Genomic DNA, 143,642 nt, shown 5'->3' with positions numbered 1-143,642 from the left:
AAACTCATTATTATAACATAAGGCGTTTTTCTAATTTTATTTCGTTAAAAACATTGAAAAATAGAAGAGAAGAAATTGAATGCTATTGAAGAGATTAGTCCTATTCTATTTAGAGGAAAAGCAAAATAATACATTTAAGGTTTGGATATTTGAAGGGGAAAGTGTTGATAAATAGGTTCTATTCTTTTTACTATACATACACTGTTCTCAAAATTGTCTATTAGCAACATAAATTTTATATTCACTCTTCACCCATTGAAATAAAACTTATAGGATAATTTTTTTTGGTAATAATTGCATCTCTCCATAATTTAAAGAAGGTGTGGTCACTAGGCATTCATTCATATCATGCATCAAAAAGAAAAAAAGGAATGTCAGTGTAATCCCAATATCATTTCCAGTCATTTCATGTATTTCATTTGTGAATCAGTAATATTAGATGAAAATCAGAGATGAAATTTCCTTTGAGAAATCAAAATATATCTTCTCTGAATATGACTGCAACATTCAAGAAAATAAAAGAGAGAGGAAAGCATAAGAGATGAATATGAGAACAGCCAATTTAAATGTAAAACCTGCTTATTTTCAGGATCAATTTCTTCTTTCTATTCCCAATGCCAAGAGTGGACCACCTGACAGGACTGAGATTGGCTGGGTTTACACATGCTGGAATTGATCTGCCTGTTGTCTCACCACCCCTCCCTGAGTTCTGTTACCCCAATGCCCATTCCAAACCATCCTGCTAACTCCAGCCAGATTCACATCCCTAAAATACCAGTGCAGCACAGTGGAATAGCTCTGGAGCCAGAAAGACATTGTCTGGAATCCTGGCTCCACTTACTATATTTGTGGCTTTAAAGAAATCATTTAACATTTTTGAACATTAGATTTTTTCACGTGTAAAATAAAGATAATATGTAAAATAAAGTTCATTTGATCGCACAGCTATCAAAATTGTAGATATGTGTGTAAGTTACCTTGCACACAGAAGCACAACCATGTGTTGAAAGTATGCCAATGATGAAAACGAAGATGATGATGATTAAGAAGAATAAGATGATGAAGAAGAAGGAGGAAGCAGAGGATGAGAAGAAGAAATACTCCATGTCTTCAGAAATTTGCAATTGTCCCCACTGTATAATATATAAGGGCAAAATTAATCTGTATGAATTTTAAGATGCTCCACAACTCCATCCTACTCTAGCTATTGAGAACAATGTCTACTACTCACAAGGTGTATTTTTTTCTGCTTCAGTGAGGGGAATCACTCATCCCTATCCTACCTGGCTGTATATTAATTTATGCCTCAAAACCCTTTGCTCCAACTACTTCTAAACAGTAGAAGAGTCTTTTTGCTTTTCAGCAACTATCCAAGTTCCACTGATTTTTTAAGTCTCAGCTCAGGCAGCCAGACTTTTCTCTCAAGGTTTCTCTAAAATCTTGCTAAAAAGGGAATTTTGAAGGTTTTGGCATTACGGCAGAATTCAATTGATCTTGTAATACAAGTACAGGAGATATGATGCTTCTTCAAATAGAAGTGGCCTGAGATCATTTTCAGTTATAAAGAATTACTGCCATTATATGTGTGGCTCTAATAATTAGATGAAACCCTCATAAATTTCAAGGCTACACCCATAGTGAGGCACCAAGAAGCTAGGTCCCAATGATCAAGCAAATACTGAATCCAATGAAAACATATGAACAGTGCAAGAGAGACCACTAAATGATGTTATTTCACAAGAAAACTATTTTCTAAAGTTTTAGGGAAAAATACAATTCATATTAAATGTTTTTCTAAATATTCAAATAGACATTGATATTTTAAATCAATATTGCAAAATCACACAAAACTTATACAAATATTGTATCACTAGCTTGTCAAGATTCCTTTCTAATCTAATGCTTATGTAAAAATATGGAGAAAAGTCATAATTAAAGACTAATTTATATGTATTTAAATGTTTGACAATATTTAAAGGATACTTAACAATATTTAAAGGATATTTTAAAGGATATGACAATAGGATATTTGACAATAAAATGATTAACAAAATATTTAATCAAAAGTTATAACAATACCCTATCCCACAAAAATATTAGCAAAAGTGTATTCAGATGATTTTAGAAAAAAGGAAAACTAGTGTTTACTTAAACGAGAATATCAAGAAATATCATTGTGTATTTCAGTGCCATGTAACTTACATGTTTATAATTGCATTTTAAAAAGAGTATCTCCTTTATATTTCTATTTAACAGATTTACCCATTCAACATTTATTTTATAATTTATCTTTGCAGGAAACATAAGCAAATACTTCCCAACGGTTTTCAGAGATCCTTTTTCCTTAGTTCTGTAATTACTTTCTCTAAACACCCATTTCCTTTTATTATGTCAGGATTTTGTTATTATATTCTATGTCTCTTCTCCTCCATACTACCCAGGTAGCTTATATAAAGAAATCAATATTAATCTAAGTTTGAAGTATACTTTTCTGCTAACAGTGAGAGGAATTTAGCATGAGGACCAGCAAAATGAAAATACCTCTAAATGCATGAGGCATAAATATGAGGATTTGCATAATAATTCTACTTTATTTTTACTCTAAGAATATAGATTACTTCAAACACATTGACTAACTCATATTCATTTGGAACTACAAAACAAGGTTTCATTATCAACATAATATATTAGTCTAAATTTAGAGTTGAAAATCTTACCTGAGTTTTGTTAGTACACAGTTATTTTTTACAAAACAGGAAATGTATGACAAGCTGTCAGGATAAATAATACCAACGTGGAAAATGGAAGAGGGAGGGAAGAAATCAAGTCCACTTTAAGAAGAAACACCGAATCCCTCTGTTTCCCAGACCTACAGTAGTTCTGCATCTTATAAGCAACTGTATTTTCTTTGCTCTGAGAACAACACATGCTCTGTCCCAGCAGGAAAATATAAAAATTAAATAGAAAACCACAAGGTTATTAAGCATCTTACCCTCTGGGCTTGCTGGGCTGCTCTAGCGGCTCAGTGTTACAGACACATATGTAAACAACAGAATTTCCGGCATCCTTTTCTCATCTGTATAGCTCTGGGGTCTTGGCCAACAGGATTATTTCCAGCATTAAGGCCACTCCACACTAACTCGAAAAAGATTCCCATTGGTTGTGAAGTTTTATCAAAACCAATACCACAACACTCTCTGTGGATCACAAGTGAGCTATCCAAAATGAAATCATTTTAATGTTCCCTAACACAGTATGGTTATCCAATACTTTCTACACAACCTATTTGAACTGTACTGTAAGTGAAAAAGGAAGAAACATCCACCCCTTCATCCACCAGTGTGTTTAATGTTTAATAACAATTTGTATAACTTGCAATAGTAATGGAAAAAATAAAATGGCAAAGCAAGAACTAATACCGTATCTATCTGCAAAAGATTTAAAGAAAGATTACAGTGCAGATTACAGGAACAATAGGAAACATCATTGGTCCAAGCTGATCTTTATTAGATTGCCCCAGAAAAGAAAAAAAAAAATTTAATAAACTATTTGGGCATAGAAATCAAGATACAAAACTGTATGCCAAAACCTTTGATTTCAGTCATGTTGGCAGGAATTGTGAGCTGCCGTCTCCAGGGCCCCCAGTGAGAGCTCTCCAGCCCCTTTCCCTGGGGAAAAAAAAGGAGTGACTTTCTGGTGGCATGATGCAGCTGTCAGGAAGTGTTCTGACGAATGGGTGATGGCAGACCACATGAAAGAGAGCTCCTCTGGTTGAACTAACAGCATAGAATGCCCAGAGTTTCTTTTCAGAGGAGAGGGCAGAAGAAACACAATCACTATATCCTTATAAATAGCATGGAAACAGCATTTGAAAGTTAGGGAGCTAATGTCTCCAAATTATTTTATTCTTCCTCCCCTCTTAATGTGGAAGAATATTCTTAGCTGAATAACCTATTTGTCATCTGTTTCTACTGAACAGCATCCTTTCCTCCTTACTTCCTGATGCAATGGAGGGGGTGACCATTCTCCCATAAAAAGTGAACTAACCCTCTGAGGTTTCCTTTCATTCTCTTTTCAGAAAATGTGCTCAATCACCATACTCTCTTCTCTCTCCCTGAACTCTCCCTTTCATCTGGATTTTCCTCATGACATTTTAAACACCACCAGTTCTTCAGTCAGTTTCAGTTATGCTTTCAGTTTGGTTATTTTCACTTGTAGATACTATTCTCTTCTGCTTCATGGTCAGATGATTGAAAGAGCTCTTTCCAGCCAGGAACCCCATTTAATCTACCATCTACTCCCTTTAGTGCACCAAAGTGACTCTCTGAAAACACACACTTTCCCACACACACATGCATATGCATTCACACACATGCACATTTTGTTTTTTTAAGTTTGTAGACTCCTCTCAGCCCGTATGTTACTTGTCCTCTATGCAGCCTTTGACACTGTTCACAGCCCCACCTACATGAAGACTTCTCGGATCTCAACACTACATCCTCCTGGTCTTCCTCATGAGCACTCACCATCCTCTCCCCGCTCTCTGGAGGCGCCCATCCCTACATATACTGCAGGTAGGTCCTCATGTGAATCTATTACCTCGCTGGATAATTTCACCCATTCTAACAGTTTCAATTATCACCTTTCTTTACCAAATACTTATATTTAGATCCAATCCTTTTCTGAGTCTCCAACACTTATATACATCAGCACACTGTACTCTGCTACCAGAAAATACGACAATATGTCATCAAGATATTTAAAACTGAAATCATCATCCCTCCACGGACTTGCTGTGTTATTTACCTCAATAATGCCAACCAGTCTTACACTTTGCCAAAAAAAAAATCCTGGAAGTCATCCTTGAATTCTTTTCTATATTCAATGCAGCATCACCTCCTTTTGATTTTACTTCAATAAGCTGCCCAGTCCTCTCTCTTCCCACTGCAACAATCCTGGTTCAGGCAACTGTCATAATCTGACTAGGTCACTGCAGTGTCTTCCTAAATGATCTATCTGCCTCCAAGCTTGTTTAGTAACAATTGTTTAGTAGGCAATCTTTAGTAAGAGTTACAATGGCCTATTGCCAGTACTCATGCTTCTTGAAGGCTCTGAAGATTTTTAACCCTCTTATCACATCTCTTCTTCAAAATGCATTTGCCAGCATGTAACTTTTCTGGATTATTTTTTATGTCTTGTAAGCCAGGTCATGTCCTTATCCCCCCCTTTATTACTTTGTTCTCTTTCAAGGAGGAATCCCTCCAAGGGACTTTCACTGGTCCTATTCTCACCCCACATCCTCTGTCAGAGTAATCATATCCATTTTTGTGGATTCTTTCACCATATATATTATAGTGCGCTGAATGATGTCCTCCAAAAAGATATGTTAAATACTTAACCCTTGGTACCTGTGAATGTGCCCTTATTTGTAAATAGGGTCTTTGCAGATGTAATCAAGTTAAGATGGGGTTATACCATATTAGGGTGGGTCTTAATCCAATGACTAGTGTCCTTTTAAGAAGAAGGAAATTTAGATACAGAAACACAGAGGAGAACACCATGAGAAGACAGATGCAGAGATTGGAGTGATACATCTACAAGCCAAGGACTTTTGGTACCCACAAGAATCTAGGAAGAGGCAAGAAAGGATCTTCTCCTAAAGCTTTTGGAGAGAAAGTATGGCCTTGCTGACATCTTGATTTTGGACTTCTAGCCTCCAGAACTGTGAGACAATAAATATCTATTGTTTTAAGCCACCAAGTTTGTGGTGATTTGTTAAACAGCCCTAGCAGGTATATTAATATACAAATAATTATCAAATATATATAGCCAGCCCAAAACAGTTTATCAGCTTCAGATCTGCACTTCTAACAGTCTAATGAAATTAGGCACTAGGAACCATTTAAATCCCTCGATAATCTCCAGACACCAAATCTGTTACATTTCTTCCAAAACCTCTACTGTACCCTGTATTATCAGTCTTAAATAGAGAAACCATCATCCAGTCTCTTGAGCTAGAAAATTTTTACTATTCCTGAGTCCTCACTTCTTTTCACCCTTCAAATAACTCACTTTTATAGTAAAACCTGAAAGAATTGACTATTTGTCTGTCCCCACTTCCATCTCCCCCAGCTCTTATGAACCCATACCAATCAGAATTTTGTTTTAACACATCAGTTTTTTACTGCCAAGTTTATAAATTACTGATCAGTAAAATATGGCTATATATGGAGGGCACTGTCTCTCTTGGAAGTTTGTCATGTGAAGGCTCCTTTGTTCCACACAACTTCACTTCCCTTGGGGTCAGAGAGTGGAGTAGGTGTCCTGCTTTGTCCTTATTGCCAAATCTGGCTCACAAATGCTTTGTTGATTGATAGTGTGGTACCTACTAACATCGTAGAAACAGAATTATCCCTCATCTCCACCTTAGTTCAAAGGGTACATTGCCACTATGACTTACATACACCATTATGTTAACACTCCATATCCCATAAAAAGAAAGAGGTGCATAAGAAAAAAAGAGGAGAAAATTCAGCCTTGGAGTTTTCATAATTTGTTGGCCAGTTCACAATAGCTTAAGGTACTCAGCACACATCAATGAAAGCTAATTTTTGTGTGTTTATTCCAATTTCACTTTATATATTAGGTCCTCCCTGTGAATTCTGATATTTGCTCACCAGTATTGTTTCTCTACTTCCTCCCTACAAAAAGAATTTTTATTTTTGTTTGGGGCAACAAAGTGGTCAGTTTAAAAAAAACAAAACAAAAAAACCCCACCTTATGTTACCAAGACTCCTAGTATAAGTACACATAGCCACATGGTACAGTTTGGCCGGTGAAACATAAGTGAAAGCCTGAAGAACATTTTTGGAAAGTTTCATTTTCCTGATGTGGATGATTCTCCATTTCACTTCTTTCCTCTTCTTCCTTCCTTGAACAAGGATAGGAGGCTTGAGATGGAGAAGCATTCTTTAACTAATTGTGAGGCCATGAGGTCAAGACTCAGATGGAAGCCACACTAAGAAGGGCAGAAGGAGTTGGGGCCATGACTGGCTCATGCAGACTTTGGTGATGGGAGGAAAGGAGAACTTATCTGGTTAAACCACTGTCATCAGGTTTCTCCTGTGGCCTTATTTATTACAGTGGGAGCTACAGGCCAATAAAAAGTTGTAACAGCATCTAACTGAAGAAACCATTGGGAATAAATACTAATCAGAACTGATTTTACTCTGGATCCTTATCACTTAATTAAGGAGCCCTGAAGAAACCATGAAATTGGAAACTCCCACAGCAACCTTTACCCAATTTTAAAGCTATTTCTCACCATCTCTGTGAGAAATCACCTCTCCTGGTCCCCACAGAAAGAGTTAATGCTACAGCCAAAGGCGATATTCATGACTTATTTACATGTCTGTTTCCTCAGAGAACTGTAAATTTCTTAAGGAGATAATGTTGTGTTTGTGTTCAAATCTTTTGCAAATAGGCAAATAAATTAATGAATAAATGAATGAAGGCATAAATGGATAAATGAATAAATACATGGATGTTCTATGAAAGCAATGAAGAAAACAAAAAGAATGAGAGTATTTCAAGACTGGGTGACTTGTAGAGAAAATAAATTAGAAAGATGTACTTTAAAACATTGAATAAGTGTTTGGTGATTTTAAAATTTCTTCTAACATTGGTTTTTTTCCTACTTTTATAAGTTGAAAGAATAGTGCCAAACATTACACGTATATGCCTCTCACTGACAAAGTAAGAAAAATAGAAATATAGACAAAGTAAGATAAATGGAAAAAATTTTTCTGTGGACCTCAGTAACTATTTGAATTCAGCTGTTAACTTTTAATTGCTACAATTTCAATGGCATTAACAATATTTGTAGGTTATTCTAAAGCAACATATAATTGTCTCAGTAACTGAAAAATTTTTGCAAGGAAGCCAATTTTGGTTTTGATTGAAATGCACTAGGTGATTTGAAATCACAGATTAGAAACATGTATGTACAAAATCACGGAGTACACTGTGATTTTACAAATACATCCTTCATCAATCAAGAGACCAGCTGGGAAGCCACATCTTTTATTAAACTGACTTGTGCCTGCTCACATACATCAGCAACATAAATCTGAATGTCAATGTGTGAGTCTTACTGCAGTGTTAGAGAAAATATCATTTTTCTCTCACCATTTTAGAAATAGGAATTATTGTTTCACAATGTCCAGAATTTCTTTACAGAAACAATGCATATTTTCTGTGAAAATGTCTAAGTTGTACTACAAAGCCAACTTGATTTATATTTTGTCAGTTGAGGGAAAAGTTAAGAAAAAAACCTGTAAGAAAAATAAATCTGATCCACAATAGAACATATTTTAAAAAGAAGAGGTCCTGATCTCAAACAGACCTCAGAGTCACATCTCAGAGCCCGTCAGTCCCTTCATTTATAAAACAAATGTTACGACCAACAGAGACATGCTGAGAGCTAAGAGATAGTGGATATAAAGTGCTCAAAACAGACCCAACATTAAATAAATTGAAGCTATCATTAGTGTTAATTATTTTAAAAAGTAGTATGTTGACTTAACTACAAGGTCTACAAAATATTTTTTTTTTTTTTTTTTTTTTACATTCATATCTTATTTGTTTCTAAATGTCAGAGTTCTCGGTCAGACTTGAAAACACTTTAAAAACAAGTCCTTGGCAACCTCCAAATTATTCTTGGTGACCTTAACATCCCTCTGGCCATAATCTTGGGACAGAAGGGCATATAAAAAGTCACCTTTCTACAAAATATTTTAAAGCAAATTTTTATATTTTAAATATTAACATGAAGCAGATGTAATCACAGCCCAGTTTGATGGACTTATTTTGCTGTGTCTCTATGCGGTAGCTTCATGGTTGTAAGCTTGCTCTGGCACCCAACTCTTAGGCCTGCTGAAAACAATTAGATATATTACTTGGGCTTGTCATAAGCATATGATGAACTTGTCTTAGTGAGACTCTGTGAAATTATAATAAGTTTATCTTTGTGAGACTTTGAACAGTCCTTAGGGATACCTACTAATGAGACTATGGCCCAGAGGCAAATACTTTCTTTTTAAGTAATCAGATATATTTTACATAATTAGAATTAAATATTTAGTCATTGGATTTTGATCAAATTCATAGCAGAGGTTAATAGTTAAGTCTTCTTTCCTTGGTAATCACGATGTGATGTACTTCACATTTTGAAAGGATTTCTCAGACTCAGCACTGTTGACATTTGGACCAAATAACTCTACGTGAGGCTGTCTTTGTCTTGTGCATTGTAGGTGTTCAGCAGCACCCCTGGCTTCTACCCACTAGTTATCAGCAGAACACCCAAGCTGTGACAACCAAAAATGTTTCCAGACATTGCCAAATGTCCCCTGAGGCGCGAAATTTCTATCAGTGGAGATTTATTGTTGAGAGTGATGGAGTGGTGGGAAGGTGAGACTAAGACATGGCTTTGCTTTGCTAACAACCTGCTGTCAGCGGTGCATAAAGTGACTCTATCATTCCACGCCTTATCTTCCCCACATATACACCCAGGGAATCAGACGAGATACTCTCAAAAGCTTATTTTACCAAAACATTAAGTACCTTAGCCTCTCTTCTTCTCCCTCTCCCTCTCTCTCACACACAGACACACACACACTCAGACACACACAGAAACACACGCACACACAAACATATGCACACCCACCACACACAGATACACAGACACAGATGCACACACACAGACACACACAGACCCACAGAGACAAACACGCACACACAAAGACACACGTGCACACCCCACACAGACACAACACGCATGTACCCCCCACACACAGACACACACACACACATGCACACCCACCACACACAGACACAATATGCACACACACACATGCACACCCACCACACACAGACACAATATGCACACCACACACACATGCACACACACACACATCCCCCCACAAACACACAAAGACACACGCACACACAGAGACACACATGCACACCCACAGGCACACACAAAGACACAGACGCACACACAGACACACACACACAGACATGCACACACGCGCACACACACAGCCCCACACAAAGAGACACACAGATACACATGCACACAGACACAGACGCACACACACAGACACACGCACACACAGACACACACACAGACATGCACACACGCACACACACAGTCCCACACAAAGAGACACACAGACGCACACACACAGACACAGACGCACACACACACACACGCACACCCACCCACAGACACATGCACACACACAGACACATGCACACACACACAGAGACACACACAGACACACAGAGACACAGATGCATACACACAGACACAAAGACACAGACACACATGCACACACACAGACACACACGTACATACAGGCACACACATGCACACACACACGCACTACCACTCTACTCACACCTTTCAAACTTGCTCACGCAGTCTGTGTATGTCAGGGTATCAAATGCATAAGGAATGTAAACAAAAATATTACAGAACCCATTTCTAATACAGGGAACCCACTTCTAATTCAGTCTTACAGTGTCATGATTAATTTTTCTTGGTAACTTCAACTCCAGAATGACCACATATTCAAAAACTAAAAAGTTTCTCATTGATACATCTAAACTGATAATGCCAATTATCATTTTTTCTTGAAAGAGCACAACTCAACTTTCAGCGAGAGAAGTGTAACAAAGTGCAACAAAGCTTCAGGTGAATCCAAAACCCTTAAGAATAAAGAAAAGAGACCCCACTGGTAGTGAAATACACTGAAGCTATCCACTCAAAAATAAGACAAAAAAAAATGACTGTGGTATCTAGAGTTTGCTTTCCTGCTCTCCACCCACACACCACAGTGGAAAATCCGCCTGGAAACAGGCTCACAAAGCCCTCATCAGGGGTTCCTTTCACGGGCCAGATCTGCTGGGTAAACAAATGTACCCACTACACCAACCTCCACTGGCACCAGACACCTCACCTGCAACACATTGTTGTAAGGCTTCTTTTGAACCTGCAGAACAGAATCCAGAGTCTGGCATATAGCATGCACTCAATTAAACGGTAGGTATAAAAATAATAGTAACATCATCATCATCATAATATAGATTCAATTATACAGCAAACATGAAAAAAGTGAATGATATTCTTTTTATTCTAAACACTTAAAAGGAATAAATGTCCCTCAGGATTTTATTTAATTCTGGTGAATCAATATTAAAGAATTCAAATCTTTATTTCCAGCTATTGTAAATTGGAGCATTACAGTGGCATCTCCGAACTGTGAGAGGGCAATACACCTCTGATAAAGATCGAGCATGACTGAGAATATCAAACTCTAACACAAAAGCAAAAGATAAACAAAAACATTGTTTTAACTTAAATAAAAATGAACTATATAGTACCATTAGGCAATTAAATAAAGGCACAAATATTTTCAATACATATCTCCATTACCCAGGAATAACTTCTACTAACTTTGAAAAACTATGGGAGAAAAGAAACAAGGAATCAAGGTTCATATTTTTTTAATATTTTTGAAAGGCGATTTTATTTTAGTATATTCCTATACAATAATGACATAGAGATGTATATGTTCATTTTTTGCATGAATGTTAAAATGTCCCAAATCAATAAAAATAGAAACAATTTGGTGATGAGCCAAATGAAAATGTATAGTTTCATCCAAATCCTGGAAGTTCAAAATGAAAAATATGCTAAAATTGGGCCTATAATCATTATTAAACATCTTTCCAAGAGAATTCAATGATGATAACGTATTTGGTAGGATAGTATAAGAACAGGACTATAATTGTTTCTTCAGGCAGGAAATGCATTGTTAGTGGTTCAGACTGGTGAAAATTTACCGTTCTGGTTAAACAATAGAAAATTAAAAGAGAACTATAATAAAGGAAGTGTGTGTATTTACAGTCTCTTTTATCTGTTGATTTTTAGAAACCCTCAAAAATACCTCAAGGACTATTCTATTTATAATATGTCTTAGATGTCAAAAATTAAAATTAATGTATATTATCACTTTACCTGAAATAATTTACAAGGCTCGGCCATAAGTGTTGTTATAAAAACTTTTAAAATGCCCATACCCAATACTTTTGCCTTCTATTTATTCCACAAATCATTATACAGGCCAAACTCAGATGACATTGTAGGCAATTTAAAAAAATAACAATTATATTTTAATATTTTGACAGTTTATCATCAGAATTAACCTAAGAAATTATTTTTCACATTGGCTTTCAAAAAGTTTTTAACATAGTGGCACCCCTTCTTTTAAGAATAAAAAATACAGTATATATTACACAGAAGTGTTATATGTCAAAAGTGGAACCTCTCCCATTAATGCTTGGAGAAAGGCTTGGATACCTGCCCACTTGGAAACTCTCCTCATATCTAATTTCCTCAGACAATGGTCTTTGGAGGTCATCCATAGACTCCCCAGACTCTAAGGAGCACTTTGGAAAACAACTAATAAAATAAAGTCATTATTTTACAGATAAAGAATCTTGATTTCAGCAAAGAAAAATTTCACGTCCAAATTTTTTGTCCGCCTACTCATTCTTCTCTTAATTTCTTGAGAACTTAAATATGTTTTTGTCAAAAATATTTATTACATAATTAAGGGATATTTCTTTTTACAGAGATCAGAAAATAGTAATAAGCCCGAATAAGACTATTATCCATGACTCCCATGATCAGATAAGTAATGAAGACATCTTGTCATGTACCATTCATGATATTGTTAGTTAATTACTACAGATGACCAATAGATAATTTGTGCTTCCTTTAACATGGTGGGAGGTACAAGATATACTAATCTGAATGTGTTGTCCTGTATACCTAAAACTCTTACTGATGTGGTAGGGTTTCTTCCTCCACTCTTGGTAGGGCAGGTGTCTTAGCAAGACCATCAATGAACTAGCTACTTATCCCTCATCTGGTGTGATTAGCATAAAGTCATTTTTCTGACACTGGTCCAGGTCACTTCAGAACATATTATGACAGAGATTAGAAGAGTTAACATAGATCTGTGACAAGGCTGCCCATTCCAAGTGAATACAAAATTTTTCTGACCCAAATGACATCAGCAAAAATTGCAGAGTAGGCAACTCTGGAGTTCAAAAACACTGAAAACTTGTTATAACTGTCAGAATCCACCTATTGAAACTCTGGAAGATAGGCAAAGGTTTACAGTAACCAAACAAATAATCAACCAGGAGAAAGTTCACTGAAAGAGAGTGGGAGATCTTCGGGGCTCCAATCAGTAAACTAACTTTACTCCTTAAGGACATATATAAAGAAAAGAAAATTAAACCCAAAGCTAGCAGAAAGAAAATAAGAAAGATTAGATCACAGATAAACAGTATAGAGAATAAAAAACCATACAGAGCAAGAACAAAACCAAAGTTTGTTCTTTAAAAGGTCAACATAACTGACAAACCTTTAGTTAGATTAATGAGAGAGAGAGAGAGAGAGAAGAATCATATTAATGGAACAGAAATAAAAGTGGGGACATTTCTACCAACCTTACACAAATTTAAAAAAAGGACTGTAAGAAAACACTATGAAAAATTATACATCAATATATTAGATAACCTAAATGAAATGGACAGATTCCTATAAATTCACAAACTGCCAAAACTGACTCAGGAAGCAACAGAAAGTCTCACAGACCTTTAATAAGTAAAGAAAAATGAATAATCAAAAACATCCCAACAAAGTAAAGCCCAGGACCAGAAGATGGCTTCATTGGTGAATTCTAAAATACATTGAAAGAAGAATTAATACCAACCCTTCTCAAACTCTTCCAAAAATAGAAGAGGTAACACTTCCTAACTGATTCAAGGAAGCCAGCATTACCTTAATAATAAAGCCAAACAAAGACAGCACAGTAAAATACAGAACAATGTCCCTTATAAACGTGAGCAAAACATTCCTCAACAAAATTCTAAAAAATAGAATTTAATGCATATTAAAAGCATTGTACACCATGAGCAAGTGGGATATATCCTAGGAATAAAAGGGTATTTCAACATACAGAAATCAATCAATGTAATACATCACTATAATAGAAGGAAGGGAAAAAACACATATGATCATGTTAATAGATGCCAGAAAAGCAATTTGCAAAATCCAACAGCCTTTTATGATAGAAACACTCAGTAAAAGAGGAATAGAAAGGACTGTCCTCAACATGATAAGAAAGCATATATGAAAAACACATACCTAACATAAAACTCAATTAAAAAACACTGAAAGTTTTATCTCTACTATCTCTCTAATATAATGAGAAAGGATGCCCACTTTCACCACTTCTATTCAATATTGTACTGGAAGTCCTAGCCAGAGTAACTAGGCAAGAAAAATAAATTCAAAAGTATCAAAATTGTATATAAACTATCTCTATTCACAGTTGAAATGATCTCATATGCAGAAAATGCTAAAGAACCCATATTAAAACTGTTAGAGCACATAAACAAATTCTGCAAAATTTCAGGTTACAAGATTAACACAAAGGTCACTTGTTTTCCTCTACAGTAGCAACAAACAATCTGAAAGGATATTAAGAAAACAATTCCATTTACAATAGCATCCAAAAGAATAAAATATCTAATAATAAATTTAAACAAGAAGGTGCAAGTATTGTAAACTAAAAACTGTGAAACACTGATGATGGATATTAACAAATATATAAATAAATGGAAAGATATCCCATGCTCAAAAATGAGAATACTTAATATTGTTAAGTGGCAATACTTCTCAAAGTGATCTACAGATTTAATGCAGTTACTATCAAAATCACAACAGCCTTTTTTTCTGCAGAAGTAGAAAATACAATCCTAAAATTCATATGTAATTACAAGGTATCCAAACAGCCAAATAATCTTAAAAAAGAAAAATAAAGTTGGAAGACTTACACTTCTCAATTTTAAAATTCACTGCAAAGCTATCCTTACCAAAACAGTGTGGTGCTGTTGTAAAGATAAACTATAGATCAATGAAATAGAACTGAGAGTCCAGAAATAAAGCTATACACCTATGGCCAATGATGTTCATCAAGAGTGGTAAGATCATTTCATGGAAAAAGGGTAATCTGTTCAACCAATAGGACTGGGATGACTGGGTATCCACATGCAAAGAAATGAAACTGTACCTTTATTTCATACCAAACATCTAAAAAAAAACCCAAACTGTATCAAAGGAGATCGGTTCAAGATGGTGGAGTAGAAGGATGGGCACTCACTCCCTCTTGTGAGAGCACCAGAATCCCAAATAACCGCTGAACAATCATCAATAGGAAGACACTGGAACTAACCAAAAAACACACCCCACATTCAAAGACAAAGGAGAAGCTGCAATGAGATGGTAGGAGGGGTGCAATCACAATAAAATCAAATCCCATAAGAGCTGGGTGGGTGACTCACAAACTGGAGAACAATTATACCATAAGAGTCCACCCACTGGAGTGAAGGTTCTGAGCCCCTTCTCAGGCTTCCCAACCTGGGGGTCTGGCAATGGGAGGAGGAATTCCCAGAGAATCAGACTTTGAAGGCTAGTGGGATTTGATTGCAGGACTTTGACAGGACTGGGGGAAACAGAGCCTCCACTCTTGGAGGGCACACACAAAGTAGTGTGCACAGTGGGACCCAGGGGAAGGAGAAGTGACCCCATAGGAGACAGGACCAGACAGACCTGCTAGTGTTGGAGGGTCTCCTGCAGAGGTGGGGGTTGGCTGTGGCTCACCACAGGGACAAGGACACTGGCAGCAGAAGTTCTGGGAAGTACTCCTTGGCGTGAGCCCTCCCAGCATTGGCCATTAGCCCCACCAAAGAACCTGCATCCTCCACTGCTGGGTCACCTCAGGCCAAACAACCAACAGGAAGGGAACTCAGCCCCACCCATCAGCAGACAACCAGATTAAAGTTTTACTGAGCTCTGCCCACCAGAGCAACACCCAGCTCTACCAACCACCAGGCCCTCCCTGCAGGAAGCTTGCACAAGAGTCTTAGATAGCTTCATCCACCGAAGGGCAGACAGCAGAAGCAAGAAGAACTACAATCCTGCAGCCTGTGGAATGAAAACCACATTCACAGAAAGATAGACAAAATGAAAAGGCAGAGGACTGTGTACCAGATGAAGGAAAAAGATAAAACCCCAGAAAAACAATTAAATGAAGTGGAGTTAGGCAACCTTACAGAAAAAGAATTCAGAATAATGATAGTGAAGGTGATCCAGGACCTTGCAAAAAGAACGGAGGCAAAGATTGAGAAGATGCAAGAAATGTCTAACAAAGACCTAGAAGAATTAAAGAACAAACACCTAGAAGAATTAAAGAACAAACAAGCAGAGATAAACAATACAATAACTGAAATGAAAAATACACTATAAGGAATCAATAGCAGAATAACTGAGGCAGAAGAACGGATAAGTGAGCTGGAAGACAGAATGGTGGAATTCACTGCTGAGGAACAGAAAAAAGAAAGAATGAAAAGAAATGAAGACAGCCTAACAGACCTGTGGGACAACATTAAATGCAACAACTTTCGCATTATACGGGTCCCAGAAGGAGAAGAGAGAGAGAAAGGACAGAAGAAAATATCTGAAGAGATTACAGTCAAAAACTTCCCTAACATGGGAAAGGAAATAGCCACCCAAGTCCAGGAAGTGCAGAGAGTCCCAGGCAGGATAAAACCGAGGAGAAACACGCCGAGACACATAGTAATCAAACTGAAAAGAATTAAAGACAAAGAAAAATTATTAAAAGCAATGAGGGAAAAACGACAAATAACATACAAGGGAACTCCCATAAGGTTAACAACTGATTTCTCAGCAAAAACTCTACAAGCCAGAAGGGAGTGGCACAATATATTTAAAGTGATGAAAGGGAAGAACCTACAACCAAGATTAATCTACCCGGCAAGGATATCATTCAGATTCAACGGAGAAATCAAAAGCTTTACAGACAAGCAAAAGCTAAGAGAATTCACCACCACCAAACCAGCTCTACAACAAATGCAAAAGGAACTTCTCTAAGTGGCAAACACAATAGAAGGAAAGGATCTACAAAAACAAACCCAAAGCAATTAAGAAAATGGTAATAGGAACATACATATCGATAAGTACCTTAAATGTGAATGGATTAAATGCTCCAATCAAAAGACACAGGCTTGCTGAATGGATGGAAAAACAAGACCCATATATATGCTGTCTACAAGAGACCCACTTCAGACCTAGGGACACATACAGACTGAAAGTGAGGGGATGGAAGAAGATATTCCATGCAAATGGAAATCAAAAGAAAGCTGGAGTAGCAGTTCTCATAACAGACAAAATAGACTTTATTTATTTATTTTTTCATGCACACACACACTGTATTTTATTTTTACAAGAGATAAATAGACTGACACCACGCATTGTACATGGATGACCACAACAAAAGCAACAATGATTGCAATTACCAAACATGAAACACACTCATACTATGTCATAATATTGACATTCAGTCCAGTAATCTTCCAATGTAACAGCTCCTTTACTTTGCAGTGAAAATTGATTTGTATATTCTTTGCCTCTGAGTCCTTGTGGGATTTTTTTTTTAATTCAGACAGAAAGTCACAAAAATTATACTCATCCTCATCAGTTCACTCAGTCCCATGTAATTAATTTTTTTTTTCATCTTGATCTTTTGTTAGCACTTTTATGAGTTCATCAGTTTTTCATTAGAGTTCTGAAAATGCTTATTCATTCAGTTCAGCAGTACAGTCAGTTACCAGAAACCTGTACTTGTCAGAGTCTTTTCCATGAATTTCTTGAAGATGAAACCCTTTTATAGGAACATATTTGCAAAATCATCAGAGTAAACCCAGAACTGTCTGTAAATGACAAAAGACTTAAAAATGACCATGGTTAAAGATTTGATGAAAGTTCATAATAATGCAGTTGACAAGAAAATTAGTTATTTCTGAGATATACATTTTAAAGTAATAACTAGGATTATTACTTATAACATTATACCAGAACATGTAAGATTTTTAGAAATTTCATGTAATGTCTGAAACATTTATATTAACATATTTCCATACATATTTCCATACACATACAAATATAAGATTTTTAGAAATTTCATGTAATGTCTGAAACATTTATATTAACATATTTCCATAGAAATAACCCAATGAAAGTTTAGTATTAGTTGTTTTGTTTGTTTTTTTATACTGCAGGTTCTTATTAGGCATCAATTTTATACACATCAGTGTATACATGTCAATCCCAATCGCCCAATTCAGCACACCACCATCCCCACCCCACCACAGTTTTCCCCCCTTGGAGTCCATATGTCCATTCTCTACATCTGTGTCTCAACTTCTGCCCTGCAAACTGGCTCATCTGTACCATTTTTCTAGGTTCCACATACATGAGCTAATAGACGATATTTGTTTTTCCCTTTCTGACTTACTTCACTCTGTATGACAGTCTCTAGATCCATCCACGTCTCAACAAATGACTCAACTTCGTTCCGTTTTATGGCTGAGTAATATTCCATTGTATATATATACCACATCTTCTTTATCCATTCGTCTGTTGATGGGCATTTAGGTTGCTTCCATGACCTGGCTATTGTAAATAGTGCTGCAATGAACATTCGGGTGCATGTGTCTTTCTGAATTATGGTTTTCTCTGGGTATATGCCCAGTAGTGGGATTGCTGGGTCATATGGTAATTCTATTTTTAGTTTTTTAAGGAACCTCCATATTGTTCTCCATAGTGGCTGTATCAATTTACATTCCCACCAACAGTGCAAGAGGGTTCCCTTTTCTCCACACCCTCTCCAGCATTTGTTGTTTGTAGATTTTCTGATGATGCCCATTCTAACAGGAGTGAGGTGATACCTCATTGTAGTTTTGATTTGCATTTCTCTAATAATTAGTGATGTTGAGCATCTTTTCATGTGCCTCGTGGCCATCTGTATGTCTTCTTTGGAGAAATGTCTATTTAGGTCTTCTGCCCATTTTTGGATTGGGGTGTTTGTTTCTTTAATATTGAGCTGAATGAGCTGTTTATATATTTTGGAGATTAATCCTTTGTCCGTTGATTCGTTTGCAAATATTTTCTCCCATTCTGAGGGTTGTCTTTTCGTCTTGTTTATGGTTTCCTTTGCTGTGCAAAAGCTTTGAAGTTTCATTAGGTCCCACTTGTTTATTTTTGTTTTTATTTCCATTACTCTAGGAGGTGGATCCAAAAAGATCTTGCTGTGATTTATGTCAAAGAGTGTTCTTCCTATGTTTTCCTCTAAGAGTTTTATAGTGTCCAGTCTTATATTTAGGTCTCTAATCCATTTTGAGTTTATTTTTGTGTATGGTGTTAGGGAGTATTCTAATTTCATTCTTTTACATGTAGCTGTCCAGTTTTCCCAGCACCACTTCTTGAAGAGACTGTCTTTTCTCCATTGTATATCTTTGCCTCCTTTGTCATAGATTAGTTGACCATAGGTGCGTGGGTTTATCTCTGGGCTTTCTATCTTGTTCCATTGATCTATGTTTCTGTTTTTGTGCCAGTACCATATTGTCTTGATTACTGTAGCTTTGTAGTATAGTCTGAAGTCAGGGAGTCTGATTCCTCCAGTTCCGTTTTTTTCCCTCAAGACTGCTTTGGCTATTCGGGGTCTTTTGTGTCTCCATACAAATTTTAAGATGATTTGTTCTAGCTCCGTAAAAAAGGCCATTGGTAATTTGATAGGGATTGCATTGAATCTGTAGATTGCTTTGGGTAGTATACTCATTTTCACAATGTTGATTCTTCCAATCCAAGAACATGGTATATCTCTCCATCTGTTGGTATCATCTTTAATTTCTTTCATCAGTGTCTTATAGTTTTCTGCATACAGGTCTGTTGTCTCCCTAGGTAGGTTTATTCCTGGGTATTTTATTCTTTTTGTTGCAATGGTAAATGGGAGTGTTTCCTTAATTTCTCTTTCAGATTTTTCATCATTAGTGTATAGGAATGCAAGAGATTTCTGTGCATTAATTTTGTATCCTGCAACTTTACCATATTCATTGATTAGCTCTAGCAGTTTTCTGGTGGCAGTTTTAGGATTCTCTATGTATAGTATCATGTCATCCGCAAACAGTGACAGTTTTACTTCTTCTTTTCCAATTTGTATTCCTTTTATTTCTTTTTCTTCTCTGATTGCCGTGGCTAGGACTTCCAGAACTATGTTGAATAATAGTGGTGAGAGTGGACATCCTTGTCTCGTTCCTGATCTTGGAGGAAATGCTTTCAGTTTTTCACCATTGAGGATGATGTTTGCTGTGGGTTTGTCATATATGGCCTTTATTATGTTGAGGTAGGTTCCCTCTATGCCCACTTTCGGGAGAGTTTTTATCATAAATGGGTGTTGAATTTTGTCAAAAGCTTTTTCTGCATCTATTGAGATGATCATATGGTTTTTCTTCTTTAATTTGTTAATATGGTGTATCACATTGATTGATTTGCGTATATTGAAGAATCCTTGCATCCCTGGGATAAATCCCACTTGATCGTGGTGTATGATCCTTTTAATGTGTTGTTGGATTCTGTTTGCTAGTATTTTGTTGAGGATTTTTGCATCTATATTCATCAGTGATATTGGTCTGTAATTTTCTTTTTTTGTAGTATCTTTGTCTGGTTTTGGTATCGGGGTGATGGTGGCCTCACAGAATGAGTTTGGGAGTGTTCCTTCCTCTGCAATTTTTTGGAAGAGTTTGAGAAGGATGGGTGTTAGCTCTTCTCTAAATGTTTGATAGAATTCACCTGTGAAGCCATCTGGTCCTGGACTTTTGTTTGTTGGAAGATTTTAATCACAGTTTCAATTTCATTACTTGTGATTGGTCTGTTCATATTTTCTGTTTCTTCCTGGTTCAGTCTTGGAAGGTTATACCTTTCTAAGAATTTGTCCATTTCTTCCAGGTTGTCCATTTTATTGGCATAAAGTTGCTTGTAGTAGTCTCTTAGGATGCTTTGTATTTCTGCGGTGTCTGTTGTAACTTCTCCTTTTTCATTTCTGATTTTATTGATTTGAGTCCTCTCCCTCTTTTTCTTGATGAATCTGGGTAATGGCTTATCAATTTTGTTTATCTTCTCAAAGAACCAACTTTTAGTTTTATTGATCTTTGCTATTGTTTTCTTTGTTTCTATTTCATTTATTTCTGCTCTGATCTTTATGATTTCTTTCCTTCTGCTAACTTTGGGTTTTGTTTGTTCTTCTTGCTCTAGTTTCTTTAGGTGTAAGGTTAGATTGTTTACTTGAGATTTTTCTTGTTTCTTTAGGTAGGCTTGTATAGCTATAAACTTCCCTCTTAGAACTGCTTTCGCTGCATCCCATAGGTTTTGGGTCGTCGTGTTTTCATTGTCATTTGTCTCTAGGTATTTTTTTATTTCCTCTTTGATTTCTTCAGTGATCTCTTGGTTATTTAGTAACGTATTGTTTAGCCTCCATGTGTTTGTCTTTTTTACGTTTTTTTCCCTGTAATTCATTTCTAATCTCATAGCGTTGTGGTCAGAAAAGATGCTTGATATGATTTCAATTTTCTTAAATTTACTGAGGCTTGATTTGTGACACAAGATGTGATCTATCCTGGAGAATGTTCCGTGCGCACTTGAGAAGAACGTGTAATCTGCTGTTTTCGGATGGAATGTCCTATATTTATCAATTAAATCTATCTGGTCTATTGTGTCATTTAAAGCTTCTGTTTCCCTATTTATTTTCATTTTGGATGATCTGTCCATTGGTATAAGTGAGGTGTTAAAGTCCCCCACTATTACTGTGTTACTGTCGATTTCCTCTTTTATAGCTGTTAGCAGTTGCCTTTTGTATTGAGGTGCTCCTATGTTGGGTGCATATATATTTATAATTGTTATATCTTCTTCTTGGATTGATCCCTGGATCATTATGTAGTGTCCTTCCTTGTCTCTTGTAACATTCTTTATTTTAAAGTCTATTTTATCTGATATGAGTATAGCTACTCCAGCTTTCTTTTGATTTCCATTTGCATGGAATATCTTTTTCCATCCCCTCACTTTCAGTCTGTATGTGTCCCTAGGTCTAAAGTGGGTCTCTTGTAGACAGCATATATATGGGTCTTGTTTTTGTATCCATTCAGCCAGTCTATGTCTTTTGGTTGGGGCATTTAATCCATTCACGTTTAAGGTAATTATCGATATGTATGTTCCTATGACCATTTTCTTAATTGTTTTGGGTTTGTTTTTGTAGGTCCTTTTCTTCTTTTGTGTTTCCCACTTAGAGAAGTTCCTTTAGCATTTGTTGTAGAGCTGGTTTGGTGGTGCTGAATTCTCTTAGCTTTTGCTTGTCTGTAAAGCTTTTGATTTCTCCATCGAATCTAAATGAGATCCTTGCTGGGTAGAGTAATCTTGGTTGTAGGTTCTTCCCTTTCATCACTTTAAGTATATCATGCCACTCCCTTCTGGCTTGCAGAGTTTCTGCTGAGAAATCAGCTGTTAACCTTATGGGAGTTCCCTTGTATGTTATTTGTCGTTTTTCCCTTACTGCTTTCAATAATTTTTCTTTGTCTTTAATTTTTGCCACTTTGATTACTATGTGTCTTGGCGTGTTTCTCCTTGGGTTTATCCTGTATGGGACTCTCTGCGCTTCCTGGACTTGGGTGGCTATTTCCTTTCCCATGTGAGGGAAGTTTTCTACTATAATCTCTTCAAATATTTTCTCTGGTCCTTTCTCTCTCTCTTCACCTTCTGGGACCCCTATAATTCGAATGTTGTTGCGTTTAATGTTGTCCCAGAGGTCTCTTAGGCTGTCTTCATTTCTTTTCATTCTTTTTTCTTTAGTCTGTTCCGCAGCAGTGAATTCCACCATTCTGTCTTCCAGGTCACTTATCTGTTCTTCTGCCTCAGTTATTCTGCTATTGATTCCTTCTAGTGTAGTTTTCATTTCAGTTATTGTATTGGTCATCTCTGTTTGTTTGTTCTTTAATTCTTCTAGGTCTTTGTTAATCATTTCTTGCATCTTCTCAATCTTTGCCTCCATTCTTATTCCGAGGTCCTGGATCATCTTCACTATCATTACTCTGAATTCTTTTTCTGGAAGGTTGCCTATCTCCACTTCATTTAGTTGTTTTTCTGGGGTTTTTTCTTGTTCCTTCATCTGGTACATAGCCCTCTGCCTTTTCATCTTCTCTATCTTTCTGTAACTGTGGTTTTTGATCCACAGGCTGCAGGATTGTAGTGTTTCTTGCTTCTGCTGTCTGCCCTCTGGTGGTTGAGGCTATCTAAGAGGCTTGATGGGAGGCTCTGGTGGTGGGCAGAGCTGACTGTTGCTGTGGCGGTCAGAGTTCAGTAAAACCTTAATCCGCTTGACTGTTGATGGGTGGGGCTGGGTTCCCTCCCTGTTGGTTGTTTTGCCTGAGGCAACCCAACACTGGAGCCTACCCGTGCTCTTTGGTGGGGTTAATGGCAGACTCTGGGAGGGCTCACGCCAAGGAGCACTGCCCAGAACCTCTGCTGCCAATGTCCTTATCCCCACGGTGAAACAGAGCCACCACCCGCCTCTGCAGGAGATCCCCCAACACCAGCAGATAGGTCTGGTTCAGTCTCCCCCAGGTTCACTGCTCCTTCCCCCGGGTCCCGATGCACACATTACTTTGTGTGTGCCCTCCGAGAGTGGGGTCTCTGTTTCCCCCAGTCCTGTCAACGTCCTGCAATCAATTCCCACTAGGCTTCAAAGTCTGATTCTCTAGGAATTCCTCCTCCCGTAGCCAGACCCCCAGGTTGGGAAGCCTGACGTGGGGCTCAGAACCTTCACTCCAGTGGGTGGACTTCTGTGGTATAAGTGTTCGCCAGTCTGTGAGTCACCCACCCAGCAGTTATGGGATTTGATTTTACTCTGATTGCGCCCCTCCTACCATCTCACTGTGGCTTCTCCTCTGTCCTTGGACGTGGGGTATCCTCCTTGGTGAAGTCCAGGGTCTTCCTGTCAATGACTGTCCAGCAGCCAGTTGTGATTCTGGTGCTCTCGCAAGAGGGAGTGAGAGCACGTCCTTCTACTCCGCCATCTTCGTTAATCCTCCCAATAGACTTTAAAATAAAGAATGTTACAAGAGACAAGGAAGGACACTACATAATGATAAAGAGATCAATCCAAGAAGAAGATATAACAATTATAAATATATATGCACCCAACATAGGAGCACCTCAATACATAAGGCAACTACTAACAGCTATAAAAGAGGAAATCAACATTAACACAGTAACAGTGGGGGACTTTAACACCTCACTTACACCAATGGACAGATCATCCAGACAGAAAGTTAATAAGAAAACACAAGCTTAAAATGACACAAAAGACCAGATAGACTTAATTGATATTCATAGGACATTCCATCCGAAAATAGCAGATTACAATTTCTTCTCAAGTGCACATGGGACATTCTCCAGGATAGATCACATGTTGCGTCACAAATCAAGCCTTGGTAAATTTAAGAAAACTAAAATCATATAAAGCATCTTTTCTGACAACTATGCTATGAGATTAGAAATCAATTACAGGGAAAAAAACCGTAATAAACACAAAACACATGGAGGCTAAATAATACGTTACTAAATAACCAAGAGATCACTGAAGAAATCAAAGAGGAAATCAGAAAATACTTACAGACAAATGACAATGAAAACACGATGATTCAAAACCTATGGGATGCAGCAAAAGCAGTTCTAAGCAGGAAGTTTACAGCTATACAAGCCTACCTCAAGAAACAAGAAAAATCTCAAATAAACAATCTAACCTTACACCGAAAGGAACTAGAGCAAGAAGAACAAACAAAACCCAAAGTTAGCAGAAGGAAAGAAATCATAAAGATCAGAGCAGAAATAAATGAAATAGAAACAAAGAAAACAATAGTGAAGATCAATAAAATTAAAAGCTGGTTCTTTGAGAAAATAAACAAAATTGATAAACCATTAGCCAGACTCATCAAGAAAAAGAGTGAGAGGACTCAAATCAATAAAATTAGAAATGAAAAAGGAGAAGTTACAACAGACACTGCAGAAATACAAAGCATCCTAGGAGACTACTATAAGCAACTCTATGCCAATAAAATGGACAACCTGGAAGAAATGGACAAATTCTTAGAAAGGTATAACCTTCCAAGACTGAACCAGGAAGAAATAGAAAATATGAACAGACCAATCAAAAGTAATGAAATTGAAACTGTGATTAAAAATCTTCCAACAAACAAAAGTCCAGGACCAGATGGCTTTGCAGGTGAATTCTATCAATAATTTAGAGAAGAGCTAACACCCATCCTTCTCAAACTCTTCCAAAAAATTGCAGAGGAAGGAACACTCCCAAACTCGTTCTATGAGGCCACCATCACCCTGATACCAAAACCAGATAAAGATACTACAAAAAAAGAAAATTACAGACCAATATCACTGATGAATATAGATGCAAAATCCTCAACAAAATAGTAGCAAACAGAATCCAACAACACATTAAAAGGATCATACACCACGATCAAGTGGGATTTATCCCAGGGATGAAAGGATTCTTCAATATATGCAAATCAATCAATGTGATACACGATATTAACAAATTGAAGAATAAAAACCATAAGATCATCTCAATAGATGCAGAAAAAGCTTTTGACAAAATTCAACACCCATTTATGATTAAAAAAACTCTCCCGAAAGTGGGCATAGAGGGAACCTACCTCAATATAATAAAGGCCATATACGACAAAGCCACAGCAAACATCATCCTCAATGGTGAAAAACTGAAAGCATTCCCTCTAAGATCAGGAACAAGACAAGGATGTCCACTCTCACCACTATTATTCAACATAGTTTTGGAAGTCCTAGCTGCGGCAGTCAGAGAAGAAAAAGAAATAAAAGGAATACAAATTGGAAAAGAAGAAGTAAAACTGTCACTGTTTGCAGATGACATGATACTATACATAGAGAATCCTAAATATGTCACCAGAAAACTACTAGAGCTAATCAATGAATTTGGTAAAGTTGCATGATACAAAATTAATGCACAGAAATCTCTTGCATTCCTATACACTAATGATGAAAAATCTGAAAGAGAAATTAAGGAAACACTCCCATTTACCATTGCAACAAAAAGAATAAAATACCTAGGAATAAACCTACCTAGGGAGACAAAAGACCTGTATGCAGAAAACTATAAGACACTGATGAAAGAAATTAAAGATGATACCAACAGATGGAGAGATATACCATGTTCTTGGATTGGAAAAATCAATATTGTGAAAATGACTGTAATACCCAAAGCAATCTACAGATTCAATGCAATCCCTATCAAATTACCAATGGCATTTTTTATGGAACTAGAACAAAAACTCTTAAAATTTGTATGGAGACACAAAAGACCCCAAAGAGCCAAAGCAGTCTTGAGGGGAAAAAACGGAGCTGGAGGAATCAGACTCCCTGACTTCAGACTATACTACAGAGCTACAGTAATCAAGACAATATGGTACTGGCACAAAAACAGAAACATAGATCAATGGAACAAGATAGAGAGCCCAGAGATAAACCCATGCACCTATGGTCAACTAATCTATGACAAAGGAGGCAAGGATATACAATGGAAAAAAGACAGTCTCTTCAAGAAGTGGTGCTGGGAAAACTGGACAGCTACATGTAAAAGAATGAAATTAGAACACTCTCTAACACCCACCATACACAAAAATAAACTCAAAATCTATTAGAGACCTAAATGTAAGACAAGACACTATAAAACTCTTAGAGGAAAAAATAGGAAGCACACTCTTTGACATAAATCACAGCGAGATCTTTTTTGATCCAACTCCTATAGTAATGGAAGTAAAAAGAAAAATAAACAAATTGGACCTAATGAAACTTCAAAGCTTTTGCACAGCAAAGGAAACCATAAACAAGACGAAAAGACAACCCTCAGAATGGGAGAAAATATTTTCAAACGAATCAACAGACAAAGGATTAATCTCCAAAATACATAAACAGCTCATGCAGCTCAATATTAAAAAACAAACAACCCAATCCAAAAATGGGCAGAAGACCTAAATAGACATTTCTCCAAAGAAGACATACAGATAGCCAAGAAGCACATGACAAGCTGCTCAACATCACTAATTATTAGAGAAATGCAAATCAAAACTACAATGAGGTATTACCTCACACCAGTCAGAATGAGCATTATCAGAAAATCTACAAACAACAAATGCTGGAGAGGGTGTGGAGAAAAGGGAACCCTCTTGCATGGTTGGTGGGAATGTGAATTGATACAGCCACTATGGAGAACAGTATGGAGGTTCCTTAAAAAACTAAAAATTGAATTACCATATGACCCAGCAATCCCACTACTGGGCATATACCCAGAGAAAACCGTAATTCAGAAAGACACATAGACCCCAATGTTCACTGCAGCACTATTTGGAATAGCCAGGTCATGGAAGCAACCTAAATGCCCATCAACACATGAATGGATAAAGAAGATGTGTTACATATATACAATGAAATATTACTCAGCCATAAAAAGGAAAGAAATTGGGTCATTTGTTGAGACGTGGATGGATCTAGAGACTGTCATACAGAATGAAGTAAGTCAGAAAGAGAAAAAAAAATATCGTATATTAATGCATATATGTGGAATCTAGAAAAATGGTACAGATGAACCAGTTTGCAAGGCAGAAATAGAGACACAGATGTAGAGAACAACGTATGGACACAAAGGGGGGAAAGTGAGGGTAGGGGGTGGTGGTGGTGGTGTGATGAATTGGGAGATTAGGATTGACATATATACACTAATATGCATAAGCCAGATAACTAATAAGAACCTGCTGTATAAAAAAAATTTTTTTTTAATGTGTCAAAGACCTAAATTTAAGAGTTAAAACTATAAAACTCTTAGAAATAAACATAAGGTCAAACCTTCATTACCATGGATTTTGTCAGTGGCTTCTTTAATGTGACACCAAGCATAAGCAACAACAAAAAATAGATAAATTGAACTTCATCAGAATTTAAAATTTTGTGTTCATGAAAGAACACTATGTAGAAAAAGAAAAAAAACAACCCAGAGTATGAGAGAAAATATTTGCAAATCACATATGTGATAATGGCCTAGCATCCAGGATATATAAATAGCTCTTACAACTCAACAACAAAAAGATAAACAACCCAATTAATAAGTATTCAAAGAACTTGAATAGACATAACTTCAGAAAAGATACACAGACAGATAAAAAGCAAATGAAAAGATGCTCAGCATCTTCATCATTAGGAAATGGAAATCAAAGCCATAATGAGACACTATATTATATCCACTGGGATAACTATAATCAAAAAGACATATAACGAGTATTGGCAAGGTTGTGGAAGAAATGGGATCCTCATCTGTTGCTGGTAGAAATGTAAAATGGTCCAGTTGCTTTGGAAAATAGTCTGGCAGCTCCTCAGAATGTTGAACATAGAATTTCCATATGACCCAGTGATTCTACTATTAGGCATATATGCAATTGAAATAAAATCCTACATCTACACAAAAACTTGTACTCAAATGTTTATCACAGCATTGTTTATAATAGCCAAAAAATAGAAAAAAAATGCTCAATGACTAATAAATGTATAAACAAAATGTTGTATATCCATTCAATGGAATATTATTTAGCAATGAAAAAGAATGAAGTCCTGGTATATGCTATAACATTGAGGAAAACTGAAAATATTACGCCAAGTAAAAGAAGTCGGAAAAAGACAACATGCTGCGTGATTTCCTTTATATGAAATGTCCAGAATTGGAAAATATATAGAAACAAAGTAGACTGTTGTTTGCATATAGTTGTGGTTGGCGGGAAATGGAGGACAACTGCTAAAGGTCACAGATTTCTTTCCTGTTCTTCTTTCATCTTGGGTGATAAAAATGTTCTAAAACTGATGGTGATAATGGTTGCACAACTCTGTGAATCTACTAAAGCCACTGAATTATATATTTTAAATGGGCGAAATGTATGGCATAGAATTATATCTCAACAAAGCTGTTTTATTAAAAAAAATCAGCCCATGTGTAAGGCAGCAAGTCTGCCTAAGTTATCAGAGCTCCTCAAAATCAATAGCAAGGCTCTGTAGAATTACTAATATAACTCATCTCTATAGTCAGCTACACTTTTTACTGCTTTATTCCTTCCCTCACTGCATGATTTTCTGCTTGTCGACATTAGGCATCTGCAAGCATTTTGATGAGGCGTCACCAGTAAGTCATATTCACTGCGAACCCACAATACAAGTACATGAATTCATTTATAAAATATAGTATTTATACCACTGTGCCAATATGTGATGTATATCATTAGACTACTATGAAAATACAAATTTAAGAAAAACAAAATTTTGAAAAGTAAATAACTGTTTATTACTCTCTTTCTACTTTCCAATTGCCTTAAGCAATCCACCCACATAGTAAGTGGAAAAGATATAATTTCCAGGATGCACTGCTGGTAGGTTTCCTGCTGTCATACCCCCTTATAATTATTTTGTGGCGAAGACTATACTTTTCATAATTTCTTGCTACACTGCCAGCCCACACACCTCTATAAAGACACAAACACACGTATGTACACAAAAATTTCCTACCAGAGTAAACTGTTTGCATTTGCAGCCTTTGTTTACCAAGGTACTGGGGGGTGAGAGCAAAGTATTTGGAAACAACATCTGTCACCCTCATAAAAAAACACTTGAGAGTGGCTGGCTGCCAGTTTCTCGGGGTGGTATACATCATTAAACAGGAACATGAAAAGCATCTTCGTATTTTTATTCAGAATAACCTCTATCAAAATTTAGGATGGGTCAGATGTTGAGGTCTGGTTTTTCACATATGCACCTTATCTACCTTATAACTATCTTCAATTCTTCAAAATTCCAGCAATAGGTTTTCTCAGTTTTTGTTTTGTTCTGGTGTTTCCTTGAGTTTTCTCCTTTTTCTTCCTCGTAATGATAAATTTGGAAAGGAGGCTTTGAAGGCTATAACTAGACGTTATTTTGACTGGGAGTCAAAATTATTTCTTTATAGTTATACTCCTCTGATCTGTGAGCTCCTTCAGAGCAGTGCCCATGCCTCGTTCACCTTTTATCCCCAATTTCCAGTACACCGGCTTGATAAGTACTAGGTTTTCAATAAACACACTTTGAATAAGCATATGAATTATTCAATCAGTTATGCATCAGGGATTTGGATAGTTTTTTTTAATATAAAGATATTTAATTAATTAAATGACTTTGGGAAAAGTTCCTCAAATCACTGTGACTTTGTCTTTTTTTGTTTGTTTTTTTGTACTTACTTTTTTAAAAAGGATTTGGCCTGATGAGACCCCAAATCCTGTTCATCTCTGACATTTGGTGAGGTAGCAAACTAAAACTGAGTACATCTCACCCAAAATGGTGGCAACTACTCAATTACAAATACAAGATTGTCAGAGGTAAAAGAAGGCATTCTTGGACCTCTGATTCATACACAAATGGTAGATAATCAATATGAACTCAAAAAGAGTAAATCAGTTGATGAAAAGGAAATGACAAAACTTAGATAAAACAAAATGATGTTATATTTGGAATATTAATCAAGAAAATTACTTGATTAATTTATTTGCTGGCAAATAAAGATTTTGGACCCAGTAACCGGTAACTTTTGTCATTAATTAAAGGACAGTCACACATATGGGAAGGAAACATGTTGATTAGCTCAAGATTCCCAAGTACAGCAAACCGTCATGAAGTTGTTTCCTACTATCAGACTATAGGTGCAAATATCTAGAGTTATATCTCTCACTTTCTTGCCAGAAAGTGCTGCCTCCCTTGTTAAACTTGTGGAGCAGTGGTTTAATTAAGACCCTCACACAAGCCCTATCGTTTCTAAACTAGTTTCTAATCTAGTCCCTTTAACATGCTAGCAAATGATGACTTAGTAATAAGAATTTTCCTTTAAAACGGTAAAGAAAAATTTCCATTGAATTCCCTGAATCTTGTTTCTGTCCCTAGGGAATCCAACAATGGTAATAACCGTGTTTGATGTATTTAGGAAACTCTTGTTAATTTTTGTTTGTTTTTTACTTCCAGGCAAGAAACCCTTAGAGTTACTTTTTAATCTGCTTCATTTGAGGCACGTGATGCTGAGTCCTTTGTTTTAATAGCTTATCATATATACCAACTTTAAAATTCTGTATACCATGAAAGTTCTCTCAGGCAGCACAGAGATCTAAATATCTCTTTAAGATGCTACTAATGATACGATTTTAAATAGCTGGTATAAAAAGAAACAATGTTTTGCTAAACTGTAAAGAAACTAAGAAATATTAGGCCAAATGTGAAGTGAAAGTTAGAAATCAAGGAATAGAATGCTAAAGTCAGTTTTCATTGTGAGGTTATTTTCCAAAAATCGGTAAACTTGAGCCTAGAACCTGTCAAGGTGGGGATCTAATAGCAGAGACCCTCACATTGAACTGGAACTCCAAACAGCTACCACTTCAGCACAAAAGTAAACGATCAATTAGCCTGCTATGCAGGATGTAAATGTTCAATTAACATCTGCCTGTCTTGAACTTGTGTTGAATATTAGAGGTGGAAAATCCCCTGAACATCTGGAAGCAGAGCTGGACCTGTATGAGTGTGCTGCTCGACTTCCTGTGGACCTGCTTAGTCCAAAGTGTATCAATGTCTTAAAAATATAAGCAAAATCAAGAGCTATGAAAGTTGTCCAAGTAGTTTTAAAATAAAGAGACATTCTACATGTAAAAACTAAATGATTGAATATTTAAAAATTCATTGGAAGGGTTAACCAGCAGATTAGACTCAGCTGAGGTGACAATTAGTGAACTTGAAAATAGAATCAAAAGAAAAATCTAGGATGTACCCCAGAAATAAAAGATATGGAAAATATGAAATAGAGGTTATGAAACATGTAGGATGATGATGAGATATAGGACATACATCTAATCATAATTCCAGAAGGAGAACACAAAGAGAACAGGGGATATAAATAATCAAAGATACATTACAATAGAATTAGAGTATCATTCTGTGAATCACTAATTAACAATGAATCCAGGAGATTGTTATCAATGACTATCAACATCACGACATCACACAAAGAGAGCCGTCCAGTTGTTACACGTCTCCTTGTGGAAATACCCAACACCTCTTGTATAGAAGTTTTTGGCACTTCATGCCAAAAAAAATAACCTAAATCAAATCAAACCTTTAAATCAACCACTGAGTTTATAAGAAACACGGGAAAGAGAAGAAAATGCAGTTCTACACATGGTTACATCAATAAATAAATTTCAAGGGAAAAAGAAAGATATATACAGATTAAAAAAGAAAAAATATATATCAACTCAATGTAATATATGGATCTTATCTAGATCTAATTCTAGAGAAACAACATAAAAAATGAGATCACATATAATAAAAGGAACTTGGCACTATAAATTAAATATACCCTTTATCTTTTCATGCAGTAGCAATGACCCTTTTACAAATATATACCAAAGATAAACTGGTTAAAATACAAAAAGACATATACACAATACCATTAATTGCAAGAATAATTTAAAAAGCATAGATAGGAAATAGCACAAATATGTGTCAATATTAGAATGGATGAATAAGTAGTAGCATATTAACACAACAAAATATCCAGTTATAAAAAGGAATGAGGGATATTTCCACACATGACTATAAAGTGATATCTAGAATATAGTGCTTAAAAAACAAAACAAAAACTAGAAAAGAAAATATTGTATTCTATAAATTACCTAGGAAAGACAAGATATGAATATATACATATAATTTTAATATATATTTTAAATACGATTATTTAAAAATAAATGGTAAACTATAATATTTTTAAAATGACAAATATCGGAGTTCTTGGATAATAAGAACAGACGTTAAACTTGTTTGCATATTCCTTAGTTAGTAGATTCAACTTTGGGATCACGTAAAAATAAATGAAAAAGTAATCAATCTCTAAAACTGCAAACTAAAATGAAACAAATGAATTAATATGTATATCCAGTTAGTGTCATAACCACACAGTGATTAATGATTCCAACTTATTTAAATCATGATCATTTGACCCCCAAAAAACTGCAAACATTTTAAACTGTTTTCAGTGGTCAAATTCTTGGTGGTAGTGTTGGTATTGTTATTCAGAGACTGTTATGTGTATATTGTGCAGAAAGTCAATGAAAAATTATGTTATCTGTGATATGCTTGTTATCATGCCAGGATTTGTAACATGGGAGAAGAGAGATACAGATAGAAGATGAAAGAGGTTAGTATAAATCCTAGTCCTGATTGTTAATGGATGTATCTGTGAGAATTAATTCTGTATTTTATATAAATACATATAATTATTATCTACACATACAAAAATACATATAGAACTATATAGCTTTATCCTAGCTTTGTTAAGTAAAAAGGCCTAGGAATAATGGCAACCCTGGTAGCAAAGATTACCCCAACAGCAAAAACTGGTCTTCAAATACATTTTCCCATCCAAGGGAACCAGAACAATTTAAGCATCAATAAAAATAACAACTTCAGTGTTGCCTATTGAAGAATGCTAGTGAACCATCTGCCCGATTTTAAATTTTGCTGTGTCCTAATGTTTCCTTTTTTATCAGATTTTAAAACTAATAGTATTATGGTTACTTTACCCCTTAACAAATAATAAGTACCATTTAAAGAAAAGGTGTACATTTTTGCAAACATGTTTTCTCTCTTAATCGCAAACAAAATTTCAATCATGGGCAAAATTCGTACTGAATTAATTTAATATTTGGCTACATTGACTGTGGTATTATTATTGTTTTTCTTGTTCAAGGAAAGGAATGGATGTTTGAAGAAGAGAATATTTAGTCAAAACTAAGTATATGCTAATGTGAAAATCAGTTATGACATCTTAGTGTTTTTTCGCTCAAATATTTTAGTACCAGTCACATCAAACCTGCTTATATTTCAGACAACTATCTTTAAAATGAAAGAGTGGTTTTACACCTATCAAAGTCTTCACCCTTAATGATAGCCAATAAAGAATATGCTTTATATGTTTATATACTTGAAAATTACACTTTTATTAGAGAAATTGTATTCAATTTTAAGAAATAAAATTATTCTAAGGAAAGCTGCTTAAAAACAATCACACTTTAGTATTAATTTATTATTAAGATAAGTTTATATTAGGATGTTATGCAACAAAGGTTTTAGTCATTTAAGTTTTTACAAATTCCAGTAGGTCCATTTAAATTAAAACTTTATGGAAAAAAATTAAAATATAAAAGATTAACTTTAAAGATATTTATTTTGGGTAGATTTGGATCTGCTTTTATTGCATATGAAGTAAACTAATTTCCTGGATGCTGCAGAACCTATCAAGTTAACCTTCCCTTGCTCTCTGGCTCTCCTCCATGCTGCCTTGTTCTTAGCACTTTCCTACAAATTATTTACATCCTGTAGATATCCTCTTACACTGAAAACAATGACCAGGTTTAACATTTAAGGGAGATACTCAATCCAATTCCATTGTCTTGGTATTTTTTTTCTAGTTATGAAGAAATTATTTCCAAGAATGAAAACATACTATATTACTCTGGAAGAAGCTCTTATAGCTAATGATACATCTTTGAGTGCATGCTGATATTGATTCATTCCTGTTCTTCACTTGGTAATTCTCTTTTAAGGTGTAGACCTTTCACGGTCTACGTCCCAGGAATCAAAATTCTGTAACATTCATTTGCCCTTCTTCCGCTTACCAGAGAGTTTTAACTCCCTTTTCCAGACTCATGCCAGTTTTTTTTTTTTCTCTCTCTCTTTTAAATATATTTTTCATCTCTTTTATATTCTTTCTTCCAGAATTTTTTTCTGTTAAACTATTGACTGCTCTGGCAACGCGTACTAGCTAGCTCTCCCAAAGAAAATATTAAGCCTATTCTTTTAATTGGTCTGTTTAGAGTGATCAAGACAAATCTGGCTCCAGTGTTAACATTCCTTCTTTCCTTGGACTAGACAAATTATTTCCAAATCTCAATTTCTAAATAAACACAAAATTAATGTTTGGATTATGTCAATCATTTATCAAGAGACAGTATATCTCAATGAATAATAAATGACTTGTTAAATAGTTCAGCTTTATTTTACAAAATTAAGAACAAAATTATCCAGTTTCTTAGCAGTCCAGATTTTGCCTAAGTCCAGAAAGTACAAAACAAAATGGAAAGTTGGCCATAATGCTTCTGGAGACAGCCAAGCTATACAGTTTGGGTCAAAAGCAAAATGTTTACCCAATGCTTAAATATTAGAAGTTATTCACAGCTGCAGATAATTTGTACTCTACAGGTTCTAAGAATATGGTGCTGAGTGTGGGTTTGTGCTAATTATCTGGTTTGGCTACTTATGCTGACCAGCTTTTCAGGCTTATTTCCAACTTTCCATTTCACCTTGTGCTGGCAACAACAAAAAAAAGATTTTAGTAAAATAAATCCATTTGAGTGAACAAATCTTCATTCTGTTGAATAGTACTAGATTGTGTACATGGCTATTACTTTGACAGCCGAGCCAGCGTGTTCAGATTTGGGGTTGCGAACTCTTGGATCTTTGGCTGATATCATGGGAGAAGAATTTGAACCTGCTCCTCATTACACTGGACTATGTACTTTGTTACATTAATCTCTAACCTTGGAAATGCGTATGACTGAAACAATAAAAATCAAAACAACTGCATGGTGAAACAATAATCCTAAAGTATTACAAAACAGGAGAGACTTATTTACCTTAAGAGACTCTGACCAGACATTTAAGAACTAAGCATCTTGGGAGTTCTTATTTCCAAATGATATGTGTGTGTTTATATTTCATAGTAACAACTCATATGTGCAGAAATCTAACTTTCCCTCTTATGAATAAACTCAATTTCCAGGTGACCTCAATTTTGACCTCTAATTCCACTGATGGCAGAAAGCTCTTATTTTTCCCAACTCAAGGTAACTCAGTAACTTCCAGGTTGAAACTTTAGATTCTGCTGCTAGATATCCAAATGTATTCACGGCCACGTGTCTGCATAACTCCAAGGCTCACGCTCCCCTGACACCACCCCTCCTCATTCTGCAGAGTAAGTGGTCCCATCGCCCCCTGTTTTACAAGCTGGCCCCATGTAACACAAGCATTGAAAACAATGTATTCAAGGTTTCTCCAAATTTCCTTCTCCTATCCTTTTTTTCTAGGAGTTACGGAAATCACAGGGAGCAAGAGGTAAGGAGAGGTACTCAAGTAAAGGATGTGTGATTTGCCTTTCTCCTGAATGGAGAGCACCTTTTGTTATTGCTATCTGGTGCCCTGACATACTACCTCCCTGATGATTTTAGGTATTTAGAAGTGGTACTGTGGGCGTCACTCCTCCCTTAAGGCTGCTCATCTTGACTTGTCATAAAGTCTACATTTTCTCATTTGGAGGCAAGGTCTCTTCTAAGGATTTCTTCTCCCCTTTATGGGGCTCGGGAACTCCCTGGCTACTTCAGCCACACCACCCCGGGCTATGCCACATTCTACGAGGCTACCTCCAGGTCCATTTGCCTCAACACCATCCCGCAGCTGTTGATAATTTAAACAGGTTTTATATTTTGCTCCTTGCAGTCTGGAAGGCCAGGCACAAAACCCCTCATCTATGAGTCCCCCAAATCAAACACCTTCTCACTCGGAGGCCTTCTTAACCTACAAGCATTGAGACCAGTCTAGGTACCCTCGGAACCATCTCTTCTAACCTACTGACAACTGTTCTTTCTTTCAAGGTAGGGCAACTGGTATTTTGTGTAAAAGCCTATGCTCGGTACTCTGGACTTGGCTCTCAGTTTTTAAAACTTAGCTTTTGAAAATCACAGAAAATCCTTTCTGACTTCTACAAAGCCTGGCTCTTATGAATAAATATATTTGTCTTTACAAATGTCATTGCAACTTGGAATTTGAGAAACACCTTACAAAATTACATAGACTTCTCTGTGAAAGAATTTATCAACCATCCCTTTAAGAAAAGTGTACACAGAAAGGAACCACTTTTCGCTAGTTAGGAAAGAATTGAGGGAAAAGGAACTGTCAAAATTCTTTCAGGTTCTGTGGGGCAGAGGAGGCCCTGGTGCTATTTTCTGTGATAGGCTGAGTATCAGCCACAATCCTCCCCTCCTGATAATGGTAATCTGCATCCACAGCCTTGCCTTGGCCTCTGAGAGGCAGAGTACATGTCCCCAACTCACTGATACTGGTCTTCACCTTGTGACTTGCTTTGTCCAGCGGAAAATGGAGGAAGAAGCACTCTGCCACTTTTAAGCCTCGGAAGCATGAGTTACTCCTTGCGCTTCTGCAGCTGCCACGGAAGGGCTCTCCCTGGTGGCTGCTGAGACTGCAACCCGGGCCTCAGGATGCTGATTATTCACGGCTCACACCTGAGCCCAACCCCCAGCAGCTTCCGAGCCCAGCCAGACGCACACCTTGAAGGAGAAACCACAGCGGTGCCTCACCTAGATCAGCTGACCCCCAGCTGACACACAGATGCTTAAGCAATAAACACCTACTGTTGTATGCTGTGGAGATGCTGGGGTGTTGGTTAAGCCAGCTGAACGATACTGTTTGGAATGGAGAAATATGGATGTTGTTTTCCTTGTGTTGTATCAACTAGTAGCGATTTAAAAGCAAAAGAAGACTGAGGAAATCAGGATTTTTATTAAGCGGTTTCTTGCTTTTTAGTGAAATAATCAGACACTCTCAAAGGGTATTCAGAGGAGCCACTGCAGTCAACTGGTCAAATCTTCCATTAAATGCAGAAATGTTTGTTCTTTTTAAAATTCCAGGCAAGGTCCCTATGGCCTCTGCTTCCCGCCGACCTCCTAGACCAAGCTACCACCCTTTCTCCCCTGGACTAATGCAATAGCCTCTAAACCCACCTCCCAGGGTCCTCTCTTGTCATCACCTACCCCCTTCTAGTCTGTTCCTCATGCTAATATGTTCAGTGCAAATATGACCATGTTGCTCCACAGCTAAAGGTCCTTCTGTGCTTTCCTGTTTGCTGTAGGAGAAAGACCAAACTGAAACATGTCCTACAAGGACCAGCATAATCTGGCCCCATTCTACCTCTCCAGCCTTGGTTCTCGAGCTCAGCCATGCTCTGTGCAGTCCAGCCAGGACAATCACTGTCGGTTCCTTGAACAGAACTTGCCTCTTTTTGACTCACAGCCTTCACTTACCACTAGCCACAGTCTTCTTGCCAGTTGGCCAGTGAGTTCCTCAATTCCAGCGCCAACTCCTTAGTCTGGACTCCTGTTCTGTTGAAAACAGAACTTAAGACAAAAGTTTGAATGCAGTTAGTTTATCTGGGCATGATTCCAGCAGCAAGAGTAGGAGTAGAGAGAGTGAGAAGTGGAAAATGGAAAATAGGGTGTGCTATGAACCAGTTGTGTCCCTTTCAAAATTCATGTGTTGAAGCCCTAACCACCAGTATGATGGTATCTGGAGATGGAGTCTTTGGGAGGTAATTAGATTCTGATGAGGTCATGAAGACAGGGGGCCCTTATGGTGGGATTAGTGACCTTATAAGGAGAGATACCAAGGAACTTGCTTCCTTTCTCTCTCCACCATAGTGAGGACACAGCCGGAAAAGGGCCACCTGTAAGCCAGGAAGAGGGCACTCACCGGGGAATCGAACCAGCCAGCCACCTTCACTTTGGACTTTCCAGCCTCCAGAACTGTGAAAAAATAAATTACTGTTGCTTAAGTCATCCAGTCTATACTATTTTGTTATGGCAGCCTAAGTTGACTGATAATTTTTAATTATTGAAAATTTGGCATGTTTTTAATACTAATACATTTATAAATATTCTCTTTCTTGTTGGAGATTTTCATGTCTTGTTTAAGAAATCCTACCCTGCCGTACTGATGTGTTATCTATCTAGATCTAAAAGTGTTTTAGTTTGGCTTTTTATATGCATGCGTGTAATCTACCCAGAATTTCTTAAAGATGTGAAGTAGGAGTCCAATTGCATTTTGTTCCCCATACGAGTATTCAATTCACTCTGGTATTAGTCCTGACAACTTCATTTACATACAGCTCCATACTAGTTATCTAGTTGTAAAACTTACCAGGTTGTTCTCATACTTAAAAACCTGCAATGATTCCCTATTACTTATCAAATCAAGTCTAAGTTCCTTGGTATTTAACGTAAAGTTGATTAAAGTAACAGCTCCCACCGTACTCTTCCTATTTCTTATGCTCTGTGGACACTTAATTACCTAATTTCCCCAATATATTCTTTTCTCAGTGAATGTACCCTTGACTCATCTTCATTTCTAACTTAGAGTTTGTCTCATGTATGCTATCCTCCACTTCAGGATAAATACACATCAAACCTTGTACACCCTTTGTCTTTGGTTATTCTCTCCTTACTCTGTGATGGTTTTCATCCTCTTCTGTGCTTATAAAAAACATACTTATCTATAAAGTCCATCTTTACATGTTATCTTATTTCTCTTTATCTCAGTGAAAATTATGCCTCTGCAATAACTTCTACTGCATGCTATGGTATCATACTGAATTCTTTATGCGTGTTTTCTCTTTAGCTTGAAAACTACTTGAGGGGGATAACACTCTATCTCATATGTTCATTAGATATTAATACAATAAACATTAATTAAATTAATCAAAAAATGTTAATATATCTAATTCTATTTATTGAATGTAGGAGTACAGACTACATGAAATTTTGAGGCAGGAAATATACATTGTTTGTATATATTTACCTTGCATTTAACAAAAACACTGAATGACCCCTCTTTGAACTTTCATGCTTTTGATTTTTGTTACCTAAGTTCTTTCATTTCCCATTTAGTAATCACATGCTAAATAATTTATAAAAATGTGCAATATTCCAAAGGAAAGTCATCAGTAACACAAAATAAGAGGATATAAGGCCAAGGAGGCACTCAGCTTCTTGACTCTGCATAAGAGACAAAGAATAATGTGACTCTATATGTTTAGGCATAGAAAGGTTATCTTGGGTAATATTCACTAGCTGCTTTTCCTCTCTGAAAAGGAGAGCATGAATTTGATGAGATCAAAAGAGAATTGTCTAAGTGAGTATGTGATTAAACCCTGGAAAAAGCTGTCATCGAGGAGCAACAACTGTCCCTGTGATAATAAAACCCATCATTGCTGGTTTAAGAATAGTCTTTAGAAGCAGGAAATTGGATCCATTGCCCTATCATGTAATGGGAGATCAACAACTTCACTCTTTAAAGTCTTTCTACTTGGATTATAAATCCTTGTAGACTCCCATTAAGATATATTTAGATTTGTAATGCTATCAATGTGATTACCAGTTGTAATAAATTAGCCTGAGAGTTTAAATTGCATATTGATGACTGTAAACCACAAAAAGATTCAGAAAAAAGGTCAGTCTCCAAAAATAAGTGCTTATTTAAGTACCACCATTTTTATTTTGGTGTATTCTTTAAATATAGACAAGTATAATAATGATAACCTGAAACCTCAAATTTAATTCTTCATTCAATAGGCTAGAGATAAAAACATTTTTAAGTTGCTTGCACATATTTTATCATAAATGATTTTAATTTCTCTTACTAAAATGTGTTTTGTGGAAGAATCAACTTTAATATATTTAACATTAATTTTGCTTGTTTTTGTTAAAAATTTTAAATGACTGTAAACAACTATTATTATTACACTATTCTTTGTAAATCATATCTAATGATAAGAATGGGGCTTCCCTGGTGGCGCAGTGGTTGAGAATCTGCCTGCCAATGCAGGGGACACGGGTTCGAGCCCTGGTCTGGGAAGATCCCACATGCCGCGGAGCAACTAGGCCCGTGAGCCACAACTACTGAGCCTGCGCATCTGGAGCCTGTGCTTCGCAACAAGAGAGGCCGCGATAGTGAGAGGCCCGCACACTGCGGTGAAGGGTGGCCCCCGCTTGCCGCAATTAGAGAAAGCGCTCGCAGAGAAACGAAGACCCAACACAGCCATAAATAAATAAATAAATAAATAAACAATTTTAAAAAAAGAATGAGCTTTTAAGAACATTACCATGAACTTTTAATGCTTTAATACAACATCGTGAGTGTACTCAATGCTACTGAATTATATTCTTTAAAATGGTTAAAATGGTGAATTTAATGATATTTGTATTTTCTCACAATAAAAAAATTATATTGTGATCCTTGGATGGTAGATTAATGTTTGTTAATTCTTCTGTAAATATTTTTATTATCATTTCTTTCAATAATTCTCTCTTCTCGCTTCTCCTCTTCTAGAACTCCAGTTACTCCCATTCTATGCTCCATATCACCTCCCCTCTCTTCAGGTGTCTCTTTTTATTCTCTTTGCTGCACTTTGGATTATATATACATGGTTCTGAGCTCTGAGTTCACTAATTCTTTTTTCAACCTGTTCATTGAGTTTTTATCTCAATAGTGATTTAATTTTCATTTCTAAAAGTTCCATTTGTGTTCTTTTTCAAACTTATGTGTTCAAATTCCTTACTGTATAACTACATTTTAACTGTATCCTTTATTACTTTAAATATTTTTCACTCATTTTTCTCACGTTCTGTATTTGACAGTTCCAACACCTAGAGTTCCTGCATGATTAAATCTGTTTTTTCTTGCTACTGCTGAATACACGACTTGTTATCTCAATTTTTCGGAGGCAAGCTCTTTTTAATTCTCTTGACTTATATCAAAGACATCAGTTTTAGTCCCCCCCCCCCCCCCCGCCAACTCAAAACAAAAACGAATTCCATTAGTGAGTAAGTAGAAGAAAATTGTCTCTGCTGCAGTGTTCCTGGGAAGCTCCATGATACTTAAGGTTTCTGAGCATCTGTATATGTTTCTCAATCACCTGGAATATCATTCTCCACATTCTTCACATGGATAATTCCCCCTTTTACCTCCCAGACCCATCACAGGTATATCCTGCAGAAGGCCTTTCCTGACACTCCCTCTACTCTTACAAAGTACTCTTGGGCACCTCATACCCACTTCTTCAGAAATGTTTATTTCCTTGTGTTATAACTTTCTATTTTAATTTTTCTAGCTCTCTCACTAAACTACAGAATCCCTGAAAGCACATGCTATCGTTGTTCTCCTGACTTACAGCCCCACCCCCGATCTTATGGAGTATTAGGTGCTCGATATATGTTTGCTGAATAAAAGGCTGAATAAAGTAAAAATCTGGAATGTTGAAAAATGAATTTATCTACCAGGACATTTGGTAACTGTACTGGGTATTTCCCCTCACCCTTCTCCACTCCCACAAGCACTCTCTCTTCTACCTGCTCTGTGCCCAGGAGGCTGACATCAATCTCACTGCTCTCTGGCCTCCTGTTGGGTTTGGTCAACGAGAGTCAAGGATGTGAAGCAGGAGGGTGTTGACTTCCCCAGTTTTCTCCTGGTGGAGTCAGCACATGTCAGCTATGTGACCTTCCACCAAAGACCACAACTCCTTTCATGAACTCCTCTCCATTCAGCTATTATTTTGGGTTCTGTGTACCCCTCCTTTCCCCCCCCCCAGCCTGTCCCCCACATCTGAACTATGAGTGGTAAAGCCCCTCCACTGTGTCTAGTTCCAGGATCATGTGTTAGCTCTTGTTAGGTCCATTATGCCTTACCAAAACCTTTGCAAATATTCCCTTTAAACTCTTGTCAAATTACCCAATTTGAAGACTGCTGGCTCTTGATGGGTAACAATAATGTCACAATGCAGAACTGACTGTGATTGGGGGGAAATCTAGCCTTCCTTATGAAAGATAATACAATTCAAGAAGAATTTTTTAAAATGTAGTACACAAGATTTAAGTAAAATGTTCAAAATGACATGAATGAACCTGAAGGACATTATGCTAAGTGAAATAAGCCAGTTATAGAAAGACAGGTACTCCATATTTCTACCTATATGAGGTATCTAAAATAGTCAAACTCACAGAAGCAAGAATCGAATAGTGGTTCCAGGTGATGGAACGGGGTGTGGGAGAATTGGGAGTTGTTGTTCAATGGATATAAATCTTCAGTTATGCTCAGTGAGTAAGTTCTAGAGATCAGCTGGACAACATATTACTTATCATTGACAATACAGTATTGTGCACTTCAAAATTTGTTAAGAGAGTAGATCTCATGTTAAGTGTCCTTACCACCAAAAAACAAAAGGGAGGTGGAGACATGAGAAACTCAGAAAGATGTGGGAAATGTCTGTTACGTTGATGGTGGTAATGGTATGGGTGTTTTCATAAGTCCAAATTAATCAAATTGTACACATTAAGCATGTTCAGTTCTTTGTATATCAATTATTCCTTAGGAAAGCTGTTAAAATTATATAAATTATTTAAGGTTTACCTTTAAGGCAGAACCAAATATAATAGTAATTGCTTTTTTAAATAAAAGATGAAAACCTTGTAAAGGTATAGATTCTGTGGGGTTAAAGAGAAAAAAATTAGCAGGTAATTTAAGGGCTAGAGTATAAAACCAAACACTCTGAAGGAGAATTTCAGAAGTAAATTTTTGCCTATAGATGTAAAAGTTTCATGACTGCATTTATCTTAAGACCAAAGAAAATGTTGGGCTATTGCTAGGTCTGAAGCCAGACCATCACTGCTCCTCAGAAACGCTGTGATCAGGGACTTTGTTATTCTTTTGTGCAATCTCAGTATGGTTTGGATTAGAAAAGAAGCATATCACATTGAGTAAGAAACTGTTTTAAGATTCCTTTCTGATAAAAAGTTAATAAATCTTCCAACAGCCCTTTGAAATTTCTTTTTGATAGAACAAGATTCCCAGCTGAAAACACTTAAAGTGTCTTTTTAGTAATCTCCAAATGTTTTATCACCTCTTCAGGTGATGAATTGTACTCAGAAATAGTGAAAGTAAGGGTAAGTAAGTCTAAGGGCCCAGAAATTATGCAAAGGTTGTTTCTTTTCAAAGAAACTCTTAATCTGGTGGTAATATATTGAGAGATTGGTGTTCAAGCACACATCTGGAGTCCGTTTCTAAGGATTAAGACAAGACGTTGTACACTGTATATATATTTTTAATTTGCTATAAGTTAGTACAAACATTAAAGGTCTACTCTGTCCTGTGTTAGGTAATTTACATGACAGTGCAAATAATATGACTGAGTGTATGGGATAAATACAGAGAAATTGTCTCGGCATCTTAAGAAAGCCTAATAAATAGCACCCTTCATCCCCACCTGAGTTCTGAACATAATAAAAATTAGGCTAGGAATAAGGCCTTTGGAAACATCATCTTTATTCTTCATGAGAGTAAGTTGCAGGAGGTAGCATGTAGCAGGGGGTGAAATAAGCTACCTGACCTGCAGGCTTAGTCCTAGTCACAGGAGAAGCTGGAAGGCCACATGCTTTCCTCACAAGAGCTGGGCCCCTGAGCACAGGACATGGTCAAAGCAGCAGAGAATGTGGGTTGCCTGTGGTCAGGCTGGCTTCCAAAGAGGATAGCAGATCTGAGCTGCACCAAGCCTAGCACATTCCTTCTTCTCAAATTTCCACCAGGTACCTCACTCCCTCCCACCTGAGGGAATGACTGAGAAGGTAGAGGGAACGGGAGTGTTGAAAGAAAGGCTCTTCCCCTGACTCCAAAAGTAGGAAAGGACAGGTCAGCCCCAACATGGCTCGGTTCTTCATTCTCTTAGCTCACTGAGCCAACCCCACGTTCGATCAGGTCGTGGCTATTCTTCTAGGGGAAGGAAACCAAATGTCAATCAGCCTTAATGGGACTGAATCTGCAATACCAACTACTGCTCCCTTGGATAGACTTCTGAGGCCCTGCCCTGGTTACACTTGCTGCATGACTATATTGCTGAAAACATAGTGGTATACAGTAACAATTTTTTAATGCTCACATAATGACACAGTGTGGATGTCTTGTCTCTGCTTCACCTGCTCTGGGGCCTTGACCTGGGTGACTCAAGAGCTGGGGGTAACTGGATAGGTGGGAATCATCTGGAGGCATCTTCACATGCATGTCTGGGTTGAAGCTGTTGGATGGACCTCAGCTGGAGCTGTCGGCAGGAGCGCTGCACACGGCCACTCCATGTGTCTGAGCTTCTTCTCAACCTGGACACCTCAGCGCGGTGGACTTCTTACACAGCAACTCAAGGCTTCCAGACAAGTGTCCCAGGAGAGCTAGATGGAAACTGCATGGCTTTCCCTGACCTGGTCCCAGAGTTTAGGCACTTCACTTCTGCTGCACTTGATTCTTTACAAGCTAGTCACTAAAAGGTACAGATTCCAGAGGAGAGATCATCAACCGTCAACTCTCATGAGAGGAATAGTAAAAGATTTCCAGACATGTTGTAAAACCTCCACAGTCCAATAGCTGTTAGTGTTGATTTTGTCTCATAAGATCTGAAATTATTCAGAAGAATATACTATCTCCAAGACAAGTTTGCCACCAAGACTGAAAATTACCTCTCTGTTCTATTTCCTATCTAACCTGTGTTCAGTTAAGTAATTAAACAAAGCATATCAGAAGACCTTGAATGAGATTAAATGACACCAATAAGGTAATCCAATAATAAGCTGCAAAAAGATATTCCAATAATAAAATTCCAACAGTATAGAAATGTTCCATGTGTTGAATATAGTTTCTCATTAATGAAATTCCCAGGAAGAAATTAAATGTAAATACTAAAAGTTTTCAATTTCAAAGACTTCAAAATCTGAAGGAATTAAAATCCAATAAAAAATTTCTTGCACTTTTAAGTTAAAGCTCAAAGAAATTAATTCCTCCTCAATTTCTTTTTCTGCTCAGTCTCAGCTAAAATAAGATTCTTAATAACTGGATAAATTGGAGGTTCCTTCCGTAGCAGCAGGCTAGGGAATCACTCCCTGAAATGACTAAAGTTCCTTCAGGCTTCAAAAGTTGTGTTAATTCAATCCCAAGTTTTCCATCAGCCTCAACAAAGATTTGAGAAGTTCAGATATCTGGAAGGACATGAGTTCAGAGAACTTACTCTTACTTGGCTCTTATATAAAGTCAAAGTATCTGATCCATTAAGAGACAGAGAATGGAGGGCAGGCAGCGCTGAGGCTTTGAGAGACATCCAGGTGCTGACTCCCCAGGGTTCTTACTCGCAAACTGACGTGCTCTCTGGATTGAACCACCAAGATGTGTGCAATGAATCTAGGCTTCCAGAGAGCTCAAGGCAGAAGTTCCAAGAGAGATTTTTAATGTACCTCTGATCACATAGTCAGGTCAGACGGTCTAACCCATTATACCAGTTGAAAATCATAAGTAAACAAAGCGGCCCTCTGAGTCAGAATTAAATGGCACATTATAAATTCTATTACCCTTATCTTGGCCTAGAGTCAAAGCCAGACATCTAGGCATCCCCAGAAATAAAGATAGATCCATTACAGACCAACTGTACATTTCCTTATCCTATAGTCTCTCTTTTAAAGATTATCACTACACTGTCCCTATACCCAGCAAATTTAGAAAACAAAGCAATCTGCAGCCTCGAAAAGCAGTTAAGTAAGCAAAATTTGATTCATACTACCCAATACTTAGTGATGCCAAAGAACATAGTAGAAAATCACTGGCATTGAGGGAAGGAGGGTAGATGAAAAAAATGACTGCTTTCATCTCTATCAGAACACCCACACCCACCAATCTGCAGTATGGTCCACGAGCAATTAATTTAAACCTACAGAACGGATAAATTAGCCATCAAGAAGTGAATTCTGCCATGGTGTTTATCTTATATCCAGGCATAAATCACTTCTATCAGAGTGACATATGGAATTTAATGGTCTTTTGTGACTTGAATTGTGTCTCCAAAAAGGTACACTGAAGTCTTAACCCCTGGTATCTGTGAATGTGAACTTCAGAAATAGAGTCTTTGCGGAAGGCCTTAAGGTGCTAGTTAAGATGAAGTTATCCTGGAGGAGGGTGGGCCTTTAATCCAACGTGACTGGTGTCCTTACAAGAAGAGGAGAAGAGACAGACAGGGAGAACGCCATGTGAAGAGAAAGGCAGAGGTCTGAGTGACGCATCTATAAGCCAAGGATGCCGAGGATTGCCTGCCATCACCAGAAACTAGGAAAGAGGCATGAAACAAATCTTTCCCCCAGAGCATCAAGAGGGAAACAACCTCGCAGACCTCTTGATATTGGATTTCCAGCTGTCGTAACTTAGAGACAATACTGTGGTATCATTTTAAGCCTTCAGTTTGTGGTCAATTGTTAAGCAGCCCTAGAAAACTAATACACAGCCTGACTCCATTCTCTGACGTTTGACTGCTGGCAGGCATTAAGCCTCACCTCTCCCTCTTTTCCTCCTGCCCCGCAACTGGAAAAGCAGATACAGATGCCCAGTGCCACCTCCCTTATCACCTGCTGTAATCCTCACCCTGGTCCCACCCACTAATCACAACAAAAGCCCCAGCCTCCTTTCCCTGCCCCCTCAAGCCATTCTGCATCTCTCACCGGAAAGCCTCGTTATGTGAATAATAAACATTTATACTTTCTTTGCATGTTTATGGTGTCAACACTCTTGACATCTGGGCCAAATTTTGGATAGTGGTCCTTTCTCTTTCTCCAGGGAGGCCACATACGGAACATACCTGCCTGTTGCAAAGTTGAGACATCTGCCACATTGGCGATCCTATCCCTGAGTCTTACTTGTAGCACAATAATTCCTACCCCATTCACCATATTCAAAACCTCTTCATTCCTGCTTCCTTTTGGAGCCCGGTTCTCTGCTACCCCAGGATTGCACTGGAAGTGGTTCTGTTTACTGACAGAGGCATCAGGTTCTCTTGTGAGGAAGAATTCAATCCCTGGCTCAATCATGTCTACTGAGGAAAGGTGCATCTCTTTGGTTCAGCTCATGAATGTTTGCTGGAGCTGGTTCGACCCCCTGGGTATAAGTCACAGCATTGGAACCAGCTCTGCAGCAGGGGCTACCCTTGGTCCCATCAGCCCTCCTCTTACAGTTTTCCCAGAAAATGTAGCCAACTGGAATCCTAGAGAATCAGAGCCTGCGTTGAAAGAATGTAATGTGAGAACAAGTGTACGTGAACAGTGCAGTGAATACTTAGTTGAATACCCAGGTCCCCTTCATGGCAGGTACACCCACCCGCCACCTGGCAAACCTCACAGATGACACTTTCCCCAGAGAAATGCCCTCAGCCAAACAGAAGCCACTGCCCCTTCCAGGCCACTCCACCCAACTCTCTGAGGGTAAATTATAGCCAATAACCGACTGAAATAGAGGAGGTTACAAAGGTTGACTCCTTTGTCTCAAGATAGGGCCAATCTTGTGCAGTTCACCCTTAGAGCTGTGCTGTTGAATATGGTAGCCACCAGACACACATGGCTATCGAGCACCTGAAATGAGATATGCTGTTTACACACGGGATTTCAAAGATTTAGTATGAAAAAATGGGAAGATATTTTATTAATAGGTTTAATATTGATATATGCTGAAATGACAATATCTGGTTTAAGACATAGATATGATATAAATCATCAAGATTAAAATGTTTGAAGAAAACATAGTGCAAATATAATAACTAGCACTATGGCATAAAGAAAAAGTTCCAAGTGTGATGTGCTTAACCGATAGCATTAGGACACAATGCCAAGTGATGTGCCTGGAGCAATAACATGAATAATGGTTTTGATCAGAGTACTACAAAAACACTACTTAAGTCAGACAGGTCTTATGTTGGCTCACACTCAGTTAACATGAATTTACTCTCAAGCTGGGGAGAGATCTTCGTGTTTTACAGATGTCATTCCTGGGCTCAATATTTAAGATTATCATCATTGTTTTGATGAACAAAAAAAATTCACATTTCTTTAAAAAGGTGGGAACCCACAGAATTTCAAGATGGGACTAGGATTCAAATTTTAAATAATTTTAAATTTGAGACTTTCTCAAAAATGACATCCACCGGGGAATTTTGCACTTTTGATTGGTGTTTGTCATAGGACAGCCTTTTGTTACTCCAAATACTTATTTCAAAAAAATATTTCTAAAAAATTCTGAAAATTTTTGTCCAGTTTAACTCTATTATTCAGTGATAAAATATTGTTTATGTACAAAAAGGTATGGTATTTGGCAAAAAAGAGCTGTTAGAAAAAGTGTATCTGGTAACTAGATTAAACAGGTGATGTTACCAACAAGGCTGCCTGCATAATCTCATCCCGCCACATGATGTCGCTCTAACGTAAGGTTCAAAGAATGGAATAAAATCTCTAGAAGAAAACGCAAAAGACATACTTTGCAAATAAAAATGTTCAGTTAGAACTATTGTGAGCAACACAGATGTTACAACATTAGGCGTTCCTAATGGGTGAGGTTATACTGTATCTCACATGTCACTTACCAAAAAAAGGACTTCTTGTTAGAGAGTCCTGGACATATGGAAACCTGCAGCTTGGTGAGACCCCCGGGTAAGAAGTGTCCAGGAAAGTCATGGGTGTGTGTGCACTCGAGTTTCCCTACCAGATCTGCCTTCATGCCAAACAGGTTATATAAAAAACAAAAACAAACAAAAAACAGTACACCAGGAAATGCTACAGTGGAATTTAAGTACATCAAAGACATAGATAAATTTATAACGCTTACAGTGTGTTAGAGCAGATCACCTGCAAAGGAACAAAGATCAGAAAGACATTAGGAATCACACACACAAAAAAACGGACACAAGAAAACAAGAAGTAGAATGATTTTTTAATATTTAAGGAAAAGAATTTTGGGTATAAAATGATATACCCAGGACTTCCCTGGTGGCTCAGTGGTTAAGAATCCACCTGCCAATGCAGGGGACACAGGTTCCAGCCCTGGTCCGGGAAGATCCCACATGCCGCGGAGCAACTAAGCCCGTGCACCACAACTACTGAGCCTGCGCTCTAGAGCCCGTGAGCCACAACTACCGAGCCCACGCACCACAACTACTGAGCCCTCGTGCCACAACTACTGAAGCCCGCGCGCCTACAGCCCGTGCTCCGCAACAAGAGAAGCCACCACAATGAGAAGCCTGCGCACTGCAACAAAGAGTAGCCCCCGCTCGCTGCAACTAGAGAAAGCCTGCGTGCAGCAATGAAGACCCAATGCAGCCAAAAATAAATAAAATTTAAAAAAGAAAGTCAAATAGAGACATGGAAAATATTTTTTAAAAAATTATATGCCCAAGCAAATGTCCTTTTAAATATGTTGTTATAATAAAAATATATATATCAACAATATAAGGCTTCAGATAATTGTCTAAATTAAGAAGTCCTTTATAAACACTCATGAAGGAAATACTAAAATGAGTTGCTTCAAGAGATATGGGAATGATGATCACATGACATCATAAAGTATTGTGTAGTGTAAAAAAACCAAATGCCAAAGAAATGCAAAAGAAAGAATACCCATAAAAGCTCTGTTCTAAATTCTAGACAGTATCAGCAGGTAGAGGAGGAAGAAGACAATGTAACTACTCATACCTTTCACTCCCTCTTTGTCCTGCCAGGTTGTGGGAAATAAGATGGAACTTTACTAGAGAATGGTACATAATATGATCAAGTGTTTCTTTCAAGAAATGCACTTATATGGTTGTGATCTTTGGCCTGAAGAAATATCTGGAAAGGTTAACATTTATAAAAGTCTGCATGGAAATAAATGGGAGAAACTCATTTTGAGAAGAGTTTAGGAAGCATTGCTTTAAATCTGAAATAGACTGAAAATTATGACATTTGAGTCACTACACATAAAATCCTTGGCATTTGTGGATTCCTATTAGTGGTTTAAATATACGTGATACATAAAATTTCTCCCTAAGCAAGGTGATGACAGTAATCGCTTGCTATTGTCATCTTGTGGCATTCAAAACATACTGCATCAGGCTGACTCTAAAATGCAGGTTGGATTTAAAATAATACATATATTGGTCCCCTGCTGTTTTGGCTAATCTCGACTTCTCATGCTGCAGCCTTGTGTAATAAATACACTTACAGAGGACACTTCTCTAGCTGTTTGTGTTTTCCAAGCTAGGTATCTCTTGTCACCCTGGGCCTCTTAATGAGCCCTGAAACCAGCTTCCTCAGGGGCAGCAAACTATTCTTTTCAGTTCTTCCCAGAGGACAGGTTTATTTTTGCAACTATAGCAACCACTGCTAAATGCTTTTTCTCTGGCTTTTTAAGCTTCTTGTTATTGTGTGTCTCTTTGCAAAGATACTGTAGAAGGTTTCAGCTCTTTGAAACTCTTGCCTTAAAAAGACAGGCTTTGTCCATAATAAATCCTTATTATAAATAAAGCATGGACTTTGTTATTCTCCATTTATTTGTATGTGTATCTGTAACCTCTCCTGGGAAATGCAGGCACAACTTGGGCAAATAACAGTAGTCAGTTGCTCTTTGATGTTGAAACCCATGGTTCCAGCAGATGTCGCCATTCTCACGATTAACCAAAATTTGAACCTAAGGGTCCTTCCAGGTGGATAGAAACCACCTTAGCTCTTATGAAGGAAATATCACAAAATAGAAGTAAACACAGGCGATCAAGTATAAATTTTCTTTTTTAATAATTGAAATTATAGAGACGGTTGGTTGGAAGACCTTTTAGGTAAGTTCTCATTTTAGGAAAGTTATTGGTAGTTTATTTCCAAAGTCTTAGTTTACTTGTCTATAAAGAAGAGTTACCATTTCATAACACTTGAAGTTGCTATGAGTGTTACATAGTAACACATGCCATGAGCCCTTTGACAAATAATTTTGCTGTGCTTCAAAAATAGGATTTGCATGGCAAAGCCAAATTATCAAGAACTCAATCCCTAAGTAGTCAGCAGTGTGAGCAATACAGTCTCAACAAAATGATAGCTCCTTAATATTTTATTAGAAAAACTTCTATGATCCCGTTGAAATCTACATCTTCAGTGCCTCTCTCAAAGAACTTTTTGAAATTTCCAAACTTATGACCCGAAGTTCAGCCTTCCTCTCCCTTGGTTACTATCACAGTATCTTCTCTTCCCTGTCTGTTCCCGGTAACCACAACGTAATTCTCAAAGGGACTTAAACAACCAGATTTGTAATTTTGATACATTAAGAAAGTAATATGTGATGTGTATTCCTCTCCTTTCCTTCATTTATTTCTTCATGTGTTTCTTAGTGAACAATACTTATTTTTAAGTCTGAATATGTGGTCTTATTTTCTACAACAAAGATTAAGTATGCCAGAGGTATGAGTAATTGGCATCTTACTTTCAGACCCATCTCGTATCTCCCCGTCATTGCCTGAGGCTGACCTGGTTGGCCTTTGGCTTCATTTCTGAGCTGCTTTAGTGCAAAAAGACTTGTGAATTCACATACGGATCACAAATTGAGTTTGTTTAGCCTCTGCATAACCTTTTCCCCAGCTCTTACACCTCTATATAGTTCTCCTTATAAAATGGACGTCTTCCTCTTGTCCCTAGCCTAGATCACTCTAGGGGACATTCCCAGTCCAAAGATCAGGTCAGATCAGGCCCTGACTGGGTTCCATCGATGCTAAACCTTTATAAAGCCAGGTCTGTAAATGTGCAACTGGCATGGCAGGGATGACGCAAAATTACGGTTTTCTATCCATGATTCTGAGAGCCACGATATTCTGAAACATATAAGAGAGAACTGGAAAACTTCAACCCTGAATACATGAAATCATATTATCTGTGGGCAGGTGAGAGTTACAAAAGAAAGATAACCAGGAGACCTTCCTACAAAAGCTCTCAAGAAATGCCAAACACCCATTTAGAGGAATAAGACCTCAAGGTATGATTACTGTTTTCTGAACCCTTTGTGGGGTCCATCTTAGAAATACCAGAAACACTTAAAATACACAGGGTACTCACATAAAAGCCCTGAATTCCAGCAAACTCTGCCTGGCCTACATAAAGGAGATTCAGGATCTCTTCCCCAAAGCACTGTATTTTATTGAAATTAACTCTTCCACTCTCTGAATTTTAACACTTGAGTAACTGAACATGTATCAAAATGAAGACAGTTCCTCTGAGTGATTTTAGAATACTAAAGTCAGAGGATTGAGAAATTACTTTTATTTGAAAGAAAAACATCAGGAAATATATATTTCCTCCAAAAAGAGCTTGAACTATACCAATTCAAATAATTTTCTGAATTTTAATTTAAGTGGAAATGGTGTTCAGACGTTCAAAGTGGAACAATTGTCTGAAGAGCTTTCCTCTAAATGAATTTGACAATTGATATATACCTGAATTAACATTATTATGTAGCATATTATATAACAGATATATATTTACATATATATATTAATAAAATTAATGGTTTCTCCCTCTGTCTAGCGAAATGACCTAAAGGCAATGGCATCTCAGAAGGGACCAGCCTAATACGTAAATGAAAGCCCAGATTATAGTTTCTAAAATTAATTTTCCATGAAAAGGAAGCAGGATTTTTGGAAAGATAATTGATTCCACGTCTGGGGAAGGAAGGTATAAAAGAATGTAGAACTTCTTTATCAGAAGCCAAGGTTTCATTCAAGGGTTAGTGAAATCAGATCAAAAGAGAACAGGAACCAAATTATAGAGGTTTGCTTGTGACAAGATGAGCATCAAAAACAGAATAATGACTGCCGTTAACTGAAATACATTAAATCTATTAAAGTCCTGAGTCCATGATACATAAAAAGATAAATATTAATTAAATACACCTTCTTGAAGAAGGTCAAGAGATCAGAATATATTCCTACTGGATCTTATTAGTTATTGTTGACACATTGATCATATTGATGAATGATACACAATCTAGTAAGCATTAAATATATCACCTAAAAGACATTTTTTGACTCAAGGAAATGGCCTTATAAGTGAGACATGCAGTCAGATTGAAGACATATGACAACTATGATCAATCTATCATTTTTAAAATCAGTCAGATTTGTATGTTTTTAAGAATATGAATGAGTCCAACATTGCATTAATGTTTAAAAGTCCTTAAAATTCAGAGGAAAAGATATTTACAGATCTAAGTGTTCTAATCAGCTACTTATCCTGGGTGGAGCTGCAGACTTCTATGAGCAGACAGAATTACGTGAGTCAATCCTCTGTTGAAATTATGAAGGAATTATAATAACTAAAAAGGTTTAAAGTGTTTCTTCAGATCGACAAGAATCTAAGTTTATTCCCCTGGGCAAATTCTCTAGAAGTGAATAACCTAATTAACTAGACTATTAACTGACTTCCATAATTGGGTTAGCCCCTTTCAACCTTAGGGAGATTTAGTAAATATAGGTATTTTTGTGTAAGTTAAAATAGAGCATTGATATTTTTGCATTTCTAAGAGAATCTGACCTATTACGATAGCTTGGAATCTAATCTGAGATATGTAATCAAGGAGTTTATTTAGATGAAACCTTACATTTTATATTCAGGATTAAAACATCTAAGAGAACCTTAGGTCAACTGTCTTCATAAATAAATTTTACTCACAGGGTGTGAGAATTCCCAATGTTCCACAACCACATACAAAATGAAAGCCAAATGGTATGCCAGTGAAGTTAATGCCTTTTTATGAAGTAGAGCATTTTGAAAATTGTTTGATATTTGTGTTTCCTCTTTGTAAAATGCCTGGTCGTGTGTTTTGCTCATTATTATGTGCTTTGTATTTTTTCTTATTGATTTTTTTAACTAATCCTTTTTTAGTTATCTATGTTGCACGTAACATTTCCAACTCTGTTGCTTTTCACTTTTTCTATAGTGTCTTTCAACAACTGTATCAACTTTCCTTTTGACTAGCAAGTTTAAGAAATGCTTTGAGTCAAATATGTTCTTATATATTCTTCTAAAGGTTTTAATATATTGCTTGTCCATTTGCCTTCTTTCAGGCTGGAATGAATTTTTGTTAACGGTATAAGATGTGGATCCAAATGAATTGCTTTGTCTTTATGCATATGAAACCGTCTCAGCACAATATGTTCTATCATAGTTTTCTTCAATGTTCTCTCTGTCACATGTCCTTTGCATTTATGCAGAGTCTGTTTCTGGGCTGTCTATTCTATTCCATTGATCAATTTTCCCTGTGCTGATACCATATCATCCTCATATGGCTTTAAGTCTTGATATGCAGCAGAATAAATTCTCTCACCTTATTCTTTTCCTGTATGAACATCTTGGATATACTTGGAGGTTTGCTCTTCTATACACATTTTAAAATCAGCATGTCAAGATCCTTATAAAACACTTAAGATTTTCAATGAAATGTCATTGAATGATAGGCAATCTGGGAATAACAGATACCTGTGTAATGTTGCATTTTCTATCCACTAAAGTGTTTTATCTTTCCATTTATTGGTGTCTTGTTTAGATTATTTAAATAATGTTTATAATTTTATCCATATGGCTATCATACCTCTTAGTCTTATTTAACAAAAAAGGCAAAATTTTTTGTTACTAAGTGATATGTTTTTTAAATGTATGTTTTCTCCTTATTGCTATTTTAAAAAAATACAATTAATTTTTCCATAATGATCTTAACCTAGACATTTTGCTGAAACTTGACTAGTGCTAATAATTTGCATGAAATCTTTTTAAAATTTTCAATATACGTAGCTTTATCTAGGATTAATAACTGTTTCCTTTTCTTCCCATCCTTTTGCTATCTCCTTTTCTTCTTTATTTTACTAGGACTTTATTTAGCCAGGACTCTCAGTGTAATATCCAATAGGTGTGATAATAATAAACTTTTAATCTGGTTCCTGATATTAAAGGAAATTCTTTTATTTTTTATTTTTTTACCCTTATAATGATGAGTATAAGTTATTGACCCTTGTTATGTATCTGGTACTTCCCAACCTTTTGAGCATGATTAACACCCACAGAAAATACAGTTTTTAGCATGCAATGATGGAAATGGATGAGGCTTCTCAAGGCACGAGACAACAGACCAGGTTGTTCTGCCGACTCAGGCCCCACCAGCTGCGCCTAAGGCTGAGGAGATAACATGGTAGCACAGCTGCAACATATTCTTGGTTTGCAGGTTAAAGCTTTATCTTGATCTGAGGAATGTATTGGGTTGGCCAAAAGGTTCGTTCATTTTTTTCCATAAGATGGCTCTAGTAGCACTTAGTTGTCTTTAACTTCATTCAAAACAATTTTTTTAGATTGTATGTGACGGCTGTCATATCAGCGTGCATTTAAAAAAAGACATCAAAATTGGTGAGTTTTTGTGTAGTCATTTTAATATTGAAGATGGCAGAAAAAAAGTAACATTTTCACGCCTTTTGTGCTTTATTATTTCAAGAAAGGTAAGAACACAACTGAAATGCAAAAACAGATTTGTGCAGTGTATGGAGAAGGTGCTGTGACTGATCGAACATGTCATAAGTGGTTTGTGAAGTTTTATGCTGGAGATTTCTCCCTGGATTATGCTCCATGGTCGGGTAGACCAGTTGAAGTTGATAGCGATCAAATCTAGACATTAATTGAGAACAGTCAACGTTATCCCACGTGGGAGATAGCCAACATACTCAAAATAGTCAAATCAAGTGTTGGAAATCACTGCACCAGCCTGGTTACGTGAATCGCTTTGATATCTGGGTTCTACATAAGTTAAGTGAAGACAACATTCTTGTCCGTATTTCCGCATGCGATTCTCTACTGAAACGTAATGAAAACGTTCCGTTTTTAAAACAAATTGTGGCGGGCAATGAAAGGTGGATACTGTACAATAATATGAAATGGAAGAGATCATGGGGCAAGCGAAATGAACCACCACCAACCACTCCAAAGGCTGGTCTTCATCCAAAGAAGGTGATGTTGTGTATTTGGTAGGATTGGAAGGGAGTCCTCTATTATGAGCTCCTTCTGGAAAACCAAACGATTAATTCCAACAAGTACTGCTCCCAATTAGACCAACTGAAAGCAGCACTCGACAAAAAGCATCCAGAATTAGTCAACAGAAAACGCATAACCTTCCATCAGGATAACACAAGACCGCATGTTTCTTTAATGACCAGGTAAAAACTGTCAAATCTTGGATGGGAAGTTCTGATTCATCTGCCATAGTCACCAGACATTGCACCTTTGGATTTCCACTTACTTAGGTCTTTACAAAATTCTCTTAATGGAAAAAACTTCTATTCCCTGGAAAACTGTAAAAGGCACCTTGAACAGTTCTTTGCTCAAAAAGATAAAAAGTTTTGGGAAGATGGAATTATGAAGTTGCCTGAAAAATGGCAAAAGGTAGTGGAAGAAAAGGGTGAATACGTTGTTCAATAGTTCTTGGTGAAAATGAAAAACGTGTCTTTTATTTTTATTTATAAACTGAAGGCACTTTTTGGCTAACCCAATAACTAGGAGGACCAAACTGGCCCAGTATTTTTATTTCTTTTGTTCAGTCCTTGGGTACTATTAGCAGCAGTGGTTTCAGTTCCTGGGTATACAAAGGCAAATCAAGAATAAATATCACACCTGCATATTCCATTCGAGTCCTCTTCGAAGAATAGGAAAAGAGTCAGTGTAATCTGCTATGTGCTGAACCTTCTCCCCTAGGAATATTTCTCAGAAATAGCTGCAAATGCTGCTTTTCCTATTGGAAAGCACCATAATTTTATGAACTATTTGAACTTCAGCAGAGCCCAGTGGTATATGTTGCCATTCAGCCCATCACTGCATGGCTTGAGTTCCACTATGTCCACTCCTTTCCTGGGCCCACTTTGCCACTTCAAGTAATAGAACTAGAGCATCAACTTGATTCCAGTCACCTTCAGAAACTAGAAAGAATTATTTGGTGAGCAAGAGTTCTACTTTGATTTGCACTCAGGATTGCCATAGTGATTTCTGAAGAATGGTACGTGACACAGGGGTCTCTTTATCATTCAGTTATCTATGTCCACTTACCAGACCAAACTGCAAGTCCATAAGCAACCATTCAAGATTCAATAAGCACGTAATTGCGGGGATTTTACTTGTGTCCAGTTCTCTTACTGCCAGGAATAGGGCCTGTAGCTCAGCCCACCGGGCTGCTGACTTGCTTTTGCCTTCTTCTGTGAAGGGTTTGTGATTTGCTGGACACAGGACAGCTATTTTCCTCATGGAGCCATGGCTCTCCATTCTGGAACTGCCACCTGTGGATCAGGCCAAGTCCCTTATATCCTTGGGAAATTGCTGGAATGATGAGGCCCATCAGTAAGAGCAGCAGACAAGTCTTCAGATGGCCTTTTCGGAGGTCCTAGTGGAAAACAGGCTACTTGCTCATGAATAAGTTATGAAAAGGTTGAGTCCCACTGTGTATCATGGCTGTAATATCCCTTCCATTTTATGAAGGAATTCAACATTTCCCTTCTTGTTGGGATGCTTTTTTGATACTACTCATGACATGGGGGTAATTCAGCAGTTGATATAATTTTATGTTCTTCAGTTAATGGGGCTGTCATGGTAAACACCCAATAACTAGCTAGTAACTATCTTTAAAAGAAATACATCACAGTGTATCTGAGCAGTATAAGATAATTTTCTAGTTGACCATGATTATGGGCTTTTGCCAAGAAGACTTGAGTCTGCATGAAGGCAGGTAGTTGACACTTTGAATATCATTTCCACATTGGTGTCTGTATTAGTCAGCACAGGCAGCTTTTAACAAAATATCATAGACTGGGTGGGTTAAACAACAGACATTTATTTCACAGGCCTCGAGGCTGGGAAGTCTGGGATGAGGGTGCCAGCATGGTGAGTTTCTGATGAAAGCTCTCTTCCTGGTAGGCAAGTGACTTCCTCATATGGGGGAAAGAGAGCGCTCCTGTCTCTTCCTCTTCCTATAAGAACACTAATCCCAACATGGGGGCCCCACCTGCCCCATGACCTCATCTAAACCTAATTATCTCCCAAAGACCCCATGTCCAAATACCATCACATTAGGAGTTAGGGCTTCAACATATGAATTTGCAGGGGGGCACAAACATTCAGTCTATAACATTATGCCTCTGGATCCCCCAAATTCATGTCCTTCTTGCATGCAAAATACATTCACCCATCCCAACAGCCCCCCAAATCCTAACTCCTTCCAGCATCAACTCTAAATAAGTCCAAAGTCTCATCTAAATTAGACGTGGTGAGATGTGAGGTATGATTCATCTTGAGGTAAATTCCTCTCCAGATGAGAACCTGTGAAACCAGCTACTTCAGTCAGTTCAGGCTGCTGTAACAAAATACCACCAACTGGGTGGCTTAAACAACAAAGGTTTACAATTCTGGAGGCTGGAAACCCAACATTGGAGAGCAGCATGGTTGGGCTTTGGTATGGCCCTCCTCCTGGCTTGCAGGTGGCTGACTTCTCTCTGAATCCTCCCGTGGTGGAGAGAGAGAGCACGAGTTCTGGTTTCTTCCTGATCTTATAAGGACACTGGCTCCATCATATGCCCACTGTGATCTCATTTAAACCTAACTGCCTCACAAACACCCACCTCAAAATACCATCAGATTGGGCATTAGCACTCCAACATATGAATTTAAAGCTCCAACACAATTCAGTCCATTACGGTCCACACAGGATAGTTTGAGCTACAGCCTCTGCAGTTTCAAGAAAGCTTGTGTTGTTCAAGCTGCTAACCAAAAATGACCTTTTCCCAGGTGATGTAAATTAATTAGGCCCAATAGTGTCTTTAAGTGGAGGATATGATTTCTCCAAAAGCAAGTAGGCCTATTAGGCATTAGGCCTCTTGTCTAGTCTAATAACGGAGGTTGGGGAACAAGAACATTGTATTCCTAGTGGTCTGCAGTGTATCACAGCACACTCCAGCCCATATAATCCTCCCAAAGTTTACAGTCTATGCAAGGTTCTGGATTCTTTTCAGGGTTCATAAACCATCTTCCATCAGTCATATGATCATAGTAAAGTTGCTTTCAGGTTGATTCTCCGTTTCAGAAATAATCATAATGTCATTTCTATTGAGCACTAGAACACTGTAACCTAGCTGTATTACACTAGATCTGCCTCACTATACTTGTGACAGTACTTAAGGGAGTTCAAATATCCTTGAGGCAAATGTACACTGGAAACCATTCCACGTGAATGCACACTGTGGATGACACTCCCTAGGAACCGATATTGAAAAAAGGCATTAGCCAAGTCAACTATGGAAAACCGGTCATCTTTAGCTTGTTGAATAATGGGTAGCAGTTGAATAGTCTGGACCATACTGGGGACTGCAGAAGCTATTAGGGCTGCTGTTTACTGGAGTCTCCTGTAGCCCTGGGTCAGCCTCCACGATCCATCATCTTCCTCACGGGCAACATCAGGTTACTGTGGAGTGAGGGTGTGGGATCAACACACCTGTCCTTAATTAGGACGATAATTTTTGTGGCTGTAGGCACATGACAGTGGTTCAAATTAACCACTTCAAAACTCTAAGGGCTCCCATTATTCAAATCCAGTTACTACTGGATTTAGGGCAGATCTACAAGTTGTTTATCTTCCTTGTTCTACTCAGTACAGGGAAGGATTTTTAGTCAAGGACTACATAGACAGCAATGATACATTCAGGTGAGGAAGTTACCCCCACAGCAGAATTTTGAAAATCACTTATTCCAACTTTTAATGACTTTAATTTTTATTCTTCTTATAGTAGCATCTCTCTATTCCCCTAAATTAATTCTATCACCTCCCCAAGGGGCTCACAAGCAGGCCAAGGCAGTGCTCCTGTATCCAGCTGACCTAAAAGAGTTTCTTCTCCATTGGCAGGCCATCTCACCCACAGATTTCTAAAAGGCCTTGGTTCTCGCACAGGAATTGGTCAGGAGAGCCCATCCTTCATGTCATGCTCTTCCTCTCTTCCTGCTTGTGGTTTGCAGTATTCTAAAGGTGTCCTATCAAGATTCACATACCTTGTTGATTCAGTTGAAAACTAACCTAGGCACCTCCCTGAAGGAACTTTAAAGATGGAATTAAGGTTACTAATCAGGTGAATTTACAATGGCGAGAGCATCCTGGATTATCCAGGTGGACCCAGTGTAGCCACATGAGCCCTTGAAAACTGAAGAGGAATGCAGAAGCCAGAGAGTTGCAGCAGAAGGGAAAGTTAGAGAGATCTGAAGCATGAGGACTGGATCGACTGCTGCTGGCTTTGAAGGGGACCACAGTCAGGGAATGTAGGTGGTCTTTAGAAGCTGAGAAGAACTCCCAGCCACCAGCCAGCAAGGAAACGGGCTGCAGTTCCACACCCACATAGAAGTGGATTCTACCAGCAACTGGAATGAGCATGTAAGTTCTTTTCCAGAGCCTTCTGACACTTTGACTTTCGCTTTGTGGGACCTGGAGCAAGGAAACTAGCTGAGCTTACTAGGCTTCTAATCTACAGAACCATGAGATAGTAAATTCTATTGTTTCAAGAAGTAGTAATAGAAAACCCATACCTTGCCTTAGTAGTAAATGTGTGCATTTTGGAAACTCGATGCTGTAGGCTCATGAGAACCTTTCTCTATCTGAATTTCCCCTAATTTTGGACAAGACAAGCATTTCTGCTTTGATATTTTTATATCTTGGGAAGTTCAAGGAGAGACAGTTGTGTTTCCTTGGCTTCATATAAAATTCTATCCAATTTCCTCCTTTTTAATGCCATTTTAAATTAACCATCTAAAGACTTCCACACCATTAGGTCCTGAATTCTTGCCCTTTGCTTGTTTTGATTACTTTTTTTGGTAAAACCCTAACATTTGTATTATCTTGAAGTCTTATGGGAGGAAGCTGGGATTAAAGATCCAAAACTGCCTCTTTTACATCCTCTGAGGTCTCAAGACCAAAATCACATACGGTGGGACGCCTTGTATCACAACCTGGGTGAGAGGCATCAAATAGTGAGTTTGTTTCACTGTCACAGAGCCGGTCCAGCGCTGCCTGCATCAGCAGCATTTCTGCAGCTTCAGTAGATACTGACATTTCAATGACAAGGGAAGGACAGAGTAATTACTCTTCTCTTCTATTCATTCTAGGAATGAATAGCTCCTGTCCTAATCCACTCTCGTCAGCAATGATTTTTCCTAGAACTATCCCCACAAAGATAGCAGCCAAGAGGATCAGGGATGAATGCAAACATCCCCCTCTACTCAACAGTGTTCCAAGCCAGAGACACTGCAACTTGATCTAAAATTCTCAGGAGCCATTTTAACAAGGGTCATCAGGACAGTGCTTGTAACAATTTACAAAACGCCTCCACTTTGTTACTAATTAATCCCTTACTCCACTGGTTTCCTGCCCTCCATCATCTACTGGACCTGCCTGGATTACCTTCTTGGCTGTAGTGGGTCTCCCAGGCTAAACTGACCCATCAGAAGTTATACTGCCCAGGTTCCTGTGGTTGGAGCTCCACTTGCTAGCCAAAGAGGATGAAACTCAACCCAAGGATATTCTGAACCTTTACTTTTGCTAACATTACAAGCTTCAACTGGAACGGATTTAGCCAACCTGTCATCAGTTTGCTCTTGTCTTCTAATTTTGCTCGCTCTTGGCATTTAGGTTCTATCATTTCTAGATTGCAATGGAAAGTCTTATAATCAGTAACTGATTTCAAAGCCTGTGCAACTTCAAACCAAGTGTGGAAACCACCTCTGCACCAATAGTTCACTTTCATCCCCTTTCTCAGAATCATCCTTTTTCTTTCTAAATAATGCCTAAGCCACACTTTCAGCAAAAAGTAAGTCAGAAGTCTTCTAAGCAATCCCACGTCTAATGCCAACTGTACCAAAAGAGTGTTTGATTGCTAAAGAAGACGGCTTAGGACCCCAGAATAACAATACTTATAAATTTATACTCTACTATAGGAAAAGGATACAATATAACTATAGTGTTGAAATAAAGGTTCAGATCACTGCCAAAGACTATCTCATAGCGAGGGGTCTGGGAAGGCTTGGTACAAGTTTCTATCTTCTATAAGGGTCATGGTTGTAAGCACTTTCTTTCTTGGATCAGAAAGATCTACACGTGCATAGAATGCCTTGGAACTAGGGAGCCCAAAATGGAATATCACTGGGTTATAAAATATTTTGCTGGTCATATACACATATTCTTGCTACAAAATCAGCCTTAACAGTATAAGTTTCCAGGGGGGGAGATGCAAATCATCAATCTCATTCTTGCCAATAAACAATGCTGACAGGCTCGTAAAAACCACCCTAAAACTCCTCCAAACCATGGTTACAAAAGTGACATCACTAATCAGCATGTTTCACGTGTTGGAACCAGAGGTTAGTGTCATGCAGGAACTTTAGCAATACAGTTCAGACAGATTCCGGGTCTGCCAGAAATTAACCTGCTCAGCACATCATGTTGAAGAATGGTCCTATTCCTAATTTTCTATTATGATTGGGGAGTTGACGGGTATCAAATTCTTTCACTGCATTTAATCATTTAAATGACTACATATTTTTCATCTTTTACCTGTTACTATGCAAAATTTACACTAATTTTTCCCCCTAATGTTAACCCACGTTTGTTTTTCTGGTGCTTTGCTACATCTGGTTTGATAATATTTTATTTGGAATTTTTTTCCATTTTTGTTCATGAATGAATTGACCTGTATAATTCCTTTCTCATTCCAGGCCTCCTCTGGTTTTGTTACCAAGTTTATACAAGCTTTATTGAACCAACTGAGGAGTGTTACCTATTTTTCTATTCTCTGGAAGAGTTTGTAAGACATTTTTTTTTTTCCATAAAAGTTGTATAGCATATTTTCTTTTTAATTTCAAACTTCTGATTCGATTTCTTTAATGGCTATCCAATTACCGTCTTTTTAGTTTTAGAATCTATCTTGGTATGTTGAATTTTTATAACTTTCCGATTTCATTTTTTCATAGATATTGCAATAAAGTTGATCTTTTTAATCTCAGCTATCTATATTTATGCCCCTCTTTTGGTCCTAATATTATTAATTAGTAATTAGTTTATTGAATAATCAATAATGGCAACATTTTCTCCTTCCCCTCCAAGAGACTGTTGTAGGCTGGAAACTTGCAGTGCGATAGAGTGTCTTGATTTACCATCTCTCTTCTGCCTTTCCCAGCTAGCTAACTGGGCCTTGACCCTTCAAGACTTGGTATGTAGGGAATAAGAATGGGATGAATGAAGGAGCTGTCTTACTTTAACTGGTCCAAGATTAAAATGACTTCCACTTCCCTGGGCCTGAAGTATGATTCATCCTGTATCCTGGTGATTTCTGAATGCTTTAGATGTATTTTCATTTCTTCATCCTCTTTCATATCTTCTCTATTTCCGGATTCACTATAACAAGAAATGTACCCATTTTATCGATTGCTTCAGAAACCACACTTTAGGACTTCTTTGAGTCTCTCTACTGTATCTTTTTTCCCTATCTCTCTAAATGAGTTAAGGTTTAAAGCATTTAGAACACAGCCTGACTATATATGTGCCATAAGTGATAACTCTTAATAACCCACTAGGAAATAAACTTCACTAGAGTCCACTTTGTTCAATGCTATGTTCTCAGTGCATAGAACAGTTCCTAGCACAATAAAATAAAATGAATGTCCCTTTTTATCTTTTGAACCTTCTTTTTCTGTTGTTTCTCCCACTTCTTAAAGAGAATATTTATTTCACTGATTTTCATTCTTTTTCATTCTAAAATAAAAGAACATTTACGTCTATAAATTTCTCTAAATGTACAGATTTTCCTGCATCCTACAATTTTAATAAGCATATTTTCCTTTCTTGTTTAGTTCTAAGTATATTGTAGTTCCTACCATTTTCAAACATGTTATTTGTGTTTTTAAATTTCTAGATTTGGGTAATATTTTCTTTTGTTATAGATTTATAAACTAATTGTGTTGTGGTCAAAGAATATATTAGCAATGACAAATTTTTTTCAATCTGTTGAAACTTACTTTATGATACACTAGGTATATGATTTTCTCTTACTTTTTCCATGTGTATACATTCCCTGCTTGTTGAATGTAGAGTTCTATAAATGTCTACTTTGTTTTCAAACTTTTGGTCTCAGGACCTCTGTAAATTCTTAAAAATATACCGAGGTCTCCAAAGACCTTTTTTTAAAAAATGTGGGTTGTATCTAACAGTATTTCCCATATTAGAAGTTAAAACTGATACATTTAAAAATAAAACTTTTTAAAATTGTCATTTAAAATTAACAATAAAACCATTAAACAACAACTATAAAATGTAATTTTTTCTAGTTTTTTTCCTCATATATGTTACACAAATCAATCTAAAAATTAATAGTATTTTCTGAATTTATTTTCCCTCAACACCACTAAAGGAGATCTGCAGACCAGAAGCAAGAGCATCACCCAGGAACTTGTGAGAAATACAAATTCAGAACTACTGACTCAGAGTCTGTAAGGAGTGGCTGGAAACTGTGTTTGATCAGGCTCTCCAGGTCACTGATGCTTAGTACATATGAGAAGCACCGCTTTAATGCTGTACAATGATCTTTCCATTTAAAAATATATAGTTTTATTCTTACCTTTAAACTTTTATGGTTAGAGTCTATATACAGAAAAGTACATGAATCATAAGGACAGAGCTCAATGCATTTTCACAAAGTAAACACATCTGTGTAACAGCACTCAGATCAAGAAACAAAACATTAGCTGTACCCCTGACTTTTAACACTCTTGATTAATTCGCTGCTTTTAGAGCTTTAAGCTCAAATCATATCATGTAGTGAGTACCTTTCTTTGGTTTCTCACTTTTGCTCAACATTTTGTTCATGAGATGCATCGATGGAGTTCCCTCCACAAAAGTTAATTCATTCTCTATTGCTACATAGCACATTGCTATAGTATCCATTCTGCTATTAGACATTTGAGTTGTTCAGTTTTTTACAATTACAAATAGACCTGCTATAGACATCCTTGTACATGCCTTTTGGTTAGGATGTGTATATATAACACACAAGGCATATATATGTATAATATGTAGTTAATTTGAAAGGATTCCTAAAAACATGTCATATTTAATACAGAACCTTCTAAATGTCAGGGAAATTCATCACCACTGGAGACAGATAATCAGGAAAAACACACATTTTTAATTAAAAATGTATTCCATATTGTACTATGAACTTACTAAACACAAGTTTTAGCATTTGTAAATTTAGCCTGTTTTCTATACAAAAACCTTTAAAAAGTTTGTTTTGTTTTGACCATTTTCAGATCAATGCTCTATTCTGATTATTTTCAGGTTGTCTAGGTCAGCAGTGTGCAATGGAAATATAATGCAAGCCACATATGTAGTTTTAAATTTTCTAGTAGTCTCATTGAAAAATAAAAAGAAACAGGTTAAATTAAGTTTAATACATTTTATGATCTCATACCTAAAATATTATAATTTCGACATAATCAAGATAATGAGAAACATTACATTCTTTTTTTTACTGTTTTCAAAGTCCAATGTATTTTTAGGTTTTTCCAGCCATACATAAACATTTTCCAGTAACTGAATCAAGTATCAATTTAAAATTTAATTTTATCAAAATTAAATAAAACTAGTATTCAGTAACTGCATCTCACTAGCCATATTTCAAGAGCTCAGTAGCCACATGTGGCTAGTGGTTATGCTATTGGGAAGCACAGGCCTGGGTCAAGAGTGGTTTCCTTGTGCTCCATCTGCTAATTTAAGCTGTGATGAAAATTCTAAAAAAATATATTTTCTTTTACACACTGTGGAAGACAGAATTTTGAAATAGATGAGAATGAGAATTTTTTAGTCTGCTTCTTTTGGGGGGATACCTTTGTACTTTCCTCTCAATTATGCTGTGAATCTAAAACTGCTTTTAAAAAAGTAAAGCCTTTTTTAAAGAGAGTGCAACATAGGAGATTTTTGCTAAAACAGCAAACACACTGATGGTAATAAGATTCAATCTAACTAACGAAGATTATTTTACACAAAGTGCAAGGGATGAGAACAGCAAGGTTGGTTCAGTAGGGAACTGTTGCGAGCGCTGCATAGTTAGTGGAGGATGGGACTAATGGGGGAGAAATTAGAGGAAACAACAGATAATGAAAGTACTAGCACATAGTATAGAGCTATGATTTTATTCTGTATCCCAGCGAGCAGTGTTAAAGTTTAAAGTAATCTGATTTTGTATTAAAGTTCTGAATTGTATTTCTGAAACATCCATTTAGGAAGTGACACACAGAGTGCCTTAGAGGGGAAACTAGAGGCTAGGAGCCCAATTAGGAGGCTATTTCAATTATCCAAGCAAGAGAAGATGAGACTCTGACCTGGGGATAATGGAGATGAAGAAAATGGGGACAGATTGAAGAGATATTTAGGCAATAAAAGCAACAAGATGTGGTGAGCAGTTGAATATGGAAAACATTAAGTAGGGAAATACCTAGCATAACTTCCAGGGAAATTGGTCAAACATTTGCACCATTAGCCAAAATAGGATGACTGAAAAAGGAGACAAGGAAGAGAAAGGGAGAAAATTCCAGGGCAGAAAGAAATCCTGAGAAGTCATGTCCTGTTACAGAAAAAATTCCAGCTCTGGAGTCTGGGACTTTGTTTCAAATGGCAACTCCATCATTTTAAATTATTAACCAAATTAGCTTCTGAGCCCCTTGGTCCTCATTTACACTCTTTAAGAACTTTCGTGAGGATTAAATATTTACATATGCTAAACTTTTAGAATAAATTAGATGCTCAATTTAAAAATAGACGTATTTGAATCTGCTGAATGCCTGCACCGGCTACTATGCTGTATGCATAAAAGGGATGAAACCTAGGGTTTGCTCTCAATCAGATTATAACTTAATCTTCTAGTCATTAGGAATAGCAGTGTTTTATGAGCTTTCTGCCTGATGGAATTTTGAACCTACGGTGAATGGGCTGACATCATAATCCATTTCTGTTCTCATAACACACGTTCAATAATTGACTTAATCTAAATCCTCTGCTATTTCTCCTCCTATAAAAGTTTCATATTAAGTCAGATGTAGTTTCCGCAGCAGTCACTACCGTATAAAACTAGATGGCTTTTATAAATTACTTTTGTTATGCAGAAAAACAGATAGCAATATAAATATTTTCTGGTAAGTATTTTATTTCAAAAATCAGGAAACTGGAACAAATCATCAAAAAAAAATAATAATACCCCATGATCAGCTTCATGTTTTCAGGTTTCAAGAGGAACACTGTTTAAGAGGGGACTCTTGGCAAAAACGCATTCATGGAGCAAAATGAGACAGACCTCGCATTTTGCAAACAGGGGCAAAGAAAATTCCAAATTCATTCTGGAGACATATGTAAGGTCACGCAGCACCCAGAGCCTTCCATCTTTCTACCCACTGCTAACACCCACCTCTTTTCACGAATTTGATTGCTAACTGCTCAAGAGCAGCAGGTGAAAGAGACGGCAGGATTCAGCCTCAAGCGTCGCCAGCCCCCCTCAGCTTCCGCTCAAAGTCTAGCAGGCGTTTAACTTCCCGGAAACGCCCCCGACCCCCACGCACACCCACGCAACACTCCGCCACCACAGGAAAGCGCCCCTACACTAGGTTCCCACGCTCCCCGAGGCGGTCCCCGGAGCAGAGGCTTCGAGGACGCGACCGCGCAGGCGTCCCAGTTCCGCGCAGGCGCCGTAGTTCCGCACATGCTCAGAGGCGGAGGTCGGCGGGGTCCTAGGAGGGTAGTGGAGGCCGGCCTGCCCCGCCCCCGCGCAGCTTCCCTTCCGCGCCCAGGCCGGCCGGCTTCCCTTTCCGGGAGCGCAGGCGGCGGCCGCCGGTGTCTCTTTCTCTCCGCTCTGCAGAGTCGGCTCTTGCAGCTCCTCTGCGGCGAGCATGGCAGCTCGGAGACGCGGGGCCGCCCTGCGGCTCTGCGCCACAGGTAAAGGCCGCGCGGGGCGATGCGGGCGGGTGCGGGGACCCTCCCCCGATGGGATCGGGTGCGGGGGCCTGGCAGGATCTTGGCCCGGGGTGGGGAGAGGCCTGCGGGGCCTCCGAGATGCCCTCCGGGGCCTGGGTCCCGAGACTGAGAGGACGCCTTAGGGTCCTTCCCCGGCGCAGCTTCGCTGGGCATCCGCGCTTTCCGTTTGCTTCCGTTCTCGGTGCGGCAGGAAGTTTCAGAAGCGCTGACTCCGTCGATGGGTGTCAAGGATGCTGCCTTCCCAGCTGGCGGCCAAACCTGCTTTGCCTTTGGGTTCTGAGTCTTGTCACATCTGAAGACTCTTTACCCACGCGGGGGCCAAGAGAGGGAGGTTCAAGGACGGGTCCTGGTCGGGCCTCCGGGGGCTGTGCGATGTGAGAAGTGACCTGCGGGCGTGTTGGCCTTTCTCATTCTCTGGCCGGCATCGGGTACCCTGGTTCTCACCTCAGTGTGTCCACTTACACAGCAGCCGTTTCGTTCCCTCTACGTGCCACGCACTGTCCTGTAATCAGTATTAGGAGTGTAGCTCAATTTTGTTTCTATCTATGAATTTGGGGACGGGGGGAACGGTATTTTGAATGGCGTTTGAAGTTTATACTGAGAAGATAATTGTTACTAGAGAAAAAGAAATATAGAAGAACAATTTTCATCTCTACTCCAAAAAGATGGAATGGTAAAAAGGAAAAATAGAATGAAAATAAACATATATTTAAAGAGAAATTCGGTGTCTCAGATTTACTAGCCTACGTAGAACTTGCTGTCACCATACGGTCGTAAGTATTTATTAAACAGGTGAACTACAGTGCTTATGCTTTTGCATCATTTGTGCCCTGAGATGGATGAATGATGAGTTTTTTGGTAGGCTGTAAAAAACCAAAAACATTTTATAGGTGAATAAGCATATAAGCCAAAAGATAAATCAGCATTTATTATACTGTATACATTTTGTCTTTTTTTTTTTCAGTTTTTTTACTTGATATGGCTTTCTGTAAAGGATATGTAGAAGATTTAGATGAATCGTGAGTATATATTTTTTAAAATAGTATCTTCACTTCTTCCAACTGTGATGTTATCTGAATGTTTGTATGAATCTAATATTTTTTTAAATAACACTTGTTTTATTGAGCACTTAATCTACACTACATAATTTGCTAATTCTGTATGGAGGTAGATTTTTTTTTTTAAGTATAGTTGATTTACAATATTATATTAGTTTCAAATGTACTGCGAAGTGTGAATGTAATCTTTTAATAACAGAGACAGTAATGACCAATGCTAATGTAACACCAGTTTTGTTCCAGGAGTTGCCCTAAGTGCTATATATGTATGAAATGGGATTGTGCTCAAGAGTTTTATGAACAGTTATAAGAATAAAAAATTGGCAAACTCTTCTGTCTTACCATTTTACCTGTACATTTGTTAAGTCTTTTGGCCTTAGTCACTACTCAGTGGGGGCTGGAATTTGGTAACCACGCCGTAACACAGCATTAATCACAAGGCCTTGCTTATAGTAGGTGAGGAGTGCTGCTTCAGACCAAAATCCTGTGCGTGATTGATCTTTCAGGCCTGACCATAGGCAGTTACAAGGCTTTTCCTGGCAGGCCTCCAGCGGGAAGCTGCCCTCCCCACACCAGGCTTGGGGCACAGCCAATGCCCTGCAGTCTCTGGAGGGAGTTGTAGTCATAGACTCAGGCCCCCAGGGCAGCCGTGCTCATGTGCGAGTCTTCATTCTTAGCCCAGTTGCCTCTTGTGAAGGCCTCCTTGTTGGGGGCCTCACCTAAGGCATTTCTTAGGAAAACCTCCTCTGGGAAGCTCGTTATTGAGGGGTGTGGCTGAGGCACTTTTCTCCACTTGGACTCAGTACCTTTCCACTCCTGTCCTTTCCCTTCTCCCTCCCTCTGCCCATGGGTCCTGAGAGAGGCAGAAGCCTTTGGTTCAGGGCTCCTCAACAGTGAGGTGAATTTCTCTGACCCCTCGGCTCTTCCAGTTCCGCCCAGAAAAACGGAACACTGAAGGGCTGGCACCTGTTTTTTCTGCCTCTTGGCTTGCACTGTCGCAGTAAGTGAATAAAGTCTCGATTGTGACTTTCAGTTTGGCTTGTTGTCCTAATTAACCACCTGTACACAACAGAATTGGTACAGCAGCAGGGTGGTCAGTTGGGCACAGTCCTGCTCTAGAAGAGCGGAAAGCCCAAAGATGCCACGGGGCCCTCAGCAGCCTTGCTAATGGGTATTGGGCGCCCTAGTGGATTTTTGATGGGCACTTTGGTTCTCAGGGAAACCATTGTTAACACAGAGGTGATTTTGTTAAACTTCATGGTGCCTGGAAGGGTGTGTCGCTCTAGACCTGATCCTTAAGAACGCCCTAACAGCGTGACTCTGCTTAAGGAGGAGGCAGAAGCAGGGATGGGCAGGTGCAGATGCCCAGGACCCTAACCTTCCTCGGCCGGGTGCTCCGTGAACTAACGGTTTGGGCCCATCTGTAGTGAGTTTCCGGTAACTGAAGAACACATCTGGCCCTCCTTCACAGAGGAGGAAGTGGCCCTGCAAGCCTTCTGGTGGTCTCCTGGGCCTGTGGTGCGGGATTAGGAACAGTGAGTAATGAGACTGTCAAGCAGACTCAGAGCTCTAGGTTTGTCCTTCCTGTTCCTGTTTGTTACTGGACCCAGTTCAGCCTTCTCATGAAGTCAGGTCAGTCAGTCTGTGACACAGTCCAAGCCTTAACTGACAAATTTCTGGACACGGGAAAAGCAGCCACCATGAAGAGCACAAAGGTTGACCAGCACAGAGTGACAGTAAGTGGGAACTGGTGCCCTCTCCGGGATGACCCATGCAAGAGCCTTTCCAGAAGCTCTGAGTGAGGTTGCTCAATAACGGGGTCTCAAAGGAGGAGATTCATAGGCTCCTTACCACGGACCTCATGGCCAGGTACCAACCTGTGAGGGGTCTGATGGGCTTTTTCAAAGGTCAGCATGATGACAGCCCTGTGGCTATTAGAATTACGCCCACCATCCTGCCTAGTGAGTCTGGAGACAAGTCAGAGAGTGCCAAAACCTTTACCCAGACCTTGACAGGGTGTTCGGTGGAGGCCTCTCTCTCCCCGGGGGGGCTGCCAAGGTCAGAGTTCATTGGTGAGTTGGAGGAGAGTTGCACTTCTTGGGCCTTTTGGGTATCAGTATACAGGTGAGTATGATCCCTACAGCCCCTGCTACCAGGAGGAGGAGGAGACGTATAATGCTGTCGGGCTTTGAGTCTGTGATGACCAACGCCAGCACGCTTGCCCAGGCCCGTTCTGGCTGAGCACTTATGGGCCCCTCCTCTTCAGCATGCTAACGGGTATAGATGTGTTAGCTGTGCGTGCTCCTGCTCGCCGTGGTCCCCAGGCCCCAGTGGGGGTTGCTGCACCTGAGGCCATCTTCTTGGAGCACTGCAAGACTGAACCTACCCGACCTTCAGCTCTTAGTGCCTTTGTCTCCCCAAAACGGTGTTGGCTGCCTGGTGAGTAAAAGAAGTAGCTGAGCTAAAGGAAGCCAGAGTGCTCTGTGAGACTTTTTCTATTCGGGAGCCCCCCCGCCCCGACCCCCTCTGGCCTGTGCACAAGGCCTTGGGTACCTGGAGACTCAACACTGATGACAGGTGGCTCAGTACCATGGTGGTACCTGACATCAGGAAGATGCTACTAGAGGGAGCTTGGTTTGCGGCATTAATGATGTCAGGTGCCAGCGAGTGTCTTCACTGGGCTGATACGGATAAATTTCCTTCATTGGGAATGGATTCAGCACACCTTTAATATCCTATGCGTATCTAAATTCCCTGCCTGTCTGCTCTCAGTAGGTAGGCCATGACCTGGAAGAACTCCTAGAGGGAGCACAGACCTTCCACTCTATTGATTACAGCTCCTAGATTGCCCAGACAGGGTCGCTGTCCAACAAGGACCCGACACCATGATGACTCACAGGTGGCAACATGGCTGGGCTGTTAATACCCACAAAGTGTAACAACTGAGATTCCTGGGGGGTGATGTGGGAAGCAGTACAACATCTCATTCTAGGGGAGATCATTACCAAACTCTTGGCCCTTTCTGACCCCCAAAATAAAAAAGGCTCAGGGACTGATGGGCTTATTGGGCTACTGATGTTGTCACATAACTCTTGCAGGGATCTGGCACCCAGCTATCAGGTACTAGAAAGGCCACTGCCTTTGAGTGGGGCACCAACCAACAGGATACTCTAGAGGCCCTTAGGCAGGCCACCAGGCTTCCCTTCTCCTGGGTCTCACTGGTCCACATCTGCCGTTTGAGTTACACATCTCAGCAACCTCTCAGTTCGCTGATGGGAGCCTGTGGCAGAAGGACGACATCACAAACCAGCATAGACCTGATAAGCCCCCCAAGTTGGCTGAAAGATACATGGCTTTTGAGAGGCAGTTACTGGCCTGTTGGCCCTTGGTGGATAAGCGTGGTAGTAGACTCATGAGCAGATACTCTAATCATGTTGCTGAAGAACGATAGCTTTGGAATCTCATGAACTAGGAATGGCACCGCCAGGAGCTCAGCTGGAGTCTCACAATTCAGTGAAAAGGTCTCCCGAGTGTCCCCCCACCTCCCAGGAGTAACACCCAAGGAGCCACTGCCTCCTCTGGCCCAAGGGGGACCCGGATAATAGAGACCTCCCATACCACCTATGGGCCTGGTTCACTGATGGCTCCTCCTGGGATGGAGCTGGGTGCAGCCCGCATCCAACCTGAAAGAGACCTGTCCTTCCCAAGCGTGGTAAAGGACCTTTGCACAATGGGCAGCTTCATGCAGTGTGGAAGACTGAGGTCTGTCCTGCTGTTCCCCCACCTGCTCCTCGCTCCAGCCCTCGCAAATAGGCCCTGCTGTATGTTCACTGACTCGCTGGGCTCTGGCAAATGGCTTGGCCGTTGGTTGTGTGGCATATAAAGCAGACCCCCTGTGAGGATGGGACATTGAGATGAAGATCGGTTCTGCCCCTACTAAGCGTTTTGTTTCCTCCGTGGTTGCTCACCAGGAAGGCCCCTGTGCTGACAAAGGGAAACGACCAATGAGCATCCCGTGCTTGTCAGCTGAACACAGGAACTGAATTGTTCTCCACCCCAGAGCAAGCAGATGTGCAGCTAATTGCCTCCTGGATCCACAAGAGGATGGCCCTTGGAAATTCAGACACTGTTGTAGGTTGAGCTGGCATGCACAGATTGCCACTGCTGTGGGAAGACTGAGCCAGCATGAAAAAGCTGTCCCGCTTGTCAGACCCTGGTCAAGGCTACACATAACTACCCAGGAACACATTACTTCACGTTGGGCCAGGGCGTTCTCAGCAGATAGAACACACTAGGCACCTCATCCCACCCATAGTATCCCCCTGGATCCTGACTGCAGTTGACACTTTGTCTAGCCATCCCCACGCATTCCACTGACTCGGGCCACACTGTCAGGCCCTATAGGACGACATTTGTTTCCTATTCAGGTTCCCTGAGAGCACTGTATCTGCTAACAGCCCTGGATTTTCAGTCCAAGCTACACATCAGTGAGCTCAGTCATGGGGCATACAGTGGACTCTCCGTATCACCCCTAATCCACAGGGGTGTTGAGCATTTTAATGAACAGTTAAAGGACAGGCTTAGTCAGCAGATGGGAGGGGACAAGATTATCACGGCCTGGATTACACATCTCAGGCAAGCGGCCTGGGGGCTGAAGGCAGCATTTCCCAGTCCAGTACTTCTCATTAACCCTGCATGTGTGAACACGTTGTCTGCCCCTTCCTTTAACTGTATGCTCTTCTACAATTACAACACTTTCCACTCCATGTGGGGCTCTGTAAGGGACTTCTGTACCCTTCGACTCCTTCCCAAAGACTCAAACTGGTGGGAGAGGAGGATGGCTATTAAACATCAAGGAGGGGGGGATGGCAACCTCCAACATTGGCCACTGGGTACAGAGCATGGGGTTTTGTCTACAAAGCCCTCAAGAATAATGACCATCAATTAGAGGGCTCTGGTTCAACAACTTGCTTAAGGTGGCTGTGACACATTCCTGGGTAGCCCCACGAGATGAATATAAAATAGAATTTTTTACTATAAACCACAAGGGGAGCCAAGCCAAAATATTTCGGGGATTGATTAAGGGCGCTGTCCTTGTCTGTGGTACAAAGCAGACTGTGTTGTAGTTGTGTAGATGTGAACACCTTTGGACCTAACAGCTATGGTATGGGGATATATTCTCTTTGTCTTACCTATAGGGTTAAGAATCTTATTAGAATATCCCCACAGAGAACTTTTGTCATTCATCCAGTACAAATTGAATATAGATCGCTGTGCAAGGCACTAGGAGATGAAACAAATACACTCCTTCTCGCTTAGCGTATCTATGGTTGGATAATATTTAAGTAACTACAACGTGTGGAAATTGATGAGAATCATAAAGAGGGTAAAGATGATATGGAGAGATCGTTTCTAGCTTTGAGGAACTTAGGAAGACATTACAGAGTTAGCAGTGCTTTTGGCTGGATAGGATTTGAATATGAAAGAATGTAGAAAGTCAAACATTGTGAGTTTAGCTGTGGTAAGTACCATAGTCTGATTGGAAATCATACTCATATTTGAGTATGATTATATACTCAAATATATAATCATATATATTTGATTGGGTGCTTATATTTGAGTGGGAAGATAAGTTGGAGCCAGATTAGTGTAGCAATTTGTACTTTTTTTTGTAGGTGGTGGGAAGGGACCTAGAAAATGTCAAATAAGAGTAACATGATCAGAACTGTGTTTTAGGAAAATTCTTTGTATTGTGTCAGGGTTCCCCAAAGCACCCCCAGCTTCACTGATTGACTAGGAACACTCAGAGGACTGAGCCTGTCGTGGAAGTCAGAGCCATGATTTGTTACAGTGAGAGAACACAAAGCAAAATCAACAAAGGGAAAGGGCACGTGGGGCGAATTCCAGGGGAGACCAGGAACAAGTTTCCAAGAGTCCTCTCAGTAGAGTCACACAGGACGTGCTTAATTTCTTCATCAGGAGTTGCAACCACAAGTGTGAAATGCTACCTATCAAGGAACCTCATTAGAGACTCTGCCCAGGAATTTTTATTGGGGATTGGCCATGCAAGCACCCCTCTGCCTAGCCATTACCAAAATTCCAGACTTCCTGAAGGAAAGTAGCTGTTCATCACCAAACCACATTGTTTGTACAGTGGGAGACCAGTGAACCACCCTTAACAGGAAATGGTGGGAACCCTCCTGAAATTCAGGTTCCCAGATGCCACCCAGGGACCAGTCCTGCAAGCAGACTTTTCTGAGGCTGACGCCTCAGGCCCGCTCTGTAATGCACAGGTGTAAGTGGAGTAGAGGGGCTACAGGCTAAAGCATTTGTCTGTCTGTGTTTCTACAAAGTCCCACTTTAATTTTTTTTTTTGATTCTTTACTCCTAATTATCATTTCTCTACTTTTATTAAGATGTTTAATGGATAAGATCTAGAGGTCTCTCAGTAAAAATAAAAATTTATTGAAAGAATTTGTTCTATGCTCCTATATTTATCAATTTATTATCTTTACCTGTACTATTCAGTTGTAAAGTGGAAACCTACAATCAAAGATTTGTTTTCTTGTTTTTGTTTTTTAGATTTAAAGAAAATCGAAAGGATGACATTTGGCTTGTAGATGTGAGTATGTAAACTTTTTGTACTAAGTAACCGCCCCTACCATTTTAAGTGTTATTTTGCATTCTCTTCACCCCAATATGTAATAGACAGTACTAATGTATATTACCCACTTTGTTTGCTCAGGTAGTACCATTTGGGTTTTTATATTAAAGTGAACGTCAAAGCCTTAGGATTCCTGGCAGGGAAATGATGAAATTCAGTGAGGTCCACTTGTGGATTATGTCTGAGGGAGATTACGGTATGATTTTATTACAGAATTCACTCTTATTTTTTCATATTATCCAAGAGATTGAGTATAGTAATATCACTTGGCAGTCAAAATCATATTTTTATCTTAGGAGTGAACAAAATCAGATTTTCATTTTCCTTTCCTCACTTTGATGTTTTGAATGTATTTAAACCTTATGATGTTTGGGATTCATTTTGACATGCCTCAGTAAAAAAGTAGAGTGGCAGCAAAAGAGATGGAATGAGAATGGCAGAGCTGACAGTTATTGAAGCCAGGCAATGAGGCGTAAAGGTCCCTTGTTTAATTCTGTCTGTTTTCCTTTTGTATATGTTTGAACATTTCCATAGTGTAATATTAAAAGAGAGATAAATCTTGTTTCGTAAAAGTACAACAAGCAGTTTGTTACACTATTTCACTGGAGGAACCTAAGTACCACCCCAGCCATCTGGTGATTCTGAAGAGGAACGAACTAGGGTTTTAGTTTCATCAGCCTGACTTGTCACTATACCAAACCAGTCATCCTGATGATTCCCCACATCTTACCAGTGGTTACGCTTAGAACAGCAGAGGCACCTACTGTGTTGGAATTTTTGTAATAGAAATAAATTGATATTTATCATTAACACTTAAGGGGTGTGCATATGATATATGAAGTGTATTTGGTGGTTTAATTTTATATATAACATGGACATACTTGGGAGCAAAGATGCTTTATTGTAAATCATCTACTTTAAATAGATATCAATAGTCATTTAAACTTAAAGTAGTATCAGTGTTGAGGTATATCCTAGGAGATGACCTGTCTAGGTTTGTGTATATGTGTGTTCTTTTATTTTGAAACCACTTTAAAAATTATATTTAGACTTTTTGTCTAAAATAGATTATTATCCAATCATTTAGTCAAAAAGATTCTTTTAAAATTAAGATTGATACCCAAAGTAGCACAGTATTTTAGTGGTTTTCTCTCTCTCTCTCTCTTTTCTTTTTTTTCCAAACAAGTTTTATGCACCATGGTGTGGCCATTGTAAAAAACTGGAACCAATTTGGAATGAAGTTGGTCTCGAGATGAAAAACATTGGTTCTCCAGTTAAAGTTGGAAAGATGGACGCTACTTCCTATTCCAGTAAGCATCTACTCAGTTTATTATTCTACTGTTCTCGTAATGAAAGTGTTTTAATTACATGAAGCAGTATTCAAGGTAAGAGGAAGAAATATATATATTTTTTTGCTCATGTAAAATTAAAATTATCTTAGAGATTTCAGACTGTATATTTTATGAGTTAGATGAATTAACCATTGAATGTGTAATATGCAGTCTATGTTAATCTTATACCCAATATAGATGTATGAGCCATTGTTCCTATTTTGAGCCCACTTGAGATATCAGTTGCCTGAGACAGCCACAGAAATTTGAGTGTTGAACTCTTGATATTGCTGCATGGCTTAAGAGTGAGAGTTTGCTGTCTGAGTAGCCTGAATGGCATGGTAGAGGAGTAACGGGAACTCGAAGGGCAAGCTGAGTTAGGATAAATACAAGTGAGGATCGGGAAAGTGTTCACATTAGAGAGAATATTAAAGCAAAATCATAGAGCTGAAAAAGAGTTTAGTGAGTCTGTACCAAAGACTAGAATGTCTTCGAGCAGAAACTGGCAAACCACAGCGCTGGACAGTCTGGCCCCCGCCTGCTTTGTACATACAGCTCGACTGGAACAAGTCACTCTCCTTTGATTACCCTTATTTATGGCTGTTTTCATGTCCCAGAGGCAGATTCAAGTAGTTACAACAGAGACTGTAGGCCCCACGAAGCCTAAAATATTTATTATCAGACCCTGTACAGATAAAATTTACCAACACCTGTCTTAAAGGATTTGGGAAAAGGCAAAATTAAGTTTAGAGAAGTATAAGGTATCACACAGATTTGGAAAGAGCATGGCTTCAGAAAGTAGATCAAATACGGCTCTGCCTACTACTTTTGCCCTGTAGCATGGGGAAAGTTTCTTAACGTCTCTAAAACTTTGATTTGCACACGGGTAAATATTTAATTGTAATGAATATTTTATTGGTTGTTTTGAGATTAGAATGAGGTAGCACATGTACAGTCCCTCGTACTATGCAATAAATGTAGGTTCCCTTTTCCTTTAATTAATGAAGAAAGTAGAAGTATGAAATGTAAAATGCATATTTCATTTTAGGAAATAAGCACTGTACTCTGGATATAAGTTTGGAACAAGACAGACGTATGTTTTAAGCCCAAGTCTATCATCTCTTACTTTTGTGGCTTTGGGGAAGTGCTTAACCTCTCTTAATTTTAGTTTCCTTGTCTGTAAATGAGAGAGTGATAATTCTCAAGGTTGTGAGGACTGTATTAATATTTCTTATTCAAAACCCCTAGAACAATGGCTAGTACTTATAAGGTGCTAAGGGATAATACCAGATTTTAAGAGCCTCTCAGGTGGGACAAAGTGTTTTGGATTTTATCAGTTGTCAATTGAGAGGTAATACACATTTTTGAGAAGGCATATGATTTGATAAAAATGTTTTTGAAAAGAAGAACAGATGAAAAGAACAGTTAGAGACAAAAAGATCATCTAAGTGGACTTTTGTATGCATCTTGGTATAGGGTGCCGGGAGGGCAGACTTGGGTGGTTGGCAGGGCAGTAAAGAGGAAACAGTAATTCTTATAGACATTTGCAAGGGTGAAATCACGGATGTGCTAGGTTGGCCCTGGTATAAAGAAAAACAATTGAAAATAATAGTGTAAGATTCCTAGCACAATTCACATTGAACTACATAACCACTGGTTAAATGGGAAAGAATAATACATTTAATTTTGTGTGTGTTTTCATGTTAGCAGCTGTTTTGAATTTGTGGTATTTTGCTTTATTGATGTTTGGGAATATGGGGAACTAGAGTGCAGGTGAGATGTTAGAGCTGGAATTATTGAGTCACACAAGTGAATTGCTGCGACTTTGAGAGGGGATGAGATCGATGGCAGGAAGTTATCTTAGAGAGAGAGATAAGATAATATTCTCGAGTTGGTATTTCTTGAAATAAGCTTTTACAGTGTTGAAGAAATTATTCCTTTTAACTGTTGTGAAAGTAAATTCTTGTGTCTAGGCATGTATGTTGATTAGACATGCATACACATACATTCGTCCATACAGTCATTCATTTATTTCAGTCAGTCAGAGGATAAGCAATAAACATAAATAAATTGTCTGGTGTTTAGTGTTTGATGTCAGTGATGGATGAATTTTTCATTCTGTTATAGAATCAAGAAGATGTTTTATGTGCTATGGAGAAAAGAAATATCTTCCTAAAAAAAGTAGTTAAGTATTCAAAAACTACCATCTAGAGATTACAAATAGATTTTTGGCATATAATTCTTAAAGTTTTCTTAAATATTTCAAGGCAGCTCAAATACAGGCATTTTAGTAGAACTTGGAATCAAACAGGTGAAGAAATTGAATTTCTTTTTTCAGGCTAGCTGTTGGCAGTATTCTGCATCTAACTGTAGAGCACTAAAGGATTGGTTGTTTTGTACCTGTTTCTTCCATCCCCATAGGTTGCTTTTCAGACGGTTATAGCATCGGTGTTTCCCAGCGTTTACTCTGCAGGCTGCCTGCATTAGGATTACCTGGGGTGCTCAGTATAAATTCAGATTTCAAAGGCCCACACCAAACCTACCAAATGAAAATCAGATTGAGTCATAAGAATCTGTATTTTTAACATGGACTTCAGGTGATTCTGCTGCACACTCAAGTTAGAGAATCACAGAGTAAAGTATTATTTTGATGGATAGTTAATTATAGGATCTCAGTTTAGGGTGGGATAGGATTATTCAGTGATCAAGTGTAGAAAATCTCTTAGACTGTTTGATGGTAACTTATTTCTCAATCATGTAATTGCAGTGATTGAAATAAATGCCATCACACTCAGTCCAACAAATCTCTGTGTATAGAAGTTTTGAACAGGAGAGATTTGAACTTTCATGATTTACCCTGCCCTGTGTGTATCAAAAATTTCTTGATGCATGGTTTTAATTAATAATATATCAAATAACATTAAAAAGTTGTATAATGTCCAGTGTAAATTCACATATTATTTTAGCCTTTCTTTTTCTACATATTCCTCCAAAAATGAGCACAAAAATTGTTTCTCATTCAAAAGTTAAAATGTTATGATGTTACCTGTAGTCATGTACTGATTTCTATTATGAAACCACTGAAATTCCATTTATTCCTCAACGTAAGTGTGACATCATTTTATAGTAAAGATCATATTTTACCCCCCTTTCATGTATAAACTTTCAAGGGCATTTGGCCAATAACATTCTTATTCTGATTCTTAGATCTCAGATATATTTGCAGATCAGTCTTACCTTTCTAGATTATAAGCCCTTTTAGTCAGTGACTATATTTCAGGGTTGCTCAAACTTGGTACTGTTGACATTTTGGGCCAGATAATTCTTTGTTTTGGGGGGGAGAAGAGTTTTCCTATGCATTGTAGGATATTTAGCAGCATTCTTGGCCTCTACCCACTAGATGCCAGTAGCTCTGTTCTCTCCCCACCCCCTAAGTTGTGGCAACCAGAAATGTCTCCAGACATTGAGGGCAAAATCACCCCCAGTTGAGAACCTCTGCATTATTTTATTCCCTTCTCATGTTAGACACATAGTGACACTCAGTAAACACTAAGAAAAGTAGTATTTTTGAGCTGAGAAGGATTTCAGGTTGAGTTCAACTCCTCACTTTTTCCCTCCTTTCATTGTGTAGATGAAGTAACAGAAGGTAATTAGCAGTGAGCTGACTTTACTAATTTCAGACATCAAAGTTAGCAGCAGAATTAGGCCCAGAATCCAAGATCACCATGATTCAAAATCAGGCCTGTCTTAACCATCAAGTTGTTATCATTTCAAGGAGAAAACAAATGAAATAGGGAGCTTTATGCTTAACCTTATTTTCTGAACATTTAAAATTACAAAATTTCAGGGGAAGTTATTCACGTTGCAGATGGATTCTTCAGTTTGTAATGGAATTGATCTCAGGTTTCTGTATAAACCATTGTTCTTTGATAGGAAAAAGTAAAGAACAAAAGATTTAAACTCAGACTTGAGTTTCAGTATCGGCCCTGCTACCTAATCAATGCTTGCTTTCTAACAAGTTACCTAGTCTTCCGAAGTATTAGCTTATCTGAAAGATAACATTAGCATCCGTCACCCCACCTCACAAAATTGTTTTGAGGGGTAGTTGAAGGCATATTAATGCCAGTTATAAGATATCTACACATGCTAGTTCTTATTAATATTTTCTGCACATTAGTGTGTCAGCAGGTAATTACTTAACAGTGAGGTCAGGACCAAGAATAGAAGAAAATGGACTCAGCATCTGAGCATCTGTATGTGCCGAACTCTCTGTTAGATTCTTCTCCACACTTCCTTGTTTTAAATACCACCCATAGCCCTAGAAGATGAGTGGTATCCCCAGAAGCGGAAACAAAATCCAAAGTGAAGGAGCTTACACTGAGCTGCATGGACAATAAATGGAGACGTTGGAACCCTAACCTGGGTCATTATGTGCCTGTAACTCATGCCTTGCTGTGTGCCTCTTTAATTATACAATCATTTACATTTAGGAAAACCTACCTTTGAAGTTTTAGCAGTCATTGTCAGTTGAAATTCTGTCAGAGATGAAAGTAATGTTCAAAGAACCAAAGGGCTAAAGGGTGGGTGGTATCATCTCCATCTTATAGGTAAGAAAACTGAGGTCAAGGAAATTAAGTGATGGGGTTATGTGTGGAGCTGGGATTTTCTCTCTGAAGCCTATCATGAGAACCATAACGTCAGCTATAAAATACCACCACTGTATTTTCTCATTGATTGCATATTTCATTTTTTTAATTTGATATGTGTACAAATAAATTTTACACTAAATTACGTAAGCAATTGCTACTGGGCTACACCGCCCCCTCCAGTCAGTTTTATTAGTCTTTGTATTTTGGCAGTTTTTAATGAGGTTTAGTTGAAAGTAATAATGGCTTATATTTACCTGCCTTCTTAATTTGGGATGGGGAGCATTAAGAACGTACATTACACACATAATCTGTGTTTTTTCTTGGAAGAGGGCAATCTCAATAACAGCAGTATTCAATTAGAATATGCTTGACCTGAAAATACTTGCAAATGATATAACCAATAAGGGTTTAATACCAAAATATATAAACAGCTTATACAACTTAATATAAAGAAAAAAAACTGATTAAAAAATGGGCAGAAGACCTAAATAGACATTTCTCCAAAGGAGACATACAGATGGCTAACAGGCACATGAAAAGATGCTTAACGTCGCTAATTATTAGAGAAATGCAAATCAAAACTACAATGGAATATCACCTCTTACTTCTCTCTCAGAATGGCCATCATCAAAAAGTCTACAAATAACAAATGTTGGCGAGGATGTGGAGAAAACAGTTGTATACTGTTGGTGGGAATTAAATTGATGCAACCACTATGGAAAACAGTATGGAGGTTCCTTAAAAAACTAAAAGTAGAGCTACCATATGATCCAGCAATCCCACTCCTGGGTATATATCCGGAAAAAATGAAAACTCTAATTTGAAAAAATACATGCACTCCAGTGTTCACAGCAGCACTATTTATAACACCCAAGACATGGAAACAACCCAAGGACCAACAGACGATTGGCTTAAGAAGATGTGGTATATATATACAATGGAATATTACTCAGCCATAAAAAAGAATGAAACTCTGCCATTTGTAACAACGTGGATGGACCTAGAAAGTATTATGCTTAGTGAAATAAGACAGAGAAAGATAAATACTTTATGTTATCACTTATTTGTGGAATCTGAAAAATAAAATGAATGTGTATAACAGCACTGAAACGGACTCACAGATAATAGAAAACAAACTAGTGGATACCAGTAGGGAGAGGGAAGCAAGGAGGGGCAAGATAAGAATGTGGGATTAAGAGCTACCAACTAGTATATATAAAATAAATAAGCACCAAGGATATATTGTACAGCACAGGGAAATACAGCCATAATAACTGTAGATGAAGTATAATCTATAAAAATATTGGCACTATGCTGTACACCTGAAACTAATATAATATTGTAAATCAACTATACTTCAATAAAATATGTGTGTGTGTGTGTGTGTGTGTGTATGTGTGTGTGTGTATATATATATATATATACACTTGACAGAATAAGTCCTAAATTAGAGATAGGCACAAATAAATTATGTAATTGGTCTAAGTTCACATGACTATTCAGAGGCAGAACCTGTATCTTGGTATATATATATATACCAAGTTCCTATTTTTGTTACCTCTGTTGTTTGTGTTGCCTCTAATAAAAAACATTGTTGATCACTGTCCGGAACCTTCTGGTCACCTCTCTCCATCCGTTTAAGGGAGAAGCTCTAGAGTTGACAAGGGAAGGAGGAGAGATTTTCGATATTATTTGCCACAAATTCACTTTGTCTTTATTCTTGTGTATTGATGGGGAGTGATGAGAAACCAAAATTAATGATTACTAAAGCGATGAGTAAATCAGAACTCACATATAGAGGTAGATATAGATGTAGTTTTCTTATACCCAGCTATCATAAGAATATATTCTGGAAATAAAAGAAAATTAACAAAAGGAGAGATCATGTGAGTAAATACAGTATACTTTGCATATACTAGGATAAGTATAAGTATATTTTGTATTTTGTCTACTAACTGAGAATATTTTATTTCTTCTTTCCTGTCCTAATTGCCTTGAATCTGTAAAGTAGTATAGTATTAATTTCCCATAGTGATTACTATACCTCTTAAAGTCCTAATTCTCTATTGTTTGCTTGTTTTCATTACTATTTCTCCTTTCCCTCAAAAAGATGCCACTGTAGTGACTGTGTCTCATTTTAATTAACGTGCGATTTCAGAATAATCTTTGAAATAACTGGAATTACTCTAGGTTATTATAGAAGCAGAAACTTTTAAAACAAGTAGATAAAGTTGCTTTTAGATCATATATTAAATTAATTTTGCAATTATGATTTATGTTTTTAACATTAAAATACAAAGCAGTTCTTTTAAGACTCAGAAAACACTAAGGGAAGAGACGGGCCTTTTTTGAAGAAATATTTGTCCTGGAAATGAAGTCAAATGAGGAGTGAGACTTTATTTATATATGTGTGTGTGTGTGTATATATAGTTTTTTAAAACAAGAATATCTTTTAAAGTAAGTACTTTAGAGATAAAAATTTACTCTTTTGGCTTTTTTTTTTGTTACAGTATTTTTGTGCAGGTCATAAGTTGGATTATTAAGTAATTATTTTGTATGAGAATGTCATGTTTTTTCTTTTTTGTATGTGTTTATATTCTTTTATAAGAATTGAAAACAGCATATCTATATGGGTTTGTATAAATATATATATTTTTTTAAGTAAAAGGCTCATTTATTACCTAGTTTCTCATTTTAAAAAAATTTAGAATTATTTATTCTTTTTCTTATCAAGGCTTGGCTTCAGAGTTTGGAGTTCGAGGTTATCCAACAATTAAGCTGTAAGTTGAGTGTTGTATGTTTATATGTGTATTTTTATTAGTTCACTCTACTTACATTTTATTACATTAATTTCTAGTAGCTTCCTTGGAGGACTGAAGATTTGGGTTCTGCAGTTCTTTCTAGGTGCAGTGTGTGATCCAGGGAGAGGGACTTCATCCGTGCTTTTCTTTGCACTTAAGTTAATGTGTGGTTTATGGCTAATTCACCAAATGTGTTTTGAGTTTACTGTGACAGGCGCTGAGCAGGACAAGGTATACAGTTGTAAATTAGGAAAGCTCTACCCCTGAGGAGCTCAAGGGTATATTCTGTTTAACTTGTGAATCCTGTCTCCTAACAAATTTTACTTTTCTATAATTGAAATAGACTTATTTCATTAGAGATGAAAGAAAAGAGAATCAAATTGTTGGATGTTAATTCTCATCTGTAGATGTTGATCACGTCTAAGACAGAGCATATACGGTAGAAGAAATATTGTGATAATTCTAAAGGACTTGTGTTTTATAATCATGATGTTATTGAATTTTCTCATGAGTTTAATCCTGATCTCATCCTTATTTCAATGATGTGGAGAATTGAAGAATTATTTTGAAACTTATTTTTATTATAAAGTTATTTTAGTATTTTAAAATCTCAGATTTTGAAACTTGACGAATTTTAATTTTTTTATTTCTTGGATTTTGTGTTGGCCTCCCTTCCTTCCCCCACTGTTTAAAAATGTTTGCTAAGGGAATTCCCTGGCAGTCCAGTGGTTGGGACTCTTTGCTTTCACTGCTGAGGGCACAGGTTCAGTCCCTGGTCAGGGAACTAAGATCCCACAGGCCACATGGCGTGGCCAAAAAAATAAATAAAATAAAATAAAATTAAAAAAACACATGCACACACACAAAATACTTCCAGGGCAGAACCTTTAAAAAAAAAAGTTTGTAAGCCTCTTTGACTTTCTTGTGTTCAGTAAATTATCTTTTCTATTCTTTCTGTTTAATTATAGATGTTCTACTGTGCTTTCACAATTTTTTAAAAAATTTCAGTTAGTTGGACACAATTCATTGGCAGGCTTTTGGAAAATTATCTAATTTTCTAGAAGAGGTATTTTTATGCATTGTTTTACTCTTTAATCTTGGAGCATCTGTCATGTTACTCTGATGTTGTATTGCTTAAAATTGGTTTTACCTTTACCAAAATACTTTTAATTCCCTGTCCTTTCACTTACTTTTTAATAGAGAAGATAGTGAGAATTAAGCTTTGATGAGTTCTTGACTGTGAATGTATATATTTTTCGTTTATCAGAAGGCACAGACACAATGCAATTATCAAATACAGAGTAAAATATTTTCATGTAATTTTAATAAAATACAGCCTTTTTCTTTGCATTTTAGTTGTTGGTTCCCTGAAGCCAGTTATTGGCTGTTTTTTACATGATTATGCTGCTTCTAAAACTCCACTGCATTTACTATTTTATTTGCTGTAATTTGTGTTACAATAGAGAGTGATTATCATTAAATGTGAAAACGGTTGAAATAATCTAAACTTTTACCCTATTTTCTTTTTTTAAGATTAAAAGGGGACCTGGCGTATAATTATAGAGGACCACGAACTAAAGATGATATAATTGAGTTTGCTCACAGAGTGTCTGGGTAAGTTCGTATTATGAAGGGCCTTTACTATATAATATTAGTATTTGCAAGTTAAATGTATTTGAGTAGACCATATTGAACATACATATTTTTAGGTGTTTAGCCTAAATAAAATTTGTCTATTTATTTATAAAGGAAAGCTAGGGTTGCGTAGCATATGCAAAGAGCTCCTCGAGAGGAATAAAAGGGTCCATGATCTTATGTAATTGTTAGCCTCACATTTAAATTCACTTTGTGTATAGAAGAATATTTTCCCCAATGGATTTTTAATACATTTTCAAAACTTGATTACTTCTAACAGCTTTGTGAATCTTAATTTTTTTTATTATAATTTTGCCTTTGTACTGCCCGGTTTACATTCATTTATTTTTCTTGTTATCTAATTTCAGTTTTCAGAGACACCCCACAGTATTATATTCTAAATAAACCTGGGCTTGAATCCCTAGCCTTTAATACCAGAAAATGCTTTTCAGTTGCAGCCAGGATATATTATATTGATAGCTTAAAATAATTTTAAGATAAATTAAAATATTGGAATGGATTTGTTGGGTGGCATGATACTATCTAGCTTAAATTATTTGAGAAAATGCACAGAATTAGGAATGGTCTTTGTATATTAAAGTTTGCAAAGCTTTAGTAAAGTATAATTTTCACTGTATTTTCTCATTGATTGCATATTTCATTTTCTTTATTTGCTTTGTGAATAAATAAATTTTCAGATAACTTCATATTACATGAGGGGGTCGCCAGTAGGATTTTTTTATTCCCCTATGGTTTAAATTAGTCTTTATGTTTTGGCAATTTTTAATGAGTTTTAGTTTAAGCTTAAGATGGCCTTCTGATGTAACTGGGAGTGACTCTACTGCAAAGGAAATTTCAAGAGTCAGTTCTGGAGTTGTGTCACTTTCTAGTTAATTACTAAAGTATTGAAATAGTGGCTAGAGTATAGTGATGCAATGCATTTAAAGAATTGTGTGTTTCGAAAATGTTTGCCTTTGCAGGATACATTTTGTTCTTTTTTGCAAATGTGATGGAGTAAAAATCTAATAATATAGACCACACTAAAAAAAGACTGCCTCTTAGCTTTTAATAGTATTTCATAAGTGATATGTTTTATAATAATCTTTGGTACAATTCATTTCTCAGTCTATTTGGCTTTGAAAATGACTGTATAATAAAACTTTTTGTAGTGTTTTCTCTTCATGAGATTCTTATATGCTATTATGACTACCATTTTCCATTTTATTTTTCCTGAGAATAACATACTTAGGAAACATTTTAGATTTTAACCTTTATAGTGTGTTTTAAAACTAGCATTTAAATGGTCAGAGTAAGACATAAATATTCTAAACATAATATTATAAACTCCTGGGATAGTATTTCACAGTGTGTTTGTGTGAATGATCTTTTGAAAGGGAGAAAAAAAATAATTCTCACGTGGATTGTTTTGTTTTTAGCTGAGGATTCTAAATGAATTATAGTTCCATCTTTGCCTATCAAAACATTGGTTAAGATGATACTCTCTAAAGGGATGTATTTAAAGCTAATTTTTTAAACTGGTAGATTAAATTGTAGGTACTGTATTTTTATTATATGGGTATAATAGTGGTCATGGGCCATAGTTTATTAGATTTATATAGATTGAGTGATATACTTAAAATGCAATTCATACAATATTAAAACTTTGTAACTTTAGATATGATAGGATGACATATAAATAGGAGTAAATTACGTACTATCCTTAGTTCAAGTGCAAGTTTTTTTATTTTGTTTTATTTTCAAACAGGGCTCTAATTCGGCCACTTCCAAGTCAGCAAATGTTTGAACATGTGCAGAAGAGGCATCGTGTATTTTTTGTTTATATAGGTGGAGAGTCACCTCTGAAGGTATCAAATGATTTTATTCTTTAATCCACAAGCACAGATATATTGTAATTTAATTTTCTGTATAAGGAGGGCTTCACCAAAAACTCAGGACTTATTTCACTCTTATTAGAAATACTTTAGTTCAATCTAAGTATTTCTATAATAAAAACACTTTGTCATATGTCCTCTATAGTATTTGCCTTCATGAAACAGAATTGAGTAAAAAGTGGGTGGGTGTTGCCTGTGTTAGTATATTTCTTCTATTGACCTGGTTATTTAGATTTTGTATTGCATTTTAGCATTTTGAGTCTTTGAGACTGCAACATGCAGTTAGAGTGTAAACTTTTTAAAAGCAAAAGCTCATTGTCTTAAGATTATCGTATGTATGTATGTTTGTGTTTGCATGTCAGACACACATCTCTTCCTATAATCATCAAATTAAATTAATAAATATGAATTGAGCTTGCTATATTTAATGAACTTTATTTGAAGGCATATAAAAGCACTTAGTTACAATGGTCTTTTGCCTTAGAAACAGTTTATTTCATTTCCTTATATTTAATCTTTTCACATGAAAAAACTTAAGGTAGCTAATTGTGATGATACTACTTAGCAGTGATACTACTTGCTCTGAATGTTTAATGAGGAATGAATTTTGATCTTGATTAATATTTAAAAGTTACTTTTTTTCTGTTTGTATCTTCACAGGAGAAATATATCGATGCTGCTTCAGAATTAATTGTATATACATACTTTTTTTCTGCCTCAGAAGAAGTCGTTCCTGAGGTAATATTTAAAGTTGGATTTTAAGTAGTGTATTAATTACTATACATATTCAACAGCTGTTTGTTGTCCTTTAATTGTGTGCCATGCACAGTTTTAAGTCCTGGATTATTGATGGCAAGCAAGATCACCAGGACCCTGATAGGATGGAGTTTATGTTCTCATGGGTGGGGGAAGTGGACTAAATTTTAGTATTGTAGATAAGAGCCTTCTCTTGGGTCCTCAGACTGAGATAGTGGTTCTCGGTAAACAAAGCTATAAACAGGATATCGTAACTGCTCTAAAAAATAATAAAGGAGCAGTGTGATAGTAAGGACATTTAGAGGTGGGATGGCTACTCTTGATTGATTGATCAAGAAATGTCTGTCTGAGGAGAAAATACATCTGAAATGGGACTTACAGGATGTGAAGGAGCCACGCACAGATCTGTGGCCATAGTAAACCAGAAGCAAGGAACAGACATTACAGATGGCCAAGATGAGAACCTGCCTGGCGTAGTGGAGTAACAGAGCGGTAGCCAGTGTGGCTGAACTGCAGTGAGGAAGGAGATGGGAGGTAGGCAGAGGCCAGTGGAGGCCTTCTAGGTCATGGCCACGCATGTGAGGACTTGGTCTCAAGTTCATTTTAAGGACATTACTCTGTGCCAAGTGCAGAAACAATTGGATCAGGATGAGACTAGATCAGGAAGCTCAGTTGAGCTCTTGAAGTAATCTAGGATTTAGGCTTGAAAGTTAGTAAGAGAATTAGGAAGAAGTGGAAGAATTGTATTTGGAGATAGAATTTTTTGAGCTTGTTCTAGAGGAAAAGAGGTGCATCAAGGATGACTTTTAGGTTTTTGGCCTGAACAACTGGTTAGCTGGTGGTGTTATTTATGAGCTGGGGAATACTGGGGAAGGAACAAGTTGGAGTATGGGAGGAGTGATGGAGTTTTGAAGGTTTATTTTAATTTAAGTTGATGTATTAGGCATCCAAGTACAAGCATCAGATAAGGGTTTGGAGATAAGTCACGGCTGCATAAATGAAATAAACTTCTTAGACATGGGATGCAAATCTGGTGGGAGATAAGAGGGTCCAGGTCCTAACAGCAAAGGACAATGAGAAGAAATTGTCAGTAAAGTAGGAAAACAAGGTGAATGGGAAGCCAAGATAAAAAGTGTTTAAGAAAGGAGTGGCCAACTGTGCAAGATGCTGTGAAGCAACCAACGTGAGGAGAGGAAAGACCATGGTGTTTGTCCCCATAGAGGTTGTTGGTGGTTTTAAGAGAAACAGTTTCAGAGGAGTAATGGGGACAAGTGACTCACTGGTGTGATTTCAGAGACTGGCTCACTCAGGGATACCCTTGAAAGGGAGAGATGCTGAATGCTGTGAAATACTCCCAGGGTACCTGTGTGGATGAGTTGCCAACCATGGGTGAATAGAGGCATGCTGGATGGTAGAGCCTCACCTGAGAGCTTTACCACTGCCCTTACAATAGTTATTTTCATGGTGCTGTAATGTAACCAGATCATTCTAGATCACCTGTGACATACCTTCCTCCCTTTTTAATCTTCCCAGGATAGCTGTCCTTATTTTTTATTTTATTATTTTTACTTTATTAGTTATCTACTGATTTATTTGTTGTTATGCTCAGTATTACCATACTCATGTAGTAATTCTGTGTGGCTTACCTAAATTATATCTTTTCTGCTCTAATACTGATTTCTCTACTGTAATTTTATTATTTTGAAATAAGTACAACACAGGTATAAGAAGCAGGTACCCACTGAATGGATTCCTTATTATTGATTGCCACCGTAAGTTCCCATTCATAAAGCAGTTTATCGTTTAAGCGTGCGCTCACCTCTCAACGTGTGTTAGCAGATCTCACTCTCCTGACTCCCCAGTGAGGTGGGTGCTCTGAGTCCTTGATTCACGGGAAGCCGACTCCCCGGATGAAGTGATGGACTCATTGTTTCACAGCCTGGGAGTGGTGTGGAGAACCTACCTATGCCGATTGCTACCTTAGCCCCTGCTCTTCCGCCGTTTCAGAGTGCCTCCTGGCCTTCACTTCCTGTGATATCTTTGAGTCTGTTAACAGCTCTAAGAATATTTCATGGTTTCACCATAGCAAACAGGGCACCGTGCCAGGGGGCGTATAAAGAGATATCGAGCCGAGTCCTTGGATCAGCTAGGGATTGACTGTGTTCTTTTTAACTGTTGGTAACTTTTTTGTGGTTGTCATCATTGTGTTCTTTTTTCCCCCTGGTAACTTTCAATGCTTTTGAACTCATGGCTACCAACTGAAATTTTTTTTCTGATTTTCGCAGTATGTGACCCTGAAAGAGATGCCCGCTGTGCTTGTTTTCAAAGATGAAACTTACTTTGTTTATGATGGTAAGTTCCAAAGTTTTAACTCATGTAAACACTTTATAATTACAATGTTGTGTCTGTTATAGGGCTTACGTGTTGATGAAAGATTTAGTAAATGCAGCTACTGCTTACATTTCCCATTAGTTGAATGACTGCTAGGTTTTTCTTACCCTTCAACTTTAGTTTTTCCACTCAGTGTTCTTTCATTCTGAGTTTGGCTACAGTAAATTTCTTTTTTTGTCAGATCATTTGCCTTTTTTAGAAATGAGCCCTAGGCAATTTCTATACATTACTTTAAAATATTCAAAATTAATTTTAAAATGGTCTAACATTTGAGACACACAAAGATGTGAAAGAAATAAACCATCTTCAATAGTGGTAAAGCCCTGGGGTATTCGTCTGTAGCCTTTTCTCTCCCTCCCTGACAGAAGTAACCACCCACCTGCTATTCAGCATTTCTTTGTTGAAGCAAATACTTGGTCTATTTTTTAAATATTTTTATTATATCAAACACACATTATAGTAAAGAGAATGCTAAAATAATAAGACTCTACATACATACCTGTCACCCAGGTGAGACAGTTACTAAGATCTTACCACGTTTGCTTCAACAATTTTTTTTCTTTGTTGAAGCATTTTGGCAAATCCCAGTGGCATTTCATCACTATGTGCTTCATTATGTGTCCCTGACTCTATGTTTATTATGCATTTCTTTAACAATGTGGGGTTTTTGGAGTTTCTTTTTTTAAGATAACCACATGCTATTATAACACTTAACAAAATTAACAGTAATTCCTTGGTATTATCAAATACTTACTACCAGAGTTCGCAAACTGGGCTTTGAAGTAGCTTAGGGCAGTGCAGCAAACTCACAGGGGCATGGGGAGATAGTTCTGATTTCAGGAAGCACTGAAACGCGACATCTGTTGGACAGTACACAGCCACTCAAAAGCAAAAGCGAATGCAAAATCTCACCTACTAGCGATGTTAGTAACATTGTAAATTACATACGATTAATGAAATAAAAAACTCAGTTTCTCATTCTTACTAGCTACTTTTCATATACTCAGTGGCCTTGGCTTTTGTTGGAGAGCACAGATAGGGACCATGTTATTCATATCAGAAACATTCTAGAGAGTTATTTTTACTGAACCAAACTTGGGTCCACTCTCCTGTGTGCAGTAAAGCCAGTCTGCTGACGCCGGGTTGTGGTGAAGGAAAGGGCAGCTTCAGTGCAGGGCGCCAAGCAAGGAGTCCAGGGCAGCTAGTGCTCAAAGGCCAGGTGAGGGAGGGGAGTCACAGGGTATGTGATCCGCTGGTGCACAGTCCTCTGATTGGTTGATGGTGAGGTAACAGCAAGGGCCGTGTCAGTTAACATTATCAATCCTTAGGCTCCAGTAGGCCTGGGGGATAAGTGCTCCTGGTCATCAAAACAACTCAGGAAATGTGCATCAGATACGGTTACATAAGCAGAGAATATGGGGGAAGGGTCGCCCAGGACTGCCCCTGAGGGGTCCTGCTCAGTCATATTATTTTGTGACAGAGAAGAAACTACAAGTGTTTGAGAGCTGTCAGCTTTGAGTTGCTTAAATGACTCAAATGAATAGAAGAATATCTAATAAAAGGAATATTTTGATTGTCTTGTTTTAGTCAAAGGAGCATTTTAATTGTTTTGACAGTAACATGAAGACAAAGCAGTTGTAAAATCTTATAGCTTCCCTATCTGTAGATAGATGTGAGGACTGTGTTTATTCCTTGATGTAGTATAATAGCCACCACTTACCTGTTATGTTTGTGCAGCAGGTGCTATCTATTTGCTTAACTTGACATTTTCATCTCATTCTCACCTGAATCTGGTAGTAAGGCAGATAGATAAATATCCTGAGATTACAGAGGGGGTAACTAAGAATGTTAGATAAAGGAGAGAGATATGTAGTTAAATTGCAGGTTCATTCCTTTGCTCATTCATTGGATATTTGTTGAATGGCTGCATGAGACATTGGGCTTAAAAAGGAAATTAAGAGGAACTTATTTGAAATATGTTCATATTTCATATTTCATATTTGAAATATGAAAATTCATATTCCATCCATTTATTCTTTATCTACACTCCTTGTATGATAAGCACTTAGTATATTCAATATATTGTCTTATTTGATAATTACAACAATCTTTTGAGATCAGCAGTCTTACTGTTTTATAAACAAACAGGATTAAAGAGATTGTTTTTGTTTTTTCCAAGTTAAAATCGTACATGGTATAATCAAGATTTAGCCTTCAAATCTCTTGTTCTAGTTGCATTATGAGTTTCTTAACTCAGAGAGCCACTTCACTTTTTTTTGAAAAAGGCCTGATTTTCTTTATTAAAGAATACATTTAAGTCTAAATAATGGCTAAGAAGTGCCCTTCCCCATCCATGTTTCACATGTGGCCTCTGATGCATGAGAAAGAGAGGGGTAATGTGTTTAGCATCTACAGCTGTTTTGAAGGCCAACATTTTCTAACCTGCAGCAGTCAGTTCTTAGAACCTGCCTGAAGTCTTCAGATAAAAGGTTACTTTGAATGCTTATCCTACTATTACATTGTTGTTAATAATTTCAGGAACAGTGGGATGGGGCTTAGGAGGATGGTTTATTTCCTAATGAGTTTTAGATTTATCGCTTTTGTGAATAATCTTTAGAAAATTTGCTTTTGACCTGGAGTGGAGATTATGGCCCAATAATCAACTTCTAGTTTTATGTTTGTTTTCCTAATTCATAAATCCAAATCCATAAATACTTTCAGATTTGCATTATATTACTTATTTTATAGGTTTGATAACTTGAAAATGTTTTGTTTAGCAATGCAAGTGACAGAAAAAGCACATCTTTCAAGAAATCAGTAAAATCCAGTCTTCATCCATATTGGTAGGCTTTTACATCAACTTCTTTTTCATGCAGTTGTAATAATTTTTCAGAATTACTTCAGAATTATATTTCTAATCAGGACATAATTCTCTTGGATATTGTAAATGTTTCCTGTCTGCTTATCAGAGGAAGTATTTGACGTTGAAAAGGGCTGATACAGTATGTGTGACTTTATATGTGAGTTTGTTTTACATATGAAGGAGGGTTGTAAACTGAGGTCAAAGTGTCATAAAATAGAGAACAAAGAAATTGTAATAAAAATTGCCCATAATGCCATCATCCAAGAATAACCATCAACTCAGGAAAACTATTTAATAGGAGTATATATATGCCTTCACTTTATCATTCTATCAGTTTTTTTCATACTTTATTTTTTACAGAGTTACAGTCATGTTGTAATACTATTTTGTTACCTGCTTTACCACTTAATTATTATAATTTTTTAAAATCTATAAATGGTCTTTCTCAACATGTACCATAATGATTTAAATTATTTCCTGTTTAGGATATTTCAGTTATTTATTTTTATTTATCTATCTTTTGCTATTTTCAGTGGTGCTATAATAATGAATTGTTTTGTGCATTAATCCTTTTTTTACATTTGATTGCTTCAAATAGCTTTCTAAAAATGAAATTTATGAATTTAAGATTATGATCCTATGTCAGGCATTTTATACATGCTGCTAGATTAAACATTATAAACATTTTAACGTCATATTTACACTATAATTTATCAACTTTGTTTTGTTTTTTTAAGAGTACGAAGATGGTGATCTGTCATCTTGGATCAACAGGGAGAGGTTTCAGAATTATCTTACAATGGATGGCTTCCTCTTGTATGAACTTGGAGATACCGGTAACAAGCATATATACAACTCGCCATCACACTACAAAACTTTTCCTTAACTGATTACTTCAATCTGTAGAAAATGAATTTTTTAAGTTCTATTTCATAATATCATTCCTTCTTTCAGACCTGAATGCCACTTCAACTTTATGAGCATATAGATTAATATTAACCAAAGAACATACCTTTGCATGTGGAATAAAGATTAGCTAGAAAGGGTTTACTAATAGAAATGATAGTGACAGGGAAAACAGAGCCTGGAGAATAAGGAAATGAGAAAAAAATAACCAACCAGAAAGCTGTCCGCAGGATGCTGATTTTGTAATAGGAGTTGGAATACAAATTATCACAACCTTTGAAAGCCTGCTTTTACCTGTGAAGAAACTATGGGCATCAGATTGGCATGGTTTCTTGAAGTTATGTAATTGAAAATGATAAGCAAAGCAAATATAAATATAGATGCAAAAAAGAAAGCTGTAAGGAACTACAGCTGTAAGGACTGGTCTCAAATAGATGTGAACTACAAAAACTGTAAGAAGCTAACCGTGTAAATTTTAGGAGGAAGTGTTTTGTAAATTTATAATGAATTACAAATAAGAAATAAGTCATGGTTATTGTTGCCACATTTGTTTCCATTCACAACTTTATGATAGTTGGATGAAAGTATAGTTTTAGATTAAAAGAATGGGAAAATGTTACTCAAGGCTCAGTTTTTTTTTCTGAGAAATAATAGGCATAGAGATTCCTCTTCATGATTTCCTGCTCTTGGATCTGGTTAAGAATACAAATTAGAAGGGCTCTAACACATTTTTCTGTTACTTTGTAACTTTCACAGGATGGTATTTGTTCTGGTTCCTGAGTCTTCTTTTAATGTTCTGTGTCTGGTGATGCTTCTGTCTTTGCTTTCCTTACAGAAGGAGGTGTGTCTTAGCTCTGTATTGGAAGTTGACGCAGATACTGTCAGAGACTGTGGGTTTACTTGCTGATTCATGCAGGCCCGTGTGAAGGGAAAAGGGGGAGAATGTAGGAATACGGTAGTTCTGCTCTCAGTACAGCATCGTAGGAGGCGGCAACTAAAATAGGCAGCTTTGCCAAAGCTCTTCAGTGTCTTCTCCCAGATTGATTTGGAAAGAAGTTGGCTATGGCAGTGTGTCTTTGTGTTCCCAGCGTAATTGCCCTGGTTGGGTGTCAGCTTCGGCTGTGCCCCATTTGTGGTCCTGCCTGGACACTTGTCATATAAGCCCCGCAACAGGCTCCTGGCCCTCGGTGGCTTCAGACACCTAGTGTATTTTCAGGACTTCTGGCGACTGCAGGTCCCTGCATCTTCCGACTCCTGCTTACTTTCCCGTTTTGTCTCACTCTCTCCCGTCTCCGGCCATGCTGACTGTTCAGTTTCCTGAAAACGCTGTGCACCTTGCACCAGAGCACCTTTAAATATTCTCTTTTCTTTGCCTGGAAAAGTGTAGTGAATTTATATTCATCTGTCAAAGTCAGACCAAATACTGCTTTCTTAGGAAAGTCTTTCACTAACCCCCTGGAACTACATTAGTTTACTCTTACAAAATGTTCTTTTATAAACCCCATGTCTCCGTCCTCCCAGAGTCTTCTGACTGTTCACCACACGTCTGCGTGTGCGATTGTCTTCCCCACGTGCAGAGCTGTGTCTGTGTGCTCCTCACTGCGGCCTCGGGAACTAGCCCTGTGCCGGCTACATTGCTTGGCGCCCAGTAACTGTGAACTTAATACGCGAGAAACCACCTGTGTCGGCCTGTGGGAAGATGCTGGACATGTTGTAGGCATTTTGAAAAAACTCATGAAGCACTTTAAATTAAAGAAATAACAGTAAAAACCAAACACTGAACAGTAAATGCAGTAATATTTCAAGAGGGGAAATAAACATTATGAACTAATGTTTTTAGCTGGGGGTTAAAAGAAGCGTCAAGATTGTGTAGAATTTAAAGTTTGTATAGAATTTAAGTATGAAATTAGAGAAGATATGGGGATGAGATTGAAAGATTGTCGATTTAATCCTACGTTTATATACCTACTCTGAGCCAGAAACTATCCCAGTATTTTTGTACATGTCATCTCATTCAACTCTCCAGATGACTTTGAAATAGATAATAGTTTCTAAAATAAGTTGGCGTCCGCTGAGGTTAAGGCACGTGGCTAATGGACGCTGTGCCTCACTGTTGTTCTCCCAGGCCTGGACCATAATAGACCCTGCTGGATTGCAGGGCCTGGTCTTCTGACTTCCATACCAGTGCTCTGGTTGTTACATCACGCTGCCGTCCTGGAGGATGTCAGAGATGAATATGATTTATGTTCTGTTGAGGGTTAAATAAATTTGAGTCAGTTTTATTTTGTGCATTAATTACTAGCAAACAGTGGCCCGTGGTACCAAAGGGAATAACATGGTAAAAATCATTTTCTTGTTCTATACCATTTTTTCAGAGCTGTAGTAATTCTTAGTATATTTCTTTTATCAACTGGTTCCTTACAGTTTTAGTTTTCAACAAAATACTTACTTTAGTGTGTGGGTTGTGTGAAAAAAATAACAATTTGAGTATATGAATTGTTAAATATTTACTATTATTGATATTTACATTTCAGGGATGGGAGGTAGGTGGGAATTTATCACTTGGAGTCAACAATTCACTGTTTCACTCTGCTAAGCATAACATGTTTAAGATAATTGGAATTGAATTCTGGAAACTATATACTATTTTCCTATTCATTGCTACAGTAATAATTGAAAAGTTTAATAAGGATTATTGAATTTAGATATGTCATTCTTAATTTCAGGAAAGCTTGTGGCTATTGCAGTAATTGATGAGAAAAATACATCAGTTGAACATACCAGGTATGGTGCCTTGAAATAGTTTTAAGCTTCAAATATCATCCAATTCAGACTTTACATGGCTTCAGATAAACTTGACACAGTATCTTACTTTTCCTGCAGTGTTAGATATTAGATAAGGCAGCATATATTATAATTGAATAATTATATTTTTCAAGTTGATGAAATGGAATATTCATGTATTTTTTGTTTTCTCACAGATTAAAGTCAATTATTCAGGAAGTTGCTAGAGATTATAGAGACCAGTTCCACAGGTAGGTGTTTGCATTCTGGAAGGCTCCATTATCTTTGTTTACAAAATAACTTTTTTGTTTACAAAATAACTTCTTTTATTACAAAACCTAATTAGGTTTTGTAATACAGTAAAGCAAAAGTAGGAGTATTTCATACTTTCAAAGATGAATCAAGGAGCTGAAGTAAATTACAGCATGTAGCATTTCAGTATGAATTGTTTGGACTTGAAGTTTATTGATATGTGTCTTACAAGTTTAAAAAAAACTTATAATTTGTATCATAGCTTAGTCTTGATAGGATTTGGGATAAGTTGGTGGTAAGAAAATATGCACATACAGGCATATACCTCAGAGGTATTGCGGGCTTGGCTCCAGCCCAGTGCAGTACAGCAAGTCACATGCAATTTTTGGTTTCCTAGTACATATAAAAGTTATGTTTTTGAATATTAAGTGTGCAGTAGCATTGTGTCTAAAAACTGTACATACTTTAAAAATGCTGACCATCATCTGAGGCTTCAGTGAGTTGTAATCTTTTTGCTGGTGGAGGGTCTTGCCCTCCATGTTGATGGCTTCTGACTGACCAGGGTGGTGGTCACTGCAGGTCAGGGTGGCTGTGGCTTTTTCTTAAAATGGGACAACGGTGAAGTTTGCCTCATCCATTGACTTTTCCTTTCATGAACGATTTCTCCGTAGCATTGGTAGCATTTTACCCATAGTTGAACATCTTTCAAAATCTGAAGCAGTCCTTTCAAACCTTGCTCCTTTGTCAACTAAGTTTATGTAATATTCTAAATCCTCTAAATGTTGTCACTTCAGTAGTCTTCGCAGCCTCTTTACCAGGAGTGGATTCCTGGAACCACTTTGTTTGATCACCCATAAGAAGCAGCTCCTCAGCCATTCAAGATTTATCACAAGATTATACCAATTCAGTCACACCTTCAGGCTCCACTTCTAAGTCTAGTTTTCTTACTGTATTCACCACATCTGCAATGACTTCCTCTCCTGAAATCTTGAACCCCTCAAAATCATCCATGAGGGTTGGAATCACCTTCTTCCAAACTCCTGTTAATGTTGATATTTGACCTCTTCCTGTGAATCATGAATGTTCTTAATGGCATCTAGAGTGGTGAAGCCTTGCCAGAGGTTTTGAGTTTACTTTGCCCAGATTCATCAGAGGAATCACTATCTATGGCAGCTGTGGCCTTAGGAAACACGTTTCTTCAATAAGAAGACTTGAAAGTCAAAATGACTCCTTGATCCATGAGCTGCAGAATGGGTGTTGTGTTAGCAGGAGTGAAAACAACATTAATCTTACTGTGCATCTCCATCAGAGCTCTTGGGTGACCCAAGTGCATTGTCGATGAGTAGTAATATTTTGAAAGGAATCTTTTTTTTTTTCTGAGCAGTAGGTCTCAACAGTGGGGCTTAAAATGTTCAGTAAGCCATGCTGTAAATAGATGTGCTGCATCCAGGCTTTGTTGTTCATTTGTAGGGCAAAAGGCAGGATAGATTTAGCATAAATCTTCAGGACCCTAGTATTTTCAGAGTGGTAAACGAGCATTGGCTTCAACTTAAAGTCACCAACTATATTTGCCCCTCACAAGATAGTCAGCCTGTCCTTTGAAGTTTTGAAGCCAGGCATTGTTGACTTCTCCTCTCTAGCTAGAAAGTCCTAGATGGCGGCTTCTTCCAGTTTAAGGCTGTTTCATCTACACTGAAAATCTGTTGTTTAGTGTAGCCACCTTCAAGACTTATCTTAGCTAGACCTTCTGGATAACTTGCTGCAGCTTCTACATCAGCACTTGCTGATTCACCTTGCACTTTCATGTTACTAAGATGGCTTCTTTCCTTAAACCTCATGAACCCACCTCTGCTAGCTTCAGACTTTTCTTCTACAGCTTCCTCTCCTCTCTTAGCCTTCACAGAATTGAAGAGAGTTAGGGCCTTGCTTTGTATTAGGCTTCGCTTTAAGGAACTATTGTGGGTGGTTTGATCTTCTACCCAGACCACAAAAACTTTTCTGCATATCAGTAATAAGGTTGTTTTACTTTCTTAACACTTGTATTCACTGGAGTAGCACTTTTAATTTCCTTCAAGAAGTTTTCCTTTGCATTCACAACTTGTTTGCTAATTGTTTGCTGGAAGAGGCCTAGCTTTAAGCCTATTTGAGCTTTCAACTTCCCTTCCTTACTAAGCTTGATCTTTTATAGCTTTTGATTTAAAGTGAAAGACCTGGGACTCTTACACTTGAACATTTAGAGGCCATTGTAGTGTTATTAACTGGTCTGATTTCAATATTGTTGTGTCTCAAGGAATAGGGAGGCCCTGGGAGAGGGGGAGGGAGAGAGATGGGGGAACAGCTGGTTGGTGAAGCAGTCAGAACACACAAAACATGTATTGCTTAAATTCAAAGTCTTGTATGGGCAGAGTTCGTGGCACCCCGAACATCACGATGGTAACATCAAAAATCACTGCTCACAGATCGCCAGAGCAGATATAATAATAATGAAAAAAGTTCGAAATATTGTGAGAATTACCAAAAATGTGACACAGCGACACGAAATGAGCAAATGCTGTTGGAAAAATAGCACAGATAGACTCACTCAAAGCAGGGTTGCCAGAAACCTTCAATTTGTAAAAAACATAGTACCTGGGAACTGCAGTAAAGCAAAGCTCAATAAAAGGAGGTTGCCTGTATACTCATACATTTGAGATAAAATTAAATGAGCAATCACAAGTCAAATACAGACAGATGATGATTTAACAGGAACTCAAAGAATAATGGAACATAAAAAATAGGTGATATTTTTTCCTGTATGCTAAATCAGTTTGTTACTGTCATAAAAGACAGTCAATATAAATTTGTTGCATTACTTAATTATTATGCCCTTTTTAGTCTAAGTCTTCTAATGATATATCAATGATATATGTCTTTCTTGTGTTACACAGTATGAAACAAAATAGAAATGTCTTAAAATTTGCTTAATTTGTCACGTGTTTGTATCTCAAAAGCCAGTAGAATTCATACTTTTTTATATTTATTGTGATTGATATGTTAAATGTTTACAGTGTTTGCATGCTTACCAAACCCTAAATTCAGTGCTTTATATTTATCTTTTTTTGTATTTAATATTGTTCTCTCCTTCTCTGTTCTTTTTGGTTGTTGTTGATTAGGGATTTTCAGTTTGGCCATATGGATGGAAATGACTATATAAATACCTTGCTGATGGAGTAAGTAAAATGCTAAATGATGAAATGATTTTGCTATCAACTCTATCAAATTTTTTTTGTTTGTTTTTTTTGCCACACTGTGTGGCTTGTGTGATTTTAGTTCCCTGACCAGAGATTGAACCTGTGCCCCCTGCAGTGGAAGCATGGAGTCCTAACCACTGGACCGCCAGGGAAGTCCCGACTCTATCAATTTTTAAATTTCTGTTTTTCAGAGACAGGCAGGACTAATAGCTGAAAAAAGCAAACCTTTGTATATGCTAATGCAGATATTCTCCCATTAAATATTTACTTTAGGTTTTAAATCTGTATTTGAAACTTATTAAACTTTAAAGTTCTCTATACAAAAAATAAAAAACTCCCAATTTAATATTGTCAATTTATAGTATTTTGGAAAGAAAACATCATTCAAAAACTTGTAAACTTTGTAGTTTCTGTTTAATATGAACCTTAAGTTCAGTTTTAATGAATAAATGTAACTTAAGTAGAAAATTTTTATCATCCAAGAATTAATTGCTGTTCTAGAAGAATTTAACAGACTAAAGTAAGTTTATAGGAAAACTTTGCAGCTTTAATATTAATATTGATTATGCTTATGATGTAAAGATCTGATTTGTCACTTCAGAAAGTTGATGTTAGAAAACATTTACCAGACCTATACTGAATTAATAAGTTTCAAATAAAAGCCTACTCTATTCAGTGGACGTTTAGTGAGTATTTGCTCTAAGTCACACCCTGTGTTTGGCATTGCACTGTTGATGCAAAAAAATGAGTGAATTATAGAGGCCCTGTCTTCAGATGCTCACAGTGTGCTGGGTGAGACAGCATGGTGACTACAGCACTATGTGGGAAGGCCTGTGTGGTACGGAGCTCTGGAGACAGAGAGAGACCCACCCACACCAAAATGCACAGCAAGGCGCAGGGGCTCAGGAAACGCTTGCCACAAGAGCCGGTAATCAAGAGGGAGTCTAAAGAATGAGAAGTAGCTGAATGAAGAATGCAGCGAGGTTATTAAAGGCAGAGTGTAATAGCAAACACAAGAGTGTTTGGAAAATGGGTCTTAAAATAGCCCGGACGTGAAGATGGCGGAAAGCCCTCCAGAGCTTTACCAACTTATAAACCCAGAATAACATTCATAATTTTCAGGTAAGAGCCTAAAATTACGAAGTAAAGTACCTCTATTCATTTATAATCAATTCATTATCCTTATTCCAATAAGAATTTGAGAGGGTTTACCGAAGACATAAAGTACCAGATGTAATATATAATGAAGAAATCAAGACAAAGGGAAATAAAGTAAAGGATCTATACAATTACCAAAGGTACTTAAACAATTTGGATTTTTAATACTCAAGACAAAGTAGAAAAACATTGCTTATACATTTCCCGTCCCCTATAGAATAACTGTTGCTTATAGGAGTATGGCCGACCTTGTAGAAACCTAAGAGAAATTGCTATGCTATATAATCTCATAAAGGGGGGCACATTATAATAGAAATGTATTTTTAATAGGATCTTTACAGTATATATAGTAGGGACTTCGATACAACCATTTATAATGTCCTTGGAGGCAAGCCAGTAAAGTGATGCAGTAAAACATTGTGGGCAAGAGGCCAAAGCAATTTGCATCTGATAAATAACTCCTTGATTCAGGATAATATTCAGAATTTCTAGAGATGGATGGACATTCCTTCATGAGTATTATTTCTAATGCGAGTTGTGAGATAGAAGTTTTGCTACAGTTATGGTCAGAGAACAATAATCTCTACCACCAACCCCTTATTGTTTGGTTTTTTAAAAATTCATACTTTGCTTTTTTTTGAGAGAAGAGAGAAGGCATATAATGATGGCTATATAATAATCGACAGTCCTTAATGAGCACTTACCCTGTGACCAACACTGGACTGAGTTGTCAATGTATGTTTTCTGACTTTTACACTAACTCAGTAAGGTATAAGTACTGTTATTTCCATTTTATATAGATGAGGAAATTGAAATTTCTTAGAAGAAACTCAAGGAAGTTAAATAATAAGCCAAAGGATGCTCAGCAAGTAAGTCAAAGAGATCCAGTCCTCAAATGCAGATCTCTCTTACTGCAAAATCTCCTAACTACTGTAAGATCAGTATTGACACATAAATTAGTAGAATTTAATAAGTATTGATGCCTAAAAGTTTTTAACGTAGGGCAAATACGTGATATTATATAAGATAGTTAACACTGTAGCACTGATGATGTTTTTTACTTTTTCTCAAAGGAAATAGGGTACTCTCAGACCTTTGGTCTATTAAATTATTTTGTATTTGATTTTTGTGAGTATAGTTAAGAGGGAATAGGATGAGGTGCTATTTTTCATCGTTATTCAAATGGAATTATTTCAGAACAAATTGTTTCTAGTTCAGCTGTGTATTTAACTTTTTCATAAGATATATTTTTATAGGAAGACCAGGTTCTACTTCATTCCATAAAAATAGAATTTTGCTACTGATGCACTATGATGATAACTAATAACTAAACTGCTGTAAGTTAAAAAGTTGTCTCATGTTTTTATAAACAAGAATGAAGCTAAGATTTTTTTAAAATTACAGTTAATTATTGCCTAACAATAATACTGGATAATAAAACACCCTGATACCCAGTGGCATAAAACAGCAATCCTTTATTCTCTCTCACTCGTCTGGGCTTGGCTGACCTTAGCTGGGCACAGCCAGACGTGGCTCCAAGCTGCCAGTTAGGTCCAGGTCTACCGTACGTGTCTTCCATGTCCTTGACCCTGGAGGGATATCTTCCTGGGGGATAGTCTTCTCATGGCAATAGCAGAAACACAAGAAGGCAAGCACATTTCAAGCCTCTGCTTCAGTCATTTCTGTGCCTTCCCATTGGCCAAACCACACGGCTGAGCCCAACATCAGGGATCATGTATGCACGTTTTGCCTCAGTGAGAGAAGGACGTGGTGTGGGGAGGGATAGAGAATTATAAACAAGAAAGCAGCCTCCTGGACCCAGTGACTTATGTGGTGATAATGCAGTGCTGTAAATTGTTTCTATTGTAGAGTTTTGTGCTTTTGCATAATACATTCATATATAGACATATGAATAACCATAAACTGATATGTAGGTGGCATACAGAATTAAGTACCTTTTTATGATTATGCAGAACCCTATTCTTGAAGGGAAAACAAATTATTTGAAGTAAATGACACATTAGTAATATTATGGTTTTTGTCTGCAAACTGAATTGACGTCTAGTATATCACTGAAGCACCCATGAGGATGGGGTGATTATACTGTAGGGTAGTGGGAGTTCAGAGAATTTGGAATAGTATTTATTGAACGTGTATTATGTATTGCTACAAGGAATGTGCTGGATATTTAACTTGAATTTTCTCATTTAACTTCTGTAGCAAGATGGGTACCCTGCCCCCCACACCTTTATTCATTTATAAATGAAAAATATTAGACTTAAAGTTGTGGGAAAGCATCAGATCCGAACACAGGCAGTGTAACTCTGGAGACCATGCTGTTCCCTCTCTAGTTGCCTGAACGCCCTTTAACTGAGGTGGGCTGTATATGGTTAAAGTGATGGTATTTAAGATAAACTTGCGGCAAGGAATTATATTGCCCAGAAATGGATACTTCATACATAATAATTTTTATCCTTAGGTTTGATCGTGAATACTCATTTGTCTGATGTTGTATACTAATAGTTTTCATAAATGTTAATTTAGCTATTTTTTAAATTGATGCACAATTTGAAATTTTCTTTATGTAAACAAAGGAAGGCAGAGCTATTATAGCTCCCTCCTTTTGTACTTCTAGTTATTTAGATATAATTCAAATAAGTATCAGAATATTTGTTGTCTCTGTGTTTAACATGCATTTTGATTTCTTTTGTTTTTCTATTTTTAGTGAATTAAAAGTCCCAACTGTGGTTGTACTGAATACTTCAAACCAACAGTACTTTTTACTAGATAGACAGATTAAGAATGCAGAAGACATGGTCCAGTTCATTAATAACATTTTGGATGGCACAGTAGATGTGAGTTTTTGCTTTAATTGCAATGGGGTGATGGGAGGAGGTGGAGGAGAAATGAGTTGTTTTCTTCTGATTCTGAAAGAAAGAGTCGGCCATCACCCGGGGTGAGGGGCAGGCCTCCATCCTTGCTTCTCTCACACGATGGGCTGAGTCACGTTCCCCAGGACCTAAGTGGCAGAGGCTGCTAATGGGTGGAATGTTACTTGGAGGACATAGGTTGTCATAGTGACTGGGGGAGGTGTTGCTGGCATTTAGAGTCAGGGGCTAGGGATGCTGAGAGGTCTGCAGGGTACAGAGCTATCCGATAGTGAACTTCCTGACTCTCAGTACCTCTCTGGATTCAAGAATACAGTTGCATTAAGTTATTGGCTTTCTAAAAAAACCTGTGAATAATACCACAGTTTCTTAAAAGATCAGGAAATGTATTTAAAACCAGCCCCAGTGGAGTGTTCCAAATATAATCCTATAAAATATTTCTCAGAAATGATGAATGGATAATCTTCACTGTTTTTTTCTGTAAACCATATTGCAGTGTTTTTCAAACTGGGTTGTAGCCCGTATTAGCGGGTCATGAAATCACTTCAGCAGGTGGTGGCCAACATGCATCTTAATTCAATATACTGGAAAAAATAAGAAAAGAAGAGACTTCCGTGCTTTCGTGAAGTGTAATTATTACTTTGTGAGACTTGTTTCAGCTTTACACAAACTATATTTGAAAGTTGGCTCAGGGAGTAACAAGTATTTCTTCTTTGGAAACACTCTGAATCACACAGTAGGAATTTTATATTTGTGAAAATAACACTTGTTGAAACGATGCTCACCTGTATGGGTGAGAACCCTTCTATTTGTAAGTTAGTGAAATTCAAGGAATGAGCCAGACTTTAGGCGTGGCTGGATGCAGGGATTTGATGGATTTTCATCAGGAATTTTTCTCCCTCTGCCTTGCAGCACTTTTTTCTTTTTGGGTTTCATCGTTGGACAGACTCTCCCTGCAGGACCTTGAGGATATCCTGCAGCAAGTGTAACCCTGTCAGCTAAACTGAAAAGCCGGGCAGGCCGGCGCGTGGGTGGGTCAGCCTCAGCCGAGCTGCTTGGACTGTGGCCAGGGAGGACGCATGTTCATACAGGAGAGCAGAGGAGGGTGGGACAGAAAAACCAGTCAGTATTTACTCCGTGGCTCTTCCAGGTGCTCTGTGTAATCTTTTGTAGTCAACTCTTGACCTGCAATTGTAAGATTATCTAACAGAAAAATGAAGTAATAGTAGTGAAATAACAATGTAATTGTTTTTTATTTCTTGTTAAATTTAAGGCCCAAGGAGGAGATAGCATTTTGCAGAGATTGAAAAGAATAGTATTTGATGCCAAATCTACTATTGTGGTAAGTTGTGACAGTGTGTTTAGTGTCACTAATAATTGAGAATATATAGGTATATAGGTTATGTCTAACTAAGGTAAAATCTGGAATTTCAAAGGATTTGGTAAAAATACGTATTCTTAATTTGCAAGATAAGAACTAGTACATATTTGCGTTAAGAAAAGACACTAATCAGGTGGATATTAAGTTTCTCCAATTATTCATTTCTGTATGATTGGTGAGTTAACTGGAATTCAGAATCACTTCACCTGCTAGCATGACTTAAAGTGTTTTTCAGAGTCTCTCTCCTCCTCCTGCCCTTTGCAGTCCTTGGATCTGCAGCCTTCTTGCTGAGAGCTCTAAGAAATCTCTCTCACCACCCCAGCTTCAGCTGTCCGTGGCTTGGCTACAGGGCAGCCCTGACTTTGTAGGAGCCTTGAACTTGGTTCCAGTTGTCTGTCTTGAGCTCCTCCACGGGTATTGTCATTCGCTATGGCCAAAAGCAAAACAGAGCTAACCTTCTTCTGTTGCTGAGAAGTAAAGTCGTGCTGATAACTCATCAGTTACCCCGTGCATCCTTCGGTTTGTCAGTGACCTTCTTTGCACGGATTGGGCCCTTATCCCGTGTGTGTGGCTGCTGACCTTCTTTCCACGGATTGGGCCCTTATCCCGTTGTGTGTGGCTGCTGACCTTCTTTGCACGGATTGGGCCCTTATCCCGTTGTGTGTGGCTGCTGACCTGCTTTCCACGGATTGGGCCCTTATCCCGTGTGTATGGCTGCTGACCTTCTTTCCACGGATTGGGCCCTTATCCCGTGTGTGTGGCTGCTGACCTTCTTTGCACGGATTGGGCCCTTATCCCGTGTGTGTGGCTGCCGGCCTCCACTTCGTTTTCACACTTCCTCCTGCCCTGCCTGCCGTCCTCCACCTAATTAGTATTACTAGAATAATCAGTTCTGATCGCTTCCCTTCCCTTTTCCAGTGATGCCCCTCACAATTCTCTGTCCGCCTCACATATCCTCCTCCTCAGTCTTCGAGCTCACACTGTACCCTGGCCTGCCTTGTTCTTACGCTTAAATTTCTGCCTCAGAACACCTTTATTCTGTGATGCCTTCTTCCATTCTCTCAATCCAAAGCAGCCCTGCTCTCCTCTGAACTTGTCTATTTAGTTCTGAAGAGCTATAGTCACAATCCAGAGAATATATTGTAGTTGAAAAACCTGTTCAGTTAAATTACTTTTACTTTTCTGGGAGCCGAGGAGACAGTATATAAACTGAGGGAAATTATTAAGTTAATGTTGCTTTACTACTAACCAGACAAGTAAAAAATGTTATGTGAAGAGAATATTACCTTCTTTATGGTCAATAACCACCCTTCTCCATAGCAGACTCCTATAGCCAGGATATAACTGTACAGCTCTTGGCACATAATAGCCATCTCAAAGAGACCTTTGTGATTAATGTGAGAAAAATAAACATCTTTTGAAAAGGTAGTGGAGAATTTGGTGCCCTTTTCTGCTGCCAATAGCTGGTTATACATACACACATACATGGGTATAAAATTTCTCAAGGGTCTTTCACACGATAGTCACAACGGAAATATTGACATTGATTCATTGGAAATAAAAGCAAGTTGGATGGCAGCAAGAGGAAGAAATCTGTAGTGGTTTTAAATTCATTTATGCTTTTTATATCAGCATACAAATGAGGGATGTAATCATCTTTCCACAGTCTATATTCAAGAGCTCTCCGCTTATGGGCTGCTTTCTCTTTGGCCTGCCACTGGGTGTCATCAGCATCATGTGCTACGGCATCTACACGGCTGACACAGATGGAGGTTACCTAGAAGAACGGTATGAAGTGTCCAAAAGTGAGACGGAAAGCCCAGAACTGGTAGAAGAGAGCAAAGAGAAACAGGAGCCCAGGAGTGGGGACTCTCTGGTGCCTGCAGTGCAAGAACCCAAAGATGTGTTAGAAAAGAAGAAAGATTGAGACTTTACTAAGATAAAATATTTCATAGGATTTCAAATTATTAAAGAGTCTATTTATTGAATTTAGACATTTAATCATGACCTTTACAGAAGAGAACATGGTGTTTGTATTTTGCTAACATCAACTGCATGGGTTATAAAATAGTCCTTCCGTAAATGGGGAGATGTTTGGAGCAAAGAGACGAAATGTTTGTCTAAAACAAACAAAATCAAAACACTCCATCAAAGTTTACCTTATAGATGTTGTTCTGCCAGATCACTTCTATTTGCATGTTTCTCTATCTGAATATTCTGTGACAAAATTAAGATTCTTGGGCAGAATATTTAAATTGGCCAGGCAGGTAGAAGATACATGTGTGATAGAGAAAAATAACACCTCCACCTCCTACCATCCATTTTCCTCATGTTTTGGATAAGATTTATATGGACAAAATTAAGTCTTTAAAATTTAGGCACTTTAAGGAGAACTAATAACTTTTTCCAAGGATCAAATTAAGATTATGAGATAAAATAATTTGGTTTTATACAGCATAGTGATTTTATTTTGTTATTATTTTTAAAGGAGAGGAAATGTTACTTTTTACCTTTATACTCAGTTGCATTATAAAACTTTCATATGGGCCTATATCGTGGGAAAAAAATAGTCTTATGTTTAATCTTTGCAGCAGAAACAGGATTTACTTGGATCAGTGATTTCAAATGATGCCCTGGACACTGAGAAGGTGTCTCAGCCAACACTGCAGGAAGGGAGGGGGGTCTCTGTCACTCCTACACTGCTTTAGCCAGAACAGCATACTTTTATCTCTCTGCTTTATATATTGGGCTTTTGTCTAAAATTTTTTCTTTGGTAAAAAGCTCCTGCTGCTTTTTAAAAAGTAATATATATCATGTTTTTATTTTATGGTATGGTAACTTTATAGTAATTTATAATCTAGTGTGTGTGTCTGTATATCTATATATACACATACACACATACATAAACACATATAAAATTTATTGACATACATCTGTTATGTAATATTACGGGCGTGTCTGTGTTCATAGTGAGTAATGAGTGGCATAATCAGCCTGTTAAGAAACTTCACGTCCAGTGATTAAAGACATCTGCCAGTTACCTGCTCCATCCTCCCAGCTGTTATCCATTTCAGCTAATGACCTCTCATCTTCTCTCCATAACGGAATAACATAGGAATTCTATCCCAAGTTATGTACAAAGACTGGTATTTTTAAAATAACAGTGTGGTATGTTTATTGTAGATTAGTTTATGTTTGAGACCTTCATTTTAGCTAAGTTTCGGATTTTTATTAAGTGACTGTAATTTGGGTGGTTATTCATTGAGTTATGAAACATTTTAAAATGTTTCATCACTTTAAAACTATGTAATTCATGGTCCTGATAGTGAAGCTGTTTAGGGCTGTGGTCCCCAGGGCAGCCTGGGGCTATTTCTGATGCCATGCTGATCACTACTAACCTCACGCTCTTGTGCCTTTGTCCTAAGGAGTTACTAGGAGTTGCTCTCTCGTACCTTTTAGTATATAGTGATTACTTGTTCTTCATGTTTGGCGCCCCATTATTATCATTTTTATAAATGAAGCACGTATGCAGTTACAGGAAATTTCACGAAATACCAGAATGAAATGTTATTCTTAAATGGAAATTGGAGATAAATGCTGTTAATTTAACAAGGAAATTTCTCTCTAAAGAGTAATGAGAGAGTCTTTTGGAAAATAGATATTAATATTGGCAGCAGTCAAGCTTATTTTGCAGCTGTGAAAAGCTTAGCTAAATACAGACGCCTCACGTTAGTCTCAGCCTGGTAGGGAAGTTACAGCTTAGCCACTACCAGTGACAGGAGGAAGCTGTAAACATGTCATGGCTTTTCTCTTCATGTTTATCACTAACAGATGTCTGTTATCTGCATGGTTTTGTCTTTTGTCAAGCACACCTATAAATTAAAGACCAAAACAGGAAAAAGAAAAAAAAAGGAGCAAAGCTTAATATGTATCAACGAAGTCCAGTGTTCTTTGTATTTCGAGATTTTCTTGTCTATAAATTAATGCCTTAGTTCTCTGTTATCTTTTTTCACAACACTATACTGTTGCCCCATATTCTTATTTGTGTTTTCAAAGTGTGTCTATTTGGGAAACAAAAAGCGTAGATGCTTTGTAAGTGAATAATTTTTTTTAATTAAAATTTTGCTTTCTACTTGTCTCTACTTTAGGATATTGTCACAATATCCTCACAAAACAAGTTGAAAATTTTTGCTCACTAGTATGGTTTTCCTTCCCCTCAATGTGATATCAGAGTTTACTAGAAATGCTGTTTTCGTTTTAGGAAAAATTACTTCAAAATAAAGGTAGTTTTCTTAATGAATCTTGTAGAAGAACATAGATATCATCCTAATTCAGTGATGAATCTCACTGTGATTACATATCAATAGGGGGAATGCCCTTCAGTAAGTTGGAGTTTTGCCTTCTCTTTCAGTTGCAATAAAGTTCTGTTTCCAACTTCTAATATTCAAGATCCTAGATGCTTGCTGTTGCTGAATCTGGTGCTCAGACAGTTTCTAAAGATATTTCAAAGAGAGAAAGTGCGTGTTTTTACGGAGCAGCGCACCCCATTATAGCTTGCGGTCCTTTTTGTTTCACCGTGTACGTTAATACTTCTCTATCTCTAGCTATCTGAAACTTAGGTGGATTGACCTGGAATTTTCACTTGCTTTCTTTATACATAGTGCTCCCTGGTATCTGAGTTAGAAATAACATGAAGAGCCAAATGTCTAGAGGCTGAAGGACGGGTCTATATGAATAGTCAGTATAGCTAAACAATTAGCTATATTGTTTTTATTCAGTGGATATTTGTTCTTGTTGATATTTCTTGTGTTTTGTTTCAGGGGCTTTTGGGTTTTGATTTTGCAAAAAGTAATTTAAATATTTTCATCATTGCTTCATATGATATGGAAGTAGGACAGGGAAAAATCACTCAGCTATTCTTTTTATATAGAGAGTGTTGAAATAAACAAGTGTAGGATGTTAAGACTATCAATTAATTGGTGGGATTAGGTTTGCCATTTTATTTTTATAAATATATATTTTTTCTGAATGTGTCTGAGTCCAAGAGTGGGCAAAAAATAATTTTCTACTTTGGACTAATCTATAAAGGTTTTTGAAAGTTTGTGTTACTAACTCGTTGAATTCATGATATCCTGCCTTAAGGCACCAATTGTAAATCTTCATTTTTCTAAAATAAATGAGTTGAAAACATGTAACCGTTTGTTATTTTTACCATTTATCTTCTGGTTGTCTGGGATGTAAATAATTCTCTATGCAAAGCAAAAAGGACAGTTGAGATGCATCTTCCACAGTGTTTTTTTTTTTCCTTTTATTAATTGTAAGTTATTTGTAATTATAGAAACATAGTTCTAAAATTTAAACAGACTTGATAGAGATAAGATAGATTGTAATCTAATTCTTTCATATTGAAGGTGAAGAACCTGAGATTCATAGGTTTGATATATTTTGTATTTGTAAAACCTGATCATTTAAAATATTAATTACAGAGTTTAAAGCTAGAATAAGTGGATTTGAGTCCTTGATCCAACTGCCAGATTGTGATCTTGGACACAACACAACCACCCCTCACTTTCACTGTCACTAAAATGGGAATCTAAAGCCTCAAGGTTTTCTTTTTTAAAATAGCAAACAAATGGGGGAAGTATATTATGAAAAAACAAAACTTTATGCAGATTAATGTTTTATAATTTGTTTTTCCCATTTTATGCCATGAGCGTATCTTTTAGTGAGAATCACTCTGGCACAGAAGTAACAGCCACAAAATTGGTTCCACACAGCCTGTGGATGTGTGCAGACTGACTGGTTAGAACGGGCCTCTTCTGATAAGAGCCCTCAACTTTTTTCTAAGTTCATTCCTATAAACAGAAAAGATGTTTTAAACAAGTAGTAAAAAAAGGGGCTATTATTTTGTTGCAGTTTATTCTTGCAGCAAATGTTTATTAAGCGTCTTCTATGTGCTCCTGAGGATACAGCAGTACAAGGCAGTCACAGCCTCAGTCCTCATGGAGTTTTTAGCTGCAATAACTGGTACTCAGGCTTACTTAAAGCGCTCATTTGTAAGTTTTCTACTTTTCTGTTTTTCTTAGTTTCCCTTCTCATATAATTTGTTGTTCAGCATCTAATTGTTGCTATTAGATCTCTGGGATCTTTGGGACTCAGAGGGTAAGAGACCAGGACAATACAGATGGCATCAGTATGAAGGGGTGGGATTTACCCAGCGTGTCTGAAACTGTCTGTGGGTGGATGACAGGGAGGGGGGTGCAGTTCTACGTGAGGGAGCACTGGACGAAAGGAATATCCAGGGACACAGTTGGCTTCCTGGGGGGGTCAGAATTCCCACATTGAAAACATGTAAACATAAGCCGACATTTCTTCCTGAGACAGATTCTGTAAGGCCATAAATGCAAGCACTAAAGCCACCCTCTACGCCCATGTTTACAACCGTCCCTTCCCTTTACAGCAAAAAGTCCAAAAAGAGTGTTGGCCAGCTTTTATATAGTAAATTTTAGTTGGGTGGATGAAGCAGTCAAGTGAAAGTGATGAATATGTAATAGGAACTGAGGATATTTTTCCTCTCATTCAGAGTTTTCATAGGATCTTGGCATCCCTGTCTTCATCACTAGGGTCACTTAAAGATTTATGGAACAGTGGTTTTTTTCCTTCAAAGTTGTTTGATACTCTGCAGTTTCTGAACATATGTTTGATGTTAGTAGAAATTCTATATCAAACCATAAGAATCCAGTCAAAACTACAGTAAATGATCAGATTTTAATGACTCATACAATGACATTTAATATTTTGATGTACACTCAAAAATAATCTATGTAACTAATAAATCTGTGTTAAATTCCTTTGTCTCCTTTTTATTCTTAAACTGATTGTTAAGGAAACTATAAGATTCTGAATTGGCATTATTGAGACTTCTGGACTATATGACTTTTCCAAACAATACTTTATTGTTCTAAATCAAATAATTGATAGAAGGACTTAATATTAAAGATTTTTGTAAAGTAAAAGATTACTCCCTTTTTGTACAACAGGTGATTTTGAAAGGAGTAAAAGAATTTACAAAATTCACCCTATTTTTGGACATAGGTTAATTTCACATTTTTAATAAAAACTAGGTAGTTTAGTTTTCAAGATTATCATATAAACCTCTTACGCCCAAATTACTACCCTTACTACAATCTGTTCCTCTCAGTTGACAGTATGATCTCAAATTGTGAATTGCTGGCCTTCAAAATAATGAGTTTTTCTCTGTGGTCCTTGTAAATACATAGAGTGATTTAAATACTAACTGTGAAGCATAACGGTAATTTCCACAGGTGCCTAAGGACCTCTAGGAAGATACACCGGGAACATTTTTTTCCCAGAAAGATCCAGTTATTTATTAAATTACGAGGTACTCCTCAGATATTATGGAGGAAAGTTGTTGATGATTAATCTTTTTAAATTTATAGTATGAAGTATAGTTTAAAGAGCCTTTGGAGATAAACTGCGGTTGATATCTGAGTAGAATCACTCAATAATTGTTTAAATCTGAACAAGTCACTTAACCGCCCTTGCTCATTATCTCTGATCAGGGGGCGGGGGGCAGTGGCTTGTCTCCCCATTCCCTTCTCAGGAGTGAAGTTGGGAACCTTAAACTTGGTGGTGTTATTATGTATGTGCATAAAGAGGCTGAAGTTTTAAGGGACTCGGTAGAAAAATGTCAAGACGTTAGGGTGTTTTGGCCACTGCCTGTGATCTTTGGGAAGGTCCTTATAGGAAAGAGACAGCATGGGAAAACAGGAAGGGAGCGTACAGCTCTGCAGAGAGCCTTCCTGAAGCCAACAGTATGTGACTGAGGTAACCATTTTCCATTTTTACTTGCAAAAGCCAAATTCCTTGCTCCAGGATTAATTTAAGAATCACTCACATATGGCCACAGGGAACGATAGCTTAGAGTCTCCTGACCACGTAGCTCACTACTGCCAAATGATGATGATCTCCTAGCTCTCTATCTGGAAAAACACGGTATTTCTAGGAAGTAGTAAGTGCTGTACGTTGTTTTCTTATCTAAATTTCTGTGGGAAAAAGGATTTCAGTAAATGATGCTAAATCAGTTGGCTATCCAATGGGGAAAAAGAGTGACCATTGATTGATCCCACCTAACACCATACACAAAAATTAATTCAAAACGGATCATAGACCTAAATACGAAAAATTTTCTTAGACAAAATCTTCCTGACCTTTGGTGTAGAACAATTGCTTAAAGAGGACACAAGACGACTAACATGCCAAAAAGTATCAATTGAATCTCATTAGAATTAAGAATTTCTGTTTATCAAAAGACACCATTAGACAGTGAAAAGAGAAAGATGTTCACAATTTTTACATCTACCAAAGGACTTGTATCCAGAATATACAAAGAACATTTGCAAATCAATAAGGAAAAGACAACCCAATGTAAACAATGCACAAAGGATGGGAATAGGAGCTTTACAAAAGAGAATTTCCAAGTGGTCAATGAGACTATTAGCAGGTACTCAACATCATTCCTCATTCAGTCTCTTGATTTTAAAAATCTCACAAATCTGTATCTCCAGCTTGTATATCTGACTTGACATCTCTACTTGGGTGTTTAATAGGCAGTTCAAATACCATGTCCTAAACACTTTGATTTTCCACCAAATGCCTGCTTTTACTCATTCTTTCTCATCTCAGTAAATGGTAACTTCGTTTTTCTAATTACTCAGGTCAAAAACCCTGGATCTATCCATAGCTTCTTTCCTTCAACACCTGATATCTAATCTGTGAGAAATTGTTATCTGTATCTTTATTTTTTAAAATTTATTTATTTAGTTTTGGCTGCATTGGGTCTTCGTTGCTGTGCGTGGGCTTTCTCTAGTTGTGGCGAGTGGGGGCTACTCTTTGTTGCTGTGCGCGGGCTTCTCATTGCAGTGGCTTCTCTTGTTGCAAAGCACGGGCTCTAGGCATGTGGACTCAGTAGTTGTGGTGCACGGGCTTAGTTGCTCTGTGGCACGTGAGACTTTCCTGGACCAGGGCTCGAACCCGTATCCCCTGCATTGGCAGGCGGATTCTTAACCACTGTGCCACGAGGGGAGCCTTAGCTGTATCTTTAAAGAAGTCAGGCTTCACACCATTTTCCAGGTTCCCATCTCTACTCAGGCTGCTGTATCCGTTACCAGGCTTTGCTGTTTAACCCTTGCCTGACTGCAGTCCACCATCAAGATAGCAGTTAAAGGGATCCTCTTAAAATACAAGGAGGATCGTGGCATTTGCTCAGAACATTCCAGTGGCTTCTTATCTTACTCAGCATAATACCCATGTTTTTGGTTATGTTATTGGTTGAAATATGTCCCCCAAAATTCATAGACTGAAGTTCTAACCCCTAGTGCCTCAGAATGTGACCTTATTTGGAAATAGGTTTGTTACAGATATAATTAGTTAGCATAAAGTCATACTGAATTAGGGTGAATCCTAATTCAGTATGACCGGTGTCCTCACAAAAAGGGAAATTTGGAGACAGACACACATGCAGGGAGAATGCCATAGAAAGATGAAGGCACAGATTGGAGTGATGCTTTTACAAGCCAAGGAACGCCAAAGATTGCCAACAAACCACCAGAAGCTGGGAAAGAGACATGGAACAGATTCTCTCTCGCAGCCTCAAGAACTAACCCTGACAACATCTTGATCTTTGACTTCTGGCCTCCAGAACAGTGAGGCAATAAAATTCTGTTAAAGTCACCCAGTTCGTGGTACTCTGTTATGGCAGCCCTAGCAAACTGATAGAGCCTATAATGCTTTTTCTCAATCCCCACTCATTACCACTTTTCTCTCCTCCCCACCTCCCCCCTGCTCTTGTTCATTCCATTACAGCCTTCTGCCCCTTGCTGTTCCCCAAACCCACCCAGCATGCTTCTTTGTCCTTGCTGTTCCCTTTGCCTGGAATAGTGTTCTCCTGGATGTCCTCACAGCTCACTCTCTCCTTATTTTAGGTCACCTACCCATTAACACCTTTATTAACCAGTCTGTATAGATTACACCTCCTGGCCTCCCACTTTCCCTAACCCCTTTATTCTGCAGCTTTGTTTTGTATAAGCTCTTCTTTATAATATTATCCATTGTTTGTTGCCTGCTTCCCCTCTCAAATAAATACACAATAAATGTAAGCTCTGAATGGTCAGACTTTATTTTTTTTCAAGGCTATATTCCCAGTTGCTAAAACATGCTTGGCATGAAGTATGCATTCAGTAAGTACTTGTAGAATGAATGAATGAGTAACTGAATATAGTGTATTTATACAATGATGTATTTATCACTAGGGTGTTAGAGTTGAAGGTTTCTGATTTTTTAAAAAATCAAAAGCACACATTTTTAGTTGAAGATATTAAATGCATGTTCCAAAAGTATCTAAATGCTTAATGAATTAAGCAATAAAAAAAGATAATTAACATAAAAGAATCATAAGCTTTGGAAATATTTTTGTATTTATAAAACATGTAAAATATGTATTAATATGGAAGATTGTTATATTATTTAGCTTAGGATCTAAAATCTTAAAATCTATATAGTCACTGAAAATAAGAATAGATTAGAGGCAAGAACATGGAAACTTTTAGGTAATCAGACATTCTCCGTCCCTCAAATACAATGGAAAAATAAATATCTCTTTTGCAAATGTCCATCTAAAATTGTTAGCCTTTGTAATAATTACTATATTTTAAGTCAAGGATTCTTAACCAGTAGGGCTTATCAGGGATTCTTAACCAGCAGGGCTTATCAGAATTACAAGAGCATCAGTTGCCTCAGATGAAATATACATAAATCCTAGAAAATCTATTTGGTTGGTCTTGGATGAACTTCTGCTTGAAGCCAGAACAAAGAGAAAAAAACCTTCCCCGGTTGATTTCGACGTGGTGAACCAATGGCTTAACTGATTAGTAGGAGGGGTCAGAGTGTCAGTGCCTTTGAGAGAAGTTGTATTTTTTGTGATTTCCTTGTGAGCCTTCAGAAGTCAAAGACGTGCAAGAGCATGACATGCTTCAATAGCCCCATTGTGACCCCTTGGCCTTGGCCGACTGCGAGTCAACTCACTGGCATAACAGTAGCAGCTTCAGGAAAGTGGTTTTTATTCTTGAGCACAAGAAAGTAGGTTATGTGCAGCTGGGATGATTTACTTCTCATTTCCCCTCAAGATGAGCGATGGCTCAGGGGACTGAAATCAACCTCTTCTGTAAGGGGGCGTGTGAGACGGGGGAGGTCTAAGGAGATATGACCCTCAAGGTTTCAAACTTTCACTTCATCCTCATGAGTCATTTGTGTGGAAAATGAAATTTAAAATGCAAAAGTGTATGCACAGTTGTGCTTCTTGCTTCTGCACGATTTAATGTAAAACAAGATTTTATGTGACCAGTAACTGTTCCCAAATATAAATTGTGTTCCAAGATGTCCACTTAGTAACGTTAAGACCAAAGCCAGAAATAGCCAAAGCACAGCTCTGCAGGAGGGCATTTCCGCTGGACCATCCTATAGTGCAGTTCAGTTCTAGATAATGGGAATTCTGTGCTCAAGAACAGTTTCTTCACTAGGAAATTGGATTATTTGACTTCAGACTGTAGAATAATGAGAAAACACGAGGAACTAAAATTTCCAGTGCCCATGCAGTGATGCCCGTTAGAAAGAGAAGAGATGGTACCATGGCTTTGCCCCAATAACTGTTTTTCGTCAGTTTTGTGTGTTCTAGTTTTTTTAAAAAAACACATTATAAAGACTTCTTATTGTGTATATTAGAAAGAAAAATAAGTAAAGCAAATGTGGCTCAATGTTTACAATTGATAAGTCTAAGTAAAGGACATATGGGTATTATGTACCCTTCACCTAGAATCACCAGTTGTACTATTCTGGCAACTTTTACGTAGGTTTAAAATTTTTCAAAATGAATGTTGGGGAAAAAAATAGAGTAGGCATTATAGTAAATTCTTGTTTCCTTGTGATAATCTTGGCAATACATCGAGATTTTTTTTGTTTTCGAACACTCATAAATTACTTTCTAACACTTGCTTTCAGCTCAGATCCCAAGTTTGAGTAAAATTTGCTCTGAAAGTCCTCAAAACGCAGAAACATAAAAAGATTTTCTTTAAAGCCCCACAGGGGGTCAGCAAACTTTTTTTTTCTGTAGACGGCCAGATAATAAATAATTTAGGCTTTGAGGACCACATATGGACTCTGTCACATATTCTTTACTTTTTTTAAACTCTTAAAAAATGTAAAAATATTTTTTAGCTCAAGGCCTCTTCAAAAACAGGCTACAGGCTGGATTTGGCCAGCACACCATAGCTTGCCTGGTACAGAGTATTTACCAGATCAATAGCTACCTACCAGATACAATGGGATGTGTTCTGTGCTCCAGCAAAGAAATCACATCTGCAACAGCATCTGCAGTTGGAGTCACCACCTGATTAAATTTTCAGTAATCTACTTTCATTCTTCAATACCCATCTGTTTTCTATACAGGCACAACAGGCGACTTGAATGGAACCACCACCCCTGCATTTTTTAAGTCCTTGATGATAGCAGTAAGTTCTGCAGTTCCTCCAGGAATGTGGTATTGCCTTTGGTTTACTATTTTCAAAGGCAGAGCCTTTGAAAGGGGGAGGGGGGGAGGGAATGACTGGGAGTTTGGGATTAGCAGATGCAAACTATTATATATAGAATGGATAAACAACAAGGTCCTATTGTATAGCCCAGAGAACTATATTCACTATCCTGTGATAAACCATAATGGAAAAGAATATGAAAAAGAACATATATGTATAACTGTTCACTTTGTTGTACAGCAGAAATGAACACACATTGTAGATCAACTATACTTCAGTAAAATGTAAAAAAAAAAAGTAAAAACAAAACCAGAAAACAAAGGCAGAGCCAGTTTGAATGGCTTCCATTTAACTCTCCCTGTCATAGCCCTCGCTCCATGGTCAGATAACATGTGGAGATCCTGTGAGCTGCTATACATTATTTCTAATTATCCATTCCAGAACCAGGAAAATAATCCCGGGCGGGGGGGGCTACAATGAGATGGACTCTTGACCAAACCCCATGGCTTATCTGACCGTTAGCTCCCTGCTCCGACTGGTGGACTGTAGGAAGTACTGTGAATTTTGAGCCAATGCCCATAAATCCTCAATATCTGATTACTTTTACTTCCCCAAAGCTTTCGTCCTGATAAATGGTTACAGAACTTTTCGAGGAGGGCAAAGAGGATGATTTACAGCATAACTTTTTTCCTTTGCTATGTAGCAGCATCTTTTCCTCAATGGGACCTGGCTTTCCCTGCATTTGAGGGGCTCTGGATGTATGAACTGGGAATTCATTGAGGGCCATGACTCTCTTTTTTGGGGATGCAATTCAGACTTCAGTTTGCCAGTCCTGTAGCTTTTCCACTTACACAGATCAAGTAAGACTTTACTAGACTCCCAGTGGTTTCAGTTCTGGTTTGACTGGTTAGTCTCAAGCTACTTGCCATTACGGTAACCACACTCACTTTGCCTTTGGTGACTAAGTCCCCCACTTGGCTCCACTACCCTGGGATCCCACTATCCATTGTGAGAGGGCCCACCTCAGTGTAGCAGTTCCCTTAAACTTGGGACTAATGGTGGAAAGAGACCACATAGTTCAAGACCCCTGGGGCTCCTCTCAGGAATTTATTTCTCCAGCAGTAGTGAAAGACGTGTCGTCTAGACCTTCCCAGAGGAGGTCTTATGTGATAAATCCACTCTGTCATTCCAAAGAACTGACAACTCTATATCGGACAACTTTATTGAGCTAGAATTCATATACCATAAAATTCACTCCTTTAAATTGTACAATCCAGTGGTTTTTTTAATATAATCACATAGGTATGCAACTATCACCACTGTCTAATTTTAGGACATTTTCATCACACCAAAAAGAACCCTGCACCCATTAGCCATCATTCCCCTTTCTACCCACTCCCAGGCAGCCCTAGACAGCCACCAATCTACATTCAGTATGAAGGTTACAATTTCTTCAATTCCTTGTCAACACTTGTGATTGCTTGTCTCTTTTATTTTAGCCATCTAATAGGGTATGAAATGCTGTCTCATTGTGGTTTTGATATGCATTTCCCTAATGACGAATGATGTTGAGTATCTTTTCATGTGCTTGTTGACTACCTGTATATTTTGTTTGGATAAATGTCAGTGGATTTCTTCTTCTTCTTCTTCTTCTCTTTTTTTTTTTTTTTTTGTTTGTGTGGCTTGCGGGATCCTAGTTGCCAGACCAGGGATCGAACCCAGGCCCCCCTGCAGTGAAAGCATGGAGTCCTAGCCACTGGACCGCCAGGGAATTCCCCTTGGATGAACGTCTATTCAGATCTTTGGCCCATTTTTTAAAAAAATTGGGTTATTTGTCTTGTAATTATTGAGATTTAAGAGTTATTTATATATTCTGATACAAGTCCCTTGGTTTCAGTCAGTATAAATTGTCAAAATCATGCGATTCTTTCAGTTTGCATTGCACCTTCTCATGGGTCATGATTAGTTTCTTATGATTTAGGGCCGGTGGGCCATTACAGATTGTTCAGGCAAAGGGAGATTAACCTCAGCGTTGGAAGGACATGTACTTATGCCAATTTTCTGGGTTTCATTCATTTCCAATCACTAACCTAACTTCAACAAAAGAGACTCTGCAAGGTTGAGGATTTAGTTTGTTTAGCAATCTAGCCACGTGCAAGACAGAACTTTGGTTTGCTTTTTAGGAATCTCAGTTCTGTAGCTACAGGAGACAAGAATTTCTTTCAAGACCGTCATAGAAGTTTTAGGTCTTTTATGCAGATATTGAGCTGGGAATTGAAGGCTTTGAGCTATCATTTTCTTTCCCCAATTTCTTCAACACAGTTAGAAACAATAAACCAATGCATTATATTCTGTATTTTCACTAAAATATACTAAGGCAGCAAATACATGGTCACCTAGAGCCTTGCTTTTTATAGGCACTTGAATACAAAAATCTAAATGGTTTTGCCACTGCATGCCATGGATTACTAATGCCCCATTACCACTGGAACTCATGTCATTTATGCCTTTACATCTAATTAGATCAGAGAACAAATTCCAGAAAACCCAGACTAGTTTGTAGATCTTAAGATGCTGCTCCTCTGGAACCATTCTCAGTACTAAACTCTGTATCATTCTACATCAGTAGTATTTAATCAGAGAAGCAAACACACTAGAAGATATATATGCACATATATGTATATACAAAGACACATACACACACATATGAATTGGTTACAAGGATATCTTAGAGCTGGCTAAGCAGTTAAGTAGTCTCGCTAAGGCTGTCTGTCATCTTCACATCTGACGCTGGAGCTTGAAGTTCACAGGGCAGGCAGTTCAGAAGGAAAGATAAATGTAAGTAAGGTGGTAGAGATCAAGAGCAAGCTGGAGCACATAAGGATGGGTTGAAACCTGTGTTAGTTTCTGTTGCATTGACCTTGTGGTATGGATGTCATGCAGAAGCCAGGATCCTTCATTGAGGACGTGGCCTAAGACTCATAGAAGCAGGAGTACCAGGGAATAGGGCAGCATCGGCAGGCCCAGCAGCACCCCATGCCAACATGAGAGTCAGCAGAACAGCAACACAGCGTGGGTTACAAATGTCTACTACTGTTTTCTGCTCACCACATCTCACTCAAAAAATGCTCTTGTGGGGAGAAAATATTTGCAAATGATATGACTGACAGGGGGTTCATAGCCAAAATATATAAGCAGCTCATACAACTCAATATCAAAAAAACAAACAACGCAATCAAAAAATGGGCAGAAGACCTGAACAGACATTTTTCCAAAGAAGACATATAGATGGCAAACAGGCACATGAAAAGATGCTCAACATTGTTAATTATTAGAGAAATGCAAATCAAAAACACAATGAGATATCACCTCACACCTGTCAGAATGGCTGTCATCAAAAAGTCTACAGATAACAAATGTTGGCGAGGATGTGGCGAAAACAGCTGTACACAGTTGGTGGGGACGTAAATTGATGCAGCCACTACAGAAAACAGTATGGAGGTTCCTCAAAAAACTAAAAATAGAACTACCATATGATCCAGCAATTCCACTCCTGAGTATATATCCAGAAAAAACAAAAACACTAATTCAAAAAGATACATGCACCCTATTATTCATAACAGCACTATTTACAATAGCTGTGATGTGAAAGCAACTTAAGTGTCCATCAACAGATGAATGGAGAAAGAAAATATTTTATATATATAATGGAATATTACTCAGTCATTAAAAAGAATGATATTCTGCCATTTGCAGCAATATGGATGGACCTAGAGATTATTATGCTTAGTGAAGTAAGTCACACAAAGACAAATACTGCATTATATCATTTATATGTAGAATCTAAAAAAAAATCAGTGAATATATATGCAAAAGAGAAATAGACTCACAGATATAAAAAAGCAACTAGTGGTTACCAGGTAGGAGAGGGATGGGGGGAGGAGCATGTGAGGGGTAGGGGATTAAGAGATACAAACTACTATGTATAAAATAGATAAGCAACAATGATATATTGTATAGCACAGGGAGTTATAGCCATTATCTCATAAAAAGTTTTAATGAAGTATAATCTATAAAAATACTGAGTCACTATGCTGTACACCTGAAACTAATATAATATTGTAAATCAACTATCCTTCAATTAAAAAACTTCTCTTTTGGCCCATCCTAATGAGAGGCATACAGGAAAGGGAATTCTGGAAAATGCTTTTCAGCCTAGCCAAGTAGATGCACAAAAAAAACATCTCATGTGGTTATATAAATCTTGTTCTTTGTGACAGTTTATTGATACAAAAACTGCACATATTTAATGTTATAATTTGATAAATCTGGACATATGCATGTACCCATGAAACCATCACCACAATCAAGATAATAGACACAGCTGTCATCTCTGAAAGTTTCCTCATGCCCTTTTGTTTTATTTTAATTTGTATACTAAGAACATTTAAGATGAGATCTATCTACTCTCTTAACAAACTTTTTAAGTACCCAATACAGTATTGTTAATTATAGGCATGATGTTACACAGCAGATCTCTAGAAGTCATTCATCTTGCTTAATTGAAACTTTATACCCATTGAACAACTCCCTATACTTTCAGTTCTATTGTACATTAAGACTTTCAAACCATTGTATCATTCATAATTCATTTGACATTAGCAAAATGAAAGGTGCAGAATTATTTTCACATTTTTAAAACGAGAGTAGTAAAGCTCTAGAAGGTTTAATGATGTGGGTAGTGAAATTAAACAAGAAAATTTTTGACTTGCCAACTTGGAGAGTTCAACTTATATAATAATTCCAATCTTCCAACATATAGAGAACACTCAGAACACCTATAACTCTGAACATTTCATTATTATCTTCCATATTATTATATCATCAGATGTGAAGAAGACAGCCTTAAATAGAATTATTATTACAGAGATTATTTTTTAGTTGTCTAATAATGTAGTGTTTTAGATGCTACAAAATCATCCATTATCAATTTTATGATTAGATTTACCTTTATGTTTACTAATCTCTTTGCTCACAAGCATCCCATGTCTTGTGCCTTTATTGTACATTAATTTTGTGCTACTATATTACATTTTTAAAGTAGCACCTTTAGTGGCATTCTGGGAGTAGTAAATATATAGTACTACTGGACAGTAAATATATATAGTTTTAGCTACTGCTAAATTACATATGTCTACTACTATATGACATATAGAATATGGGTTTGAACAAACGTATAATGACATGTATCCAACCTTATAGTATCCCACAGAGTATTTTAACTGCTCTAAAAATCCTTTGTGCTCCATCTAGTCATTTCCCCTCTGCCCTCACCAACCCCTAACCCAACCTCTGGTCTTTTACTGTCTCCTTAGTTTTGACTTTTCCAGAATGTCATATAGTTGGAGTCGTATAGTGTGTAGCCTTCTCAGATTGGCTTCTTTCACTCAGTAATGTGCACTTAAGGTTCCTCCAGGTCTTTTCATGGCTTGATGGCTCATTTCTTTTTGGCCCTTGAATAATAAATAGCTCATTGTCTGGATATACCACAGTTGATTTATCCATTCACCTACCGAAGAACATCTTGGTTGCCTCCAAGTTTTGGGAATTGTGAATGAAGCTGCTGTAAACATCCACGTGCAGGTTTTTGGTATGGACATGAGCTTTCAGCTCCTTTGGGTAAACACCAAGGAGCATGATTGCTGGTTCATATGGTAGGAGTATGTTTAGTTTTATAAGAAACTATTAAACTGTCCTCCAAAGTGGCTGCACCATTTACATTTCCACCGGCAATGAATGAGAGTTCTTGTTGCTCTACATCCTCGTCAGTATTAGACGTTGTCAGTGTTCTAGATTTTGGCCATTCTCATAGATGCATCATGCTATCTCATTGTTTTAATTTGCATTTCCCTGATAACATATGATGGGGAGCATCTTTTTATATGTTTCTTTGCTGATGATCATGTTTTGATTTTTGTACAGTGAGTACAGCTTCAATCCTCTAGGTACCCTTTTTGGGATTAAGCCCCCAATCTGTGTGTGCATGTGTTATAAATGTATTTTTCATGATCTCTCTATGGGGTTAATACCTTCTTTGTGTGTTTTGGAGTATAATAGTCCTATTCAGTATAGCAATTCAATTCTTATATGTATTACATATCTACCAAATGAAGAAGTCTATAATTTTCTAGCATAATTATTAAATTGCTTCTCTGTTAAAAATTGGGAAAGATCCAGTTATTACAGGAATTGAAACAGTGCATTTTAGAAAGGCTCTAGCACTTAAAGCTCCAACACAAGAATTATATCTATGGATTCCTACTGGAAAGTCATATTTCATGGGAGTGAATCCTTATTCAATTACTCCCTAGTTTTGTTACCTTGAGAGGGTTACTTATCTGTAAAATGGAAGCAGTTCATATTATGGACTTGAGTAATAAATGATAATATAATGTATCATATAGCATTTACTTTGCACAAATTAAAACACTTAATACATCTTAGCTACTAGTATTATTATCATCATTATCATCAAATTTACCACAACTACCATCCCCTCTACCTAGTCAATTGCAACTTAAACAAATAATATATTCTTTCTGTTCTCCTAGAGAATTAAGGGGAAGATATAAAAATGGTAATTTAACTTGCTATATTTTTGCAGTGCCTGTCTTCAATAGTTAATGTGATTAAAGAGTTTTAAGTATAATTCACTCTTTTTTCTTTTTGTTAGGCTTAGCTTCCTTCCTATCCTTTAGCCAGCTTATCTCATTTTATTTGACTTGTTTTATAATAAGTTGTGCCTGAAAATAGAATCAACACACTGGAATCAAAACTACTTTTTTTGCATGTCAACGTCTAGTATTTATTTTCATTACACATTGTCAAGGAGGAGCTAGTAATTAAAAATTTAATACTCTACTTTTCCTAAATGACATGAAATTGCAATATGGTAAGTAATATTGTGTATATTTTTCAGTTCGATGGATTTCATTTCTAAAACCAGTACATTGATAGTTTCATATTAGGGAATTTTCTTTGATCACATATACTACACCCCTAGGAAGTAGATGACAGCTGCTATGTATTTATGTGTGTGAAGAAATTGAATTTAATTAAAGTTCATTTCTCTGATGCTTAGTACAGTTATTATATTTGAAGAGGCTAAAAAATGCCCTGTAAGTTGAACGACATATGAGAAAGGACACTCAGAGGCAAGGATCAAGTTACTCTAAAATCAAAGTAACTTAAATTATAATATTATTCAATTAATGCCTATATCTTAATCGACTCTCACTTGTTCAAACATGGGAGACATAAAAGGAAGTAAATGTCTAATTGACTTCTCACTCATAACAAGTGTGTTAGGATCCCATGAATGCTGATGTTGTAGGCTCATTGGTAGGACTATCAGATTTGGGAAAAAAACAAAATAGAATGCTCACTTAAATTTGAATTTCAGATAATACACAAATGTTTTAGTATAAGTATATCCCATGCAATATTTGAATACATTAAGTAAAGAACATAAAAAAAAAAAGCTATATACCCACTGGGCTAAAAGACATAAATAAAACGGACATTACCAGACTAAAAGACATAAATAAAACGGACCTCACCAGGCTAAAGTGAGAGGGACATAGTTATACTAGGAACATAATTATACTAAAATATTATGTGTTGCTTACCTGAAATTGAAATGTAACTGGGCATTCTGTGTTTTTTTCTGGCAAACCTTGTCAGGTGAGCCATTCTGTGTGCTCTTGATCTCTCTCTCCTTGGACAGCATCCATTTAGAAACACTAGAGTTGCAGCCCAGAGGTCCCTAAATCCTCCACTGAAATTCAAGGATTTAAGGTGATACCTACTTTATCTCTTTTAGACCATAGAGGTTTTTTTTTTAATGTTCTTTACTCAGTGTATTCATTTTAATATTATGTATTATTACATTTATCTGAATAAATGTGTGCTAATCCACTTGTAACTTATAAATCATAATAATAAACAAACACAATATACTCTCTACCTGCAAAAGAGCCAGTACCACCACAGTGGTACATTTATTACTAAGGATGAACCTGCATTGACACATCATAATCACCCAAAGTCCATAGTTTACCTTAGGGTTAATTCTTCATCTGTACATTCTATGGGTTTGGGCAAATATATACTATAATGGCATGTTTCCATCATGGTGATATCATGCAGAGTATTTTCACTGCCAAAATCCTCTGTGCTGTGCCTATTCATTTCTCTCTCCCCCGTTACTCCTAGCAGCCACTGACCTTTTTACTGTCTCCACAGTTTTGCCTTTTCCAGAATGTCTTATAGTTGGAATCATATAGTATGTAGCATTTTCAAACTGGGTCCTTTCACTTGATAATATGCATTTAAGGTTTCTCCAGGTCTTTTCATGTCTTGATGGTTCATTTCTTTTTAGCCCTGAATAATATTCCATTGTCTGCATGTGCCACAGTTGATTTGTCCATTCACCTTCTGAAGGACATCTTGGTTGCCTCCAAGTTTTGGCAATTATGAATAAAGCTGCTGTAAACATCCATGTGCGTGTTTTTGTATGGACATAAGCTTTCAACTCCTTTAGGTAAACACCAAGGAACACAATTGCCAGATCATATGGTAGGAGTATGTTTTGTAAGAAACTGTCAAACTGTCTTCCGAAGTGGCTGCACCATTACATTCCCAACAGCAATGAATGAGAGTTCCTATTGTTCCACATCCTTAGCAGCATTTGGTGTTGTCAGTGTTTTGGATTCCACATTCTAATAGGTGTGTAGTTTTAATTTTTAATTGTTTTAATTTGCATTTCCCTGATGATGTATCATGTTGAGTAACTTTTAAATGCTTATTTGCTATCTGTATATCTTCTTTGGTGAGGCGTCTATTCAGATCTTTTGCCCATTTTCAAAATGGGTTGTTTGTTTTCCTACTGTTGAGTTTTTAAAGTTTTTTGTATATTTTGGAATCCACTCCTTTATCAGATATGTCTTTTGCAAATATTTTCTCCCAATCTGTAGCTTGTCTTTTCATTCTGTTGACAGTATCTTTAATAAAGCAGAAGTCTTTAATTTTAATGAAGTCTAACTTATCAATTTTTTTTATTAATTATGCCTTGGTTTTGGATCTAGAAAGTCACTGTCATTCGCAAGGTCATCTAGATTTTCTCTTATGATATCTTTTAGGAATTTTATAGTTTTGCATTTATGTCTGTGATATATTTTGAGTTAATTGTGAATGCTGTAACCTAATGAATTTTTAATACATATTTTTGTATTTTATTACATGGAATCATTACAGATCACTGCATAGTTTATTTGGTATTAGGAAACTGTTTTTTAGAAAACATGCTACATAAGTAAGAGATAAAGGTTTAGTTTTCAGTTAATCATGAAAAAAAGTCATGGTATCTGCTTAATTATGTTAGTTAATTATCTACTCAGATTTGATAATTCTAGTTCACTCCTCCTAAGACTAATGCTTTAGAGGAAATTTCCAAAGTTAGGGAACAAATCAGAGAACTTGCTTTTTGATAAAATTAACAGTTGCTAAACAATATTCCCTACTGTTATGAACTAGGTGTTATTATGCCTCATCTTATAGATGAGAAAACTTGAGTAATCAGAATTTAACCTATTTGTGCAAGGTCTCAAAGCTAGAATGTGATGGTCACCAAAACTCAGTTTTCCCACAGCTTCCCAATTGCTCTCCGTGTAGCAGGAACTTGGAGCTGTCTTGGGCAGACCATTTTCAAATTCTTCTATTTCCTTCCTTGGCTAATTCCTACTCAGTTTTAGTCTCCTCAGTGTATGTAACCTTCTCTTCAGTGATTTTTATTACCGCTTTATCCTAAAACAAGGTTTCATTTCCATCACAAAAGGGTATGCCTGCTTTGTTTATTTACTCCTCCAATATTTTGTTCCAGAGAGAAACTCTCTTAAACAAATCACTCAAATGCCTAAAAGAGGTAATGAAATGTCAAATGAGATCCATCAAGTTAAACTCATTTGTTAATCTAACTATTTAGTCATCTATTTGAAAGAGTAAGAAAAAGAACCCATCCACCTCTAATCAAATTTTACCGAATCAGGTGTTTGTCTAGTACTGTACTTGCTACATGTTTTGCAGAACACCATAAAATTTCTGTACAAATTTTTTAGCAACCTCACTAAGGTTGCAATCTATTCTGGAGGGTAAGACAAACAGAACACACTGTGCTATTCAACTGCTAGGTCGTATGCATAGACTCCAAGTGTAATAGTAGCATACGGACATTTAAAAACGATTTATACGTTATAACTTTTGATGATTACCTGTTTTGAATTATTTCATTTTAGAACAACTGTATACTTGAGAAATAGGTATAATTACCATCCAGTTTTACAAATGAGGAATCTGAGGCTAAGTGAAATAAACTATGTGCCCAGTGTTATAGGAACAAACACTTACTTAAGCCAGGACTCAAATGCAGCTCATGATGTTTTTATTACACACTTCTTAAGAAATCTATGGATTACAATAGTTGCGGCAGGTTCTTGAGGAAGTGAATATTGGATATGAAAAGACTGTTGGGATTTAAATGAGCTTTGGTAACAAGGAAAGAAATCCAACATTATAGAATAAAATTAAGGCAGGTCCTGAATCAATGTGTTGCTAGTAATAAGTGAATTAGTCTGCACAGTCTGAAGGGTTTATGACTGGGAGTAATGGTGAATAATACTGTGCTGTACAAATAGCAATCAACACTGGTTGTTGATTTGCAGTTTCAGTTTGTAATGTTGTATCATTCACTGCTTTTGAATCTGTGAGATATTGATATATAATCTGAGTATATATAAGCAAATGATGCTGAAAATTGCTAAACGCAGCATGATTCATAGCTGATGTATTTCTGAAACACTATAATTATTGAAAGCCCCCCAAAATCTAAATGTACATTCTATAAATACAGATTTTTATTCTCTCTTCAGTTGAAGGTAAAATATGACTATCTCAAGGGACCCAGAGTGATGTGATATAAACAAAGAAAAAAAAATGTCATAGAACCTGAAAAATCATCAGCGGATCAGTGATTTACTGACAAGTCTGATTTGGCAGAAAATCGGCTTTAGAAAGTTGGGTAGCCAGCAGTTTCACATGAATAATAATAAATCTAAATTATAGGAAAGTAATGATGACTTAATTCACATTATACTATTTATTCCAAAGTTTTCCACTTGGTTGAAATATTAATATTCTGAATAAAAACTCTCAAACTAATATTGTTCAAGGACATCCCACCTGATCCCTTATTTCTCCTCCTTAGCAATGTATAGAATCAATTAGAAGGTAATAAGTACATTTGAAATATGATTACTCCTCAGAAGTATGATAGCCAAGAGAATAAAAATTATTATAAAGCCCTCAGCAAATCCAAAGCGCTATAGGAGTGCCAAATGATTGGGCAAAGCTTGCCGGCAGGGGGTGGGACTGTAATTTGTTAAGCAATTCAGAATGTATTTCATTCTTTAAGAGAGAACCAAATGGGCATAAGTAGTTGAATTCAAAGTATATCAGAGGGCTGTAAAGAGCAGAGGTGGGGTGTGTGTTTGTGTGTGTTTTGGGCTGTGTCGATGAAAATGCACAGAAAACAAATCATTTCAGTTATTTTATTTTAAAAGCCTGTATCGTGAGTATAGTGGGTAGTGGTTTGAATTGACTTGAATTCAGGGAGACTTTATTCATCATCCACTATACATCAAATGCTATGTTTGGTAACTAGAATTTTTAAAAAAACCAAAAAAGATCTAGACATTAGGGGCCTCCCTCAGTCCTGAGGGGAGAGACATACATGAGAAAATTGTAATCAAGTGTGATTAAGAAATCAGTACGGCTACCCTGACCTACACCTGTGCCTCCCCTCAGGCGCATGAATGAGGGCTGAAAAGTGCTTTGGGGTTTGCTGCTGTTGCTGTGGTACCATTGCCATGAGCTCTTTCAACCGTCTTTAGTTGAAACAGTACCTTAGTGGTAATTTGGGGGGTAAGAAAACACTTGTCACAAATATTAGAACAAACTGTGAGAAGCTTACATTTACAAACAGACCCAGAACCAAGAAAATCTAGAACTATAAATTGTTACTATTCTGTTGCTTCTGTGACTTAGAGGAGACAGCTTATCAAAACCAAGCATTTTTCAAGAAGCTGAAAGGACCCCCTAGTCCTCTTTTTGTATTTAGCACAGAGGCTACTTTTTGCTCTCTGATGTAATAGTGTTTTTTTTCCCCTAGTTTCACCTTCTGCAGATTGGTACACTGACATGTTACATAGCTTATTATTAACCTGGCTATTGAAATAAGATAAGCAGAATTCTTTCAGCCTTCTGAAGAGGAAAAGGAAACACTTCAAGGTAATTCTTTAATATTTAACTAAATATCTCCTAGTTGCTAATAAATGATAAGTAATTTTTATAGCTTGCCATATTTCATATTTTTCTCTCCGCATCCAGGAGCCTGACCTTATAACAAAACAGACTGTTATCTTATAGTCTAATTAATAAATATATCATTTAATTTTAGTCTTTTGTCAATAAAAATGATCAAAATTTGATTACTCTGTCATTAGCCTTAAATCACAAAAAAATTCATCCTAAGAACTTCCATTCCTTACTCTATGCAATTATTTCAGTCTTACCATTTGCCACTCATTTTGATCCTACTTGAAATTTTAGGATCAACTCTTGGCATATGATTAATTAAAAACGAGAGATGCAGCTTATGTTATTTTTAAGGGGAAAGGAACTCTGGTGTGCTAAAAATTTCCTTCTGTTGTTTATACTTATTTTTAAAAATGATATCCTGGCAACAAATAATACCACAATCTGTACGTAATAACCTGTTGGGATGGCTGGAGGGGCAGCAAATTGGCGATTATCATCAACAGTGTGGGAGGCGGTAGCGTGACATGAGTTATTTAGGTTTATATTTCCTCCTTAGGAAAAAGTCCAGGGGTTGAGAAAACAAATGTTCTCATTACATCCTGTCACTCATCTCTAACCACACATTATTGGGTGGTTATTTAGAGAAAGATTATATCTGGAGGAGCAAGTACCAACTCTGAGACTTTCCAATAAAACACAATCAAACTTTGAAAGAGCAGGTTTCCAGGGACAGATCACCCGCCTTGGCTCCCCAGTAAAGTTTATTATCTCTAAGCCATGCTGAGCAATCGTTCTTAAATAAAAGGTAGCTCTGCACAGATCCTCTTGAAAGAGTAGGCAGAATCAGTGGAATGATATCAAGCCAGTTGTGCTGACCTATGGTGATCAGCTCTACTTAAGATTACGAATGTGATGATGAGTGAGCAAATCCGAGGTGGGTTCAACTACCTTTCTATTCCTCCCCAGCTCTCCAGCCAGCTCAAGGGCATTCTACTGAGAAACAAAAGGAAACATAAACAGTTAAGAAAGACAACTCCTTAAAAGGGGCAACAGATCTCTCTGGAGCCCATTCATGAGGACTCTACTCTCAAGACCATGGCACCTCCCAATGGCCCCGCCGCCTAATACCCATCAACTCTAGCCTTAGGATTGCAACATTTGAACTGGGGGTGGGAGAGGGGCACAAACATTCAGACCACAGACCAAGCATCCAAAGGAAGGTAAAGGACAACTCCAGCCCACTGGGTCAGTCATCTCTGTCTGTGGAATGGTGACGCATTGATAAGGTTTAGGGAAAGGGACTAGGTGTAGTCCCTTTTCTGCACTTGGGTTTCTGCATTCGGATGAGATCAGCTCCCTGGAATAGTAAAATTTACAGGTTACCATATTTCTGCAGATGTGATCAAAATGACATTTTTGTTAGGCATGGCATGGCCTTTTCCAGTTCACTTCCTGCTGACATATCTTGTAACAGCATATTTATTCTGTGATCAAATTAGTAAATAATTCTGCTTGTTTCACCTAAAAATCAGTCTCTGCTATGAAACACAAATTCTTAGTTAAAAATCACGATATTTTTATATTCCAATTTAATACGGTTGATAGCACATGAATAGGCTATTTTCCCATGACAGTTGGTAGAGAAAACTTAGCCTTAACTAAAATGCTAAGAAAAATACTTCCAGTAATTTTCTGTAAAAATAGCAAATATCAAGGCTTATCTTAAAAGGTAACCAGGTAAATCATTTTCATATTTGGAAAATAAGCAACAATGGTTTTAAGAGAAACTGAAAACTGAATGTGAATTAATTCTAATCTATTTAGTCTCTGTGATAGCATTTCTTAATTCAAATGTTGTTGAAAATGATAAGTTCTGAGTTTTGATACACTGGGATGGGAGTTGGGGGGAACGGTGGGGGAGGGGAGATAGCTGAAAGATATGCTCGTTCTGTATTAGGAGCTCTGAGTCTTCATATAAAAAGCTTTCCCTTTCTTTCAAATGACTTGGTTGTGTTTATTATTCCTTTTTTAGTGGGCACTTGTTCTGGGTAGGAAGACCTATGGACCTACATTTTTTTTTTTTTTTTCCACTAATCCACTGACTAAGGCAGCCTGGATTTAATTGTTTTACAGGATGTTAATATATCTTGCTTAGCAAAGGGGCCTGTGGCCAAAAATGTTTGGTAAAGAAGTTAAATATATCACAAAAGTTTTTTTTTTAAACTGCAAATTTCATAGAGACTATTACATGCTAATGTGAATTATAAATCCATAAAATATATATATACATACTCTTGATTATTTCATAACAGTTTATTAAAGAGCTAAGTTCCTACACTTTTATGAAAAATAGATACTATTTTTAAAACAGTGTAATCTAATGTGAGAAAAGTAAACCTTGTTTGATTTTGCAGGTGAGGGTAAATATTACTTATATTATTCTTATTAGCCATTCATTCTTTTTTTTTCTTTGGTAAACTGTTCATTTTTCTATTGGCTTGTTTCTGTTTTTCTGTTTCAGTTCCATTATTTTCAGCCTTATTATATCTTTCTGATTTGATGCATCCCTTGTAAAGGGAATGTAACTGAATATTTTAACCCTGTTTGATAACCTATATTATTTAATATGGTGATTTGATAGTTTTATATTTATTAGATTAGTGATAATTCTCTATTTGTTATTCTCTATGTGTGACACTTGATATTCTTTATTTGTTACACTTCATTATTTAATATTTTTCTGTTTATTTCAGCTTTTTGATCAATTGTTAGAATTTCCTCTGTTCTTTTTGATTCCTCTAGTGATCTTTATACTTTTCATCTTATTTTAATTATTTTAGAAGATGATCTAAAATTTTTAAAAGGCTGATTTAAACATACTAATCTATCAAATAAAGAACCATCTGGGATTTTAATCTAATGCCTTTATTTTTAAGGAATACTTTCCTAACATTTGCAATAATGATTCCAGTTATAATTGCTATTGTGATATATTTCTTATTTGTCTAATCTCATGCTTTCCTCTCTTGGAGTCCTTTATGATTTTGCTAAACTAGATCTTCAAATTATTGTTGTCTTTTGTTTTCCAGAATAGGTCAAAATATGATAATCTTTCTTAGTCTTTTATATCTGAGAAGGTCATCAGATTTCAATGAGAATTCAAACATAAAATTCTAGATTCAAGATTATTTTCCTTTAGAATCTTAAAAATATTGCTTCTTTTTTCTTAACTTTCTATATTAGCGATAGGAATATCATTCTTCTGCTTTGGGGTAACATCTTTTAATTAAACTTTTAATTTTAAGATCACTGTAGAGTTGCATGCAATTGTCAGAAATAATAGAGAGGTCGTGAACTTCAGCTGTTTCGGCTAAAGATTACATCTTGCAAAACTGTAATAAACTATCACAACCAAGATATTGATGTGGATACAATCCACTAATTTCTTCAGAGACCCCGTTTTACTTGTTCTCATTTGTCGTGTATGTGTGTGTATATATAGTTTTATGACATTTTATTACATGTGTAGTTTTCTGTATAAACCACCACAGTCAAGGTATGAACTAGTATTATAGTTCCAACACCAAAAGGAACTCTCATATTGCTCTTTTATAACACACATCCTTACCACACCCTCTACCTCATTCTTCACCACTAACAACCACTAATCTGTTCCTTCTTAATTTTGTCATTAAAAGAATGTTATACCAAGAATAATACACTGTATAACCTTTGGGGATGGGCTTTTTTTACTCAGCATAGTTCTCAAGAGATTCATCCAGGTTGTCGCCTGTATCAACTTAGCATTGAGTTATATTCTACAATATGGATGTATCACAGTTTATTTAACTATTTACCAATTGAAGGTCATCTGAGTTGTTTCTAACTTTTGGCTGTCATGAATAAAGCTGCTATGGATGTTGGTGTAAGGCTTTTTTTGTGGTTTTATTTCTCTGGGATACATGCGCAAGAGTACAATCTGTGAGTCCTATGGTAGTTGCATGTTAGTTTTATAAGAAACTGCCAGCCTGTTTTCCAGAGTTGTTGTGCCTTTTTGCATTCACACCAGTGACACGTGGAGGATCCAGTTTCTCTGCATCCTCATTAGCATTTGCTGTTGACACTATTTTTAAAGCTTTCTAGGATATCTTGTAATTTTATTTTGCATTTCTCTAATGGCTAATGAAATTGAACATCTTTTCGTATGTTTGCCTTCTCTATATTTTTTTGGTGAAATGTCTGTGCATGTCTTTTGCCCATTTTCTAATTGCATTTGTAGCTATTTTCACTGTTGAGTTTTGAGAGTACTTTATATATTCTAGATACTAGTCTTTTGTCAGATACGTGGTTTGCAAATACTTCCTCCAGTCTGTAACTGGTCTCTTCATCCTCTTAACAGGGGCTTTCACAGAGCAATATTTCAGATTTTGATTAGATTCAACTTTACAGTTTTTCCTTGTTATTGTGCTTTGGGTGTCAAGTCTAAGATCTTTTTTGTCTAGTCCTAAATCATGAAGTTGTCTCCTATGTTTTTTCTGAAAGTCTTATAATTTTACATTTTACATTTGTCCAGGATTTATTTTAAATTAGGTTTAAAATAAAATGTGAGGTGTAGGTCTAGGTAATTTTTTTTTTTTTTTTTTTTTTTGCCTATGGATGTCCAATTGTAGCAGCACCATTTATTAAAAAGATTATTCTTTCTCTGTTGAATTGCTTTTGCATCTTTGTCAAAAATCATTTGGGCGCATTTGTGTGGATCTGTTTCTCGATTCTCCATCCTGTTTCTGTTTCACTGATCTTTGAATCTGCCAATACTATACTGTCTTGATTACTGTAGCTAAATTGTAAACCATGGCATTGGGAACAGTGATTCCTCCCATTTCATTCTTCCATTTCAAGACTGTTTTAATTATTCTAGAGTTTGTGCTTTTCCATATAGATTTTAGAATAAGCTTGTCTATTTCTACAAAATTGAGTAACTGATTTTTATTTCTAACCTATATTCTGTGTGTGGGTGAGGGAAGGGTGTAGGTGATTTCACTTCCTTGTAGCTGCTTTAACTAAAGCTGATAAGTTGAATGATTCTTTGGAACATAGTTTCATACATCGTTTCATACATTGATTCTGCCTCTTGTTTCTCACAATTCACTCTTTTTGGAAGGCTTGTTTAATGTAATGAAATGTAAGCTAATACTCTGGATATAGAAGCTAAGTTCTGTATGTCATCTTCATCACTATAAATGTTAAGCTCAGTTTAATGTCCTGTTTTTTCCTTTTTAAATTGACTTCCTTATTTAATCTCATTTCTCCTCTCTTTCCTTATCTTCCTGAGTCCACTTTAAAAGGATTAAGTGAATAAAGAGCTAATAATAACAATAATGATAATAATAATAATGATAAATCACAAAGATTTAAAAGGGCTATTCAGGCGCTGAGCCTATTGCTTTAAATGTATTAGATATTCACTCAATAATTTTATGAGGTAAATATCAGTGTTATAAACCTATATTATTCAAGATTTTGATTATGTCTCAGTAACAGATTAAATACAACTCCCAGTGGCTTAATACACTGAGTTTTATCTCTTGTTTATAGTTTATAAGTGGATGGGTTAGCGGATGGAAAGCTCTGCTACACATAGTTACTCAGGGGCCCAGACTGTGGGAGACTTTGCTGTCTTGTGCTACACCATCTTAAACAGGAGGACTCCTTGGCTGCCAAAGCAACTTATGTTCATAGCCAATTGGTAAGGACCAGTTATACAGTCCTGATCCATTTTAGGGGTAGAAACAAATAATCTGACTACATACCAAAATGAGAAAAGAATTGGTGTGGGTAAACACTAGGCATCTCTACACTATTTTACAGTTTAGAAATGAGTTTTAGTGACTAGGTAATTTTCCAAAGTCTGCACATCCAGTGTGTAAGCTTCATTTCCAGTAAGTTAACAATTTTAGTAAATTGAGCTACTGGGACTTGAACACGAGTCTTTCTGCACTTAGCATGTGGCTACTTAATATGGTTTAGGAACACCTATGGTAGAAGTTTTTAAAATGTGATTTTTACTGAAGAATTTAATATAAACCTACTAATACTTTTATATATTTTGAGATGGAGTAATGAGAAGTACAAAGATCTTCATCTAGAATAACACTGTCAAATCACTATATCTGTCCAATGTGTACTTCCAATGAAAAGTATATTTTTTGGTTGCTAGAGCACATATCTTGGCACAAATCCTAGTTCTTTGTAGTCATTTCAATATCAGAATCGATTTAAGGGCGCAGATATAGTTTTTCGTAAGTACTTGCATGCAAAAAATTTAAGGCACGTTCTTAAATTTTTAAGCCACATTCTGAATGTAATGTGGCTAAACTAAAGTGATGACTCCAGGAAATAATACCTTCCTTCTAAAATATTTTTTATGGCAGATAACATATGGTTATAACTTGTAGATTCATGCATTCAATTTATTGATTCAATAACTAGTGAGCTCCAAATATGTCATGGTCACATTTCTAGGATCTGGGAGCATAGTAGTAAACAAAAATAAAGCCCTCCCATCACTGAATGTATATACTGGTCGGGGAGACAGACAGTAAATAAGACAAATAAGTAAAATATAGAATTTTAGTGAAAGCTAAAGATAAAAAAGGAAGCAGGAAAGAGGGCTGAGAAATATGGGTGCTGATACGTCCAGGGATAGTTTGCACTTCTCAGGGAGCTGTCTGCACGCCAAACTGCTGAGTCAAGGAACTAGCATATTATATTTTTCTTTCAAGTCTACAGGCAGGAATGTGGTACTCCAGAGCCAAAGTGATGGCATAGGAATAGTCACGCATAGAGTTCTTCCCTTGGTTAAGAAAATTCCTAGATGCTTATGTTAAATAAGACTATACTGACATCATCGTAGAAATATTTATCAAAGTTCTAGTCTCCAGCAGTAATAGATTAAAAAAAAAAAGTGTCAATTAGTTTCATGTTCTACCAGATAATTTTATTGTTGAGTAGTAAACTGTTGATATTAGTGTCACTTAGGACTACTTGTGCAGCAAAATGTCAAAGAGACAATGATAAAAAGGATTGCCAAGAGACAATGATTTATGTTTATCATATCAGACTCAGATGTCAGTAACAGGGGAACATGCCATTGTATAGGGGTTAATGCCATGGATTGCTTTTCTTTCCTAAAAGGTAATCTTTTGATTCAGCAATGATTGCCTTTTGATGAAAATGGACACTGTAAAAAACTGAATTGGTTTCTAGAAGCCCTGAGATTCTTCCTTTACCATTATGTGCTTTTCTTTGGGATGAATAACAAATTTAAGGATGAGTATTATCTTCTTTTAAAATTTTTTTTTAGTTGTGGTAAAAACTTAAATACAAAATTATTTCTCCTGAATCTTCATATAGACTGTAGCAACAGATGAAATTCAGGGAAAAAATGCTTTCATGATAAGAGACATTATTTACTGAGAGATTCCACTCAAGTTAACAACAAAGACTGAACGAAATTGGAGGAGGTGAGAGTCAGTTAAGGACTAGAGACATTTCTACTGTCTCATTATGAAAAATGAGGAAATCAATCTACTTACACTTCCTTCCACATTCACTCTCCTAAACCATTGATCTTGTTACATTTTTATTTTTAATAAGGTTTATAATTTTTACATTCTGTTTTGTAACCATAGTTCCCAGAGTTGTTTAGTTATGGTTTTATATGTAAATCAATGTAATGCTCACCCCCAATCCATGTACCATATATTCCTTTCCTGAGTTCTTTGTTTTATATCTGCTCCAGGCTGACTGGATTTCACCTTAAAATAGATTCTTCTTTTCAAGAAGAGCTCATGGGTCCTATGTTCCCTGAATTACATGTGCTTGAAAATGAATATCTATTTCCTTAATGCATTTAGAAAAAAAATGAATAGGTATAAAATTCTCTCTTCACACTTTCTTTTGCTCAAAACTTTGCTGACATTGGAAGTTCAGTGGAACATTCTGAGATACCTGATTTTTCCTTCTCATAAAAATATTTTTCTTCCTCTAACCCAATATCAGTAAGTATATGTTCTGGAATTAGTTATTCTTTACCATTTGTCCTCTTTTATTATGAAAATTCAAAACTTTATTTCAGAAAGTTTATGTATTTACTTTTAAAATTGAAGTATAGTTGATTTACAATATTGTATTAGCTTCAGGTGTACAGCAGAGTGATTCAATAATTTTATAGATTATACTCCATTTAGTCTTTTATAAAATATTGGCTATATTCCTTGTGCTGTACAATACATCCTCGTAGTTTATATATTTTAGGCATAGTAGTTTGTATCTCTTAATCTCATACCCCTATCGTGCCCCTTCCCCCTTCCCTCTGCCTTCTGGTAATCACTAGTTTGTTTTCTGTATCTGTGAGTCCGTTTCTATTTTGCTGTGTTCATTCATTTGTTGTAGTTTTTTATGTTTCACATATAAGTGATAACACACAGTATTTGTCTTTCTCTGTCTGACATATTTCACTTAGCATAATGCCCTCCAAGTCCATCCATGTTGTTGCAAATGGCAAAATTTGATTCTTTTCTATGGCTGAGTAATATTCTATTGTATATGTATACCACATATTCTTTTCCATTAATCTGTTGATGGACACTCAGTTTGCTTTCATATCTTGGCAACTGTAAATAATGCTGCTATGAACATTAGGTGCATGTATATTTTCGAATCAGTGCTTTCATTTTCTTCGGATATATGCTCAGGAGTGAGATTGCTGGATCATATGGTAGTTCTATTTTTAGTTTTTTGAGGAACCTCCATGCTGTTTTCCATAGTGGCCACACCAATTTACATTTCCAGCAACAATGTATAAGGGCCCCTTTTCTCTACATCCTCTCCAACTTTTGTTATTTGTAGACTTTTTGATGATAGCCATCTTGAGAGATGTGAGGTGATATCTCACTGTGGTTTTGATTTGCATTTCCCTGATGATTAGCAATGTTGAACATCTTTTCATGTGCTGTTACCATCTGTATGCTTTCTTTGTAAAAATGTCTATTAAGGTCTTCTGCCCATTTTTTGACTGGGCTGTTTTTTTGATATTGAATTGTATGAACTGTTTGTATATTTTGGCTATTAACCTCCTATAAGTCATATCATTTGCAAATATTTTCTCCCATTCAATAGGTTGTCTTTTCATATGTTGATGGTTTCCTTTGCTGTGCAAAAGCTTTTAAGTTTAATTAGGTCCCGTTTGTTTATTTTTGCTTTTATTTCTTTTGCCCTAGGAGACAGATCCCAAAAATTATTGCTACAATTTATGTCAAAGAGTTTTCTGCCTATGTTTTCTTCTCTTACGGCTTCTTGTCTTAAATTTAGGTCTTTAATCCATTTTGAGTTTATTTTTGTATATATTGTGAGAAAATGTTCTAATTTCATTCTTTTACATGTTGCTGTCCAGTTTTCCCAGCACTACTTATTGAAGAGACTGTCCACCCCAAATAACCAAGCAATTTTCAAAGAACAAAGCTGGAGGTATCATGCTTCTGGCCTTCAGACTATACTACAAAGCTACAGTCATAAAACAGGATGGTACTGGCACAAAAACAAAGTTTACTTTTTATTATATATCTGAAGATAATTTTTCTCTTCCATTTTCAAATTTATTCTCTGGGACCACAATTATGTGTACACATGGACCATTTTTTTCCATAAGTATAACTTTCCCTTTCTTTCTTTCTTGGATCTCAGGAGCACAGAATTGAGATAAGAATGCCCCTTAAAATGTCCAGATCTTGATCCTTACATGACCTACATTTAAAGTTTATTAGTTGATTTGGACCTTTTTCCAAAGACATACAAATGGTCAAGAGGTATATGAAGAGGTATTATCAAGAGATAATAAGTATCAATAAGGGTGTGAATGAAAGAGGATCCTTGTACATTGTTGGTGAGAATGTAAATTGGTACAACCATTAAGGAAAACAGTATTCAAAAAGTTAAAAATAGAATTACCCTATGATCCAGCCATCACACTCCTGGGCACTTATCTAAAGGAAAGAACACCAGTATCTTGAAGAGATAACTATACTCCCATGTTCATTGCACTGCTATTCACAATAGCCAAGATATGAAAACTACCTAAGTGTCCACTGACATATGAATGGAAAAAGCAGATGCCATATATACATATATATATAAAATATCTAATATATTATAAATGTGGTATGTATATGGGAATATTATTCTGTCATCAAAAGAAGGAAATTCTGACATTTGTGACAACATGGATGAATCTGGAGAACAGTATGCTAAGACACAGAAAGAAAAATACTGCATGCAGAATCTGAAGAGGTCAAACTCATAGTACCAGAGAGTAGAAAGGTGGATACCAGGGGCTAGGAGTAGGGGGAAATGAGGACTTACTGGTCAAAGGGTGCAAACCTTCATTTATAAGATGAATAAGTTCTGGGGATCTAATTCATAGCATGGTGACTATAGTTGATAATATTATATTGTACACTTGAAATTTGCTAAGACTAGTTCTTAAGTATTCTCATATCACAAAGAAAAAAGATAACTATGTGAAATGATGGATGTGTTAATTAAATTGATTATGGTAATCATTTCACAATGTATACATATATTAAATCATCACATTTGTACACCTTAAATATATACAATTTTTAGCAATTAAATTTCAATAAAGCAGGAAAATATTTTTAAAATAAAATTTGAAAAAAAAATAGATTGCCTATTGAAAATGGGGCCAGATCTTTTTTCATGATCATATTTAGGCTGTTGCCACACATACAAATCAATGATACCTTTGTAGATTTAAATTAGATTATATAAAATAGTACTTTTCATTTCACATGGAAGGAAAAAACATAATTTAAGGCAGCTTAGCTAATCCGGTTTTATTGTAAGGATAAACTGGGAGTTTCAATGTAT

General features: G+C 37.1%; 1 protein-coding gene and 1 long non-coding RNA gene across 4 annotated transcripts; one reads left to right on the top strand and one right to left on the bottom strand.

The window, feature by feature from the left end:
* Nucleotides 1-23,903: 23,903 nt before the first annotated feature.
* On the bottom strand, nucleotides 23,904-68,845 carry LOC132347572 (uncharacterized). 2 transcript variants are annotated; one of them, XR_009497230.1, is made up of 5 exons: nucleotides 68,457-68,845; nucleotides 64,256-64,396; nucleotides 38,798-38,850; nucleotides 38,353-38,445; nucleotides 23,904-24,142 (listed from the first exon to the last, which is right to left on the bottom strand). It is a non-coding gene; the product is annotated as an uncharacterized LOC132347572 (long non-coding RNA). The 2 variants fall into 2 exon arrangements; XR_009497229.1 differs by lacking the exon at nucleotides 23,904-24,142 and having other exon boundaries at nucleotides 37,828-38,445.
* Nucleotides 68,751-112,848, top strand: TMX3 (thioredoxin related transmembrane protein 3). Of its 2 annotated transcripts, XM_059894189.1 has the most exons (16): nucleotides 68,751-68,980; nucleotides 69,984-70,038; nucleotides 76,660-76,699; nucleotides 77,928-78,051; nucleotides 85,456-85,501; nucleotides 87,056-87,136; nucleotides 88,923-89,022; nucleotides 89,710-89,787; nucleotides 92,091-92,157; nucleotides 95,797-95,895; nucleotides 98,692-98,749; nucleotides 98,947-99,000; nucleotides 102,154-102,210; nucleotides 106,115-106,244; nucleotides 107,551-107,619; nucleotides 109,325-112,848. In XM_059894189.1, exons 1-16 carry the CDS (start codon nucleotides 68,935-68,937, stop codon nucleotides 109,583-109,585), a joined length of 1,365 nt encoding a protein of 454 aa, XP_059750172.1. In that variant the 5' UTR covers nucleotides 68,751-68,934; the 3' UTR covers nucleotides 109,586-112,848. The 2 variants fall into 2 exon arrangements, with proteins under 2 accessions (XP_059750172.1, XP_059750173.1); XM_059894190.1 differs by lacking the exons at nucleotides 106,115-106,244; nucleotides 107,551-107,619; nucleotides 109,325-112,848 and adding an exon at nucleotides 104,190-104,416.
* Nucleotides 112,849-143,642: the final 30,794 nt, after the last annotated feature.

Source organism: Balaenoptera ricei, chromosome 14, assembly GCF_028023285.1.
Source record: "Balaenoptera ricei isolate mBalRic1 chromosome 14, mBalRic1.hap2, whole genome shotgun sequence".
NCBI lineage: Eukaryota > Metazoa > Chordata > Mammalia > Artiodactyla > Balaenopteridae > Balaenoptera > Balaenoptera ricei.
This window is presented reverse-complemented; position numbering and strand designations above follow the sequence as displayed.

Excerpts from the sequence above, each read along its gene's own strand:
- TMX3 (XM_059894189.1), top strand. The coding sequence starts at position 68,935 with ATGGCAGCTCGGAGACGCGGGGCCGCCCTGCGGCTCTGCGCCACAG. Across the intron at positions 85,502-87,055 it reads GGTTATCCAACAATTAAGCT|ATTAAAAGGGGACCTGGCGT; the intron begins GTAAGTTGAGTG and ends TCTTTTTTTAAG. Across the intron at positions 106,245-107,550 it reads TTTTGGATGGCACAGTAGAT|GCCCAAGGAGGAGATAGCAT; the intron begins GTGAGTTTTTGC and ends GTTAAATTTAAG.